Source organism: Chlorocebus sabaeus, chromosome 12 (assembly GCF_047675955.1).
Source record: "Chlorocebus sabaeus isolate Y175 chromosome 12, mChlSab1.0.hap1, whole genome shotgun sequence".
Lineage (NCBI taxonomy): Eukaryota > Metazoa > Chordata > Mammalia > Primates > Cercopithecidae > Chlorocebus > Chlorocebus sabaeus.
The window spans coordinates 31,571,687-31,693,582 of NC_132915.1; the positions used below are offsets into that span (position 1 = coordinate 31,571,687).

General features: G+C 38.8%; 1 long non-coding RNA gene and 1 pseudogene across 3 annotated transcripts; one reads left to right on the forward strand and one right to left on the reverse strand.

The window, feature by feature from the left end:
* Positions 1-35,491: 35,491 nt before the first annotated feature.
* Positions 35,492-118,559, reverse strand: LOC103219523 (uncharacterized). 3 transcript variants are annotated; one of them, XR_012094767.1, is made up of 4 exons: positions 117,065-118,559; positions 115,853-115,999; positions 105,774-109,783; positions 82,607-84,001 (listed from the first exon to the last, which is right to left on the reverse strand). It is a non-coding gene; the product is annotated as an uncharacterized lncRNA (long non-coding RNA). The 3 variants fall into 3 exon arrangements; XR_012094766.1 differs by lacking the exon at positions 82,607-84,001 and adding an exon at positions 35,492-38,375 and having other exon boundaries at positions 115,853-118,559; XR_012094765.1 differs by having other exon boundaries at positions 115,853-118,559.
* A 65-nt stretch (positions 118,560-118,624) lies between these two features.
* Positions 118,625-119,837, forward strand: LOC103219891 (bcl-2-like protein 12; annotated as a pseudogene).
* The last annotated feature ends 2,059 nt before the right edge of the window (positions 119,838-121,896 follow it).

A 121,896-nucleotide genomic window follows, 5' to 3' on the forward strand; every position in this document is an offset into this window, starting at 1 on the left:
GGCTGAGGCAGGAGAATCTCTTGACCCCAGGAGGCAGAGGTTGCAGTGAGCCGAGACTGTAGTCCAGCCTGGGTGACAGAGCAAGATTCCGTCTCAAAAGAAAAGAAATCAGTTTTGCCACAATCTTCATAGATTTATTTCTTTGAATGAGGGAAAATCAGTTCTGGTAAAAATACAAATCTCTCTAGAAGGAGTAACATATGAAAAACCTTTCAGCCTTTAACAGGTTAGTGAGAAGACATTTTCCAGCCAACTGACTTCCAAATTTGAAATGGGAGAGAAAAAGGAGAGAACACCTGCTTTAGATCATGAAGGGGTGCTTGGGACAAATATGGGAGTAATTTGGGAAACCCAGGGATCAAAAGGTGGTGCCTAGGAGGGTCAAAATGAGGGACAAGAGAACTTATAGAATCAATTTTACAAATTTCACTATTCTATTATATTCAAAATTCTTACAAAAAGACAGAAACCAGAAAATATGAGGTATGTTTTCAAAGAGCTTCCAGCAGTAACTAAGGAAGTGACAAATCACATGCCTAGATCCATTTGGGATCTGGGAGACAAAGACAAAGTGAAGTTTCTTCCCCTTCAATCCCACTGCAAAGATCCTGCCCTGCAAACAGATATCCTCATATTGTAATATATTTTCAGATTTACAGAAAGTAACCTTGTGGGAAATTCTCTTTTAAGCAATATTTAACTGCTTGAAGTCTTGGTTTTATGACAGCCAGAATGTTGGCAAACTGAGAGATATGATCAGTGGGGTAGAAGCCACAGCTTGGAGGTAAGCTGAAATGTGATGGCCTTGTAAATAGTCCCTATAATTTCTCCTTCATTGAGATCTTATTTGTTAATCATTCATGTAAACGTTAATGGAAAACATGCAGAATCAATTCGCAAGTACTGGCATTCATTTAAAAATCTATAAAGGTACTTTTACTATAGTGACAAAAACACACAATTCACAATTACAGACCCTAAATATATATATATTTTTAAATTTGGAACTGAATTGATGTGAGAACTAAGAGTATTTTAAAAAACTAGACAGAACAAATTTCAGGCAGTATCTGGTAAATTTCCAGAGGATTTATTGACTTGCCAACTTAAAACTGGAGTTTCTTAGGTTTTACGTTCCTTTTGGAAGTTTCTGATGGTCTTTGTCTGGTTTGTAGCCTTTTGTTTCAAGTGGCCTTATCTCAGTGTCCAAAGCAAGAAAATAGATAATGAAAGAAAAGCAACATCTAGAATTTTCTAGAAGACATATATGCGTGTAAATTCATTCATGTAGGTATGACAGACAAGCAACACAAATAGTTTTGTATTGCATTTATTAAAATAACTTAGTATAGTTTAAGTAGGGTATCTATTTAGAGCATCAGACTAACTTTCTAAAATTCGAATTTAATTACTTCGCTTTCCTACTTTAAAAATAGGAATTCCCATTGAATTTGGATTGAAGTTTAAATAAATGGCATACTATATCCATCAAAATCTGTTATTCAGCCTTATTTCCTAGTCATCCACCATCCTCACGATGAGCCCTGGGTGCCTTTCTTTTCCTGGCACAAAGTGTACTTCCTTCAGAAAGTCTACTCTAAATTTTCATATTGGGCCTAGGGCCTCTTCTCTCTACTCCCCCATTACCCTCTGTATAGCTGTCTTATTCATTAATATTACTAATTATACTATAATAATAGTAATTAATATTATTCAATAGTGATCTAGTTCCATGTCAGTCTTTTTCTCCAAACTGTCTGTTCTCCAAGTATGTGGACACTGTGGCTCTAGGATGTAGCCTCACAGAGCATAAGTTCAAAATAATAACTTGTTAAACATAACTACATTTATTAAAACACTTATTGTATATAACTGGATGAACACTACCCAAGTGGAGTGGATGCTAAGACGATTTTCCCGACACTGGGCAAATTCTCATTTGGATAGGCCACCTGTCAACATGTACACCTGAGCTAGAATAAAGAAGGACTGGGGACAGGGCAGAACTGGAACTGACAGGTGCCATGTTTTTCTGTTTCTTTTCTTGCGTCTTGCCCTTTTATCTCTCCTTCTACTCCCTCAACATTTTTCATCTCAACACACATGCACTCTCAGGTACCCACCATGGTAAAATGGCCAACTGCCCATTAGACCAACTCTTGGCTTGAAAGTGGGAAGGATTTAAAGTCTGACTAGCTTGTATGCAGAGCTGGCTTAGATTAGGGGGCACAGATTTAAATACCTTCAAGACCTAAGGAGGAGAGGTAACAATGTGAAGAGTATTTGTATTAGTCCATTTTCAAGCCGCTGATAAAGACATACCTGAGACTGGGCAATTTACAATAGAAAGAGGTTTAATTGAGCTTACAGTTCCACGTGGCCACAAAGGCTTCACGATCATAGCAGAATGCAAGGAGGAGCAAGTCACATCTTACATGGATGGTGGCAGGCAAAGAGAGAACTTGTGCGTGGAAAGTCCCATTTTTAAATCCATCAGATCTTGTGAGACTCATTCACTATCACGAGAACAGCGCAGGAAAAACCCATCCCCATCATTCAATCACCTCCCACTGTGGGAGTTACAATTCAAGATGAGATTTGGGTGGGAACACAGCCAAACCATATCAGCATTGAACTCAGATTAAAAAAACAAAAACGTTTGCAAACCAAGCCAAATAGGACTGACTGTATTTCACCGGCTGGCTGCTAATTTGGGACCTCTGGCTTTAACTATTAGTGAAGCTCCAACAGTGGACTCAGGAGCCAATGGTTGGGAATTCACATCACAAATGTAAAGAATTTTAAGGCAGAATGCATTGAAAGAAAGAAAAATGATGCTCTGGCATAAATATGGTTGAAAAGATATGCCTCCTGCCTATCAAATGACCTTAGATTGAAGGTGGTGGTGAAACACACACACACAGATACATACCATCTCAAAGACTAAGGCTTCTGGGCCCACATGCTTGTAGATCCAATCATGCTGGTTCTCTATTTTGTTAATTCTTGATTGTCTATGTTTTTTTTATAGGGCATCATCTGTAAGCTGAATGGGCTAGATATTGGGATGGAGAAAAGAATAGAAATGATTACTGTCCTCAAGGACTTAATGGAATTATAAAGGAAGACAGACATTTATATTTTAAAATGTACTAAAATGTTTGAGGGAATAGTAAGGTCTACAGAAGAGTGTCATTTCCACCTTAAGAAGCCTCCCTGAGGTGATAAGACTTCTGCTGAATTTTTACAGATGAATGAAGTTTACTAAGGAGATGGGGAAGGGGGTTGGCAGGAAGGCACACAGAGAGAGAAGTTTGAACACAGTTGCTTAAGCATGAAAATGCCTTAGAAGAATGTGGGGGAACTATTAGCAGTTCTGCAGAGCATTAGAAATATAGAGAATGATAAAAACTAGAAAAGCAAACAGAAACCAGATAATGCAGGCCTTAGAGGTCAGGCTATGGATTTTGAACTCTATTCTATTTTTTAAAATGAGAGTATTTGAAAGTGTGACAGTATAATTTTATGACTATCAATTTGCGTTTTCCATTTATACCTACCCAATCCACTGCAGTCTCCTTTCAAGAAGACAGCCTGAGCTTTTCTCTTTCCTTGCCCTGGAGCTTTGGCAGGGCCAAAGGAGAAGCTGTTGAAAGAACAACATTCTTTGTGCATGTGTTGAAAGACTCTGTCTTTGGGGGAGATTGTGTTCAGTATTCTGGCTGGGGAGAGGAGAGAGAAGAATGCCTGGGAGTGAGAGACAGGAGAGAGAGAGGTTTCTTCAGGTAGAGAAGGGACTAAGGTTGGCAGTTCACCAAAGAGTCAGGGATGCAAACCTGGTGACCTAGATAGTGAGAACTCAGAGAGGTGATTCAAAGAAGCCTGCCCCAGGCACTGCTGCTTCTTGCTAGGCAAATGCCTCAGTTGGCACAGTAGCTGTAGAGATGTCAACACGTCAGATGCCATGTAGGTTTGGAAAGTGAGGCTATCAGTGGCATCTATGACAGCACATTAGAAGCTACGTTCATTTTTTATGGGCACCATGTAAGGTTTCTGGACTACTCTAGGCAGAGGGAAGAACTCCCATTAAGTACTGTGATTGAATTTTCTGTCAGCTATAAAAATTGGGTCTTAGAGTTAGATTTAATTGGATTTTTAAAAATGTGATATCTTTAAAATCTGTAGGATAAAATTTATGTATTCACCACAAAGTCTTTTGTAAGGGAAAATGACATGATTGGGCTTGAGTTGTGAAAGGATAATGTTTGAGAAAATTCACCTGGCATCCATGAACTTTATTGCAATTCGGGAATCAGATTTTTCCAGAAACTGAAAAAGGTGGACAAGGGACCAAAGATAAAATCCATAAAAGAAACAGAACATTAGTCTTTAAGAAAAGTCAGCCCTTCCCAGATGGAAGAAGTATATTCTAAAGTTTGTGCTTAAGGAAGGAGAGCTCAGAAATGGAGACCAGCATTGGTTCCACTCTCAACAGCTAAGGAAATGATGACACTAGCGCAGCCTTCTCCACATCAGTTCAATCTTGCAGATATCTGTGTCTAGTAAAACATATTTTTAAAAGTCTTACATGTGATAATGGATCTATAAAAAGCACCACAGTGTCTTAACCTATTTTTTGCTGCTATCACAGAATATCATAGACTGGGTAATTTATAAGAAAAAAAAGTTTACTTAACTCACATCTAAAGGCTACGAAGTTTAAGACCATGGTGCCTGCATCTGGTAAGGGCCTTCCTGCTGCATCATAAGATGGCAGAAAGCATGAGCAAGACAGCTAGTAGGAGCTTACTTTTATAACAAAGTCTCTCCTGTGATAACAAAGCCATTCCTGTAATAATGACATTAATCCACTTGTGAGGGCAGAGCCCTCATTAATCCACTAATCCATTCATGAGGGCAAAGAGATTAAGATTCCAATACATGAACTTTTAGGGGACACATTTAAACAATAACACTTAGTATTATTGGATCCAATCCATGCTTTCAGGGATAAAGTACTGTCATTCCTATTTTAGAGCTAAAAATATGAAATCCCAAAGAGATTACAATTTTTAATTAAATTATTTTTCAATAAATATGGACTGAGCTCCACCATATTCCAGACACTCTGATAAGAACTTTGAGGAATTCTAATGATGGGAAACAAATATATAAGTATTTATTATATATATTGATAAGTGGTATAGCATGTTTTGCACTTTTCCTTTGCAGTGTCTGTTTCCCACGTAACCCCATATCTCTGAGAACCTTTCACTCTGCTCAGTACTGACCCCTGGCAGACATATTTTTGTGATTTAATGCAACATTCTTCTTTTAATTGATTGTGTCTGGCATCATCACTGAACTGAAGAGTGGCCAGTTAAATTCTTTCTTCGGGGAATTTAGAATTGGGCTTGAGAAATAGTCTGAGCTGGTCTCTCAAGTCAAAGACAGTTCTAGTTAATGATATATTTCTATGAATTTCATCAAAACTTTTAAATTAATCACATAAAGTTGTGCAGAATAACTTATCTTTTTAATATCTGTAGCATCTATGGTGGTGACCTCTCTCATTCCTAATATTGGTTATTTGTGCCTTATCTCTTTTTTTCCAGATTGCCCTTGCCAGAGATTTGTTAATTATATTAGCTTTAAAATAAAACAACATTTGGTTTTTTCATCTTCTTTATTTGTTTTTGTTTCTATTTAATTAAATTCTGCTCTTATCTTTATGATTTCATTTCTTCTATTTCTTTGGGTTTATTTTACAGTTCTTCTTTCTGAAGTTTTGAGATGGATACTTTGCTCATTAATTTTTAACCTATCTTTTTCTCTAATACAAGAATACAAGGCTATAAATTTCTAGGTACTGTTAAAATTGCCTATTGTATAGTGTGAAACTGTTTTGTTAGAATTAAGTTGAAAAGGTTTCTAATTTCCCTTATAGTTCTGCTTTGAACCTTGGGCTGTTGAGAAGAATATTTCCTAATTTACAAATATATAGAAAAATTTCCAGATATCTTTTTGTTACTGACTTCTAGTTTTATTTCACTCTGGTCAGAGAATACAGTTTTAAATACTCAGAAATTTGTGAAGACGTGCCCAGACTATGGCCAATTTTTGTGAATGTTACATGGTTGTTTATAAAAAATAAAGGTATTCTGCAATTCTTGAGTATGATATTCTATAAACATGCATTAAGTCAAATTTCTTAACCATGTTGATCTTCTATGTAGTTAGGGCTTTGCTTTTTGCTTTTTATTTTTGTCCTTTTTGTTCTGCGAATTCCCAAATGAGGTGTAATGTTAAAAACCTCCCAATATGATCCCAGATTTGCTTATTTCTCTTTAGATTTTGTTGTTGTTTTTTTTCTGTTGGGAACAGGCCCCCCAAAATCTGGTCGTAAGCTGACCCCCAAACTGGCCATAAGCAAAATTTCTACAGCACTGTGACATGTTCGTGATGGCCAAGATCCCACACTGGAAGGTTGTGGGTTTACTGGAATGAGGGCAAGGAAGATCTGGCCCACCTAGGGCGGAAAACCGCTTAAAGGCATTCTTAAACCGCAAACAACAGCATAAGTGATCTGTACCTTAAGGACATACTCCTGTTGCAGATAACTAGTCAAACCTTTCGGCCCATCCCTTTATTTCCCATAAGGAATACTTTTAGTTAATATATAATCTATAGAGACTATGCTTATCACTGGCTTGCTGTCAGTAAGTACATGGGTAAATCTCTGTTCAAGGCTCTCAGCTCTGAAGGCTGTGAGACCCCTAATTTCCCACTCCACACCTCTGCATTCCTCTAGCACCACTGGGTTAGGTTCTCCCTGACTGAGCTTGTCTCAGCATTTTTCCTTTATTTATTTTGAGATTATATTCTTACATGTACACACATTTTAAAATGTTACATCTTTCTGGTAAATTGAGCTTTTTTTTTTAATAAAGTGATCTTTAATTAACATAATGCTTTTTGATTTAAAGATAATTTTGTCTAATATGAATATACTTACACACTTTTTTCTGATTGTTGTTTATATGACATATATTTTCTATTACTTAACTTTTTAATCTTTCTATATCCTTTTATTTTGGATGCATCTCATAAACAATACATACTTGGATTTTATTTTTTAGTAATCCAGTATGACAATCTTTCTCTTTTAACTAGAGTAATTGGTTCATTTACAATTAATATAATTAGTCACATACTCAGATTTGTGTACCATCTTATTGTGTGTAATTTATCTTTATCTGTTTTGTTTCTTTTTGTGTACATTTCTGCCTTCTTTTGTATTAATTACGCATGTTTGTTCTTATTTCCTTTTGTTCCTGCACTTGCTTCAAAGTTAGACACTCTACTCATTTAATGTGTAGGCTACAATGTACAACATACATATCTATTTACCTTATCAAAATTAAATTTAATCAATACCTTTACCATTTCCCTTACAATATCTTAGAACTTATTAATTCAAGTACTACCATCTCCCAAGTAAAATGTTATTTTATATAGTCAATATTTTTTGAATATTTTACATATTGCTACTTTCTTTTCTATTCTTTCCTTCTTGCACATAATACTTTCCATTTTAGATCACTCTTTTCAGACTAATGAGCATCCTTTAAAACGTCCTTTAGTGAATATCTATTAGTGACAAACTTTCACAATTTTTATTAGAATTAAGTTGAAAAGGTTTCTAAATCTTTTCAACCCATACAGGATGCAACTTTAACAGTACCCAGAAATTTATAGCCTTGTATGCTTGTATTAGAGAAGAAGATAGGTTAAAAATTAATGAGCAAAGTATCCATCTCAAAACTTCAGAAAGAAGAACTGTAAAATAAACCCAAAGAAATAGAAGAAATGAAATCATAAAGATAAGAGCAGAATTTAATTAAATAGAAACAAAAACAAATAAAGAAGATGAAAAAACCAAATGTTTTATTTTAAAGCTAATATAATTAACAAATCTCTGGCAAGGGCAATCTGGGAAAAAAGAGATAAGGCACAAATAACCAATATTAGGAATGAGAGAGGTCACTACCATAGATGCTACAGATATTAAAAAGATAAGTTATTCTGCACAACTTTATGTGATTAATTTAAAAGTTTTGATGAAATTCATAGAAATATATCATTAACTAGAACTGTCTTTGACTTGAGAGACCAGCTCAGACTGACTATTTCTCAAGCCCAATTCTAAATTACCTGAAGAGAGAATTTAACTGGCCACTCTTCAGTTCAGTGATGATGCCAGACACAATCAATTAAAAGAAGAATGCTGTATTAAATCACAAAAATGTATCTGCCAGGGATCAGTACTGATCGGAGAGTGAAAAATTTTGTTTCCCTTACTATTGAAAGACATTTTGGATTGGTATAGAATTCTAAGATTGGACATTATTATTTTTCTGCACCTTAGGGACATTACTCCACTGTATTCTAACCTTGAGTTTTATTGTTCAGAGTCAGCTGTCAGTCTGTTACTCCTAGAGGGTAATGTATAGTTTTCCTCTGGATGTTTTCAGATTTTATCTTTGTCTTTAGTATCTTACAGTATTTCTTTCCATGCTGTGCCTTAGTGTAGATTTATTTTTATGCATTCTGTTTGGAACTCACTGGGCTTCTCAAAAACAAAAACAAACTATAGATTAGGCATTCCATCAATTGTGGAAAGTATCCCATCATTATACTTTCAAATATTGTTACTACCAGATTCTCTTTCCTTTCTTCCATGAAATAGAATTAAAAATATTTTTCATATATTTTAAGCTTTCTTAAGTTTTTCTTCAAGTCTTTTAATCTCATCTTCCTTTTCCTATTTTATATTCTCTCTATGCTTCATCGTGGATTTTTTTTTCAGATTTATCTTCTAGTCAATTAACTCTCTCTTCAGCTGTAACTAATTTACTGTTTAACCTGCTGACTATGTTTTAAAATTTCACGTATTATATTTTTCATTTCTAAAATTCAGTTTGGTTCTTTTGAATATCTTCTTCGTTATTCTTTATAGGTTTTTTTTTTTGGTCCCCTGTAGGTAGTTTTAACTTTATCTCTTATAATTTAATCAGAGTAGGCCTATTTATTTACATTGTGTCTGTTAATGCCAACATCTGAAATATTTAAACATCTTTTGCTATTATTGCTGTTCTTCTTTCTCATGAAGCATTATTTCCTTATGTGCTTAAATTTTTGTGTGTTTGTTGCATACTTTCCTTGAAAAACTCATTTACAGGAATTCTTCTAAAGTTGTGATAAAGGCATATTTTTCTCAGAGAATTTGCTTTTCTTTTGCTATGAATCCATAAATCCTACCAATTTGAGATCCTTTTTTTAAGAGGAAGATAATGGTTGTGATTTCTTTGGACAACCTGGGGATTTTCATTTGGGCTGCAAATGTGCATAAAGTAGTTTACTTCTTACCTGTTCTTATTTGAAAGTATAGTCATTGGGGGTGTTCTGGCATTATAGGAGATTACACATTAGACTTCTTAACTTGAGAAGGTCTGGCTATTATCTTCTATCCCTATTGTATGTTATCTCAAAATGCTTAGACTCAAGTTTATCATATGTGGAAAGTGACATAAGCAAAATGGCAGAATATTTTCTCTGGCTCCAGTTCAGAGAAATTGAACTAGCAACTAACCAGACAAGAGTACCTTCATGAATATCCCTGAATGTGAGAGGGAGGCTGAGACACCCACTTGGACCACAGAACTGAGAAAGTACATCCAAAAAGTAAGAGTTTTCACTTTGACCACATTGTCTTTCCCTCAAGCCGGCACAGCATCACGCAGCACATCAGTCTTGGGCCCATGGTTTCTACAGTGGGGAAAAAAAGGAGTTGGAAGTAGAAATTCAGTTTCCTCATGATTCTGCCCCCATGAGAAATGTTGAAAATTTTGTTACGGGTAGACCAGGTGGGCTCAGTTAAAAAACAAAGAATAAGGGTAAAGCTCACAGCAACCAATGTGCAAATCTTGGCAGTGGCTCCGCATTATGGCACAAGAAGGCATTCCACTAGAAAAACTAGTCAATAGCATCACTCTACAAGAAGCACAGTTGACAAGTCTGCCAGACTCCAGTCCCTACTTAGCTTTTCCACCCAGCCCTGGTGCTCTGCGTAAACCTTCTCTAGATTGGGGGCAAGTACATATTCATGAGTATCTGTGGAAGGGAACATCTGGCCATGCCCAACTCCAGTGGCTGAGCAGCAATCCTACATACCTCTGGTGCTTTTCTTAAGCCTTCCTCAGGCAAGGAGGCAAGTACAGATCCTGGAATATCTGTAGAGGGGTGCATCTGGCCCTGAACAACCCCAGTAGCTGAGTAGCAACCTCACTCAGCCCCAGTGCTCTCATTAAATCATCCCTAGGCTAGGAGGCAAGGGCAGATTAGTGACTATCTGTGGAGGGAAGCTTCTTGCTTTACCCAGCCTCTGGCCCAGCACATCCCAGGTGGCCAAGGGGCAACACCATCAAGCTTCATTGCCCTCTTTAAGCCTTCCCCAGACAGGGAACCATGTGCAGGACCTGGAATATCTGCAGAGGAAATCATCTGACCCCACATAGTTTCAGCAGCTACATAGTGCCCCAGCAAGTATTGGCACCCTGCTTTAGACTTCCCCAGGCCAGAAGGCAAGTACAGGTCAGCAATTATCTGCAAAGAAAAGTATCTGATCTTGTCCACCTCCAGCTGCAAGCAGTGACCACACAAAGCCACAGTGTTCTGCTTAAAGCTTCTCCAGGCCAGGAGACAAGTACACATATATATGCACATCTGTGGAGCAAAGCCTCTGGCCCAGTACCTCCCAAGTGGCTGAGCAGTAATTTTTTTTTTCTTTTTGCTTAGTTGTCTATGTACTCATCACTAATCTCTACTCTTAAGCAGTAGTCTAAATCTACTCTTGATACATTCAGACACATAAGATACTAATTTCATCTTCTTGAGTAAACATTCCCTAGAGACTTCCAACTCTTTCAATCTGGACAGATTGTCCTTACTGCTCAATTGTCCTTTTAGGAGCTCTCTTTACCATTACCCAGTAAATTCTATTTTCCCTCAATCCTGTATGAATCTTCTGTTTCCTAATCTTGTGTTCCTCATTTTGGTGGAGTACATCTTCCATTAATTTTCTGAGAAAAAGGGCAATTAGGTACGTATTTTGAGACCTTGAATGTCTAAAAATATTTTGAACCTAACCTCATATTTGATTCATAGTTTGAGAGGGCAAATAATTTATAGGTTATTAAAATTTATTTTTCAAATATTTGTGGCATTTTTCCTTTGTGTTCAATTCCTATAAAGGCTCATATATTTTTGTTTCATTCTTACTCCTAAGGAGTAACACTTTGGGTTCCAACAGAAAATCTGGAGTGATTACTGCAATCTCTCATCTTTGGTGAACTATAACTTTTGTCTCTTGTGACCACACGAAACTGCTAAAAACTCTGCTTCTCAGCCTCTCAGCTACTTATATGTACTTACGTTTTCAACCTTTTAGCTACTATTTTCTTTTTTTTCCTTTTTTTAAAAATTACACTTTAAGTTCTGGGATACATGTGCAGAATGTGCAGGTTTGTTACATAGGTATACATGTGCCATGGTGGTTTGCTGCACCCATCAACCTGTCATCTACATTAGGTATTTATCCTAATGTTATCCACCCTTAGCCTCTCACCCTCTAACAGGCCCCAGTGTGTGATTTTCCCCTCCCTATGTATGTGTGTTCTCATTGTTCCACTCCCACTTATAAGCGAGAACATGTAGTGTTTGGTTTTCTGTTCCTGTGTTAGTTTGCTGAGAATGATGGTTTCTAGCTTCATCCATGTCCCTGCAAAGAATATCAACTCATCCTTTTCTTATGGCTGCATAGTATTCCATGGTGTATATGTGCCACATTTTCTTTACCTATCTAACATTGATGGGCATTTGGGTTGGTTCCAAGTCTTTGCTATTGTGGATAGTACTGCAATAAACACGCATGTGCATGTGTCTTTATAGTAGAATGATTCATAATCCTTTGGGTATACACCCAGTAATGGGATGCTGGGTCAAATGGTATTTCTGGTTCTAGATCTTAGAGGAATTGCCACACTGTCTTCCACAATGGTTGAACTAATTTACACTCCCAACAGCATAAAAGCATTCCTATTTCTCCACATCCTCTCCAGCATCTGTTTCCTGACTTTTTAATTATCGCCATTCTAACTGGCATGAGATGGTATCTCATTGTGGTTGTGATTTGCATTTCTTTAATGACCAGTGATGATGAGCTTTTTGTCATGTGTTTGTTGGCTGCATAAATGTCTTCTTTTGAAGAGTGTCAGTTCATATCCTTCGCCCACCCTGTGATGGGGTTGTTTTTGTTTTTGTTTTGTTTTTTGTAAATTTAAGTTCTCTGTAGATTCTTGATATTAGCTCTTTGTCAGATGGATAGATTGCAAAATTTTTCTCCCATTCTACAGGCTGACTTGGATGATAGTCTTTTTTGCTGTGCAGAAATTATTTAGTTTAATTAGATCCCATCTGTCAATTTTGACTTTTGTTGCCATTGCTTTTGCTGTTTTAGTTATGAAGTCTTTGCCCATGCCTATGTCCTGAATAGAATTACCTAGGTTTTCTTCTAAGGTTTTTATGGTTTTAGGTATTATGTTTAAATATTTAATCCATTTTGAATTAATATTTGTATAAGGTATAAGTAAGGGGTCCAGTTTCAGTTTTCTGCATATGGCTAACCAGTTTTCCCAATACCATTTATTAAATAGGGAATCTTTTCCCCATGGCTTGCTTTTGTCAGGTTTGTCAAAGATCAAATGGTTGTAGATGTGTGGTGTTATTTCTGAGGCCGCTTTTCTGTTCCATTGGTCTATATATCTGTTTTGGTACCACTACCATGCTATTTTGGTTACTGTAGCCTTGTAGTATAGTTTGAAGTCAGGTAGCATGATGCCTCCAGTTTTGTTCTTTCTGCTTATGATTGTCTTGGCTATATGGACTCTTTTTTGGTTCCATATGAAATTTAAAGTAGATTTTCCTAATTCTGCGAAGAAAGTCAATGGTAGCTTGACAGGAATAGCATTCAATCTATAAATTACTTTGGTCAGTACGTACATTTTCACAGTATTGATTCTTCCTATCCATCAGCATGGAATATTTTTCCATTTGTTTTTGTCCTCTCTTAATTCCTTGAGCAGGGGTTTGTAGTTCTCCTTCACATCTGTCACATCCCTTGCAAGTTGCATTCCTAAGTATTTTATTCTCTTTGTAGCAATTGTGAATGGGAGTTTACTCATGATTTGGCTCTTTGTTTGTCTATTATTGGTGTGTAGGAACGCTTGTGATTTTTGCACATTGATTTTGTATCCTGAGATTTGCTGAAGTTGCTTATCAGCTTAAGGAGATTTTGGGCTGAGATGGTGGGATTTTCTAAAAATACAATCATGTCATCTGCAAACAGAGACAATTTGGCTTTCTCTCTTCCTATTTGAATACCTTTCTTTCTTTCTCTTGCCTGATTGCCCTGGCCAGAACTTCCAATACCATGTTGAGTAGGAGTGGTACTCAACCTCATCTCATGCCAGTTTTCAAAGGGAATGTTTCCAGCTTTTGCCCATTCAATATGATATTGGCTGTGGGTTTGTCATAAATAGTTCTTATTATTTTGAGATATATTCCATCAACACCTAGTTTATTGAGTGTTTATAGCATGAAGGAGTGTTAAATTTTATCGAAAAGCTTTACTGCATCTATTGAGATAATCACGTGGTTTTTGCCAGTGGCTCTGTTTACGTGATGGATTACATTTATTGATTTGCATATGTTGAGCCAGCCTTGCATCCCACGCACGAACCCGACTTGATCATGGTAGATAAGTTTGTTAATGTGCTGCCGGATTCGGTTTGCCAGTATTTTACTGAGGATTTTTGCATTGATGTTCGTCAGGGATATTGGCCTGAAATTTGGTTGCTGTTGTTGTTGTGTCTCTGCCAAGTTTTGGTATCAGGATGATGCTGGCCTCATAAAATGAGTTAGAGAGAATTCCCTCTTTTTCTATTGTTTGGAATAGAAGAAATGGTACCAGCTCCTCTTTATACCTCTGGTAGAATTCAGCTGTGAATCCATCTGGTCCTGGGCTTTTCTTGGTTGGTAGGATATTAATTACTGTCTCAATTTTAGAACTTGTTATTGGTCTTTTCAGGGATTCAACTTCTTCCTGGCTTCTTCCTGGCTTAGTCTTGGGAGGGTGTATGTGTCCAGGAATTTACCCAATTCTTCTAGATTTTCTAGTTTATTTGCATAGAGGTATTTATAGTATTCTCTGATGGTAGTTTGTATTTCTGTGGGATCAGTGGTGATATCCCCTTTATCAATTTTTTATTGTGTCTATTTGATTCTTCTTTCTTTTCTTCTTTATTATTCTAGCTAGTGGTCTATATACTTTGTTAATGTTTTCAAAAAACCAGCTCCTGGATTCATTGATATTTTAAGGGATTTTCACGTCTCTATCTCCTTCAATTCTGCTCTGATCTTAGTTATTTCTTGTCTTCTGCTAGCTTTTGAATTTGTTTGCTCTTGCTTCTTTAGTTTTTTTTTTTTTGAGATGGAGTCTCGCTCTGTCAACCAGGCTGGAGTGCAGTAGTGTGAATTTGGCTCACTGCAAGCTCTGCCTCCCGGGTTCACATCATTCTCCTACCTCAGCCTCCTGAGTAGGTGGGACAACAGGCACCTGTCATCATGTCTGACTAAATTTTTTTTTTTTTTGTATCTTTTAGTAGAGACAGGGTTTCACCGTGTTAGCCAGGATGGTCTCTATCTCCTGACCTCATGATCTGCCTGCCTCAGCCTCCCAAAGTGCTGGGATTACAGGCATGAGCCACCGTACCCGGCCTTCTCTAGTTCTTTTAATTGTGAGGTTATGGTGTCAAAAAAATAGATCTTTTCTGCTTTCTCTTTTGGGCATTTAGTGCTATAAATTTCCCTCTAAACACTGCTTTAGCTGTGTTCCAGAGATGTTGGTACATTTTGTCTTTGTTCTCATTGGTTTCAAAGAACTTATTTATTTCTGCCTTAAATTCGTTATGTACCCAGTAGTCATTCAGGAGCAGGTTGTTCCAGTTTTATGTAGTTGTGTCATTTTGAGTGAGTTTCTTAATCCTGAGTTCTAATTTGATTGCACTGTGGTCTGAGAGACTCTTTGTTATGATTTTCATTCTTTTGCATTTGCTGAGGAGTGTTTTACTTCCAATTACGTGGTTAGTTTTAGAATAAGTGTGATGTGGTGCTGAGAAGAATGTATATTCTGTTGATTTGGGTTGGAGAGTTCTATAGATGTCTATTAGGTCTGCTTGGTACAGAGCTGAGTTTAAGTCATGAATATCCTTGTTAATTTTCAGTGTCATTGATCTGTCCAATATTGACAGTGGGGTGTTAATGTTTCCCACTATGATTGTGTGGGAGTCTAAGTCTCTTTGCAGGTCTCTAAGAACTTGCTTTATGAATCTGGATGCTCCTGTATTGGGTGCATATATATTTAGGATAGTTAGCTCTTCTTGTTACATTGATCCCTTTACCATTATATAATGCCCTTCTTTGTCTTTTTTGATCTTTGTTGATTTAAAGTCTGTTTTATCAGAGACTAGGATTGCAACCCATGCTTTTTTTTCTTTCCATTTGCTTGCTAAATCTTCCTCTATCCCTTTATTTTGAGCCTATGTGTGTTTTTGCATGTGAGATGGGTCTCCTGAATATAGCAAACCAAAGGGTCTTAACTCTTTATCCAATTTGCCAGTCTGTGCCTTTTAATGAGGGCATTTAGTGCATTTACATTTAAGATTAATATTGTTGTGTGTGAATTTGATCCTGCCATTATGATGCTAGCTGGTTATTTTGGCCATTAACTGATGTAGTTTCTTCATAGTGTCAATGGTCTTTACATTTTGGTTTGTTTTTGCAGTGGCTGGGGGGGTACCGGTTTTTCCTTTCTATATTTAGTACTTCCTTCAGAAGCTCTTGTAAGGCAGGCCTAGTGGTGACAAAATCTCTCAGCATTTGCTTGTCTATAAAGGATTTTATTTCCCTTCACTTATGAAGCTTACTTTGGCTGGATATGAAATTCTGGGTTGAAAATTGTTTTCTTTAAGAATGTTGAATATTGGCCCCCACTCTCTTCTGGCCTGAGGGTTTCTGCAGAGAGATCCACTGTTAGTCTGATGGGCTTCCCTTTGTGGGTAACCCAACCTTTCTCCCTGGCTACCGATAACATTTTTTCCTTCATTTCAACCTTTGTGAATCTGATGATTATGTCTTAGGGTTGCTTTTCACGAGGAGTATCTTTGTGGCATTCTCTGTATTTCCTGAATTTGAATATTGGCCTGTCTTGCTAGGTTGGGGAAGTTCTCCTGGATAACATCCTGAAGAGTGTTTTCCAACTTGCTTCCATTCTCCCCATCACTTTCAGATACACCAGTCGATTGTAGGTTTGTTCTTTTCACATAGTCCCATATTTCTTGGAAGCTTTGTTCATTTCATTCTTTTTTCTCTAATCTGGTCTTCATATTTTAAATTGATCTTCAGTCTCTGGTATCATTTCTTCTGTTTGATTGATTTGGCTATTGATACTTGCGTATGCTTCATGAAGTTTTTGTGCTGTGTTTTTCAGCTCCATCAGGTCATTTATGTCCTTTTCTAAACTGGTTATTCTAGTTAGCAATTCCTCTAACCTTTTATCAAGATTGTTAGTTTACTTGCATTAGGTTACAACATGCTCCTTTAGCTTGGAGGAGTTTGTTATTATCCACCTTCTCAAGCCTATTTCTATCAATTCATCAAACTCATTCTCTGTCTAATTTTGTTTCCTTGCTGGCAAGGAGTTATGATACTTTGGAGAAGAGGAGGTATTCTGTTTTTTGGCATTTTCAGGATTTTTGCACTGGTTTTTCCTCATTTTTGTGGATTTATCTACCTTTGGTCTTTTCTCTTGGTGATCTTTGGATGGAGTTTTTGCGCGGTCATCCTATTTGTTGATGTTGATGCTATTACTTTCTATTTGTTAGTTTTTCTTCTAGCAGTCAGGCCCCTCTTTTGCAGGTCTGCTGGAGTTTTCTGGGGGTACACTCCAGACCCTGTTTGCCTGGGTATCACCAGAAGAGGCTGCAGAACAGCAAAGATTACTGCCTGTTCCTTCCTCTGGAAGGTTCGTCCCAGAGGTCACCCATCAGATGCCAGCTGGAGCTCTCCTGTATGAGGTGTCTGTTGACTCCTGCTGGGAGGTGTCTCCCCATCAGGAGGCATGGGTGTCAGAGACCCACTTGAGGAGGCAGTCTGTCCCTTAGCAGAGTTCGAGCACTGTGCTGGGAGATCCGCTGCTGTCTTCAGAGCTGGCAGGCAGGAATGTTTAAGTCTGCTGAAGCTGCACCCACAGCACCCTTTCCCCCAGGTGCTCTGTCCCAGGGAGATGGGAGTTTTATCTGTAAGCCCCTGACTGGGGCTACTGCCTTTCTTTCAGAGATGCCCTGCCCAGAGAGGAGGAATCCAGAGAGCATTTTTTTTTTTTTTTTTTTTTTTTTTGATGGAGTCTCACTCTGTTGCCCACACTGGAGTGCAGTGGCGCAATCTCAGCTCACTGCAACCTCTACCTCTCAGGTCCAAGCGATTCTCCCAACTCAGTCTCCCAAGTTGCTGGGATTACAGACACCTGCCATCATACCTGGTTAATTTTTGTATTTTTGTAGAAACGGGGTTTCACCATGTTGGCCAGGCTGGTCTTAAACCCCTGACCTCAGGTGATCTGCCTGCCTCAGCCTCCCAAACTGCTGGAATTATAGGCATGAACCACTGTCCCCAGCTGAGCAGTGATCTTGAGATCTTGCCTAGTCTCAGAGCTTAGCACAGGGCTTTGTCCATCTATAGATTCCAAACAGCAGAATTATCCAGTGAGAGAAGACAATCCGTAACTCTGCTCAGAGGCAATCACAAAACTTAGCTAATAGCTCTCCCTAAATACAGAGTCCAGCCAGTGATCTCATCAGACTCTAGAGCACAGCCAGCGTTTCCATTTGACCTCATAGCAGTCAGTAGTCCAGCCCAACTAGAGAATCTGACAGCAAGGTGCCTGTCAGGACTTGCCACCAGCTGGGCCATCCAGAATCCCAGCCTAGGCTAAATAGTGAAGGTCTATTGTTACCAAAGAAAATTAGCAAAGGCTGGAAGAGGCAGCCATTTCTTCAAATGTGTAGACACTAGTGTAAGGTTTACAAAGATTCAGAGAAATATGACACCAAAAAAAGAAACTAATAAATCTCTAACAATGGACCCTGAATGAATGGAGATCTATAAAATGACTGACAAGGAATTTAGAATGATTATCTTAAAGAAGTTTGGTGAACTAAAAGAAAATATTGATAGAAAATTAAATCTAATTTGAAAAACAATTTATGAAGAAAAGTGAGAAGTTTGAAAAAGAAATAAAAATCATTTTTAAAAATCAAATAGAATGCTAGAGATAAAAAATACAATAACTGAACTAAAAAAAATTGAAAGAAGCTTCAACAGCAGACATGATCCAGCAGAAGACATTATTGTGAGTTTGAAGACAGGCCATTTGAAATTATATAATCAGAAAAGCAGAAAGAATGAAAAAAAGAAAGCCTTCATGAATTATGGGTCACCATGAAAAGAATGAACATTTGCTTAAGATTTTCAGAAGGAGAAAAGAGAAAACAGGGCCCAGAAAGCATATTTAAGTAAACAGTGGCTGAAACTTTCCCAAATCTGGGGAAAGATGACAACATTCAGGTATAGGAAGCTCAGAGGTCTCTAATCAAATTCAACCCAAAGGGAAGTTCACCAAGACACATCATAATTAAATGATCAAAAATCAAAAACAAAAAAATTCTGAAAGCAATATGAGATAAGAAAAATATCAGATTCAAGGGAGTCCCAATACACCTATCAGCAGATTTCTCAGCAGAAATCTTGCAAGTCAGGAGAGAGTGGGATGACATATACAAAGGGCAGAAGGAAAAACATGCCAACTAAGATTACTTTGCCTGGAAAAGCTGTCCTTCAAAAATGAGGAAGAAACAAAAACTTTCCCATATAAACAGAAACGATGTCAGTTCATCACCACCAGACCTGTCTTATGGGAATAGTTAGAGGGATTCCTTTAGTCCAAAGTGATTTTCAGAACACTAGTACTGTAAGGGTGATATATGAATAATTTTATCCCTATTACCAGTGTTGAAAAACAAAACTATCAAAAACAACAGTAGCTACAATAAATGGTTAAAATATACAAATTATAAAACTATATACATATTGACACATCATAAAAGCGGGGGAGGGAGTAAAAGTGTAGCATTTTTGTATGATTAAAGTTAAGTTGTTATCAGCCTTACATAGCCTGTTATAATAAGTATAATATATTTTCTGGATGCCTAATTGTAAACACAAAGCAAAAACCTGTAGTAGTTGCACTAAATATAAAAGGAAAGTGTTCAAAGCGTAGCACCACAGAAAATAATCAAACGACAAGGGAAGACAGCAAGAGGGAAAAGAGAAACAAAAGATCCACCAAACAACCAGAAAACAAATTACAAAATGACAGTAACAAGGTCTTACCTATCAATAACTACCTTGAATGTAAATAGATTAAATTTTCCAATAAATTAAAATTTCCAAATTTTCCACAGAGTGGCAGAATGAATAAAAAGAAAGAAACAACTACATATATATTGCATACAAGAGACTCACTTTACTAGTAAGAACACACATAATCTGGAAGTGAAGGGATGAAAAAAGATATTCCAATACAAATGGAAACCAAAACAGGGCAAGGGTAGCTATACTTATATAAGACTGATGCTTATATCAGACCAAATAGATTCTAAGTAAAAAACAGTAAAAAGGGACAAAGAATGCCATTATGTAATGGTAAAGGGAAAATTTCATCAAGAAGACATAAAAACTGTAAATATATATGTACCCAACATTGGAATACCTAAATATATAGAGAAATTATTAAATTATCTGAAGGTAGAGATAGGCCACAATGCAATAATAGTAGGGTATCTCAGTACCCCACCCTCAACAATTGACAGGTTATCTAGACAGAAAATAAGGAAACATTAGACTTGAAGTTCATCAGATTTGATAAATGCCCTCAAGGCAGAAGCAACTTCCTCATTTCTCTTGCATCTCTCTCAGTTCTGGGCTCCGAGCTTCCCTTAGATTTGGTCCTGATAATTATTTTTCCTTTCCTCCTTCAAATATTTTCGAAAGATGTTTTCTGTATTTGATCATTCATTTTTAGTTCTCAGCATTAGAAAGGTTAGTACAGATACCAGAAAAAGTCAAATGTATTACCAGAAAAAGGAGTCTCACTTTAACTCTTGAATGGTAATGATGGCAATGGGGGGCCATCTGCAGCAGCTGTTGCCATCACGCCTGCAGCAGCAAGGGGGCGTGGCCAGGGCTGCATACCTCATGGAGCTGATGCGAGCTGGGCACGAGTGGGAGCCCCGCCCCTTCCAAGTTGGGGTGGGATGTCCCCTGGGGCCGCTGCAGTCACCCAAACCATGGCTGCAGAGCCGGACCTCCCACTCCAAGGAGCAGGCAAGAGCCCTGCCCTCTGAGAGGGGCTGCAGTCGTCCAAGTCATGGCTGCAGGTCCAAGTCTCGCTGTGCTGTTGGGGGACGGGACCAGGAGCAGGAAGGAGCCCTGCCTCTCCAGGTGCAGATGCAGTTCCCCAAACTATGGCTGCAGACCTGGACCTCCTTGCACTTTTGGGGGCCCAGAAGGCCCCCGTACCCTTGCAGGCTCAGAGGTGCCTGCTCCCACTGCCTGGCTTCTCCCTGCTGTCAGTACCTGCTCCATCGGAGCAAAGTCTGGCTCAGCCCAGGTGCCATGAACAGCAGCGAGAGGCAGACAGATTCCTGGATAGAAGGGGGCAGGTCCCCATGAGGCCCCCACATTCAGGCCAGGGAGGGCCTGAAGGCTGGGGGCTAGGCTGCGTGTCCTACCAACGGAGTGGGAGCTTGTGGTGCCCTTTCTGGACACCGATGGCTGCCCATGGACCAATCAGTGCACACTTCCTCCCCTCTGAGGCCCATTTAAGCCCTGGGTTCAGCCAGAACTGAGCAGATGTCAAGATGACCAACAGCAGAGAGGAGCTACCCACTCTAAAGCCTTCTGTCTGCTGAGAGCTTCAGAAGCTTGCAGAGGGGTCGGGACTACCAGCTGCAGAAAGGCGCAACCCACCCCAGGGCCGCCTCTGTGCTAAGAGCTAAACATTCGTCAGGACACCCCGGCCGTGGAAAGGAACTACTCATTGCGGTCTCCTCTGAACTATTCTATAACTTAATAAAGCTCCTCCTCGTCTTGCTCACCCTCCACTTGTCCGAGTGCCTCATTCTTCCTGGTCATAGTACAAGAACTTGGGACCCGTCAAATAGCAGGACTAAAAGAGCTGTAACACGAACAGGGCTGAAACATGCCCCTTCCTCACCATGTTGGGGGCAAAGAGAAGGAGAGAAGAGCTGCGACCCTTTGAGGAGCCCAGACCTAGGAGCTCCCTGAGCCAGGGATGTGACACTCTTTTTGTAGCCCTGCAGTTCCCAGCATCTCCAAGCTTCCAAGCACCACTGCATTCCCCAGTGCCAACTGGCAAAAATTCTTGCAATGTACCTGGTTCTGCTGCAGCCTTACAGAGAGCCAGTGTCCGTGCCTGCATGTGGAGCTGCCCACATGGCAGCAGCCAGTGTGTCTGACCGTGCACAGTGGCTGGACCTCATGCTTGCTCACATACCCCTTGCCACTCTGCCACCTGGTTCACCCTTGGTAGAATGGGATCCAGGCCAGTGGCGTAAGCTGAGTGAGCAGAACGATCCCAGCAGGCCCGAGCAAAGGACGGGCAAAGGCATTGCTGGCCACAGAGGTTTCCAGCCAGAAAAGTAACACCCAAAGATTCTGTAACAGTAATTTAGCTGTTATTCCTTAAAGGTGATTTTTTGTGGTCTTTGAAAACATAGGATAATCATTATTTCCTTAAAAAATGTCAGATATTACTTTAATGTTTGTTTATTATTTATTTATTGAATTATATTGTTGCTATGTCTAGTATATTGAAGTTTTAAGGTTCATTACTGCATTCTATGCTTAGTTGTTCTTAAGATTATCTTTAAAAGTACATTAAAACACAGCTTTAGCTGTATCTCCTTAGTTTTGATGTGTCCACTTTTCATTATAATCCAGTTAAAACATTTTCTAAAATTCACTGATTTTTTTTAACCTATGTAATATTTAGAAGCATATTGCTTAATAACAAAAGATTTAGGTACAATAAAGTTATCTTTCATGATTGATTTCTAGCCCACTTTCACTGTGATAAGAAAACATTATTTAAATTGTTAAAATGTGTCAATGCTCACTTCATGGAGAAGCATAAAGTTAAATCTGGTAAACAGTTCATACGTGTTTGAAAATAATATATTCTATGGTTGTTGGATACAGTATTTTATACATGCTCAAGTTTGTTAGACTTGTTGTTCGTATATTCATTAATCTAAACTAATTTATCTCTGCTTGTTCTATCAGCTATTGAGAAATGTCATGGACAGTTTCTATTGATGGCTGTAACAATCCTCATCTCTTGGTATCCAAGTCCTTCTGTGATCGTCTCCCACTAACTGTGGATTGGATCAGTGACTTGCTTCTAAGGAATAGAATATGGTAAGTGATAGGATGTTAAAAGATTAGGCTATTAAAAGACTCATGCCTTTTGCTGGGCTTTTGCTTGCTCATTTTGATGGACGTCGGCTGCCATACGGTAAGCTTCTTTTTGTGGGGGTTCTTATGGCAAAGAACTGAAAAAGGCTTTTGATCATGAACCAGAGAAAAAATAAGATCCTAACTCCAGTATTATTCAAGGAGCTGAATACTGCAATAACCACATTGGAAGCAGATATTTCCTAAGCTGAGCCTTGAGATAAGATTGCCCTGTGAGAGACCTTAAGTCAGAGGATCCAACTAAGCTACCTCAAGATTCATGATCTACTGAAACTGAGATAATCAGTGTTTATTGTTTTAAGAAGCTATGTCTTGGGACAATTTGTTCTGCAGCAATAGATAATTAATACCAAAGAGATTCAATTATAGAGTTTTTGGTTTCTTCTTTTATTTCTGTTTTTTTTTTAAATAATTTAATTGTGGTAAATATTCACAGCATAAAATTTCCCATCTTAACCATTTTTAGTGTACAGTTCAGTGGTGTTAGGTACGTTCACATTGTTGTATAACCAATCTTGAGAACTCTTGTTATCTTGCAGAACTGAACTCTATACCCATTAAGTAATAATTCTCCAGTACCTTTCCCACCAGGACCTGGTAACTTTTATCATAGAGATACAAAGAGTTGTATTCACAGATATACAAAGTAGCGATTCTACTTTGTATCTCTAAGAATTTGACTACACTAGGTACCTTTTACAAGTTGAACCATACAACATTTGTCTTTTTGTGACTGGTTTACTTTACTTAGCATAATGTCCTCAGGGTTCATCCATGCTGTAACATATATCAGAGTTCTTTTCCTTTTTAAGACTGAATAATATTCCATTGTATATAAATACCACATTTTTATGGATATATACTTGTATACACCACATTCATCTGTTGATAGACTCTTGGGTTTTTTCCACATTCTCATTTTTGTGAATAATACTGAGATGAACATGGATGTAGAAATGTCTTTTCAAGATCCTGCTTTCAATTCTTTTGGGTATATACTCAGAAGTAGAATGGTAGCATCATATGTTAATCCTATATTTAATTCTTGAGGAACCACTATACTGATTTCCACAGTGGCTGCACCATTTTACATTTTTACCAACAGTACACAAGGGGTCCAGTTTCCCCACATCCTCACCAATGCTTGCTATTTTGCGGGTGTTTTGTTTTATAGTAACGATGCTAATGAGTGTGAGCTAAATTCTGTTACTTTTTTGCTTTATATATTTTGAAAAAAATTTTTTTTGAGACAGACTTTTGCTCTTATTGCCCAGGCTGGAGTACAATGGCATGATCTTGGCTCACTGTATCCTCTGTCTCCTGGGTTCAAGTGATTCTCCTGCCTCAGCCTCCCAGGTAGCTGGGGTTACAGGCATGTGCCACCACACCCAGCTAATTTTTATATTTTTAGTAGAGACAGGGTTTCTCCATGTTGGTCAGGCTGGTCTTGAACTCCTGACCTCAGGTGATCCACCTGTCTTGGCCTCCCAAAGTGCTGGGATTACAGGAGTGAGTCACTGTGCCTGGCCTTGAAATTCTTAATAAGAGCATGCACATTTAAATTGTCATGGATGACTGACTCTTTCATAAATATAAAATATCCCTCTTTCTTTTTAATAATATCTCTTGCTTTAGAGTACATTTGTCTGATAGCTCTCTGATAGTAATAATGCTACACTAGACTTCTTTTCATTGATATTTGCATGTATATATTTTGTATTCCTTTACTTTCAAATTCCCTGTCCTTATGTTTAATGTACAGCGGATAATTAAACATTATCTGCTGGTTGAAAAATTTAAAAAATACAATCTGATAATCTTAAACTTTTATAGTTGAATTTATTTTTATTTTTATTGGTATAGATGGGGTTTTGCTATGTTGCCCAGGCTGGTCCTGAACTCCTGACCTCAAGTGATCCTTCCACCTCAGCCTCCCAAAGTGCTGGCATTACAGGTCTGAGCCAGCATGCCCAGCCTCCATTAATATTTAAAGCAATTATTGATATGTTTTTATTTTAATCCACCATCTTCTCTTTGTTTCTATCTGTCCATTTTATTTTAAATTTAGGTTTAATTTTATTATTTTCACAATTTCTACTTGATTCTTTTCCAAATCTGCTTTTTTAAAAGTAGTATCCTCTTCTTTCACTATGGGTTTTTTCCTTTAATTTTGTTATCATTTGAAACGTATTTATTTATAATTTCTTGAAGCTTGCTATCTCAGTTTGGGGGAGTGGTTACTAATTCCCCTTCACTCTGTCATCAATTCTTTTTATGACAGATGAAGTTTTCATTATATTATTGACTTTAATGCATTTACATTCATTTCAAATTCTTGTAGTTCCTTACCTGCTATTATTTTAATACTAGAAAAATGTATTATAAAAATTTCCTGAGAGCATTGCATTTTATGATTGCATATTCATAAAGCACTAAGCTCAAGCAGAGTTCTATACAAGCTTCTCTGTTCAGGTACGAGAGTGTGACCAAGCTCTTTGTCTATCTTCCTTTCCAAAATATAATCTTTGTATTGATTATCACAGTCATTAAGTTTATGCAGAATTATTTCATCTTCCTCTTCTTTGAAGCATATGGTAGGATTGTTATTCTCCTTTTTAATTTAGGTGTGGCCATGTGACTTGCTTTGGCCAATAAAATGTGAGTAGATGATATGCCTTTGTGGTGGAAGCTTTAAGAGCTAATGTGTGCTTCACCACATTCTTTCCATTCTCCCACAGAGATTCACAGCATTCCTGGTGGTGTTGCTTCTTTAGCTTAGATCCCAGAAAGAGATTATGCAGAGTAGAGTTTTTAGTTGATTTATGGTTGAAATGGAGTCTGAGAAATAAACCTTTGTCATTTAAGACTTTTTTTTTTTGAGCTACTTGTTATTGTAACATAATGTAGCCTTTTCTGATTGATATGAGGATCAGTGGCATAGCTTATTTCTTATTGTATTCCCATATCTTAGCACAAGGCCTGGTACAGTAAGTATTTGTGATTTGTTGAATCAAACTTGAGAATCAGAGTTCTCTAATGCCTGTGGTGACAATTCAAAGATGGGGGCTGATTTTCTGTGCTATTTGGTCTTGAGTTCTCAATACATTCCATTCATTTTACCAGCTGGAGGGAGGAAGAATGACATTTGACTTAGTCACAAATGGAAATCATTTGGTTTGGTACAAAGCCCATTGGAAAAAGGAAAACAAAGGGCATTTCTTCCAGTGGTAACCTGCTACTGCATTTCCTGTAAACACCAAATATTGTATTCTGTTAGCCTGTGAGAAATGGTGCTAGGTGGGAGAGGAGGCAAGGGTTTTCTTGTTTGTCTCTTAGCTCAAAAGAATCAGGGGAGAAATCTCTTCTAATTACAGAGTTGTGTGCTTTGGAAGGACTTTTGTATTCATTGAGTCTACCCACTACCTACAAGTAATCTGTCTTGGAAAAGGTGTTTTATTCTTAGAAGTATGAAACCATTTTTGGTCTCTGAAGCAAGATGATTGGATCTACCAATAGACAGTCATATTTTCTTGGTTAGACAAATATTTTATACATTTTATTTTTCAAATAAGTAGAAGTCAATATTATTTACTGTCTAAGCATGGAGACATCTGATCATGAAAGAGGGCACTGTTACCATTTATACTCGGACAACTAGCATAAAATGGTATTTTCCTGGGCAAACTACATGAACACCTTACAAACAGGGCCACTTATGAATGTAACTTTCATAATGTGTAATCAAGTCATTAAGTCCCTTATTCTGAGAAGAGCCAGCTAACCAGGAGACCAAAAAGCCAAGAGAAGAAATGTCATCCTCAATTAAGTATTTCAATGAGTAAATCATTATTCCATTAGCTGATTGTTACTAAACTTTCTTAAGATATGCCTTTAGTGGAACCTTTGACACCAGTGTACAAATGCCTGGACTATTTGCCTGAACTAGATGGTCCTTTTGCCTCAGCAACCCCTGACCATAAGACCCAGACTAAATGTTATTTCCTATGGAATTGCTTCTTCAGCATTCCTGGATGTGGCTAGTCTGTGATAACTGGGTTTCCCCAGCACAGTGTAAAGACTTCTATAGTGGTACTTTTCACATTATATTATAATTCTTCATTTATGTCTGTCTTCCCTCATGGGCTGTTCAAGGGCAAAAACTTTGTCTTATTTATTTTTGTGTCTTTCTAAGAAAAGCTTTTTTTTACTCAAAGTAATTGCTCAATAAATTATTGAAAGAATGAATCCAGAGAACTACTTATTTAGAAAAAGAAGTTTATGCTAACAAGGGCTTCCCAGCTTGAGATAAAAGGAATAAAAAGAATGAACTGATTTACCAGCTGTTTCCTGATTCATAAGGAAAGAAATACGGAATAATTTTGAGGTGGGAGGCAGGGGAGAAACAAAGCATAGTTCCTTCATTTTAATTACATTTGGCTGTGGTGCCATTTCAGGATAGAACTCACAAAGCTGTAACTGCTAGGAGCTGTGTATGTATTGCTTAAGGGAAAACAAGATAATGTACGAATCTTTCAGATATTTTAAAAAGAATCTTTTGTGGTACATTGTCTAGAAGTGAATGTAGGTTATATCCCCCCCAGTGGTAACTACAGAAATTAGAGATGCTGAGAAATCATGTGGTCAACCCTCCCAGCGTAGTATGCACAATGTCACCTGAGCCATGTTTATGTAGCTCCTGTCACTTCCCAGGAGTGTGCAGAGCTCCTAGCACAGCAGAGAAGACTGCTTTGGAAATCTAAAGCAGACACTTGGCTCCTACTGCTAGATGGCCTTGGTGAGGCATTGGGAATTGACAGATGTTAAATTGACAGCAGAATTCTCCAAGCTGGGAGTTAAGGCTAAAGCGTGAAGTGTTGAGAAGCCATATATATTTATGTAGAGAGGAGGGACCTCTCTTGAGCCAAAAGGAAGTGGGTGGGTAGGGATTCTGTTTACTTTATTAAGCTGTTTTGCAGGATTTGGGGAACCAATTTCATTGAAGCATATGTCAGGACAGGGCAATCATTCTCAGAGTCAAGTAGTACTGTCAATAAAGAATCGCATGGGGCCAGAGACTGGTGGGATTACTTTAGGTTCTAATTCTGGACTGACACCTGAGTAGTTCAAAGCATGAAATATCCATGTTTCTCCCCAGGACTAGATTTTTCATAGCTCTAGAGTATAGGGAGGAGTCCTGATGACTACAGAAGGCGGTGACAGAAAGAGATACATAGAAACAGCAACATACATCTCTCCCTACACTGAGTCTGTCTCAGCCTCTATTATCCTTTCACTCTATTCCTTCAAAAATATGTTCCAAGCCCATAGTACTGCGCTAAGCAGTGCAAAATTAATGGTAAAGGAAGCATTGGCTCTTAAGAGCTCCTAGCCTAGTGGGGAAGGCAGCCACATAAACAGATCACCATCATTCACCATGATATGTATGCTATTGGAAATGTGTATAGGAGGTTATGAAAATATAATGGAAGGAGTTGCTGATTCTGTATGGTTATAATTAGGAAGAACTAGAGTTTCGGAAATGCATCACATATGGCTTCCCATTATAAAACCCAACCCTCTTGGCATGGTATTCTGGCCCTCCAACGTGTGTCCCTGCCAGTTGAAATCTCACCACCCACCATGCCTGACACCAACTCTGCTCCATCCAGAGTCTGCCTGATTCTCAGCTTTTCCTCTTTTTTCCCTGGCTGGAATGTTGCATTTTTCTCTACTGACCTAATCTTAGCTGTTAAAAGTTCAAGTCCTACCTCCTCCATAAGTCCTCTTCTGAGTATTCTAGCCCGTAGTGAATAGCCCATTCTTGACTCATTGGAATTCTACCTTGACACTAGATTTTATCCTGCATTGTGACATCTCGTATATTGTTATATAGTGCTTCTCGTATTGATTTAACACACATGTTTCTCTTCTCCCAAACTAGAATTAAAGACATTCAATGGTAGAATGCATTATCTAATATTCCGTATAGATCAGTGATCCCCAACCTTTTTGGCATCACAGACTGGTTTCGTGGAAGACAATTTTTCCATGGACCAGGGAGGTGGGATGGGATGGCTTCGGATGAAACTGTTCCACCTCAGATCATTGGGTATTAGATTCTCATAAGAAGCACGCAGCCTAGATTCCCTGCCTGGGCAGTTTACAATAGGGTTCCCGCTCCTATGAGAATCTAATGCAGTGGCTGATCTTACAGGAGGCAGAACTCAGGTGGTAATGCTTGCTGTCTCCCTGCTCACCTCCTGATCTGTGGTCTGGCTCCTAACAGGCTACCAACAGGTACCCGTCTGTTATCTGTCTCTGGTCCAGGCGTTGGGGACCCCTGATATAGGCCTTAGTAGAGTGTAGGGCACAGTACTCAGTAGATACCTGTTGAGTAAATGAACATAAGCATTTTGTTCCTTGGGAGAGATTCAGGGTAAAATTGTCTTTCTCTCTTTTTTTTTTTTCCACCCAGATTCAATAAGGAGTGTGAAGCTCTTCCTGTGGCTATGAATTTGGGTAACATTAATTTTTCTTTAAGACTGTCCATGCAGTCCTCCATCTACCAAATATTTACCTAAGAGTTTACTATTAACCATCACTTGGTGCCAAGAAACAGGTGAATTTGCCAAGAGATGGAGTTCTCGACTGGAAGTAATTTTTCCCCAAACTTCTTTTTCATTTTGCTTTGAGGCAGAGTCTCACCCTTTCACCCAGGCTGGAATGCAGTGGTGTGATCTCCGCTTACTGCAACCTCTGCTTACTTCTCCTGCCTCAGCCTCCTGATAGCTGGGGATTACAGGAATGCACCACCATGCCCTGTTAATTTTTGTATTTTTGGTAGAGATGGGTTTCACCATGTTGGCCAGGCTGGTCTTGAACTCTCAGCCTCAAGTAGTCAACCTCAAGTAGTCTCCCAAAGTGCCGGAATTACAGACGTGAGCCACCGCGCCTGGCCTTCCCTCAAAATTCTGAAGGCATTGCCCAATTATTTCTATTAGTTTGGTGCAAAAGTCACTGCGGTTTTTACCACTAAAAGTAATGGTAAAAGCCACAATGACTTTTGTACCAACCTAATAACTTTCACTGCGACTGAAGTCAAATGCTATTTCTGGTTCTTGATATTTTATGTGAGTCTTCCTAATTGATCCCCAAAGTTTTGGGGATCCTCTGTGTGTCGCTGGTGTCAATGACCTTGGTGTTTTTTTGTTGTTGTTGTTTTCATTATGGTAAAATACAGATAACATAATTTACCATCTTAATCAGTTGTAAGTGTACAGTTCAATGGCATTAAGTACATTCACACAGGTATGCTGTTAATTTTAAATTCACAGTTTTAAGCACTTAGTGGGACCTTTCAAACTGGAGATACATACTCTTATTTAATAATTTTATCCTCTATTTTCTCTTTTCTCTTTCTGGAATATTATTAAATAGATGTTTGATCTTCTGCACTACACATCTAATTTTACATTCTTCCTGCTATTATCTCTTTAATCATTTGTTCTACTTTCTGAGGTTTAACTTTTTCTTTTAATTATTTACTCAGTGTTTTATTTCTCTATTTTAATTCTCTATTTGTTTTTCTTGCTTTGAATGTATTTTAAAAATAGCATCCCATTATTGTTTCATTGATGTAAAATGTTATGTTATTCTCCAAGAATAGTAATCATATTTTTTGAAATTTTCTTATAGGCCTTTTCTTTCTTCCAAGTACCTTTTGCCTTTTTCTGCTTGTTTAGTTTGGGGGTCTCTCATTTTAGAAAAGTTTTCCTTAAATATTAGCCATCCCTGGCTATCTCTTCTTGGCTAAGAATCTGTCCCTAGGAAGCTGAATGGATGATCTATGTACATTGGACAGGGATAGTTTGATTAGTTAGAAACCTAATAATTTTCCTGGCGAATTGCTTGTAAATATCAGTAGGTTTTCTGTTAAGTCAGGATGTCAGCAAACTGAAAACCCAGCAGGATAGGAACAGAAGTGGGGATCTCACCACTCACAATGTAGGCTTTTATTTAATTACTATGTTTTTTAGCACAGTATTCCGTTATCTCCTTTGCCTCATGTGCTTAACTCTGGGAGCTCTCAGGCTCATATTCCAAGTAAACTTCTCACCTCCTCTAAGCATGATGTAGGGAAGGCATCAGGCACCACCCTCTTCTTAATAGATTTTCGACTAATCACTCCCCACCTCAATGACTTCTAAGGACCCCAGTGCCCCTTGTCTCTGAGACTTTCTGTGTTTTTGCAGCTTAATCAGCTTGTCTCCTCTTCAGTCTTTCTCCCTTATGCTAAGTAGGTTGCCACATATGTATTACATTGTATCTCCAATTTTTTTTGGAATCTTTCATCTACTGTCATGTTCTGTTCCCTTTCCTTCATAATGTATGCTTTTTATTACCTATTATTTTGGAGATTTTCTGGATGGAGTTGACATTCACCTGCATCTATCTGCTGTATTTAGCTGGCAATCCTTTTCCTTATATTGGACTTTAGATTTCCCTTACAGATTTTCTTGAAAGTTCCCCTCACAATTGTCTTCCACCCTACACCCAATGCTATGGTATAAGGTTACCATATTTAGCAAATAAAAAAACAGATACCCAGTTATTTCGAACTTCAGATAAACAAAGATTACATGGAACATATTTAATCTACAAAAACATTATTCATTGTTTATCTGAATTATTATTCATTGTTTTTCTGAAATTCAAGTTTAACTGGTCATCCTATATCTTATTTCAACTTGTCTTAGTTCAAGCTGTTTTAACACAGCATAGACTGGGTGGCTTATAAACAATAAAATTAAGTTCTCCCAGTTCTTAAGGCTGCAAGTTCAGGATTGGGGTGCCAGCATAGTCAAGTTCAGGGGACGTCCCTCTTCTGGGTTGCAAATAGTCGGCTTCTCATTGTAACTTCATGTGGTAGAAAGACAGTGAGAGAGCTCTCTAAGGTCCCTTCTATAAAGGCACTGATCCCATTCATGAGAACTACACCCTCATGACATAATTACGTCCCAAAGATCTCACCTCCTAATATCACCTTGGGCATAAAGATTTCAATATATAAATGTTGGCAGAACATAAACATTCAGTTTATAATATAACTCTTCTGGAGAGGAACTTCTCACCCAAGCTTTGGCTTCATAGTACCATAATTCATATGTCTATCACATGTAATTCTTATGTTTAACCACATAGCCAGCACCTGAGTAGCCCTTCTCTGTTCTCTGACCTCCACAAGAAAATAGTACTAGACATTACCTGTGGTTCAAGAGCTTCTACACTCTACCAAAATAAGATGGGTAAAATGTCTACTCTTCACATTTTGCTTATGCTAAGCTGAAGACTGAACTGCATCATTAAAGCTTTGGAGAATTCTCAAATATTTTCAACAGTAAACTGACTGTTTACTGATCAGATTTGGGTTAAAAAAATCATGCTGTGGCATAAAGGTTGACAAGCCTAGGAGCTGAGAGACCTTTGGATGACTATTGTGGAGACTAATTCAAGCAAGAAAAGATAACATCCTGAACCAGGGAAGAACAAGTGAGAAGGGAGAAGAGAAAATGCAAGGAATATTAAAGAGGTATGAACTACCAGATTTGGAAATTGAATTACTGTGGTGAAGGGAAAGGAGATATTGAGTGAGTGCTGAGTTTCTGGCTTAGGCAAATGCTGGTAAGTAGAGCCTTTCACAAAAAAAAAAAAAAAAAAAGAAAGAAAGAAATTCAGGATGAGAACAGATTTAGGGGAGGAGATTACCATTGTTTCTCTCCTAAATGGTTCTCATTTACACAGCAGGAGGGGGATGTTCTTCCAGGAATTATGAATGTCTTTGGCCTTGTTCCAAACTCCCAGCAAGAAGAAACCACAAAGAGACATCCAGCTTACTGAAGTCTTTTTCTAATGGTTGCTTCTATTCTGACCATGAGCTCAGCTGCTGGAGGAAGACCTTGCATTTCCCACATGCAAGCAAGGGAGGGGCCTTCTCACATCGTGGTCCTGTCTTTTCAACCAGGGGGTGACAGCTATTGGCAACTGTCAGCTCAGCAACACTGGAAATAGGCTGTCCTCATTTTGCTCTGGTGCATGGTGACCAACAGGAATGGCAGGGGCTCTTTTGTGCTCAACCTGAGTTGAAGTAACCCATCCTGAACTGAGATCTGAAAGCACCAAATGGGATTGACTCCCTGGAGGGACCATTTTCTTACCAACTCAGGATCTTGCCCCTTTGCTTTCTCTCTTAACTTTCAGATGACATCATTTGCATCAACTTCTCTTACTACACTAAATCATCCATTTAGAATAATTGTCAGGAATAGTTCATCAGCTGTAAGCAGCACATCTCACTTCCTGGGGAGCTGGAAATAATGTAAACTCCTTTGTTGTTAAATTTCTTTGACCACGCCAAATCTCATTGTTGAATCAATTGAGTTGGTTGAGAGTTTAACATTAACTTTAATGCTAATTCTTTGCCCTGTTAATAGTCAAGTCAATACAGACACCTGCTATCTCTGTTAAACTAATGAGGCAGGAAAAAGGATGGGAAAGATGGCAGGTGAGGCCAGTTCTTCATCCCCTGAGTCTCTGTGTTGCCCAGGCAACTTTCCTGCAACTGTAAATGGCAGTGTTTTGCTTTCCAGTGTTTCTTTCCTCTGTGCTGTGTTAGCAGACTGCCACTCCTTTGGGAATGGCCCCTCTACTTTGTCTTTCAAAGAGTGTGCAGGATGAACTCGAGCAAACAGTCTTATGGCAATTCCAGACATACCTACTCCATCCATTTCTATTGTTGTTGATTCAATCTCTTTTTGAAAAAGTTTTGTGGAGTGGGAAACACAACTCTGTGTGTTGCACAAAGCAACAAATGGTTTTAGTGCCTGGGAGGAGGGAAGGCACAGGTTACAAGACACATTTAAAGAACTTGGGGGGCGGTGGAAGGAGTAGGCAGTTCTGAAACTCATACCTCTAGCTGAAAAATTCTAACGAGTCCATAAAAAAAAAAGAGTTTGTAAAAATTGTCACACTATGAATTCAAACAAACATTATTATGCCTAAGTTTGCCTTATCAGGTGAATTGTTAAACTCAAGTCAAAGGACAGGGAAAAAATATATAGTCAAGCAAATAGATTTTTTAAAGTGGATAGCTTAGAATACAGGACATCAGTGGAAGCAGAGACATTGCACCTTACTTACAGGAATACAGGAGAAAAATAACATTCATCTGCCAATGTGGGCTTGTTGCTAGTGTTTTTTAAACAGCCCAACTTTCATGAGGTATTTAGGGAACATAATGAATTAAGTTTAGCGGTCAAATTCTTTCTCTCCTAGTGTGTGTGTGTGTGTGTGTGTGTGTGCAGGGGGGTGGGAGGTAGCGGAATTATTCATTCTCTGAGCCTCAGTGTACTCCTCTGAAAAGTGGGTGTGATTCAAAGAGAAAAGGCCGTGAAGCACTGAGCATAGTGTCTGGCACTTCCTAGCCACTGCATTGGTATTATTTTAGGAAACTTGCCTACAAAGACCATGTCCTTTCTACTTCTTTGGTTCACCAGCTGAAGCACATCACACACCACTCCTGCTTCCTTTGTTTCCTTCTAGGTGGTGCTTCCTAGATCTTTGCCTCCCTTGTTTTTTTTTTGTTGCGGGCCGGGCACAAAGCCTCCTGGCTCTGGATGGTGGAGACTTGGTTATTTTCCAGGCTGCTTTGAGGATTCCCCAGGAGGACTATGTCAGAGGTGCTAATGAGTCTCTGTTTAACCATGACTGTGCACTCCCCTGGCAATTGGGACAGAGAGAAACACCTTGCACAACAATTAGCTTTTCACAGCCATTAGCAATTTGCAGTCATTAGCACCGTAGAAACACTGCAAATAACACTCAGGAAGCAAATACCACTGTAAGGTGCCACAGGGCTCCTAAGCTGCATCAGCCTTCAGCAAGGCAGAGGTCTGAGATCCTCAGGTCCCCTGTGCCCACTTACTCCAGCAAATGGGTTTTGTGATCCAAAGTGCCTCTGTTCCTTCCCGTCATATCTTTGAAAATGGCTCTATCAAGCCCATTATTTGTTTCAGTGGAACATAAATCTTTCAGAAGAAAAGTCCAGAAGATGTAGTGCCTAATAAAGCGATTCTGAATTCCCTCAAGACCAAGAAGCCTAAAGGAGTCTGGAAAGAGGGGTGTGAATAACTGAAATTTGAGTGGAGTGAAACTCCAATGCAATGCAATGATTTCGCTCCAAAGCTGTTCATGGCAGCATTGCTAAATACAGAACCATCTATATCTCTAACGGTAGGGATTGGTTAAATAATTGTGCTACACCCATTGAATTGAACATAATGCAGCCTTTAAAAATAATATTCTGGAATTTATAGGCAGATTATATCAAAAGGTTATAAAACCTTATTAACATTATTTCTTCTTTGTTGTTAGATATGATATGCATCTTCTAAAATATTAGTGATGATTGTCTCTGTGTGCTGGGAATGGGAATGGATGATTTTTAATTATTAAATTTTGCTGCTCATAGTTATTTTTCTAAAATAAGTACAGATGTATGTGTAATCCTTTAATTTACAGGGATAAAGACAACAGAGTGAGAAAGTAAGCCCTGTCTGGTGTAGTGAGTTTGACATACCTAAAACAATTTTAAGTAAATATTTTATTGAAGCATAACATATATACAGAAAAAAGACACCAATAATAAGGACAGTTTGATGATTTTTCATGAAGTGCATAAATCCAGATACAGAATGAATCTTAAATACCATGATGGTTATGCTTGTAGCTCCACAAACAAATGTCTGCATGGTGAATAATTACAGTAGGAAGTCAGCTGCGGGTTGAGGAGTTAGTGATGCAAGTTCATCAACTGAAAGCCCATCATGGTAATTACATTAGTCTGTTTTCACACTGCTACAAAGAAACACCCAAGAATAGGTAATTTATAAAGGAAAGAGGTTTAATTGACTCACAGTTCTTCATGGCTGAGGAGGCCTCAGGAGACTTACAATCTTGAGGGAAGGAGAAGCAGGCACGTCTTACGTGGTGGCAGGAGACAGAAGAGAGAGCGCGTGAAGGAGAAACTGTCAAACACTTATAAAACCATCAGCTCTCATGAGAACTTACCCACTATCACGAGAACAGCATGGGGAAAGCCGCCCCCAAGATCTAATCACCTCCCACCAGGACCTGCAACACGTGGGGTCTATAGGGATTAATTTTCGAGATGGGATTTGGGTGGGGACACAGAGCCAAACAATATTGGTAATGCTGGAAGGAAAGGTAGTAAATCTCCATTTTACAGGTGCAGAAACTGAGGCACTGGGAGTAAGAGTAACTTGAATCCCATAACTGCTAAATGGAGGCACTGAGATTTATTCCCAGTCAGGCTCTGGAATCAATGCATTCCCAAGAAGAAAAAATACAGCTGGGGCAACTAGCAGAAGGCCAGGGCATCTCTAAAAGCTTGATGACGAGAGAGTAGGAGACAGGGAAGAGCTGTGTCAGGGAGGGCAGGAAGGCCTGTCTGTTAGGAAGAAAGGGCAGAAAATCAGTTCCTGACAATTTCTACAAAAATCAGACCAGTGGAGAAACTAATAATGCTAAGTCTGGTGCCTTTGTGCACTTATATTTCATGTGGACCTGAAAGGTGGCCTTGAGACTGATGGACCAGAGATGCAGAGCACAAGAGCTCTGACCTCCTTCAGAAGTCATGGTTAACTAAGAAGAATAGAGTCTAACTTATTTTTTTATTTTATTTTATTTTATTTTATTTTATTTTATTTTATTTTTTTCGAGACAGTCTTGCTGTGTCACCCAGACTGGAGTGCAATGGCACAATCTCAGCTCACTGCAACCCCTGCCTCCCAGGCTCAAGCAATTCTTGTGCCTCAGCCCCCTGAGTAGCTGGGACTAAAGATGTGTGCCACCACACCTGGCTAATTTTTATGTTTTAGTAGAGACAGGGTTTTGCCATGTTGGCCAGGCTGGTCTCAAACTCCTGACCTCAAGTGATCCACCCACGTCGGCTTCCCAAAGTGCTGGGATTACAGGCATGAGCCACCGTGTCCAGCCAGAAACGGGGTTAATTTATATTTTCTTTATATTTACTAATTCACAGGGGAGCAAGGCACTACTCGTAATCCTCCCACGTAGAAAAGTGGCCCCCAAATCTTTACTGAATGATCAAACTTCTTTTCCTTTGAAATAGGTGTTCTGGGGGAACCATACAGAGGGAACACTCTGGGCAAGGGGTGCCTCTGGAGAACACAGGGTACATGCTAAGGACCTTAGGTGATGAGAGCAGAAAGTCACCTTCCAAAATGAACTCAGCTGGCGAAGACCAAGCTTGGAAAGTTTTTATGGAAACCATTTCATCAAAGATACATATCTAGGAATTTTGTTATCTTAATTAACTCAGTGGTAGTACCATACTATGCTAAGAGGCGTAAGACTTGTAATTACGTCTCTTTATGCTATTAACCCTGTTTGATTACTGTAAGCTTTTCAAGGAATGAGGCCGTGCGGTTGGTCATCTCTATATGCCCAATGCATAATAATGTGCCTGGTAGATAAGAGACATTAAACAAATGCTTACTGAATGCATAAAACATGTGTCCTAGATATTCTAGGCCAATACCACTTTAAATAGTCCACTGATTATGTATACTGGTTTGAGTTCAGAAACACTGATCATCAGAGAGTTAGGTCTGAATGTGGCTGATGGAATTTCTGCGAATCTCCAAGAGATACTTCTCAGCTGTAGCCACTATACCAGCCATTTTTCATAGTCCTCAATCATTCATTCATTTTAGTAAAGGTAGAATCAGACAGAAATGAAGAATACTCCAGAAGCAAAGGAAGCTAGAAATTTATAGAACCTGAAATTGGTTCCTGGTCTTCATATTTCAGCAACTTCAGAATTTTTTTTTAATCATCTAAGACCTTTTTAAACAGTCATTTATTGAAGTCTTACTAAGTAGCAGGCTTATAGTCAGTGCTAAGAATACAAAAATCAATAAGATAGAACACACAGATCTGAAAATAGATACATTACAACCCATGTTGGATAGTGTTTGTATTATGTAGGATGTCTTCAGTTTTGAGTAACAGAAAAGAAATAATGGCTAAAACGAAAGAAAATTTTAATCATCTCACAAATCATGAAAGACTAAAAGTAGATGGCTCCACATTGGTCCAGCAGTTCAATGATATCATAAAAAAATTCAATACTCTGTCTTTTCGCTATTCTGTCCTTTGTTCTTGGCTTATTGCCTCATGGTCACAGAATCGTTGTTGTAGCTCCAAGTAACATGTTTGCACACAACTGCATTTAAGTCAGGCAGGAAGAAACTTACTGTTTATAGCAGGAAACAAAAATCTTCTGAGATAAGCTGACCAATAGACTGTTTCTTTGGTCTCATTGGTCAGGACTGGGTCACTTGCCCATTCCCAAATCAATCATGAGAAAAGGGGAATGGGATTGCCATGGTTGGCATAAGCCAAAGATGCTTTATTCTCTCAGGCTGGAGGAAGGGGTTGCATCTTCCTTGAACATGTTGCTACCACCTAAAAACCTGGATAACCTAAAGAAGGTGAAAAGAAGAGCAGAGAAGTTAGCCAATGTGTTTGCCACAGGGTTAAGCACAGAGTTGAGTGAATCAATGTATCTTATTTTTTCTGATTTGATGCCAAATCTTCGGCTTCACCTCCCTTCCCTAGCATAAGGCCAACAGCCCAAGGCTACAAGAAAACCTGGCCTTTCCCTGACACTGCCTTGGCCTTGATTGCCTCAGTGCGGAGAGTAAAACAAGCTGTCAGACTCAGCTCCTGCCCTATCCTTGAGCTCTAATAACCTCAAGCTTTTACAGTTCCAACCAAGTTTAAAATTCTAGCTTGTTGATGTGAGTGGGAGTTTGGAATGCTGGAGGGGAAGGGTGAAAGTCAGGTCAACAAATGAGATTTGAAGTGGTTTTCCTTCCTCAAACGCAAGCCTCACATCAGGACTCTGAACTCAAATGGCCTCTCCTGAATGAGAGGGAGGGGGACACATGTAGGGAAAGCCAGCCACGGGTATAGCTGAATGTTGTTTCAGAGAATAAACAAGATTTCTCTCCCTGAAGACCACTGGGTACTACTTTCAGAATTTACATAAGCGAGAAATAAGGGGTGGTCTCAATCTGGGGAAGAAAGTTAAGGAGGTGATTGGAGGAGGACTCTATAGAGGATGTGGCTTTGTTCAACACATCCATAGACACTGGTTTTACAACACCACAATCAATATGCTACTGATATATACTAGATGATATGATTGATATAATACAATATGATTTAATGTAATACAGTAGTATAGCAATACAATATAATGATACCAGTGACTAAAATTCATTGATCATTCACGGTGTGATTAACACAATGCAATGTATTATCCTTCCAGGACTACTCATAATCATACTTACAGGCAAGTTCCATTATAATCTACAGGCTAAGCAAAGTCACTCTGTTAAACAGTGGACTCAGGACTCAGGACTGCAGGGTTGTCTGCCTCTAGAACCCTCCTCTTCACCACTTTGCTATTTTGCTTCCATTTATCTCTTTCCTACCAGGGTGTTAACACATATAGTGGTGAAAAGGCCAAGTGGTGACTACAGACAAAGACACCGAGTGAGGCTAAGTGAAAAACAGTTCATTGGAATACATACTTCACTAGCTAGAAAAAATGAAAGAAATAACACCAAAAAGTTATTTTAAATGTTCAGAGAACAAAATTAGTTAAAAGTTTCTTGTTTTAAAGAGTTCAAGAAACATAAGAGGAAATACAGTATTGATAGGAATTATTTAAACAGATGAACTTCTTTCTCCATCATAGAATTCATGAACATTTATGTGTGTATTATCGAGATTTTGCAATTCCCTTGTGGGTTCTTTTTGGCAGTTCATTCTCTAGCCTATATAGTTCACTCTTTCTCTAACTAACTCAAATACTCACTTTATTCTTTCATTCATTCATTTACCTAGTCATCGTCAGATGTTTATTCAGTCTCTTCCATGCACTGGGTACCAAGGAGGATAATGGAAGCTTAAGAATAAAGAAACACTGTCTCCTGCCTTAAATGGGATGGAATTTAGTATGCTCAAAAGGCAATTTTCCCCTTCAGATCCCCTTCAGATTCACTCCATTGCCTGTGAATGGTCCTGTGCAATAGAGAGACCTCCTTTAGCCCTCTGGCATGTGGCATCACCATACTGCAGGGGGTTGCCTATCTCTGATTTAGGACTGGAAGTAGAGGTTCAGAAGATGAGAAACTGTGGAGAACACAGGACACTAGATGTGTTCCCTATCTGTCTGACTGAAGCAAATTCTGGTTCAGGAACCCCCTGGGAGGTTCTAAGACTTCAATATCCTATGTGATTTTGAAAACATCAAAGCTTCCTGGAATTGATCAACCCATCTTGGTCCCTTAAGATTTCCCTTCCACCTACTGGGAGGCACTAAGCTAAGGGTAGGGTAGGTACCTGGGGTACTATTTATTTCCAACCCCACTCTAGAGCTAACCTCTGCTACTGGATGCCTGAAACCACAAGCCTGATTCTAGCCTTTGGCTTGACTCAAGAATCCTAATGAACCTCTCCAGCACATTTCTCTGTGTACTGGAGCACCAGTGATGAACACTATTCTTGAACCATCTCTAGAATTGTCCATACTTCTTTTCTATATGACATCTCTTTTCATTTGGTTGTTTGCTTTTTAATTTTATTTTGCTAAAATTAATAGTGAGGTAGGTTTACAGTCTCACAAAATATCATACAGACAATCAAGGGATAGTCTAGAAGCCTCTCTTAAGGCTCCTATTACACACAGTCCCCAAGTACTGGGACCCCTTCAGACCATCTCATTTTTAGGAGGTGTTCCCAGTCACTAACAAAGGCCTGTGTCAAAACAGGTCCCCATAGTGATAGCCAGCGTCCTGAGCAGGTGTCTATGTCTCAGGCAGCTGGTCTCTGTAAGGGGTATCCAATTATGATGAGTCTCCAGGAAGATGTATATGGATGTGATAAGAAGGATGATGGAATGGGACCCAGGAGACACCCCACAACCACTATCACCAAACCCTGGACATTTGTTCCTACCCATTTCTATGCCCATATTTCCTCCTCTGCAAAATAAATAGTTCAGACTAGAAGAGGCCTCAGGTCCTATCGAGCTTGGACAATTTATGACCTTCTGAGTACTGTGTTATCTGCTTTGGCAGTTTGCACTAAGAATTGGACTTTAGAGATTTGGCACATTCTGATGTTTGTTCAGTTGGTAAGTGTGCTCAGTTTTTGTGGCATGTGTCTACAAAGCATAAAAGTCTTAGGTTCTCTGGACTTCTAAAGTGCAAGAGGTAGATAGCAATCCCAGCCCAGTCCCAGGGAGAGACGCAGAAGCAACTCTGTGAAAGGGTACTTCGGTCTCTATGGGAACCAGTCTGTGCCCTTGACAGAGAAGACAGCTTGGGGAAGGGAAGCACATTCGAGAGCTCTGCAGCCTGGGCAGAATGCCCCATGGGCCCACAGTGCCACATACCTGTGAATGGAGAGAAGGGAACAGGCAGTCTTAGTGTGCATATCTGGAATCCAAAGTCCTGTTTGACCTTAGATATTTGGAAGTAGGTGGGACCTGGAAATGCTAACACCCAGAGGCCATGCAGTGTAGTGGAAAGAGAGCTGGCTTTGGAATCAGAAGTTCTGGTTTGACTCAGCTCTGCCCTTACTAGCTACGTGACTTGGAGCAGGTCTCCTAACCCTGCTGAGTGTGGGTTTTCTTGTCTGTCCAGTGAGAAGCATTAGGTCTTTCCTGATGATCTCATAGGGTTGATCTTTCTGGTTACTTTTCCTGCACACAGTGTACAACCCCCCACCCCCGGGATGCGTTAGTCACAGTTTAACAACAATATTAAGGACGGATAATGATAAAAGTTAATTTTTGTGGAGAATATAACATTGATGATTATTGCTAACCACTGTTGCATTCTTAATATGTACTAGGCACTCTGATAAGGACTTCAGAGATATTAATTCATCACCTGAGGTCACATGGCTGGTAAATCATATGGCAGGACTAAACTCAGACAGCTCTGATTCCAGAGCTAAAGTCTTAACCCGGTGCGTGGTTCCTTCCTCCTGAGCCAGCAACCAGGTTTCTTCCAGTCCTGGCTTGTAGGGAGTGAGAAAGATGTGCTGGCTTGTCTACTCACATATTAACAAACAAAGAAATAAATAATTAAGCAAATCAGTCAAATTCTTTAAAAGAGTCAAACACAGCAACTTTGGAAAATCATATGTTAAAATATATTTATGGATCAGATTATATAAATAAATGTATGAAAAAATGTGCTTCTATTTTCACTAATGGTTAACCAACATTGCTTATTGCCAATGCACGACCTTTTCTTTGGCTTGTATCAAATAGGTATTTGTCCCACCCATCCACCCAGCTAAAAAACAAGCAAAAAAAGTACTGAACGCCTTCTCTGTACCAAACATCCATGAAGTGCTCAGATTTAATGGTGACTGAGGTGTTTCTGCCCTCAAGCATCAGTCTACCAGAAGATACTGACAGAAAATTAAGTAGAGTATGAAAGTGCTTCGATAGGGGCATGAACAGGGTACTAAGGACAGATAGAAAATAAGAAGTTAATTCAGTCTGAGTATGTCGGAGAAATCTTCCCAGAAAAGGTGACAGCTAGGTTGAGTGGGAGTCAAACTGTTGGTAGGAAGGGACATGGAGAGGAGAGAAGGGGAAGGACGTTTGGGAAGTGGGAGTGTCTTATGCAATGGGTAAGAGGCAAGAGAAATGTGACCCACTCAGGGAGCCAAAAGAAGTTCACAGTGGCTGAAACATAGAGTCTAAGGACTGGAGAGGTGACAGCTGAAACAGAGGCCATATCATGCAGGGCCACATAGGGTTTTGAACGTCATGGTAATCACACTGAGAATTAATTGAAGGGTTCAAGCCAGGGCCTAAGGGGTGGGTCATAATCCCAGTTGTATATTATGAAGATGATTCTAGCCACAGCATGGAGAATGGATCTGTGAGGGCGAAAAGGGGTGGCTAACAGAACATAGGACTAGTTACAGAGTATTGGAATAATCCAGCCAACAGATGAAGATGACCACCCAGGTTCTGCCAGTGAGAATGGAGAGAAGTAGATACTACCTGAACACTTAGCAGAACGAGGCAGGTTTAGCAATTGAATGAAGGTAGGGTGAAGGAGGGCATGGTGTGAAGGATGCTGTGTCTGCTGGTCCCCTCAGTCCTCGAGCAAAAGGACTGATTTGGTTTGTTCCGGGTTCTTTTCTGGTTCAGATGACATGGCTGTGTCCCCGAATTTTTGACCCATCAATCCATACTTTTTGACATCTCTCATCTCTTCTTTTGCCCCATATTTCCTTCCACCTCCCAGTACATTAACTAGGGCAATGTGAACTGTTGTATCAAAGCCAAAACTCAGTGGTTGACACAATAGAAGCATATTTCTTGCTCATGTAAGAGTCTTCTCTGGTCAGTCAGAGGCTTTCTTCCACATTTGGGTTTAGATAAGAGGCTTCCTTCTGTGGCATGCTTTGCCATTCCCTAGGGCCTGAGTTCTCAGCATTTAGATGATAGAGGGGCAAGAAAGTGGAGAAAGTATCTTTACTACTTAAAACCCCACCTACACCTCCATTAATGAGAACTTGCCACATGGCCATATTTAGATGCACAGTTACATCCCTACCTACCCACATGAGGGAGGGAGCAGGAAGTTTTGCTAAACAGCAAACCACCTTTGTCACACCCAGCATGTCTAGGTTTTAACTCCTTTTTATCTCTTGTCTTTATTTATCTCCTTCTACTATCTGACAGTTGATCACTGGAATGGTTGTAAACATTTTCATTCATCTGGTTTTGATATAGAAGGAGGATGACACTCCTCAAATGCATCAACAATGGAGAAAGAATAATTCACAAGCTACTTATCACAAGGTAAACCCATGACCATTTTTCTTCTACTGAGCAAAGAACACCTAAGAGACAGGAGACCTGGCTTCAAATTCTGGCTCCATCAATAACTTACAGCATGACTTAAGCAAGACACTTCACTTCTATGGACCCCAATTTTTCCATCAGTAAAATGGATGGAGTGTGATACACCGCTATTTCTCCAAGTGTGTTCCATAGAACATTAGGTTCACAAGGTGCTCTTTGAGAAACTCTTCTATGGTCAAATAGATTTGGAAAATACTGTGAACTTTAACCACTGCTTTGAGGACAGCTGAGGCTCATAACAATAAGAGAGGCTCTGAGAAGTCCTATACTAAGGAAATCTGCTAGACTTTAACCTGACATTTCCTAATCTTGAGAGGTGAAATTTATATATTCAAGTATTAATCTACGTTATTAAACTGTTTTACCACTCACGAATTGGTCAATGATACAGAGAAGCTCAGATTCCAGTGAGAAAAATGAGTTATCTCAGTAACTAAGACTCAGAGTAAGGGAAAAAGAGGGAGAGCTGAGGACTGACATGAGGAAAAAGAAACCTTTCATGTGTTGAGAAGCTGTAGGAAATCTTTCATGAACTGAGAAGCTGTAAGAAAGCTCTGCACCAAACTAATGTGTCCCTCTTCTATGTGGGTGACCTGAAAACTGCCAGCAACTAATCCATGGAACTTTGAGAGTCTGGATGGAAGTGATGTTTATCACTGCCCATGAGATTCTGCCAAAACCTCTCACCTGTTCTAGATGGACCATCCCCTGTAGACAAGCTGCTGATGTAAAGGTCCTAGACACTCACAAGTCACTCAGAACAAAAAGAGATTTGGCTGCCTTTTGAGGGGAGGATGATAACAAGAGGAAACGTGCCTTCAGATCAAGGTGGGGCAGGTACGGCCAGTTGGAAATTCCCTTCTGAACCAGGAAAATGGTGGTGATTTCATTTCTATTTATGTTATTTAACCATAGACATTGTAATAGATAATGTCTCCTCATACCACATTCTCATACTCACCTAGATCATTTGCAGCTATGGTGTCAGTACCAGAAGCTAGCAGCTTCTCCCTCAACCATCTCTCTTTTTCTAAGCCTGAGGATTTTTTTTTCAGCAGAAGCATGTTCTACAGCAAGCAGACACAGCCCAGAAGTGTAGAATTAATACCTTCAGGAGTAGTCTCCAGCCAGTGGGAGACGAAAACTGGTGGATACAAGCCTCAGTCTCCCTGTACTCATGTGGGGTAATTTTGAAGTATACTTTACACGCTTTTTTGGAGCATCTTCAGCAGAACTGAGCTCCAATAGCCTGTATTTAGTAGTTCAATTTTTATTGCACCTTTTATTGGCTTTTCTCCTTTCTGCGTCTTACTTTCTCCATTTCTCCACTTGTGTTTCCTGAGACAAACACCCAAGTAAACTACCTGAATCCAAAACTGTGTATCAAGGCCTGCTTTAGGGGAAACCCTCACAAAAATAAAACTTTTTCATGTGGCATTCCTTAGGTAATTGTAAAGTTCCCTCTTGCCCTAAAATTCAGTGCTCATTCATTTGGTCACTCTCAGTGGCCAAGTCTGAGCCAGTCCCCATTTCACCAGGAGTGAGAGAATGAAGACAAGTTTGACCACATTTTGATTTTTTTTTTATTTTAATTATACTTTAAGTTCTGGGATACATGCGCTGAACATGCAGGTTTGTTACATAACTATACACGTGCCATGTGGTTTGCTACACCCATCAACCCGTCACCTGCATTATTTCTCCTAATGCTATCCTTCCTCTAGCCCCCCACCCCAACAGACCCTGGTGTGTGGTGTTCCCCTCCCTGTGTCCATGTGTTCTCATTGTTCAACTCCCACTTACGAGTGAGAACATGCAGTGTTTGGTTTCCTGTTCCTGTGTTAGTTTGCTGAGAATGATGGTTTCCAAATTCATCCATGTCCCTGCAAAGAACATCAACTCATCCTTTTTTTGGCTGTATAGTATTCCATGGTGTATATGGAATACATTACAGCCACATTTTCTTTATCCAGTCTATCATTGATCGGCATTTGGGTTGGTTCCAAGTCTTTGCTATTGTGAAGAGTGCTGCAATAAACATGTGTGTGCATGTGTCTTTATAGTAGAATGATTTATAATCCTTTGGGTATATACCCAGCAATGGGATTGCTGGGTCAATTGGTATTTCGGGTTCTAGATCCTTGAGGAATCGTCACACTGTCTTCCACAATGGTTGAACTAATTTACACTCCCACCAACAGTGTAAAAGCATTCCTATTTCTCCATATCCTCTTCAGCATCTATTGTTTCCTGACTTTTAAATGATCGCCATTCTAACTGGCATGAGATGTATCTCACTGGGCCACATTCTGATTTTAGCTCTCCTTCTAATTACTTAAGGTTAAAAATAGTCTTCACTGCACCGAACCATTTTTCCAGAGAAGCCCAGAGCTTGTGAGAAGCCCGGGGAGTTGTGAGCTAGTTTCTAGGACATTTTAATAACTTAAAACAGAAGTGCACATATTTTATTAAACATCTTCCAATTATCTTTAATTTTTATATATAACAGCTTTGCTGAGCTTTAATGGCTTTATTTATACAGTTCACCTATTTAAAGTAGAGAAGTCAAATATTTTTAACATATAGAATGATGTACAACCATCATCATAATAAATTTTAGATCATTTTCATTACCTCCAGAAACCAATTAACCAAACAAACAAAAAACCCATACAATTCACAGTCTCTCTCCATTTTTCCACAAGTCTCCTAGCCATAGGCAACCATCAAATGACTTTTTGTCTCTATAGATTTACCTAATTTGGATATTTTATATAAATAAAATCATACAACATGTGGTCTTTTGTGATTGGCTTGTTTTTCTTTTTTTTTTTTTTTTTTTTTTTTTTGAGGCAGAGTCTTCACTCTGTCGCCCAGGCTGGAGTGCAGTGGCACCATCTCGGCTCACTGCAAGCTCCGCTCCCGGGTTCGTGCCATTCTCCTGCCTCAGCCTCCCGAGTAGCTGGGACTACAGGTGCCCGCCACCGTGCCCGGCTAATTTTTTGTATTTTAGTAGAGACGGGGTTTCACCGTGTTAGCCAGGATGGTCTCGATCTCCTGACCTCGTGATCCACCCGCCTCGGCCTCCCAAAGTGCAGGGATTACAGGCGTGAGCCACCGGCGCCCGGCCTGTTTTTCTTAACATAATGTTTTCAAGGTTCATTCATGTTTTAGCACATATAGTACTTTATTTCTCTTTATGGCCAAATCGTATTCCATTGTACAGATATGCCACATTTTATTCATTCCTTCATCAGTTCATGGACACTTTGGTTGTTTGCGCTGTTTGGCTATTATCAATAAAGCCGCTATGAACATTCATGTACAAGTGATTGAGTAAACATATGTTTGTATTTTTCTTGGATATACACCTAGGTGTCCAATTGCTAGGTACCATGGTAACTCTATTTGTGACCTTTTTAGAAGCTGCCAGACTGTTTTCCAAAACGAATGTAAGATGTTCTATTCCCATTAGCAGAGTATTAGGGTTTTAATTTCACCCACACTATTTAAAAACGCCTTTTTAAGGCTGGGCACAGTGGCTCATGCCTGTAATCCCAGCACTTTGGGAAGCTGAGGCAGGTGGATCACTTGAGCTCAGGAGTTCGAGACCAGCCTGGCAAACATTGCAAAGCCCTGTTTCTACTAAAAATACAAAAAATTAGGTGTGGTGGTGGGTGCCTGTAACCCCTGCTATTCTGGAAGCTGAGGCAGGAGAAATGCTTGAACCTGGGAGGCAGAAGTTGCAGTGAGCTGAGATTGTAGCATTGCACTCCAGTTTGGGTGACAGAGCAAGACTCTGTCTCAAAAAAAAAAAAAAAAAAAGCTTTTTAATTATAGCCATCCTAGTGGGTATGAAGTGGTATCTCATTGTAGTTTTGATTTGCAATACCCTGATGACTAATAATGTCAAGTACTCTTTAATGTACTTACAGGCCATTTGTATATCTTCTTAGGAAAAATGTCTATTTCTATTTAATTTTTAAAAATTGTATTTATTTATTTATTCTATTTCAATACCTTTTGGGAAACAGGTAGGTTTTGGTTACGTGGATAAGCTTTTTAGTGGTAATTTCCGAGATTTTGTTGCACTCATCACCTGAGCAGTGTACGTTGTACTCAATAGGTAGTCTTCTATCTCTCACCCCTTCCCACCCTTCCCCATGAGTCCCCAAAGTCCATTATATCATTCTTACGCCTTTGTGTCCTCGTAATTTAGCTCCCACTTATAAGTGAGAACATACAATATTTGGTTTTCCATTCCTAAGTTACTTCACTTAGAATAAATGGGCTCCAACTCCAATACAAGTGCTGCAAATGGCATTATTTCATTCCTTTTTAAGTCTGAATAGTATTCCATGATATATATTTGTCACATTTATTTTTATCCACTTGTTGATTGATGGGCATTTGGGCTGGTTTCAAATTTTTGCAATTGTGAATTGTGCTGCTATAAACATGTATGTGCAGGTATCTTTTTTTGTACAATGACTTATTTTCCTTTGAGTAAATACCAAGTAGTGGGATTGCTGGATCAAATGTTAGTTCTACTTTTAGTTCTTTAAGGAATCTCCATACTGTTTTCCATAGTTGTTGTACTAGTTTACATTCCCACCAGCAATGTAAATGTGTTCTCTTTTCACCACATCCCTGCCAACATCTATTATTTTTTGATATTTTGATTATGGCCATTCTTGCAGGAGTAAGATGGTATCACATTGTGATTTTGATTTGCATTTCCCTGATCATTAGTGATGTTGAGCATTTTTTTCATATGTTTGTTGGCCATTTGTATATCTTCTTTTGAGAATTGTCTATTCATGTCCTCAGCCCACTTTTTGATGGGATTGTTTGTTTTTTTTCTTGCTAATTTGTTTGAGTTCCTTGTAGATTCTGGATATTAGTCCTTTGTTGGGTGCATAATTTGTGAATAATTTCTCCCACTCTGTGGGTTGTCTGTTTACTCGGCCGATTCTTTTGTTGCGCAGAAGCTCTTTAGTCTATTTAAGTCCCATCTATTTATCTTTGGTTTTGTGGCATTTGCTCTTAGGTTCTTGATTATGAAGCCTTTGCCTAAGCCAATGTCTAGAAGGAATTTTTTGATGTCGTATTCTAGAATTTTTATGGTTTCAGGTCTTAGATTTAAATATTTGATCCATCTAAGTTGATTTTTGTGTAAGGTGAGAGATGAGTATCCAGTTTCATTCTTCTACATGTGACTTGCCAATTATCTCAGCAACATTTGCTGACTAGAGTGTCCTTTCTCCACTTTATGTTTTTGTTTGCTTTGTCAAAGATCAGATGGCTTTAAGTACTTGGCTTTATTTCTGGGTTCTCTATTCTGTTTCATTGGCCTAGGTGCCTATTTTTATACCAGTACCATGCTATTTTGGTGACTGTGGCCTTATAGTGCAGTTTGGAGTTGTGTAATGTGATGCTTCCAGATTTGTTCTCTTTGCTTCGTGTTTCTTTGGCTATGCTGACTCTTTCTTTGTTTCATATGAATTTTAGGATTGTTTTTTCTAGTTCTGTGATGAGATGGTGGTATTTTTATGGGAAATGCATTGAAACTCCAGATTGCTTTTGCCAGTATCTCTAGATTGCTTTTGGCAGTATGATTGTTTTCACAATATTGATTCTACCTGTCCACAAACATGGGATGTGTTTCCATTTGTTTGTTTCATCTATGATTTTTTTCAGCAGTGTTTTGTGGTTTTCCTTGTAGAGATTTTTCACATCCTTAGTTAGGTATATTCCTTGGTTAGGTATATTTGCAGCTATTGTAAAAGGGATTGAGTTCTTGATTTGATTCTCAGCTTGGTCACTGTTGGTGTATACCCAGCAAAGCTACTGATTTGATTACCTTAATTTTGTATCCTGAAACTTTGCTGAATCCATTTCTCGGTTCTAGGAGCTTTCTGGAGGAGTCTTTAGGCTTTTCTAGGTACACTATCATATCATCAGCAAACAGCGACAATTTGACTTCCTCTTTACTGATTTGGATGTCCTTTATTTCTTTCTCTTGTCTGATTGCTCTGGCTGTGATTTCCAGTATTATGATGAATAGAAGTGGTGAGAGTGGGCATCCTTGTCTGGTTCCAGTTCTCAGGGGGAATGCTTTCAACTTTTCCCCCATTCAGGATTATGTTGGCTGTGTGTTTGTCATAGATGGCTTTTATTGCATTAAGGTATGTTCCTTCTATGCTGATTTTGCTGAGGATTTTAATTATAATGCAATGACGATTTTGACAAATGCTTTTTCTGCATCTATTGACGTGATCATGTAATTTTTGTTTTTAATGCTATTTATGTGGTGTATCACATTTATTGACTTGCACATGTTAAAGCATCCCTGGTATGAAACCCACTTGATCATGGTAGATTATTTTTTTGATATGCTGTTGGATTTGGTTAGCTAACATTTTGTTAAGGATTATTGTATCACATTTGTCAGGGATATTGGTCTGTAGTTTTCTTTTTTGCTATGTCCTTTCTTGGCTTTGGTATTAGGGTGATACTGGCTTCATAGAATGTTTTAGGGAGGATTCTCTTTTCTTCTCTCTTGTGGAATAGCATCAATAGGATAGGTATCAATTCTTCTTTGAATGTCTGATAGAATTCAGCTGTGAAATCATCTGGTCCTGGCCATTTGTTGTTGTTGTTGGCAATTGTCTTATTATCATTTCAATCTCTCTGCTTGTTATTAGTCTGTTCAGCATTTCTATTTTTTTCCTGGTTTAATCTAGGAAGTTTGTATATTTCCAGGAATTTATCCATCTTCTCTAGGTTTTCTAGTTTATAGGTATAAAGGTGTTCATAGTAGCCTTGAATTTTTTTTTTTTTTTTTTTTTGGTAATTCTGTGGTATCAGTTGTAATATCTCCCATTTGATTTCTAATTGAGCTTACTAATGTCTTCTCTCTTTTTTTTGGTTAATCTCGCTAATGGTCTATTAATTTTATTTATCTTTTCAAAGAATCAGCTTTTTGTTCCATTTATCTTTTGTTTTCTTTTTTGTTTCAATTTCATTTAGTTCTGCTCTGATTTTTGTTATTTCTTTTCTTCTGCTGGGTTTGGGTTTGGTTTGTTCTTGTTTCTCTAGTTCCATGAGGTGTGACCCTAGATTGTCTATATGTGCTCTTTCAGACTTTTTGATGATCATTAAGGACTAGGTTATTTAATTTCCATGTATTTGTGTAGTTTTGAGGGTTCCTTTAGAAATCAATTTACAGTTTTATTCCACTGTGATCTGAGAGAGTACTTGATATAATTTCAATTTTTAAAAATTTATTGAAACTTGTTTTGTGGTCTATCATATGGTCTATCTTAGAGAATGTTCCATGTGCTGATAAAAAGAATGTATATTCTGCATTTATTGGGTAGAATGTTCTGTAAATATCCATTAAGTTCATTTGTTCTAAGGTATAGTTTAAATCTATTGTTTCTTTGTTGACTTTTTCTCTTGATGACCTGTCTAGTGCTGTCAGTGGAGTACTGAAGTCCCCCATTATTCTTGTGTTGCTGTCTATCTCATTTTTTAGGTCTAGTAGTAATTTTATAAATTTGGGAGCTCCAGTATTAGGTGCATATATATTTAGGATTGTGATATTTTCCTGTTGGGATATTATATAATGTCCCTCTTCATCTTTTTCAACTGCTGTCACTTTAAAGTGTTTTTTTGTCTGATACAAGAATAGCTATTCCTGCTCCCTTTTCATGTCCATTTGCATGGAATGTCTTTTTCCACCCCTTTACTTTAAGTTTATGTGAGTCCTTATGTGTTAGGTGAATCTCTTGAAGAAAGCAGATACTTGGTTGGTGAATTCTTATCTATTCTGCCATTCCGTATCCTTTAAGTGGAGCATTTAGGCCACTTACATTCAGCATTAGTATTGAGATGTGAAGTACTATTTTATTAATCATGCTATTTGTTGCCTGAATGCTTTGGGTTTTTAAAATTTTATTGTGCTTTTGTTTTACAGATCCTGTTAGATTTACGCTTTAAGGAGGTTCTATTTTGATGTATTTTAAGGATTTGTTTCATGATTTAGAGCTCCTTTTAGCAATTCTTGTAGTGCTGGCTTGGTAGTGGCAAATTGTCTCAGCATTTGTTTGTCTGAAATCTTTCTTTCACTTACGAAGCTTAGTTTCACTGGATACAAAATTCTTGGCTGATAATTCTTTTGTTTAAGGAGGCTGAATATAGGGCCCCAATCCATTCTAGCTTGTAGGGTTTCTGCTGAGAAGTCTGCTATTAATGTAATAGGTTTTCCTTTATAGGTTACCTAGTGCTTTTGCCTCACATCTCTTAAGATTCTTTCCTCATTTTGACTTTAGGTAACCTGATGACTACGTGTCTAGGTGATGATCTTTTTGTGATAAATTTCTCGGGTGTCGTTTGAGCTTCTTGTATTTGGATGTCTAGATTTTTAGCAATGCTGTGGAAGTTTTCTTTGATTATTCCCTTAAATATGTTTTCCAAACTTTTAGATTTCTCTTCTTCCTCAGGAATACTAATTATTCTTAGGTTTGGTCATTTAACATAATCCCAAACTTCTTGGAGGCTTTGTTCATTTTTTATTCTTTTTTCTTTGTCTTTGTTGGATTGGGTTAATTCAAAAACCTTGTCATTTAAGCTCTGAAGTTCTTTCTTCTGCTTGCTTGATTCAATTGCTGAGACTTTTCAGTGCATTTTGCATTTCTATAAGCATGTCCTTTATTTCCAGAAGCTGCTATTGTTTTTTATTTAAGCTATCTATTTCACTGAAGATTTTTTCCTTTGTATCTTGTATCATTTTTAAAAATTTCATTAAATTGGACTTCACCTATCTCTGGTACCTCCTTGATTAGCTTAATAATTGATCTTCTGAATTCTCTTATTGGCAATTCAGAGATTTCATCTTGGCTTAGATCCACTGCTGGTGAGCAAGGGTTGTTCTTTTGGGGGTGTTAAAGAACCTTATTTTGTCATATTACCATAATTGTTTTTCTGGTTCCTTCTTATTAAGGTAGACTATGTCAAAGGGAAGACCTGGGGCTCAAAGGACACTGTTCAGATCCTTTTGTCCCATTGGATACTCCCTTGATGTAGTGCTCCCCCAATTTCCCTAGGGATGGGGTTTTCTGAGAGCCAAACTGTAGTGATTTTTATATCTCTTCTGGATCTAGCCACCCAGTAGAGCTACCTGGCTCCAGGCTGGTACTGGGGGGTGTCTACACAGAGTCCTGTGATGTGAACCATCTTCAGGTCTCTTAGTTGTGGATAGCAGCACTTGCTCTGGTGGAGGTGGGAGGGGAGTAAAATGAACTCTGTAAGGTCCTTAGTTGTAGTTTTGTTTATTGCACTAGTTTTGTGCTGTTTGGCCTCCTGCCAGGAGGTGGAGGATCAAGAGAGCATCAGCTGCGGTAGTATAGGGATGATCAGGCAGTGAGCAGTGCCCTAGAGTTCCCAAGGGAGCTCTTTGTTTTTGGCTACCAGGGCAGGTAGAGAAAGACCATCAGGTAGGGGGAGGGTTAGGTGTGTCTGAGCTCAGACTCTCCTTGGGTGGGGCTTGCTGTGGCTGCTGTAGGGGATTGGGGAGTGGGGGTATGGTTCTCAGGCCAATGAAGTTATATTCTCAGGGGGATTATGACTGCCTCTGCTATGTCATGCACGTCGCCAGTAAGGAAAAGCCGACAGTTATAGTCCTCATCCAGCTGCTGTGCAGCCCAAAATGCCAGTCTCTCTCCCACCATACCCCCTCCCCAACATCACCGGGTTTGTTTTCAAGCAGCAGGTGAGTAGGGCTGAGAACTTGCCCCTGGCTGCCAACCTTCTGGCTGTGAAAGCGAGCAGGGCTTTCAGGTTTCACATTTGTTGCCTGCTGTAGCTCCTGTGCTGTGTCTGCACTCCAGATTCATCCTCTCCTCCAAGTCATGTCCAGGAAATTTTGCATTCAGTTGAAATTGTTACACAGTTCAGCTGGAAGTTTCCCTCTCTCTGTGGTCTTTTCCCAGTTCCTCTGGCAGCCCTCCCCAAGGACCTCTGTGAGACAAAGTCAGAAATGGCTTCCCTGGGGACTGTGAGAGCCCACAGTCCCTAGAGACTTCTACTCCTGTATTCTACTTCTATTCTATTCTGCTTCTTCTACCCCTGTATTTCACTTGGCTCTCTAAAATTGTCTCGGCTCCAGGTAAGGTCAAATCCTTCTCCCATGATCTGGACCTTCGGGTTCCCCACCGAGGGTGTATGTTTGGGAGCAGATGATCCTCCTTTCACACTTTGGGCACTCACAGCTTTTGGGTTGTCTCCCAGGACTGTAGGAGCAACCTGCTCCCTTCAAGACTGTGTGGATTCTCTCGGCTTTCCTGGTATGTTCCTGCAGTAGTTCTTGGAGCAAAAGTTCATGATGTGATTCTCCACATAGCGCTCTGTCTCTCCAAGTGGGAGCTGCAGTTTGGTCCTGCCTCCTATTCACCATTATCCTAACCTCTGTGATATGCAGGTTACTTTTGCTGGGTACAGAATTCTTAGCTGACAGTTATTTTGTTTCAGGAGGCTAAAGATGGAATCCCAATCCCTTCTGGCTTGCAGGGTTTCTGCTGAGAAATCTGCTGTTAATATGATAGGTTTTCCTTTGTAGGTAATCTGATGCTTATATCCACAGCTCTTAAGATTCTTTCCCTTGTCTTGACTTTAAATAACCTGATGACGATGTGCCTAGGTGATGATCTTTTTGTGACGGATTTCCCAGTTGTTCTTTGAGCTTCTTGTGTGTGGATGTCCAGATCTCTAGTAAAGTCAGGGAAATTTTCCTCAATCATTCCCTCAAATAAGTTTTCCAAACGTTTAGATTTCTCTTCTTCCTCAGAAACACCAATTATTCTTAGGTTTGGCCATTTAACATAATCCCAATTTTTTGGAGGCTTTGTTTATTTTTTAAAAAATTCTTGACTGGGTTAATTTGAAAGCCTTGTCTTTGAGCTCTGAAATTCTTTCTTCTACTTGGTGTAGTCTTTGTTGAAAGCTTTGGGTGCATTTTGTATTTCTCTAAGTGTGATTTTTTATTTCCAGAAGTTGTGATTGTATTTTCTTTATGGTATCTATTTCTCTGGACAATTTTCCATCTACATCCTGATTTTTTTAAAAGTTTCTTTACATTGCTTTTCACCTTTCTCTGGTGCTTCCTTGAGTAGCTTAATAATCAACCTTCTGCATTCTTTATCTGGCAATTCAGAGAATTCTTCTTGGTTTGGATCCATTGCTGGGGAGCTAGTGTGATCTTTTGCGGGTGTTACAGACCCCTGTTTTGTCATATTACCAGAAGTACTTTTCTGTTTCCTTCTCATTTGGGTAGACTATTTCAGTGGAAAGGTCTACAACTAAAAGCCTGCTGCTCAGATTCTTTTGTTTCACAGGATGATCCCTTGATGTGGTACTCTCCTTCTCCTAGGGATGGGGCTTTCTGAGAACTGGACTGCAGTAATTGTTATTGCTCTTCAGGGTCTAGCTACCCAGCAGGGCTATCAGGTTCCAGGCTGGTACTAGGGAGTGTCTACAAAGAGTCCTGTGATTGATTTGTCTTCAGGTCTCCTAGCCATGGATACCTGCACCTCTACCTCCCCTGCAGAGGTAGCAGGGGAGTGAAGTAGACTCTGTGAGAGTCCTTGGTTGTATATATGTTTAGTGTGCTGGCTTTCTCAAATGCTGGTTATGCTAGCAGTGAAGTTGTCATGTGGACACACTCAGGACCTCTGGTTAGCCAAGATGTTTCAGACAGTGAAATTAGCTATTGTTTTCTCCTTCCTGGGATCAGGGTTATTCTGCCATGAGGTGCTTAATGGCCTGAGTTGGCTGGACTCTAGCCAGGAGGTGGCACTTTCAAGAGAGCACCAACTAAGGTAGTAGGGAGATCTAAGCTTGCCCTAGTTGGCCAGGGTAAGTCTTTTGGTTTCTCAGGCAATGGGCTGGGCCATAAAGCCCTCAAGAGTTTCTATCTTTTGTATTCAGCTACCAGAGCAGGTAGAGAATTATCACAAGGTGGGGACAAGGCCATGAGCACAGACTAGGCAGCTCTGTGCTCAGACTCTCCTTGGGCGGGGTTTGCCATGGCCACCGTTGGAGATGGGGAGTGGTTCTAAAACCAATGGGGTTATATTCCAGAGGGGATTTTGGCTGCTTCTGCTGTGTCATGTAGTTTGCCAGGGAAGTAGAGGATAGCCAGTAGTGAGAGGCCTCACCCAGCTCCCATGCAGTTGGTGAGGCCTGTCTCACTCCTGCAGTGCCCCACTCAGGCCTTGCTCCAGGCTGTCAGCTTCCCCATTGAGAAAGCAAGTACAGCTTTTGGACCTCCTCACTCCCCATCTGCCCACTCTGTTGGCAGTAGCTCCTGCACCCATATCTGCAGAAGTTCCTGTTTGTCCTCTGGATTCTGCTCAAGAAAATGTGTGCCCAGTCAGGAGTATTACTAATTTCAGCTAGAAGCTTCTTTTTCCTTGTGACCCATCCCTAATTCCACTGACTGCCTTCCTTGTGGGTCCCTGTGAGATATAGTCAGGAATGGCTTCCCTGAACTCGAGCTGGAGACTGGAAGTGCCTTCTAGGCACTGCTTCTACTTTTATTTTTATTTTATTATATTATTATTATTGAGACAGAGTCTCATTCTGTCACCCAGGCTGGAGTGCAGTGGTGCAATCTTGGCTCACTGCAATCTCCGTCTCCTGGGTTCAAGTGATTCCCTTGCCTCAGCCTCCTGAGTAGCTGGGAAGCTGGGATTATCAGCATCCACCACCACATCCAGCTAATTTTTATATTTTTACTAGAGTCAGGGTTTCACTGTGTTGGCCAGGCTGGTCTTGAACTCCTGACCTCAGGTGATCCACCCACCTCAACTTCTACTTTTATATTTCATGAGGTTCCCTAAATCTGTGTCAGCTCTAGGTAAGGTTAAATTCTTCTCCTGTGATCTAGATTTTCAGATCCCCCAGTGGGGACGAGGAAGGTTTTCCACCTCTCACACTTTGGGAACTCACAGATTTTTTGCCTGTCTCATACAATTTGCAGTGGTCTGCTACTTCTTTCAACTGATCTGTGAATTCTTGCAGTTTTCCTGGTACATTCCTGCTGTCATTCTTGGAGCAAAAGTAAGTTCATGATGTGAGTCTCTACACACTGTTCTGTCCATCCAAGTGGGAGCTGCACATTATCCCTGTCTCCTATCTGCCATCTTGTCTCCTCACCCTTTGTCTATGTTTAATTTTTTTATTATTGAGTTAAGAGCTCTTTATCCCTTATTAGATATATGATTTGTGAATTTTCTACTATTTAGAGGATTATTTTTTAACTTTCTGATATGGTTTGGCTTTGTCCCCACCCCAGTCTCATCTTGAATTATAGCTCTTATAATTTCCTTGTGTTGTGGGAGGGACCCAGTGGGAGATAACTGAATCATGGGAGCAGTTTCCCCCATATTGTTCTTGTAGTAGTGAATAAATCTTATGAGATCTGATGGTTTTATTAGGAAAAACTCCTTTTACTTGACTCTCACTCTTCTCTTGTCTGCCGCCATGTGAGATGTGCCTTTCACCTTCCACCATGATTGTGAGGCCTCACCAGCCATGTGGAACTGTAAGTCCATTAAACCTCTTTCTTTTGTAAATTGCCCAGTCTCAGGTATGTCTATCAGCAGCATAAAAATGGACTAATACACTTTCTTAATGGTGTCCTTAGTGGCTTAAAAACGTTTCTTTTTTAAGTTCTGGGGTACATGTGCAGGATATGCAAGCTCATCACATAGGTAAATGTGTGCCACTATGGTTTGCTGCCCATCACCTAAGTCTTAACCCATCACCTAAGTATTAAGGCCAGCAATGCTTTAGCTAGTTGTCCTGATGCTGTCCCTTCCCCTGCCACCTCCCCCAACAGGCCTCAGTGTGTGTTGTTACTCTCCCTGTGTCCATGTGGTGTCATTGTTCAGCTCCCACTTATGAGTGAGAACATGTGGTGTTTGGTTTTCTGTTCCTGCGTTAGTTTGCTTAGTATTCCATGGTGTATATGTACCACATTTTCTTTATCCAGTCTATTACTGATGAGCATTTAGGTTGATTCCATGTCTTTGTTATTGTGAATAGTGCAATGAATATACACATGCATATATTTTTATAATAGAATAATTTATATTTCTTTGGGTACATACCCAGTAATGGGATTGCTGGGTCAAATGATATTTCTGGTTCTAGGTCTTTCAGGTCTTTGCTACACTGTCTTCCACAATGATTGAACTAATTTACATTTCCACCAACAGTGTCAAAGTATTCCTATCCCTTCACAGCCTCGCAAGCTTCTGTTTCTTCTTGAGTTTTCAATAATTGCCATTCTGACTGACATGAGATGGTATCTCACTGCGGTTTTGATTTACATTTCTCTAACAATCAGTGATGTTGAGCTTTTTTCATATGTTTTTTGGCCGCATAAATGTCTTCTTTTGAGAAGTGTCTATTCATGTCCTTTGCCCAGTTTTTAATGAGGTTGTTAATTATTACTTAATAAATGATCATATGTCTTTTAAAGGAGCTAAGAGAGGAAAAGAACGCAAGCATACATTTTTAGGGGGGGCTGTTATATTAACCAGTTAATTTTCCATTTCTTGTTCTTTTCATCTTTTTCTATAGTTTTCAGTAAGCATATGGTATCCTTTCCTTACTACAATACAGCTTTGTCCACCTACCTCCTTTTTACTGTTATGATCAAGTATATTATATTCTACATGTTATAGGTCCACAATATAATTACACACATACTGCTTTATACCACTTTTTTTTAAGTTAAGAGAAAGGAGAAGAAATATGCATTTATGCCATCTTTTATAATTACATAATCACCTCTGTTAGTGCTTGGTTTCCTTATGTAGATTTAAATTACTGTCTGTGGTCACTTGCTTTCAGCCTGAAGAACTTTCTTTGCTATTTCTCGTAAGGCCATTTCTGTATTGTAGCAACTTTAGATAGTGATTTTCCTCCTTTTCCTGCGCTTGTTCATGTTACTTGCTTACTTGTTTAGTAACTTGGGTAGAGTATTTTATTAAGTCCATTTCCCATGCAGTGTGAAGCCTCTGATGTCATTCTTAGGAGGGTTCAGTCTTGGGCATGGGCATAGTCATCCTGGGATGACTGGTTTTGGAAGGCTCTCTTTGTCTCTATTTCTTATCTGTCTCCTAAACTGTATGTCTCTGTAGCATTACATCCAGCTGTTAAGCTTCATTCATTGCTGGCTGATGACTCAATTTTTTAAAAATAATGTGCTGGTGCATAAATTGCTTCACACGCTGATCCAATTAAATTTGGGCGTCTTGACAGGGCCAGTCTTTGAGGATTTCTCTGACCACAGGAGGACTCATCTTAGAGTTATCTCTTCACCTGGTTCTGTGTGGTAATCCAGCTGGCTTATAGTTTTGCTTGTTGCTCTCCTGGAGCTACCAGCCTCTTCTTAATTGCTTATTACCAAAATCTCCATGGTCCATGAGAGTTTCTTTAGGATTGAACTTACCCACACTTTGTTCCAAATAAATTCAATTTCTTTGGGGGAAGCGTCTGCATCTTATGTTATTTTGACTTGCCTCTTCATCTGGCAAAATCTCTGAACCACTGCTCTGGAGATGACAGCAGACAAAATCACCCACCTCTCTTGGAATACCATATTTTGTGAGCTGAGCACTGAGCAGGGGCAGTAGCCTCTGGTTTTCTCAGCTTGCCTCTTCCAGTATGGAATATTCTCCTTATGAAAAGATTGGGGTTAAGATAATTTGGCCCCAGTTTTATCACCCTTCTGTACCTGGAGTAGAACCAGTGAAGTTATAACTGGAGCTGGGTAGGGGAATGAAGTCTCTGACGTCTTGGCCACACTCGCCTGGAAACTAGCCTTTGTAACATGCAGCTAGGAGAGGATAAAAAATGTTGGCAATCTCTTTATCCCAGGAGGATACCTTACCACTTGATTGGTAGCTTAGAAGAAAGTGAGCCGCTCTGGAGTGGAGCTTCTATCAAGCTGAGCTTTAGGGGAAGGGTAAAGGAGGGAGTGGATAGTGGCATAAGTGACACAGGATCTCACTGTTATTACTAAGATTTAGTAGATTTTATTACTTTCTTCTTTTTTTAATTTCAAAGTATTTAATTGAGAACTAAAGATTATATGTATTCAAGGTGTGCAATGTGATTATTTGATATACATGTACATTGTGTAATAATTGTCACAATCAAATTAATCAACTCATCCATCACCACTTAAGGTGTACACTAGATCCCCAGACCTCATTCATCTTTTAACTGAGAGTTTGTACTCTTTCATCAAATTTCTCCATTTCCTCACCCCCAGCCTCTGGCAACACCATTCTACTGTCTGTTTCTCTGAGTTTAATTTTTTAGATTTCACATATAAATGAGATTATACAGTATTTGTATGTCTATGTTTAGCTTATTTTACTTAGCATAGTATCCTCCAGGTTCACCCATGTTGTCTCACAGATGGCAGGACTTCCTTATTTTCTATGGTTGCATAATGTTTCATTGTATGTATACATACACATACACCACATTTTAAAAAATTCATTTATCTGTCAATGGACAATTGGCTTATTAGGCCAAGGGCATGTGCAGAAAACATAACCCCCTCGTACACTGTTGTGTAACCTTCCGCAGGCCTAAATTTTTGTGGCTGTGGGATGGACAAGAACCCCATTGTGATGGTTAATACTGAGTGTCAATTTGAATGGATTAAAGGATGCAAAGTATTGATCTTGGGTGTGTCTGTGAGGGTATTGCCAAAGGAGATTAACATTTGAGTCAGTGGGCTGGGAAAGGCAGACCCACACTCACTCTGGGTGGGCACCATCTAATCAGCTGCCAGCACAGCTAGAATATAAAGCAGGCAGAAAAACATGAAGAGACTAGACTGACCTAGCTTTCCAGCCTACATATTTTTCCCGTGCTGGATGCTTCCTGCCCTGGAACATTGGACTCTAAGTCCTTCAGTTTTGGGACTCGGACTGGCTCTTCTTGCTCCTCAGCTTACAGATGGCCTATTGTGGGACCTTGTGATCATGTGAGTTAAAACTTATTAAACTCCCCTTGAGATATATATATATATATATATATCTCCTATTAGATATAGGAGATATATACACACACACACATAGGAGATATATATACACACACACACACATATATATGTGTGTGCATATATATATCTCTCCTATTAGTTCTGTCCCTCTAGAGAACCCTCACTGATACACCTATCTTTAGCTGAACTAAGGAAAAATCCTGCAACAATGTTTTGCAAATATTTTCTCCCATTTTGGAGACTGTCTTGTCATTTTGTTGCTTGTTTCCTTTGTTGTGCAGAACTTTTTAGTTTGATGTGGTCCCACTTGTTTATTTTTGCTTTGTTGTCTGTGCTTTTGGTGTGCTATCCAAAAAACTATTGCCATGGCAATGTCAAGGTGCTTCTCCCTGTTTTGTTTTGTTTTGTTTTTCTAGGAGTTTTATGGCTTAAGATACTACATTTAAGTATTTGATCTATTTTAATTTATATATATAGTATAAGATAAGGATTTGATTTTGTGTGTGTGTGTGTGTGTCTGGATATCCAGTCTACCCAAAACCATTTATTGAAGAAACTTTCCTTACATTGTGTATTTTTGGTGCACTAGAGAAATATTAGTTGACCATATAGATTTTCTTGAATAAATATGTCTTCATTTCCTGTATGCCCTTAGGAAATTTACAGAGACTTTAAATAGGTGCTAGTTTTTAAAAATAATTTTCACCAGTTAAAGCTATTTTGTATGGGAGCAGCTTTGAGCTCCTCACACTGTCATTCTAGAAGTCGTATCTCTCCAATTATCTTTAGAAGAAACTTAACTGATTAGGGTAAAATAAACAAATTAATGTAAATGCAAAGAGAGCAAACCTGAAGTCTAACTAATTTGGTTATTAGTAGTAATTATTATTTACAGATAGATTTTTTTGTAGTTCATTAACTGCAAACTTGCTTCATTTGTGTGCTGTAACTCATTAATCAGAAAGCTACATTGAGTGATGGAACTCTAATGTGGTTTGACTTTTTAAATAAATTTCACGATTTGAAAATCAAATTTCAGTGGAGCATTAAATAAGCACTTTACGGCATTGAAGAATTGGTGATTATATGCATTTTTCTATAAAGCAAATACTTCAGTATCTTAAGTGTCAGTGTGCTTATATACCCAGGTTTTAATATGTCTGCACTGTACCATATCTTATGTTTGCAGAACTATCATAGTAAGAAATTATGTTATTTTATAGAACACACAGCCTCTGGTTTAATTAACTAAGAAATATTTATAGAGTGCCCTCTGCCTAGAAATTCAGCAAATGTAGTACAAGATACCTATCTCCAAGAAGCTAATTATTGAATTGTTAATATATTCTCTAAACACATCAAACATAATTTCCAAGATATAATAGTTTAAAAATAGATGAGTGGTGCAGATGGATTAAGAAGAAAGTGAGGCCCTTAAAAGTTGAAGTATTTTCTGTTAAATCATTGGCTTAAGATTATAGCAATCTTTTTCCCCCTTTTTCTTGGAAGTCTTCAGTTTTGGTGGGGTACAGTGGGGAAGGTTTTTTCTGCTCCATGAAGTGTTTTCTGGGGAGTGGTAGGTAGTGGATGGTGATTAACTGAAGACTGGAGAATTTGCTTCCAATACAGCTCCCTTGTGTAACTATTTAGAATTACTAAGTAATTTCTTGGATTCTACTTGAATCTTGATTTGTTAAGATGCTCCTGTGCCCCACAAAGGGAGAGTCTGGGATTTTGCACCATCTCATCTTTATATAATCTGAATCCAAATACTTCCAGAAGAGAAAAAGTAGTTTTCTTTTTCTGTCTCCTTGGGAATAATCCACCTTGGAGATTAAGAGAAGGCTGAGTAGTTCCTGGCTTCAAGCAAATTAAAACAGGGCTGAGGGGGCAGCCAAAATGATGGCACTGAGTGGAAATTTGCATAGGAATTCCAGTAATTTCCTCCAAAGAACTATGTGGCTTTATTAATAGTCACCTATTGGTAGCCAAAGCTACTTGAGACTGTAGTCCATAATGAGACATAGTCCATAAAGGAGTATGCTGATGATTTGCCCCAGAAAAAGTGTTTGCCACCAAGGGGTTGCATTGATAGGAGAGAAGGCAAGGGGTGTCAGGAAGATAATTTAGGTGAAAGCCACCACTTCTGAGAGCAACCACTACTAAGGAGAGTTCTTCCTATAGAAAGCTCCAGGGTATAGCCTCCAATGGGAACCAACTTTAGCTCTTGACCATTAGTAGTAAGGGAAGAAGTCTCAGCAGGGCTAAAGATGTTACTATCTTGGCTGGAAATGTCAGCAGACACTGCTGTGAGCCCCTGAAGGGAAACAATCAGAGAAGCTAAATTTGGATTCAAAAACAGGGAGCATTGTTTGGAGGTCAATGGCCCAACCTTCCCTCCTAGAGAGCACTGACCTTAACATTTATTGGAAGAGTAGATTGACATTTAATAGACTTCAGTCAAAAAGCATATAGCATAGTGGAAAGAGCATGAGCCTTGGAGGCTGTGTGACAACGGTTTTCATCCATGCTCTGCCACTTACTAGTTTGTGCTCATTGGTGATTTGTCTCAGTTCTTGTCATCCACTAAAAAAAAAAATAGGGTGTTATAGAGAGGGCTGAATGAGATAATACATGCAATAGAAACTGGCACATTACAGGTACTCAAAATGTAATAGCCAATATTGTTCTTTCCTGTGTGAATTAGAAACTGATGAAACTTCAAGGCCTCTAACCAATTATTGAGCCCTTGAATTATGTCCTGCCTCTTGTATTCTTATAGAAATCATCTAGGGGAATGTAGTATGGGGAAATTATTAAGTAAGTACTAGAGGCATGCCCTGTGCCTGTGAAAGCCAGCACACTATTCCATGGAGAAGGACTTGCAATCAGTCCTAGCAATTTCATGAGCTCTAGAGACCAGCATTCCCATTCTATGTATTTCCAGTGATAACTGCAGGACACATCATTATTACACTGGTGAAAGAATTGTAGTCACAAAAGATTTGGTTTCTGGAAAAGATTTTCAGCATAAGTTTCCTTTACCTCATGTATAAAAGATGTAAGCCAAATTTCTCTTAAAAATTCGCTGCTTGGTTTATTTCACCTTGCCCAGCTCTATGTGTAATAGGTAGATACTTTGGGGATCACTTTGCAATTCAAAATCTGAGCCTTTCAAAGATGCTTCTTGATTTGATGTTCCAGGTGGCTGAAGAGGAAATTAACTTTAAGTGATTGTTTGTGGCTTTGAAAGGTCATGATCTACTTCCTGCAGTAGGTTTAATGTGCACCGGAACTTTAGCCCTCACATTTTTCTGACTATGGAACAAAATCATGTGACAGTGGCAAGTAGCTCATTCTCATGCATATCCAATGTTCAATCAAGGCAGGGCTCAAAGCTGATGGGCACTTCTGTGATTGGCATTTCAGAAGTGCATTTATTTCAGTCCTACACTGCATTTCTGCATTTCTTACTTAACTCCAGCATCAAAGGAATTTGAACAATTTGGCTGGTGGGCACAAGGGAAGGTTATGCCTCACTGTATGTATAAGCGTTTACGCACTTAATGCTCTCAAAAATGTGTCATTCTTTTACAACTCAAATTTTGCATGATTTATTTATAAAAGATAAAGAAATTGACATATTTCAAGAAAATATTGCAAGAATTATGGATCTGAGCAATTGAAGCATCATTACACATTAAAAATTCATAAAGTTTTCAGAGATACTGCTATTGTGGTGTAGCATCAAATTATTGTTCTAATAAGGAACACTTTTGAACATTATGAAATATTATTGGTATCTAGAGTTTGGTGCAGATAATACAATTAAAATGTTTTAATGTTATCATTTATACACTCAATCTCAATGATGAAAATTCATTTTATTATATATCCTGTTTTTTTAAATTTCAATAAGTTTTGGGGGAATAGGTGGTGTTTGGTTCCTTGAGTAACTTCTTTAATGGTGATTTCTGAAATTTTAGTGCACCCATCACTCAAGCAGTGTACATTGTACCCAGTGTGTGGTCTTTTATCCTTCACCCTCCTCCCACCCTTCCCCCCAAGTCCCCAAAGTCCATTGTATCATTCTTATGCCTTTGAGTCCTCATAGCTTAGCTCCCACTTATGACTAGGAACGTATGATGTTTGGTTTTCTATTCCTGAGTTACTTCACTTAGAATAATGGTCTCCAATTCCAAAATGAAGTAAATTCAGATGTTTAACAACAAATACTTATTAAGAGTCTGTTTTGTGTCAAGCCCTGAACTAGCACTGCATTTTAATAAGGTCTCATTCTAGTTGTATGTACAGACAACAAATTTTATACACAGACATGCAATAATTAAAGATTTTATACATGTTATAAGGGAAAGACTGTGCAGGGATGATAAAGTTTATGAGGTGATCTACTTTAGATAGAACACTGAAGGAAGGACTCCCTAGGACTTAAGCGAAGTTACATATAAGGTGAGATCTGAAGAATGAGAAACCAGCCAATTTTTTCACTTTGTTTTGTTGTGTTTTAATTTTTGTAGATATATAGTCGGTGTATATAATTGTGGGGTACCTGAGATATTTTGATAGAGGCAATGCAATACATAATAATCACATCAGGGTAAATAAGGTGTCCATCACCTCAAGCATTTATCCTTTGTGCTACAAACAATAAGATTATACTCTTTCAGTTATTTTAAAATGTACAATTGAATTATTATTGACTATAGTCATCTCGTTGTGCTATCAAATACTAGTTCTTATTCATTCTAATTTTTGTACCCATTAACCATCTCCACTTCTGCTAACCCCTTCACCCCTACTACCCTTCCCAGTCTCTGATAATCATCTTTCTACTCTATCTTCATGAGTGTAATTGTTTTAATTTTTAGCTCCCACAAATAAGTGAGAGCATGCAAAGTTTGTCTTTCTGTGCCTGACTTATTTCACTTAACATAATGACCTCCAGTTCCATTCATGTTGTTGTAAATGACTGCATCTCTTGAGTACCACATTTTCTTTATCCATTCATCTGTGGAGGGACACTTAAGTTGCTTCCAAATCTTGGTTATTGTGAAAAATGCTGCAATAAACATGATAGTGCAGATATTTCTTCGATATACTGATTTCCTTTCTTTTGGGTATATACCTAGCAATGGGATTGCTGGATCATATGGTAGCTCTAGTTTTTGTTTTCTGAAGAACCTCCATACTGTTCCCTATAGTGGTTGTATTAATTTACATTCCCACCAACAGTGTTTGAGAATTCCCTTTTCTCTACATCCTCACCAGCATTTATTATTGCCTGACTTTTGGATAAAAGTCATTTTAACTGCAGAGACATCTCATTGTAGTTTCGATTTGTTGTTGGTTGTCTCTTCACTCTGTTGATTGTTTCCTTTGCTGTGCAGAAGCTTTTCAACTTGATGTGATCCTATTTGTCCATTTTCTTGCTTTGGTTGACTGTGTTTCTGGGATATTACTCAAGAAGTCTTTGCCCATTCCAATGTCCTGGAGAGTTCCCCAAATGTTTTCTTTTAGTAGGTTCATAGTTTGAGGTCTTAGGGTTAAGTCTTTAATCCATTTTGATTTGAGTTTTGTATATGGCAAGAGATAGGGGTCTAATTTCATTCTGCTGCATATGGATATCCAGTTTCCCAGCACCATTTATTGAATAGACTGTCTTTTCCCCAATGTATGTTTTTGCACCTTTGTCAAAAATAGGTTCACTGTAGATTCATGGATTTGTTTCTGGATTCTCTATTCTGTTGCATTGGTACATGCATCTGTTTTAATGCCAGTATGATGTTGTTTTTGTTCCTATAGCTCTGTAGCATAATTTGAAGTTAGATAATATGATTCCTCCATTTTATTGTTTTTGCTCAAGATAACTGTTGTTATTCTGGATCTTTTGTGGTTCTACATAAATTTTAGAATTGTTTTTTCTGTGAAGAATGTCATTGGTATTTTGATAGGGATTACATTGAATCTGTAGCTTGCTTTGGGTAGTATGATATTTTAACAATCCATGTTAGATATCCTGTGTTCCAATCCATGAACATGGAATATTATTTTCCAAATTTGGGTGTCCTCTTTCTTTCATTGGTGTTTTATAGTTTTAATTGTAGAGCTCTTTCACTTCTTTGGTTAATTTCTAGGTATTTAATTTTATTTGTAGCTACTGTAGATAGAGTTATTTTATTGATTTCTGTTTCAGATTGTTCACTGTTGGCATATGTAAATACTACTGTTTTTTTGTATGTTGATTTTGTATCCTGCAACTTTACTGAATTCATTTATCAGTTATATTAGTTTTCTTGTGTAGTCTTTAGGTTTTTCCAGATATAAAATCATATTACCTACAAAGATAATTTGACTTCTTCCTTTCCAATTTACATGCCCTTTATTTCTTTCTCTTGTCTGTTTGCTCTAGCTAGGACTTCCAGTACTATGTTGAATAACAGTAGTAACAGTGGGCATTCTTGTCATGTTCCAGCTTTTAGAAGAAAGGCTTTCTGTTTTTCCCCATTCAGTATGACACTAGCTGTGGGTTTATCATACATGGCTTTTATTATGTTGAAGTACGTTCCTTCTATACCCAGTTTTTATGTTTTTGTTTTTTATCATAAGGGATGTTAAATTTTATCAAATACCTTTTCAGCATCAGTTGAAATGATCCTATGGTTTGTGTTCTCCATTCTGTTGATATCAAATATATTACATTGATTGATTTGTGTAGGTTAAACCATCCTTGGATCCCTGGGATAAATCCTGCTTGGTCATGATGAATGATCTTTTTAATGGGTTGTTGAATTCAGTTTGCTAGTATTGTGTTGAGGATTTTTCCGTCAATATTCATCAGGGATATTGGCTTGTAGTTTTCTTTTTTTTTATGTGTCTTTGTCTGGTTTTGGTATCCTCGTAATACTGGCCTCATAGAATGACTTTGAAATTATTCCTTCCTCTTCTATTTTTTGGGATAGTTTAAATAGGATTGGTATTAGTTCTTTAAATGTTCAGCAGAATTCAGCAGTGAAGCCATTGGGTCCTGGCCTGTTTTTACTGGCAGACTTTTTATTATGGCTTTGAACTTATTACATGTTATTGGTTTGTTCAGGTTTTGGATTTCTTCATGGTTCAATCTTCGTTGGTTGTATGTGTCTAGGAATTTATCCATTTCTTCTAGATTTTCTAATTTATTGACTTACAGTTCCTTGTAGAAGCCACTAACGATTCTTTGAATTTCTGTGGTATTGTTTGTAAAGCCTCCTTTTCATCTCTGATTTTATATATTTGAGTCTTCTCTCTTTTTTTCTTAGTCTAGCTAATGTTTGTCAATTTTACTTATCTTTTCAAAAAATGAAGTTTTTACTTCATTGATATTTTGGAGAAGCCAGTCATTTGAAAAGTAGCAAGAAAAGTGTTTCAGGCAGAGGAAAAACAACATAGAACCATGGCAAGGGAAGAGTTTGGTATACTGAGGAATTACATAATGTAACTAGAGAAGCTTGAGCAAGGATTTTATGATGGCTCCTATATAAGATGTGAGAAAAACAAGGCTCAAGAAGTAATTGTTGAAGCATGCAGAGGCAATAAGTGACAAACCTGGGCATAAAATTCTTGTTTTCTAATTGAAATATTAAGCCTGTTCTGCCATTATTAAAGACAGAGAGATGTGAAAAGAGATGAACAAAGTATGTAAAAGTCATTTTTCCTGGCCTCTTGATACTTGTGGTAATGCTACACATGTGTTTATTACACTCCTTTCTATCAGTTCATTTATCCAAAATAAGTATTGGCAAAGAAAGTTCTAGTACAATAAAAATGAAAACACAAATGATGGCAAAGAAAAATAGAGATGATTAAAAAAAATAGCAATCACTACAAGGAAGGCAAAGGCAGAACATAACATTATAGTAACACTACTGGTTTACTAACTTCTTCAACTTCATTGCATGCTAGAAACTGTTGGGAATTTATTTAGTCACTAAATTTACATAGTTTGTAAAACACAAGCAAATTGACATATACCCAGGGATTCTGGCTTCTATATTTCTTGGTATTTGGCTTGACTTTAAAATAAAATTATTTTAATTGTAAGATGTAGCAAATGCTTCTGAAATTGGAATATTGAACTAACTAGAAAATATACTAATATAGGAGGGAAGTAGAGGAGTGATATCCCCTGATATGCTGCAAAATCACAATTACTAAGTGTCTTACCTGTGGCCCACTGGAATGGGATACTGACATTTAAAAACTCACTGACACTTGAGAGATATGATGCCAGTGGTAATTGTAAGAGTTGTGGAGTTGGGCGGCTCAACTTAACTAACCACTAATTCAGGACATAATGTACCCAAAACCAAAAGACCTCTCTGACAGCACTTAAAGACACCCTTTATTATTGTAGGCAGAAGGCCTATTGGCTTAAAAATCAGTCCCAGGACCTAACTGAGAGAGAGTCAAATTGTAGAGAAGGCTCAATTTGAAGTTCTACTAAATCTCAAATTCTAAAGTCTGAGCCTTGATAAGAATGGGATCCTGGGACACAGGATAAGAACATCTAGGTGAAGGAATTTGAGAACCTTGAATCCTCAGAATCCTTGAACCCTCTGGGCCTGTAGAATTCGTTCATTATTCTTTGCCTAAAAATATTACAGAGGTATCTCTTGAGGCAGATGCTTTGCAAGATGATAATATTCCTTCCTCAAGATTTGTCCCCCTCCCATCATGGCATTAACCTTGTTGGACTGGTTAATATTAACCGTAAGCAAATTGATGTAAAGTAACTTTTCAAATACGTTTCCAATTTCTACATCCAAAATGTTTCCATTGCTCAACACATTTTTGAAATTCCATTCATGAAAATATCTCATATTTGTGCAGTGCTTATATGGCTCTGAATGTCTATATTACTTTTTGTGATGGATGGATGATTAAAAGGTTTTTGAAGTCCAGAAATAAGATTAGATTTGCACAATACTTACTATGACCTTTGCCCAAATAGGTCCCTTCAATGACAGTAAAATTTGGTAATTTAGTTCTTAAACGTCCTATTCATGTCAGACCATTAAGAAGAAGTCTTTTTTTTTCTTTCTGACCCACCTCTTAGCTCTGCTGTAATATTGTCAAGGTCTCCTGCGATAGTTGCTCTGTTTTACTTGTAAGGGCTATACATTTTATTGGTGGATGAAGTGATTCATCCACATGCCAAATACAAACAAAGTTCTTTGGCATGACAGATGTCACACAAAAAGAGGAAACACTTGGCATAAATGGCAACATACAGGTGCAGCTTCCTTTGGAGCTTTTCAAATCTGGAAAATACTGAGTTAGGGAAAAAAGAGTTTTGTACCCTCAGTTTGTAGTTCAACCCATTTACTAGATTATCCTTTTCTATACCAAATAATATTGAAGAATCAATCTGCATAGCACCAAATGGCTTCAGAGAATGATAGAAACATATGTGGGTCACCTGTGGAGTAACATTTTTTTTTAATGTAGCATCTCAGAATGAGAATTGTCCCACCTGCTTTGTCAGAGCAGGAAGCATTCAATAAATACTTGGTGAAGTGAATCCAGGTCAGACTGTGTCGCCAGTGCTGGGATACAAAGGTAAATAAGACACATTCTACCCTGCAGGAACTCAGAGTTTGGCAGAAAAATCAGAGATGCTAACAAAGGAGGATAATAAAACATGATATAAGCAAGATGCTGTAGGAATCTAGTAAAGGGGAAGATTGTTAGGTGGAATCAGGGTTTGCGGGAAAGGTGATGCCCTTCAAGATCCACTAGGTGGAGAAACAAGGGGAGAAAGGAAAGAGAAGAGGGATTTCTAGGAAGCAACTATGAGGTTTCAATGAGTAAAAGCACTGAGTATTTTCATGAGATTCTATATAGTTTGGTTTGAAGGAAACATGAAGGTGCTAAAAGGAGGACAAGAAATTCAGTCTAGAAAGCAGGTTGAGGTCAGGTTGTGAAAAACACCATATATTATTTATGGTGCTTTTGTGACCATACCCAAAGGAGTTTGGATTTCATTTTCCCCATGGAAAAGTCAGTTTTTAAAGTTCCATATTGCCTACAGGACTAGGTTTTTCCAAAGACTATTCCTGGCATGCTAGTTCTATAGGATGTTAATAAGAGTTATACCAAAACACCTATGCAGCTTTTAGTTGAAAGGGGAAGGATAATTGTCTGGCACAGATAATATGATACAGTGGTTATGAGAAATAATATTTATAAGGAATTTTTTCTTTGAAACATGTACAGTCCATCCAGCTCTTAGATAGTGTAAGTTAAGCCAAACTCAACTGCAGACTTAAACCCAATAGTCTACCTCCTCCTAGAATGGATTTTACCATTCTGCTCTTCCACAAGATGAGAATGGCCTATGTTGAGAATTGTAAGAAGGAATGGTTTGATTCAACATGTGTGAGTGCTACCTTCAAATACCTGGTTTGTCTTTATCTTAGTGTATAGGTGCTGTAATTGATTATGTATCTGTTTTTGCACTAAACACTAAGAAGCTTAGAGCCAAATTTGTGTCTCACTACCAACAGAGGATCCTTAGAACATTCTTTTTGGGGTAATAACTAAACTCAGGATTTTTCTGATTTAAACCAGTTATATTCCCTTTCCCACAATGCCTTCATATATTTATTTGATCCTATCGCAAGCATTTTGCAACCTCTCTCTGATCCTTTTGTGGGGGAAAAGCTGAGATTAAGAAATGTAATGAAAATATATCACTTGCCACGGCATCTGGCATACAGTGCGTATTAACTAAGGATTTGTTTTTAATAGGATGATTTTTTTATCAACCCCACCCATTTCATTTCACAGTCCTCCCCTGTTGACAGAAGATGAAAAGTAGTGTATCTGACTATCAGAAATGTTTTTCAAATTCTACTTTCATGGTTTCAAGTTCCATTAAACACATTAATAAATAGACAAATATTAGCCAAGAAATTATTGACTGCAAGGCCCTGAGCTTTGTGCCCTGAAAGAGAAAAATCAATAAGTCAAAGAGATGGTAATTGGAGCTTCTGATCTGATTAGGGAGGTATGATACCACTACGTGTCTCAGGATCCTCATCTGTAAAATGGGAATAATAATATAACCCACCCCATGGAGTCACTGTAAGAATTCTGACTTCATACATGTAAAGTGCAAAGATAGTGCCTGGCACATAAGTACTCAGTTAATGTCATTTATATCATTAGTTTTTATTACTGTAAATTATCTTTGTGTGCAGGCAACACCAGAATATGCAATCATTAGGGGCTCTGTGTTCAGACATAGGGGAAATTACTTCCAGTTCAAGCCATTCAGGAAGGCTTCCCAGAAGTGGTAGGATTTGAGTTAGTCTTGAAGGATGGAGAGAATTCAACTAGGCAGAGAGAAACGTGGTCATTGATCCTTGTGGGAGCCCAGTTTAAAAAGGTGGAGGAGGGGGGATATCCCCTTGGGAAGAGACCTCATGTGGGCAGGGGATTCACGAAGGGGGCTAGTAGGTGGCAAGCCAGGCAAAGGCTCCTGCCTCCTCTTTCCTAAAGGCTCACACCATTAGCAATGACATCCTGCCTCTTCACGGGCCATCCCCAGAAAGAAAATCGTGTGCTGTTCTCTGAAAAACCTCTGAGCACCCTTCTGCATCCTTTAAGTATCTTATAGTCATTAGGAAAATTACTTCATGGTGTGGTAATTATAGGGAGCTACAGACACCCTGTCCATTCTCCCACTAAATACCTACACGCAGACAGAAAAAATCTATGATTCTATTTCAGGCAGGCGAGTGCTTTGGAAAGAAAGTGCAGGAAATGTGAAATGAGAAGGTGGCAGCAGAATTCCCATCTGTGCAGACATTGAAAGTCCTTTATTACAGAATGTGAGAGAGAAATCCGGCGAGTTGTGGCAGTGATTGCTGGACTGGCTCCAGTGCGCAGGCTGCCGCCAAGATGGCTGAAGCTATCTCAGAGACAAGGGTTCCAGCCTCCTTATCCACATTTATCTGTTTGTTTAAAGAGAGAAAATGTATATTTTTTAAATATCCCATAGTCTGATATTTATAGACCTCTTAAAATTTGGAGGAGAAAAACTTCACCAGCTCAAAGACGTTAATTTGGATAATTAAGCACAATTCTTGTAGCAAGAAGAGGAAAACCAATTTTAAACTGCAACGGTGAAATCTGAATCAATAAGGTCTGTGACAGATTTGATTGATGTGTGCAAGCCAGTAAGCTTACGCCCATTGAAGACAGAAGCCTTAAGAGCTGACGGATGGAGATAACAAGGAAAGAGGAAAATTCCATTTCCAATTTGATTATTTATACGCTTACTTATTCCAAATTATTTGCACTTTCTGAATTCAAGTTGAGAAATCAAACTATCCAAAGAATACCTGCTGACACAATTGAGCATCATGTTTCTTAAAGCAAATGCTAAACTCTGTCTGGGAAGATGATTTTTCTTTTACTTTTCTTTTCTACCATGCAACACCATTCTGAGTGGGGAAAAGAGCATCAATCAAGCTGGCGATGGACTTGAGTCAAACTTACACTCTCCATTTCCATCACTATCCTAAATGCCGCAGAGAAATATGTTTCACAAAGGGAACTTCTCTCAATTAAAATTTTATGGAAGTACAAAATATAGACATATGCATAAATCATAAATGTACAACTTGATGAATTTTTACAGTGTAAAAATGTCCATGTATCCAGCACCCAGATCAAGAAATAGAATATTACTGGGGTCCCAGTTGCCCCCTATCAGTTACTCTATACCTTCAAGGTAACTGCTCTCATGATTTCTAATACCATGGATATGACTTTTGCCTGCTTTTGAGCTTATATGAATGGAAATAGACATCATTGACTCTTTTATGTCTGGCTTCTTTCACTCAACATTATGTTTGTGAGATTCATTCATGTTGTTGCATGTAGTTGTAATCCAGTCAATCTCATTGTTGTATAGGATTTATTTAAAGTGGCATTGTACAGGTAGTAGACATTTAGATTATATTCTCTTTGGAATTAGTTCAAGTAATACTTGTGTAAACATTATTGAACATTAGGATTATACCCATGAGCAGAATTGCTGCATACAGTTTTGAGTGCCTGCTGTTTACCAAAAGCCAGGCTAGGTGCTAGAATAAAACCACAAAAAGACCCAGTCTCTGCTTGCAAGGACCTTGGGATCCAGGGAAGGACAGAGATGACTGGCAAATACTATTCCATGTTTGTAGGAGTTATGCACAAGAATGTCTTGGGCTGGATGGGGGTACAGTGGAAGGTGGTGGAGTCAGGATAGGCTTTCCAGTGGAAATGACACTCAAATGGACTTTTGAAGGATAAGGAGGCATTTGACCAGGGAACAAAGTGAAAAGGCAGAAGGAACAGCATGTAGAAAAGTGGAGATGGGTGAGAAAGCAGGTCAAGTCCAGAAACCTTGTGATATGCCATAGAAAAAGGTGGCCGGGCACAGTGGCTCACGCCTGTAATCCCAGCACTTTGGGAGGCTAAGGCGGGTGGATCACGAGGTCAGGAGATTGAGATCATCCTGGCTAAGACGGTGAAACCCCGTCTCTACTAAAAATACAAAAAATTAGCCGGGCGTGGTGGTGGGCACCTGTAGTCCCAGCTACTCGGGAGGCTGAGGCAGGAGAATGGCGTGAACCTGGGAGGTGGTGCTTGCAGTGAGCCAAGATCGCGCCACTGCCCTCCAGCCTGGAAGACAGAGCGAGACTGTCTCAAAAAAAAGAAAAAGATGGGAAATGTGTGGTAAAGATGAGGGCTGAGTAGATAAATTGGGGTCCTATCATGAAGAACCTTGTTCACCATCTAGTAAATACATACACAATCCTGAATGTGATGGGAGCTACAGAAGATTCTAGAGACATGGAGTGACCAGATCCACTCTTGCCGGTGGTTATATGGAGTCTGGACTGGAAAAGGAGAGCCTACAAGCTGGAAAGTGACGAGAACGCATGCTTTGTCTGGAAATGGGAATGAGGTATGGTATCTTAGCAAATAGAAACTAGATGATTCTTTGAGGAAAGTCTTGCTTTGGCCCAATATCCAAGCCAAGAATCTGGATGGCTTCTAATGGAATACAGAGTGTTGTGGGGAGAGGGGAAAGGAGCAAGGGAGGTGTGTGTATGTGTGGGTGCCAAGTTTCAATGTGCAGAAACCACACACAGTAATTCATGCAGAAAGCTTTTGGGGCCAGCAGGCCACCTGCTGACATCCAGACTGGTGCAGGCAAGGAGCCCTCTGCTTGAAAGCGGAAAGGGAAAGCATATGTGTGGGGAGTTCAAGCCAAAAAGCAAATTCAGTACAACATGAGTCTGCAAAGTGGTGCCAAGATCTCATAGCAGCTTTCCGTCCCCTCTGGAGACTGAGATGGAATGCTGAGTGAAGATGAGCAAGGTCTCATCCTGCCCAGCTCCCTGCTGGAATCACAAGAGGATTCTAGAAAGTCTCGTTGTCACTGATTGAAATAATAAATTCAGTAGGAATATTTTATGTAAATTTTCCTAAAGTGATGGCTTGGTTGGAGCCCAGAAAGTTGATGTTAGGACTAAGAATGGAAACTTGTTATAGCAGAGAAGTGGGTAAAATAAAATATGACAGAAATATGCTAATTACTTTATTAAGTTCAATTTTATATTTAAAAAATAAAATTGTTTCTAGTTTTTATAAGTATAAAATTGGTAATATATTAGAAAGTATCAAAGTTCATGAGAGTTGAAAACATTTGCTCCAAATTCTACTGGCCAAAGAAAACTGGTTAGAAGAGATGTCTTCTTGTCTTTCATCCTTCTTTCCTTTTATTTCTTCCTTCCTTTTTCTTTCTTTCCTTATTTTAATGTATACATTCCTACATAGTTGTAATTGTAAAGCAACCTTTATCTTTTGCCATAATTGGCATTGTCTCATCTTATTAAAAAAAATTTATGATCTAAGTTTATACTTTATTTTTATTAAAATATTAAAACTTCATTGCAAAATGTAAAAGAAAATGCTATGCAAAAAGCAAAGAAAATAAATACCACCATTGTCTCTACCGTTCAGAGATAATCATTACTAATTCTTACTACATTTCTTTCTTGACATTTTATGTGTTCTTGTCAGCAATTTAACAAAATTACTGTTTTTTTATATGTAATTTTGTAATTTTTATTATTACCTATGTATTATGGATATCTTTTCTAACTGTATCCCATTGTATAACATCACATTTTATTTAAATAATTCCTATTTTTGGATACTTAATATATCCCAATTTTTCATAATATAAGAAATGTTATACTTGTCCTAATTTTAAAATATGTAAACATAAATACATACACACACACACACACACACACTTCCCATGGAATTGCTAAGCAAAAAAATAATTTACATGAATTTTTATGACTTTGGCTACATACTACCAAGTTTTTATCTGGAAAGTACATACCAACTTATACTACCAGCAGCAAAGTAATATCCATTTCTCTACGACTTCACCAACACTGGCTATTACTAATCATTAAAGAAAGCTATGTGGTATTCTGGTGGGTGACAATGAAATTATGTCCTTTATTACTAATGAGGTTAGATATTTCTTTGTATGTATATGGCACATTTTTATTTCTTCTTTTTTTGAACTGACTGTTCACAGTATAACTTTTATACTGGCATAGTTCTGTCATGTGGCTAGACCATTGTTTATCCAAGCATTCTCTGTTGAAAGGGGAAAAGCAAAGTATACGTGTAAAGAGTTCAAGTCAAGAAACAAATACAGTACTATATGTGTCTGGAACAATATAACAAGATTTTACTGCCTTTCAACTCTTCTAGAGACTTCCAGAGTTTTGCTCATCATATATAATGCTGGAATGAACATCTCTGAATACAAAGCGTTTTTGTATGTGTATGTTTGGGGTATTTAAGATAGATTCCTGGAAGTAGTGCTACTAATTCAAAAAGCATGGCTATTATAAGTATTCTAATTGTACCCAGTATTACTTTAATGTGGAATTATCCTTTATTATAGCAATTATATAAACAACCATTAGTCTGAGAACAGATGTCTATAAAGGCAAAGTAGACTAAATTCTGGTACTGGCAAGTCAAGGTGTCCTTCTGCATTTGATATGAAATATCAAGTAAGATAGGAAGCATATCTTGCCAAAGGTTCTACAAACACGGGGTCATTCATTCATCTCATCATACAAACACACAGGATTCTGGAGTTATTAGCCAAAACAACATGTCCTTCAATCCTAATCATGCATATGTTAGTGAAGATGGAAGAAGAAATGGAACTGTGAGGTCAAAGATGTTTGTACTAACTCCTTTTCCTTGTTCTTTTGTGATCAACTTCTGGCACTATGTAGCATGGTTACTCTAGAAATTATTGGGGAAAAAATGCTTTAGAAATTATCCTTGGTTATGATTTCAATCCCTTCATTTTTTTAATGGGGGAGGCTGGGAAGTAAATTTAATTATAGACTCGAGATCAGTATGTATGAGTATACGTACATATATGTGTGCTTATGTATATGGTGGTAAGGAATAAAATAGTTTTTACATTGTATTTTAATGTGCTTCTCAGGTGTTTCTGATGATTGGTCAGACTTGTCTTCTGGTCGCTATTGGGCTGATGTCCCCTGTTATTCTAATAATTGTCCCTTCATATATTGTCTGTCTTTTCTTTCCACTTGCTCTTCAACTAGAATTATCTTATCTTCACTGTTCTGCTCTTCATATGATGCATCTAGCTGTAGATTTATATAATATGCACAGGACTCAGTGCGCTGCTTCAATCTGAGAATCTGCTTCTGCTTTTTATAATTTCTGGAAAATTCAATCTGCTTCTGCCTTTTATAAGTTCCGGAAAATTCAGAGCCATTTTCACTTAAACTATTGCCCCTTCTCCATTTTCTGCTTTTGAAATTTCCATTAGACCTAAGTTGTAACTTTTAATGTAATCTTCAATATCTCTTGATTTCTCTTTTGGATTGTAGCCCTCTTTATCTTTCTCTGCAGCAGTTTGGGTAATTTCCTCAGATACAGCTTTCATATCACTAACTCTCTCTTCAACCATGCCTGATCTGCTTTTAAAGTTGGCCACTATGTTTAATTTTATCCATAATTTTTCATTTTGTTCTATTTGGTTGTTTTCCAGATGTTCCTGTTCCTTTTTCATGTCCTGTTTTTTCCATGAGAGTTTTTATTCCTCTCCTTATCTCTTTAATGAGTGTAAATATATTTAATTTCTAGACAGTTTTAGACTGTTACATTATCTCAGGTTCTTGGGGGTGCTAGTTCTCTCACATGTGTCTGCTGACTCCCCCATATTTGGACCATTTTTTTTTTTTTTTGGTTTCTTCTTTTTCATTGTGAACATATTTTCAGCTAGAATATTTTTTCCCTGTGGCATTCCTGTGTACTTTAAGATGTGGTAGTAACATTTTAGACAGTTTTATATTTGATTCTTCTGGAAACTCCAAGAGTTTCACTAGCTTGAAGTAATTATGATGTCTACATTAATATATCCATTTGAGATTCCTGTACTATGCAAATAGCGTAAAATTTGGATTCTATACCTATGCACAGCACAGATTTGTTTCCAGAGACAGAGTCTGGCTCTATCATGCAGGCTGGAGTGCAGTGGCTCAATCACAGAAGACTACAGCCTTGAACTCCTGGGTTCAACCGATCCTCCTGTCTCAGCCTCCCAAGTAGCTAAGACTATAGGTGTACCACCAAGACCAGTTAATTTTTTTATTTTTATATTTTGTAAGGATGGGGTCTTGTTGTGTTGCCCATGCTGGTCTCAAATTCCTTGCCTCAAGCTATCCTCACACTTTGGCCTCTCAGAGCTCTGAGATTTTATAAAGATTGGGTCTTGCTATGCTGCCCAGGCTGGTCTCAAATTCCTGGCCTCAAGTGATTCTCTCATCCTGGCCTCTCAAAGCTCTGGGATTACAGGCATGAACCACCATGCCCAGCCAGCACAGGTTTTAAAATTTCCCTTTATTGTGGGGAACTTTTTCTCATCCAGACATCTAATCAGTGAGAATTTTATCAGTTGCTTTCTAGAACATGAACAATGTGTTTTGTAGTCCCCTTGTATGAGGGAAGCAAGTCTTCAGTTCTAAGTCCTCACCTTTCACAGGCCCAAGTTTAAGTCCTTTATTCTATATGTGTGTTAAAGCCTAACCCATAGCTGTTAGGTCCTGTAGCCATGTCTAATATCCTCCGCACTGTTCTGGCATCAGCTCATGCACTTACCACATTGACTATAAGATTCTTCCTTCTCTGTGGCACATGGACATTTCCTCTGTTGTTTTTTTTTTTTTTTTTTTTTTTCTCTTTCTGTTTACCGTCTCTGTTTCAGCTATGTATGCAAAATAGCTTTGTTTTATCAGTATGCTAAGTAGGTGGAGCTAGAAAGCTGTGTCAGTCAGGTTTGTAGACTACTGACTGTGCAATAGAAATACATGACCTTTGGAACTGAAACCTGAGACTGAGCTGTGACTTCACCACTTACAGTCTGAGTAAGCTGTGCCTAGTCATTTAACCTCTCTAAGTTATATTTTTTTCATGAATAAAATATAGATAATGTTAGTACTGATCTTCATTACATGGTTTTTCTTATTGCTCTAAATTCACTTTTATTTAGATTCAAACCATTTTCTCCATCCCAATTCCTAGAACAGCTAGAGAAGATCGCAATTTTCTTACATATCTTATTCAATATTTTCCCTTATTAAACAAATGTTATGAAGGAATAAAGCAGTTATTGATTGTATGATCTTATTACCTTTCCTCAATGTACTTTTCATATACCAATGGATTGAGGAAAGTTCTGATAGAAAAGAGACCTAAAATAGGAAAGAAATGATAAATTCCATTTCTTGGTAGATATGCAAGGATGAGGTTGGGGCGGAGTTACATCTCTGTGGAGTTTCACCCCTCACAGTTTTCATCTCTCTTTCTCTCCCTGCAGAGTGCAAATGAGTGAAACCTTATATTGGTTTAGACATTCTGCTTGGATACATGTTTAAGAGCCAATAAATCTGTCAGAGTAGATTTCAGGCTGAGCCAAGGTGAATGGCCTCACAGTAATTCTGCCAGAGCCTCAGGGTACCAGGCAACATAAGCAGAGAGGTCACCAAATGCCTGCTCACCCCATGCCCAGGAACAGAGATATTCCACATAGGAATATGAGGACCTTTCCCAAAACCTTGTGTTTGGCATGTGGTAAAATTCTTTGTCAAACAGCAGAACAGTCCAATAAAAAAAAAAAAAAAAAAAAAAAAAGAGCAAATAATGAAGGCACATAGAAATCACAGGTCCTCTTAGTGATTCTGGTGGTTTGTAAACTCCACATGAAAGTGATTATTCATCGCAGAAGACAGTGTGGAGGTGTACACACCAAAAAGCTATCCACTTTTACCCCATAGACAGACTTACACAAAAACACTAGGTCGTCCATGGAGTTTAATTTTTTTGGTTTCACTTTCTGCAGCTTGTTTCTAATAATGAAGACCTATAGGTACTGATCTATAGGGATCCCAAAAATTAAAAAGCCAGTTCGACCAATTATTCCACGGTGCACCTTATAGGCAACAAGCCAAGTTCTAGTGCATAGAACTTCCTATTGGCATTTTTTAAATATCTAACTTTTAAAATATGAACAGATAGCCAAGAATTATCTGACATTTCCAGAAAGCCTCCAGCATAAAAGATAAAGATATCAAAGCAGAAGAAAGGAAACTCAAAAGAAACAGAGACAAGATACTAAAGAGGAAAACTTTAATCAAACTATGTTTAATGACCTCAGAGGTATAAGATAAGCTATTTATCCTTAAAGTCAGGATGCTAGTAAGAAAAAAAGAGAAATAAGTGAAGGTTATTGTTTAAAAAATAAAATGTTTTTTAGAAATTTAAATATGATAACTAAAATTATGTGTGCATGTGAGTGTAAGATTTGGAAAATAAAGGTAAGGAAATATCTCAAAATATTAAGAAAAAAATAGAAGACAAATCAGAAGAAACTAAAAGCCCAGTGCAGCAGGCCCAACATCCTACCAATAGGATCTAGAAAAAAATATATCAAGAAAAAGATTATGGGAAAATTTTTTGGACCTGAAGAACATGAGTCCCCAGATTGAAAAGGCCTATTCAGCATCTAGCACAATAAATGCAAAAAGACCCAGCTGTGTCATAAAACTTCAGTACACCAGGAAGACAGTAAAACTTTCAAGAAAGGAAACAATAGGTCACAAACACAAGACCAAGAATAAAATGGCAGTAAATACTCAGTACTAGCAAGGAAAAATACAAATGTTTTCCGACATTTAAGATTTAAGAAATCTTCACCCACGCACCTTTTCTCAAGAAGTCTTCTAAAAGATGAGCTTCACCTAATGCAAGAAAGACAAAACAATATCCAGAAAATAAGGAATCAACACAGGAGGAAGACGAAAGAAATTCCCTGGACAATAATGAAAATAAGTCTTAATATGATAACCATACATAGGTTTAGAAAACAAGCAATACAGATGCAACAAGGGTCCAGAGACATATGGAGGAAGAGCTCCATTAAAAAAAAAAAAAAAATTCAACTAATTAGATTAGGTGGTACAGCTGCTAATGTAGGTAGTTATACATCGAGATACTGTATGTCTTGTGCTTTGGAACGTGAGTGCAGGAATCAGACTGCCTGGGTTCAAGTCCTGGCTCTGCCACTTCCCATCTTATGTGAGCCAATTAATTTCTCTGTGCTTCATGCTTCCCATCTGTAAAACACAGATTATAGTTACCTGCCTTATAGAGTTATAAAAAAATTAAATGCGGCACTGATACTGTGATGAAAACAATGTCTTGAATATTGCCAAATGTTAGGGGAAGCAAAGACAGTAACACAGACAGAGAAAACTAAGTCATTTTTTAAATGAGTGAATTATCAGCTCTAGAAAAAATGATAATAGAACAAGAAAGGAGTTATAATGATAGTATGCTCCTTAGCTCAGCAGAAAATATTTCCATTGTCAGAATAATGCAAATCTTGAAAACTGCGATGTAATAAACTGGAAGGATAAAGGAAGGGAAAAGGGACTTAAGGGAGAAATTGTTATCTACCATAATAGAAGTGTGTAGAGGTAGTATTCTATTTAGAATATGGAATTAGATATTAAAATAAATAACTACACGCATCTGAAGTAATCCTCAAGGAACAGGACTTGGTTAACTATGGCATTTGGTTAGCATAAATAAATAAAGAAGGAGGCAAGGAAGGAAGGATACAGGAGAACCGGCGAGGCTGCAGTGATTCTGGAGCACCAAGTTCTAAGAGAAGCCTCAAGATTGCAGGTCATGGTGGAAGTGCCCAGCATGGAGTCCACACTGCTAGGAAGTATTCCCAGGAAGGGAAGAACCTGCTGTTCCATGAACCCATAACATGGGTCTCCATTACCCTGAAAGGGTTTTTCCTGTCTGGAAAAGGAACCTGCAGAGATAACCTAATTATGAAGGAGGGAAAACGTTTTGTTTTTACCTCTTCTACCTAGAACATGAGTTAAGTTTGACTTGACACTACAATCACCCTTTAAAAAAAAAAAAAAAGAAAGAATACATTTTGGTTTGAAATAGTATTTCCTAAAACAGCAAGTCACAATACTAAAAATTGACATTTGAACGCAGGTAACTGACATATAAATAAAGGGATAAATATCACTGTTGTGCTCTGAAATTAAATGAATAAAAAAAGGATTCTGCCAAATAATCATAAAAAGATGAAAGAGAAGGCATGTAGGTTGCCTGCATGAGGAAAACACTTCATTGAGGCCTGAATTTGTCTGAGCTCCACACGATGTTTCAAAGCCATGGCAAGCTGTGAACAGCCTGAGGGTTGTGAACATCCAGGTGTCATGACACTTTTCTCCACGAGTGACCCATCACCGGGTGCACCTCTGTCCTTGCAAAGGACCTGTTGAGGTCCTCAGCACTCACACTGTCTTTAAGGGCTGCACAAAAACCACAAGACGAACCAGCATGGAGGAAAATAACTTACTAGGCATTTTCCTGTCTGGGGTACAGATGTGTTTGGATTTCAATGAAGGAGTTGAAACTTCAGCAGCTGAGCTAGAGACAGCTGTTCCAGAAACCCAGAGGGAGACCTAAAGGTCTTGTTTTGTGTTGTATCTTGGCAACACTCCTTGCTATTGCCGACCCGTAGCAAAGGGCCAGTCCTTTGTGATAGGCCTTGAGAGGCGATCGTATTTCCAGCCGTGTGAAGAAGAAACAGTGCGACACAGTCACAGGAACTCCTTGCTTGGGTCACAGAAACACCAAGACACCACCTAAGCATGAAATCTCACACAAAAGATAAGCAAGTTGATAGTATATGACAGCTATGGGAAGTGATGATTTTGTAAGCAGCAAAATAAATGCAGATGATTTTTTTTTTAAACATGTAAAATTCTGAGCCAAATGGCTTTGGATTTATAATTCCCAGGGATTTTGGTGCTTTCAATAATGAGCAGGAACATGAAGTTTGAGGGGGCGGGGTTAAATCCTTTAAGTATTTCTCTATAAAACCAATTCATGCTAGCTTTTCTGTCCTAAAAAAGTATTTCAGTTTACTTTCTTACTTTTTCCCCTAGGTTAGAGCAATGTTTTTTTGTTTCTTTGTTTCTTTGTTTGTTTTTTTAACAAAAGCAGGGGCAGGGGAAGGGGAGAGATTGACGAAGGGAACAAATACTTATGAAGTTCCCATCCTGTGTGGGCATCCTGGGAGAAACTTCGCCCACATAATCATAAAAATTCTCATAATTCTAAGCCAGGAATTATTATTATGATACCCATTTTAAACATCAAGAAACTGAAACTCACTGTAAAACATGTTTAAAATCACAAGGCTAATGTGCAGCAGAGCTGAGATTAAAATGAGATTAAATCTATACCTTTTCCCCATATCTGCATCCCAGTGTTCATTGCAGCGTTATTCACAGTAGCCAAGAGATGAAACCAACCTAAATGTCCATCTGTGGATGAATCAATAAAGAAAACATGTTCTATATACACAACATAACACTATTCAGCCTTAAAATAAAAGGAAATTTTGTCATTTGGAACAACATGCACAAAACTCGAGGACATTATATTAAGTGAAATAAACCAGGCACAGAAAGACAAGGCACAATCTCACCTATGTGTGGAATCTAAAAAATTGAAACCCCTAAAAGCAAAGAGTAGGATGGTGGGCACTGGGGACTGAGGGAAGGGTGAGTGGGGAGATATTGATCAAAGGTTATACAATTTTAGTTAGACAGGAGGAATAAGTTCAAGAAATCTATTGAATAACATGGTGACTACTGTTAATAACAATTTATTGTATACTTGAAAAGGGCTGAGAGTAGATGCTAAATGTTCTCACCACATACACAAAAGTATGTGAGACAATGCATATGTTAATTAGCTGAATTCACCCATTCCACAGCTTACACATATTTCAAAACATCATGTTATACATCGTAAATGTATGTGATTTTAACATAAATATACACACATACTAAAAATTAATAATTATTACTAAAAGAGGTATAAATAAGTGAAGAAAGAAAGAAAAAGAACTATGCTCTTTCCTTTTGACCATGTTTCTTCTCATAAATGTCACAGACCTTTGCTTTCTCTTACGCAGTAAGGCAGCGCTGTCACTAACAGAGGTAATACATTCCTTTTATTCATGTAAGCCATATAGGACAGTCCATAAATTAAAACTGTGAGAGTAAATGTGCTTATCTCTAGTTTATCAATTAAGTTTCCTGCTGTGACACATTTCTCTCTTTTGCCAAGTATTCTAAAATCTTCCTTATTCATTGCCCAAGTAAAATTGGCAAGCACTGTTATCCTCACTTAATAACACAAGTTACCCAGGGAAGAGCCTGGATTAGAAGCTATGATGCCCAGAGCTTATGGATAAGCACTCTGGATCTTCTATCTGGACTCAGTGAAGAATTCAGAGGTCTATTTGGTAGAAATTCAGTTAAGAGTCTGGCAGATTTGATTATGTCAGAGCTGTGGTTTCCAGGACACACTGCCTCTGCCTGTTTTCCTCCTCTGATTGCTTCTTTTTAGACGGAATCTTCTTATTCCCCTAATCTTTTAGATTTGGTATAACATACAGTTCTGGTCCTGGACTTCTCCCTGATTATTCTCTTTATTCATTTAGCCAAAACGTATTTGAGCTTCTATTACATGTACATGTCAACTGCCTTTTGACTTACAGCCTACTTCAGCCCCTACTGTGGTTCTACCTCCTGCTAAACAATAAGCTCTTCCTTCACTGTCCCTCAACCCTAAGCGTGATAGCAGCTTCTAGCTGGTACTAATTGCTGGGCTACTCCCTGCTCCTTGCAGGACTTTCCAGCTTCTCTACCACCCTTTTAACCAAGTATCTGCATTAAATCCAATCTGTTTGAAAGACCTAGGAGGCCATTTTCCCGGCTGGATCCTAATGGGCACAAACAGAGAGCATTCTTAGTTACAAGCTACAGAAACAAACTTTGGCATTTTGGCAGGAAAGAAATATAAAGATATTGAAGAGCTCAAAGAATCTCTAAGAGGATCAAAGAACCAGGCTGGGAGACCACAAGGGAAAGAGCAGTGCTCAAACATCTCAAAGTAGAACTGTTCTGGCAAAGCCACCATTACTGCTATGCTCCATGTCTTCAGTTGCACCACGTCACCAACACTGGATTCGGGAAGTCTCCTGGTTCAGACATGTGAAAAGGCAAGTACAATACAATGGGCAAGAGCAACAGAGACAATACAGGGAGCTAGAGCTACACTTCTGGCCTTCAAGACCCAGGAGGATGGGGTCAGCCTCCTACTCATTTTTCAATCCCATTGCCTAGAGTAGTACATATTCAATACATGTTTTCTGACCCTATGCTGAATTGTCAGGCACATTCCTGATGCATTATATTCATTGTCTCTGTTTCTTACTATTACCCAATAAGGAAGGTGTGCCCCTATTTTACAGTGGAGGAAGTTAAGGCACTCCTAATTCCTCCTAACTGCCTTACTACTAATATGCTTCACATCTCAGTTTTGATGTAATCTCTCCAAAAGGCCTGCCTGTACCATGTGCCCCCATCACCAAGCTGAGATTATCTTTATCACAGAACTTATCCTCTGTTTTGTAATTGGCAACTCATTCTCATGAATTTTCATGAGCAGAGCTCTTTAAGAACAGGAACTGTGTCTGTGTTGTTTAGCAATGTATACTCAGCATCTAGGCTTGTGCTGGCACATTTCCTTTGCACCAATCATTTTTTGAATGACTTGAATAAGTGACTAAGGCCCAGAGACATTAAGTAACATGACCAGTCACAAAGCTAAGAGGTGACACAACTGAGGTTTGAACTATAGTCTGTCTGACCCCTAAATCTCTCCTACATTTTGCTGAGGGGTAAGCAACTTAATCCATTTATAGCAACCAGAAAATTTAAGTTGGATTAAATGCTTGTATTTTAAGGTCAAAAGTTATGGGTAGGGAGTCTAAGAACTTCTCATAGTCATCGGGTTGATGAGGAATTAGCAAACAGAACCCTGGACCCAAAGCTAGAAGAAGGTTCCTAGAGGACAATACTCCCTATCAAGACTTTGCCTGGGCTGGACAACATTTAAAACTCTCCCTTAATTTAATATTTTAAGATTCTAAGGTTTTTAACCGAATCTCTAGGTAAAAGGAAACTTGTTCCCTCTAGCATCAATAACTAATTGACCTCATCAGCTTACTAAAATAACTTTAAAATATTAGAGATAATTGTAAGGCACCTGATATGGTTTTTTATGCTCCTTTAGACATTGCAGAAAAGTCTTCTCAAACTCACACTTGTCAGACATACACAGAGTCACATTCAAAATAACGAGGATGGGGGAGATAATGGTTTGGAAATCAAAGGAATTCTTTTCCTGCCTTATTTATCCAGACAATGTTCCCACTCCCTCATTTTTGCCAAGTTAATGAGAGCCATCCATCCTCTAAGCATGCACTTTCCACAGACCCTAAATTCTAAAATGGCCACGAAGCAACATGGATTCAATAACAGCCTTTTGGTACTAGGGGTGGGGATGGGAGGCTGAGGTAGGGAAGTGAGAGATGAAACAGACAGGAAACACTCAATGACATGTTCACTAAAATTACAATGCACACATCCTGATTTTGGAATGCTAACATGCAGCACTAAGAGAGCCTTAGAATTGAAAAAAACGTGCTAATTAAACAGAAAATTATTAAATGATATTTATAAAATGCCTACATATTTTGTCCAGATGATATTTCCAGACATAACTAAAAAATAGTGGGAACAACAAAAGGAAGTTTCACATAAATTACATGTCTTGTAATTACTTAAAAGTAATTACATTACTTTTAAAATGCATTTTAAAAGTTCCTTGTTTCAGCTTTCTACTTATGGCTAGCCAATTTTCCCAGCACCATTTATTAAATAGGGAATCCTTTCCCCATTTTTTGTTTCTGTCAGGTTTGTCAGGATCCTTTCCTTACTCCTTATATGCAAATTAATTCAAGATGGATTAGAGACTTAAATGTTAGACCTAATACCATAAAAACCCTAGAAGAAAACATAGGTAATACCATTCAGGACATAGGCATGGGCAAGGACTTCATGTCTAAAACACCAAAAGCAACGGCAACAAAAGCCAAAATTGACAAATGGAATCTAATTAAACTAAAGAGCTTCTGCAGAGCAAAAGAAACTACCATCAGAGTGAACAGGCAACATACAGAATGGGAGAAAATTTTTGCAATCTACTCATCTGACGAAGGGCTAATACCCAGAACCTATAAAGAACTCAAACAAATTTACAAGAAAAAAACAAACAACCCCATCAAAAAGTGGGCAAAGGATATGAACAGACACTTCTCAAAAGAAGACATTCATACAGCCAACGGACACATGAAAAAATGCTCATCATCACTCGCCATCAGAGAAATGCGAATCAAAACCACAATGGATACCACAAAACCACGATGGTATCCACAATGAGATACCATCTCACACCAGTTAGAATGGCAGTCATTACAAAATCAGGAAACAACAGGTGCTGGAGAGGATGTGGAGAAATAGGAACACTTTTTCACTGTTGGTGGGACTGTAAACTAGTTCAACCATTGTGGAAAACAGTGTGGTGATTCCTCAAGGATCTAGAACTAGAAATATCACTCGACCCAGCCATCCCATTACTGGAGATATACACAAAGGATTAGAAATCATGCTGCTATAAAGACACATGCACACGTATGTTTATTGCATCACTATTCACAATAGCAAAGACTTGGAATCAACCCAAATGTCCATCAGTGACAGACTGGATTAAGAAAATGTGACACATATACACCATGGAATACTATGCAGCCATAAAAAAGGATGAGTTCGTGTCCTTTGTAGGGACATGGATGCAGCTGGAAACCATCATTCTCAGCAAACTATTGTAAGAACAGAAAACCAAATACTGCATGTTCTCACTCACAGGTGGGAAATGAACAATGATATCACTTGGACACAGGAAGTAGAGTATCACACACTGGGTCCTATTGTGGGGAGGGGGGCAGGGGGAGGGATAGCATTAGGAGATATACCTAATGTGAATGATGAGTTAATGGGTGCAGCACACCAACATGGCTCATGTATACATATGTAACAAACCTGCACGTTGTGCACATGTACCCTAGGACTTAAAGTATAATAAATAAATAAATAAATAAATAAATAAATAAATAAATAAATAAAAGTTCCTTGAAGTGTTTAAGGTATTCAGATTTGTTTCTGAAACTAGCAAATTGAAAAATTACCAGACCAATCAATACATATATACATATATAATAATGTGGGTGCTCAGATAATCAGTGTGAGCTTTCTTGGTAAAAGTTGAAGTAGGGTTTAATTTCTACTCTAGCTCTTTTTCTTCTGGAGAAAAAATATGTCTGTGCCCCATCAGCTTTCAAATGAAAATCCATACATGCAGCAAATCAAATGAACAGTTCATCAGTCATCCCTTTGACTTGATCACTGATTCAGAAACTCAGAAGTGAACACTATGTTGTATTTCATCTGGTTTTTGCCACTTCACTAGTTTCCAGCCGAGTCCTGCCACAGCACTCACCAACAAGATTGAAATAACAGCCAATAGCAAAACACCCTTGTGAAAGGATCAGCATTTCATGAATCCCTCAAGGATCTCAATATACAATCCAAGATATCACAATGAGAATCAAGAGCAGGAGAAAAACATTTTGATTACCAAGTTAAAAGAAGGTGTGAAAGAAAACACTAAGATCAAGAATACATATGTGAAATGTACACAGTGTAGCAGAGGGATATAAAATGTATGGCACTAATACTCTGTTGCCCACTCTTATGCCCACAGCTAAGCCCCAATCAACCCCAGAGCCAGATGCAGCCTCAGAATCTATCTTAACACATTTCTTCAAAAAGCCACTCCAGATCATTGGCCCTAGAATCAAGATAGAATTCTTTCCTCCTGCCACTGAAAACTGAGTATTTCAAGCCATGATGGCTCTCATATATATTGGAGCCTGGCTACATGGAGCTACTTAGTCATCTTTGAATGTACTGTGAAACTTCAAGCCCTGTGCCTTTGTTTTTTCTGTGTCCTACCTGGAAATATATTTTCCCTACTCCTCTACTGGTGGAAATCTTATTTAGTTTTTGTGGCTCCATGCAACAATTTCCTCTTTCATAAAGTGTGCCTCATTCATTGCCTCTAACCATAATGAATTGTTTGTAGTTGTTCATTTATTCCACAGGTTTCAGTGAGAGGTACTTAGGCAATCTAAAAGAAATATTATGACCAAATAATGATAATAATAATCACTATTATTATTATATATAACATATTTATATAAAAATTCATTTCAGTCAAAACACAAAACTAAAGGGGGAAATGATAAAATTTATGAATTACAATTCCTTTCCCTATTTTTAAAATAAAGCTGTGCTGTTACTATAAAGTGAGTCAATATATAAAACTTTAGTGTTATCCTGCATCTCTACTGTAAAATGTAACAAGGAGAGAAATTCAAATATAATATCACTTTGTCCTGGGGTATTAAACATTTCTATCAGGGCAGAGTATCTTACACTACGAAAATTACGTCAAGGGTTACCAAATGCTCTAGTTCAGCTGTTCCCACACTGGACTGATAACTCAGAAGCATAAGATTCTATATTTGAAGAATATAGATTTCCTAAGTCTTATACTTAGCATATGAACAACATCTTTAGGGTGAGGGGCTCAAGAATCCATACTTCACGAAAGCTCCCCTAGGTGAACTGGCGAACTGCTAGGCTGGCTATCTTAACTGATGATTTTTATAATAAATGTCTGAGCTGAGGACATTAGTAAACATTCCTTACAAGTATAACATAAACGAATATACTCATTCAGGCACACAATATTTGGATTCCACCTATGTTGTTAATTCCAGGGAAGACACAGACTGTCAGTTCATTCATTTTGCTATTTTGGCATTGCAATTATGGGAAAAGGGCTGCTAAAGGTTTCGAGTCTGATAAATTTCTAAAGAACCAAAAATTGACTTATCTTAAGATAAATGTGTCATGTTTGTCTTCAATCTAAACAAGAAAACATTTGGGGGCAAAACTTTGTTAAAATTCAATTTAACTGATTTATCTAACCATGTATAAAAGCTGTTTTTCACATGTTAAAAGACAGTGTGAAAGCATGGGTTTTTCATTTTGTTTTGTTTTACATGTCAATACTAAAAGAGTTTAATTTTTAAAATTTCTGTGACATAATGACCTTAACTTCTTAAGGAAAACAGGAAAAAACATGTATATGTCCAAAGAAATAAAAATTTACAATAATAGTGTTCCTAAAAAGTAGAATCCCTGAAGATGCAATTTACAGCTCATTTTGGCCTAACAATTCACACCATAAAATAAAAGGAAATTCTAATCTAGTGGACTCCATTAACTGGATGTTTTCTGACAATCCTCTAAGCACTACTCTATGGTTAATCAATAAATACAGGGTGATTAGTCTCCTGTTAATGGTCTAGCACACATGCCCTAGTTGGAACCAAAGGCATCAGGGATACAGATGAATGGACTCCAGTTCTAATAAATAAATAATATGAGAAACGAATCCAACTTTCAGACAACACAGTAAGTCCCACACAGCCTGTACAAAGCATAGCTGGCACACAGGAAGGATACTAATGTGCACTGAAGAGAACAATTTGAAATTCCATTACAAACATTCATTTTCATGAATTTCCTTTCTGTGCTTTATCTTTGTTTGCATTTGAGGAGTAAGCTTAGAAACAAAAACAAATAATAGAAACCTACTGGCTTCCTGGGTCAGACCAAGCAAAGGTAGACTTTCACTATGCCTGGAATGTGTCAATTTGCCTTTTAGGTTAAAATAAATTTGACAGTGCACTGGGAAATTAATTTTAAAATCATAGCTGTGCTAAGCATGGGAAAGATAATACTCCATTACTAAAATTATTTGGCTTCCTATGTAAAAATACAGCTCTCACAATGTATGAATGTGGTTTTGGAGTCGGGTTGCAATTCTCACATTCAGCTGTGGCAACTGAGAGAATATGGATAATTTTTTACATTTGCACTGCAAAATTGTGGCACAGATAACACTGGAAAGGAGGACTTATTTTGGCTATTTACATTTTCCAAAAATGGTCACATTAATATTTGTGATTCCACATGCTCTTCCAGAACTTGTTACTTGTTCATCAAGAAGGAGAATCTATTTTTTTCTCTCCTTGAATCTGGGTGATGCATTGTGACTACATTTACTGAGAGAATGTGGAGGAAAGGATACTGTGTGACTTCTAAGAATAGATCATAAAAGTTGATACTAACCCAAGCATGGTGGCATGCACTTGTTGTCCCAGCTACTGGGAGGCTAAGGCAGAAGGATCCCTTGAGCTCAGGAATTCAAGGCTGGCCTGAGCAACATAGGAATAAATTGTCTCTAAATAAATAAGTAAGCAGGGTATGTTGGTTCATGCTGTAATCCTAGCACTTTGGTAGGCTAAGGAGGGTGGATTGACTAAGTTCAGGAGTTTGAGACCAGCCTGGGCAACACGGTGAAACCCCATCTCTACTAAAATACAAAAAACTAGCTGGGCGTGGCGGCATGCACCTGTAGTCCCAGCTACTCTGGTGGCTAAGGCAGGAGAATTTGCTTGCACCCGGGTGGCGGAGGTTGCCATAAACCGAGATCGTGCCACTGCACTCCAGCCGTGGTGACAGAGCGAGACTCCATCTCAAAAAACAAACAAAGAAGAAGAAGAAATAAAAATTTAAAAAAATATAAAATTGATACAGCTTCCACTGGGCTCTCTTGGGACACCTGCCTTTGGAACTTAGCCACCATATTATGATACAAACAACCACGTGGAAGGGCCACATGTAGATGTTCTATAGTCACAACCACATGGTGGTCCCAGCCAACAGCCTGCACCAACCACCAGACACATGAATGAGTGCTCCTGAAGATGATTTCACCCTTTAGCCTTCTAGTCACTTCATCTGATGTCATATGGAGCAGAGAAAAAATGTGCCCCTAGGCAAATAGCAAACCTGTGAGCAAAATAAGTATTGTTGTTTTAAATTACTGTATTGGGTGGTTTGTTACATAGCAACTGAAATACAGTTCGAGTGTCTTGATTTTGTTTTATCTTCTCTACCATTTAAGTAACTTTTTACCAGGAAAACAATTCAACAATCATTTCACAGTCATTCTATCTGCAATAATTCATACATGGCAGTACCTGACTCTCAGAGCTGCCTTGCATCCACTATGTGTTTGGTCACTGCTGGACCAGCATCCTGTGAAAGCTATGTTTGTTCAACTTATGCAATGTAAATTCATTTTCCAAAAAATTATAAAAAGAATGCATACTCATGAAAATTCAAATTTTACAGATTTTTAGTTAAAAAAAGCCCTGTTTGTTGCCTAACCCCCACTTCAATTCTACATCTTCAGAGACAATTTCATCAAATCTAGTATGTATCCTTTCCAAGACTTTTCTACTTATCTACACCTTTGCACACACACAAACACAAAACACACACATACACATACACCTTAAGTATATATTTTAGACATTTTCCCCTAAATACTATGAGTTTCTTTTTGATAAACTGATAAAACAAGCCTATTGATAATAAAAAGTAAGAGATTGTTATCCAGATACCAAGAGAAGAAGAAGCAGGAGGAGGAGGAGGAGGAGACCATTTTCTGAGTTCTTACTATGGGCCAGGCACTATGCTAACCAGTTGGTATGCACTACTCCAGTTAATATACTGCCTATTAAGTGAATACAAATCTTTAAAGAAAAAGAGTTCAGAAAATAAATTCAGTAGTCACCAAATCTTATTGAGTTGCCAAGATGCATTACTATCCCCTTATAGAAATGAAAAAGAATCCCAGAAAAAAAAATTTAGGCCGTCTGATATGTGCTTGGAAGATGACTGCTGCCCAAAGAGTAGGGTTGATGGCACAGGATTCTTCAATTTTCTTTTACATAAAAATTACTCCAAAATGTAGACTCTAGGCCAGAGCTCTACTCTGAATTCTAGGCCTATATATCTAACCTATTTGACACATCCACTTAGATGTCTCAAAGATTATCCACACTCATTATGCCCAAAACTTCTGATTTCCCCCTGCTGCATGTGCACACATGCATACACACATGCAGTGGTGTTCTCATACTTGCTCTATGGCATCACTACCCAGCCAGTTGTGCAAGCTGAGGACTTGGCAACATATTATTGGACACTAACCCATATTAACTCATCTTAATTTAGAGTCATAAATATCTCTGAAATCTTTCCCCTTCTCTCCATTTTTATTGCCAACACCCTAGGGCAATTTACGAGCATCTCTTACATAGGCTACCGTAACGAACTACTCATTGCCTCCCAGCTTTCCATCCAGGTCAACTCCAATCTTTTCTCTGTGCTATAGCTAGAGTGATATTTTCAAAACAAAATTTCATCATTTTAATCCCAGGCTTAAAACTCTTCAATAGATAACCTCTGCTTTTGGGATAAAGGTCCATATTTTTCTCATAGCTTATAAGCCAAGAATGGTTCATGCCTACTGCTTCAAACTCAGCACATGCTCCTTTTCCTCTCACTGTTCAGCCACAAAGCCTTCTTTTATTTTCTTCAAATATACCAAGTTTTTCCCACCACAGAGCCTTTGCATGAGCTGTAACTTCTGAAATGCTCCTCCTTTCCGTAAGTAATCTTTTGCACCTTCAGCTCTCAGCTTAAATATCAGTTTCCCAGTGAATACTTCCAATAATTTCACAAACTAGTTTATATTCATTTATTACAGTCTACTATAATGCCACATTTCCTTTCTTCACAGCCCTGTCATAGTTTGAAGTTGCACTTTTACTAAAGTAATATTTTAAATGTATGTCTTCCCAATTTGACTGTAAGCTCTTGGACAGCAAGGACCAGAAGTGTGCTGAAGCCGGCTCATGCTGGCTCACATTTGCTTAATGCATCCATATCTTCTTACACTGTAGAACATCAATAGCTTGAAACTGGCTGTAGTGGGAGTATTTACACCACAGGAATGGACAAATACTAGAAATCAGAGTTTTTGTTTTTGTAAAGCCAGGTGTTAAACATTTACCAGCAAGAACCATGCTTGCCTTTGCTTATTAACATATCTCTAGCACCTAGAACAGTCTCCAGTACATGAAAGCCTCTCAATAAATATCTGTTAAATAAATGAATGAATGCTCTAATCATAAGTTCAGCCAGCATTCCAGTGGATGCCCTCTTGCAGTGAATGTGACCTCTTGGTTTTATGAATGAGAATACTTCCAAAATGCAACTCCTATTTGTTGTTTGTTTTCAGACATTTCTTTATTTGAATAACTACCCTCTGTCTGAGTCTCCAGAGCCAATGACATAGTCGAAACATGCAATTCACTGAGAGCACAGTTCCCCAATGGTCAACTGATCATGCTATAATACATTTAGACTTTATAACCAAAAAGGATCATCCTTTTTCCCTCACCCCTCCCTTTTTCCAGGATTCCTGGAATAACTGAGTCAATAAATGGAATAATTGAGTCAAGAAAATAACAGAATATATCCGGAAGTGTAAATGTACTTACTGTAAGTATATGTGTGTATGCATGTGCACATGAGCACACATGGGCATATGTCAATCTTTTTGGAAGAATCTACATATATAATGAATAATATCTTATTTAAACAGAAATGGTGGGAGGGTTGGTGGGAGATAGAGGACAATGTATGTAAAATGAAACATAAAAAGGACAGCAATCCAGGGTTTGTCACCTATAAAGGAAGAAAATCATACCTGCAAGATGGGTGCCTCCAAAATTAACCAACTACCCAAATACAAGCAACTCATGCCCTTAGGCCTAAAAGAGCCAATGCAGTGTGACAATGATCAGATAGGGGACAAAAACTGTGGACATTATTTAACCCTTAAAACCTGTTCCAGGTTTCAGGTCACTGACAATAATCATGGTGTATAGAATGACAGATGTCTACATAGCACTTCCCCAAATTCCATCTCTGTGTAAAATACAGATGTTTTCCAAAGTAGACGTATCTTTTCAATTAACATTTTGTGGGCTCCAAGAAATTCTACTGGGTAAGGCAGAATATGAAGGAGATGAAGGATAGCAGTATTGGTACTGGTTGATTCTCCAATCGTTCTCTAAGGATGGTTATTTCCAATGCTGGGCTAACAAATGGGTATTTGGTTGAATTCTTTTTTCTTTCTTTTCCTTTTTTGTGAAGTCCCAGGAAATGTTAGAAATCTCTATTCTGTTTATGTGAAAAAACTCATTAGTGTATTATAAATAATGATGTGGCTTTTGCAAGAAATATACATCACTGCTGGAAAGTAGATACTCCATGATTCCTTGCTTCTGAGACATATCAATAATTTCTACCACAGAAAATGCAGCTTTCATTCTGGTGGCATTTCCAAAAGCAAAGGCACTAGAAAAATGCAAGGAAGTCAAGAGAAGCCTTGTATTCTTCCTGTAGAAGTCAAAGAGAATGAATTAAGAAAATGTCTAAGAAAATTTCTAGCATTCCAAATAATTTTCAGGTCAGCAAAATAAATTATCTAGACATCTTAAATAAAAGAGTAGAAAAAAAATCAAAGCACAGCACATTACAAAGTCCAAGGGTGAGTCAATATTAGAGAAACCTATTAGTATAAATTCACTAAATTATAAGGCAAAAGAGAAAAACACCTTTCTCCTCCCACCCCTCTTCCCTTTCTGGACAACTCAGCCCAAAAGCCATTAGGTAGCTCCAAGAAGGAGTTGGTGGGGAAAGGGGGCATGTTGGAACATAAGTGGTGTGAGAAGGGCATGCGCAGGGTATAGGACATTGGTGGTGGATAGAAAATTCATTTTGTATAAGGCTTTGATCATATAAGTACCTATCTAAAGGAAAATGGAAGTTGAGTTTCTTACTCTCAGAGAAGAGTTACAAATAACGGAAGGGAGAAAACTAATATAGACACATAGAGTTGTATTAGAGTAAAAGTATCAATATTTAGGCATTTTTAAATATATTGAAGGATGGATAGACAAATAATGAATAGGTGGTTAGATATGTAATACTGAAAATCACCTACACATGAATGTGTGTGTGTACACATAAACATATATCTATTCTTTAGCTCAGTCCAGTAGGAAGGGCCTGGAAGTAATGACACCCAAAGAACAGTGAGCATACCTTAGACATTAAATTGTCATTTCTAAATACCATCTCCAGTAAAAAGACCAGGGCTCTTTGGAAAAAATAGACGATTCTAGGGCCAGGGTAGGCAGAGTACAAGATAAAGCTGGAGGAGCATCTTCTTTTACCAGAAAATAAGGAAGTGCTCAAAGAATGAAGGGGACATACCACATGGACACAAAAACCAGTTTGAAGGTGCTCCCACTGGCCAAATCTAGGATAATTTGAACACTGAAATAGATAATTTCAATAATGGATCATAACATGACAAATTAAACATGAAAGTATGAATTCATATGAATATAAATGAACAAATGTTTGAAGAAAAGTGGGACATTTATACAATCTCAAAATACCTTTCCACAAAACAAAATAATTTCAAAGGGGAAAAAATAACTTTATGGGACAGAAACCTGACTGGTAACATCTTAAGCAAGCAAATTGAACATCACCAGTAATGGGATAAATTCAAATCATATACCACTTGATAAGATACAATGAGAAGAACACTGTATCCATCTTGTGATATTTGGGTCAAAATGCAGAACCTGAATCTAATAATAAGGAAACATTAGACAAACAGAAATTGAAGATCCATTTATACAACAATGGGTATGCAATTTTCAAAAGTGTCAGGGTCGATAAAGTTAAGAAAAGGGTGAACGATTGCTTCATATTGAAGGAGACAGACATGACAACTAAATGCAATATACAATTCTTATTTTTGAATTACAGATTTATTGAAATAAAATTTACATCGCAGAAAAGTCACCCCTTCAAAGCATACAATTTAAAATTTATTAATGTATTCATAGAGATGTGGAGGAAGCCACACCATCTAATTTTAAAATATTCTCATCCCTCCAAAAAGAATCCCCATACCCAATGGCAGTCACTCTCTATTTCCTTTCCCGACACCCCTAATCCCTAGGCAACACTAATCTACTTCTAGTCTCTATGAAATCTTAAAACATACTGTCAAATTGTTCAGAATAAAACAGGTTTTTTTTGTATTGTACTCACAACTTTCCTCTAAGTTTAAAATTGTTGAGAGACAGAAAGAGACAGAGAAACATCACATTCACATAAACAGATGCTGAAAGATTTTAAAATAAAATTCAGCATCTACTGTTGATTTTTTAAATTGTGAAAATGTCAGAATAAATGGATATTTCTTTAACAAATATGCATTTACTTTGATAAGTAAACCAAAAAGCCAGTATCATGCTTAATAATAAAACACTAAACTATTCCTATTAAATTCAGGAACAAATCAAGATTCCCAGTATAACCACCATTATTTAGCATTGTTCTGGAATTGCTAACTAATGCAACAAGACAAGAAAAAAAGATGGGATTCAAATATTAGATTTAAAAACTATTTACATGAATATGAATGTTTAGCAAGCTCACCGTTAGGTAACACATATTAGGTTGGTGCAAAAGTAATTGTGTTTTTGCCATTATGGCAGAAAGCGCAAGTACTTTTGCACCAATTTATTACACAAAAATATATAACTTTCCTAAAATCAAGAATAATCTAATAGTGGAATCTCAAAATCAAAGCAATTGAACTCATGGACATGGAGAATAGAAGGATGGTTAACCAGAGACTGGGAAGGGTAGTGAGGGAGCTGGGGGAAGGTGGGCATAGTTAATAGGTACAAAAAAAAGTAGTTAGAAAGAATGAATAAAACCCAGTATTTGACAGCACAACAGGGGGACTGCAGTCAATAATAATTTAACTGTACATTTTAAAATAACGTAAAGATTATAATTGCATCATTTGTAACACAAAGGATCAATGCTTGAGGGGATGGATATTCAATCCTCCATGATGTGATTTTGACACATTGCATGCCTGTACCAAAATATCTCATGTACTTCATAAATATATATATCTACAGTGTACTCACAAAAATTAAAAATAAAACAATGTTTGAAAAAGAATAGTCTGATAGGAGACACAATCCAGAACACATTCTAGTCATAATGAAATAAAAAACTAAAAAGCAAATCATGCATTGGGAAAATTATTTGGGATTAATAGCCCCTTTGCACTTAAACAACTATTATAAATCATTATGAAAAATAAAAATGTTCTAACAGAAAAGTTTATTCCCTCAAAGAAAAAATTTAAATGGCAATAGACGAAGTTTAAAATGTTCAATCTTACTAGTTATTAAAATGCAAAATAAAACAATGGAACTCCATTTGTTTTTGTTCATCAAAGTGTCAAAGGCATTTTTTAATGAATGTGGGTGCAGATTGGTACTGTGAAATTACTGTTAGTGATAATGCATTCTATTATTAAAACTTTCCTAAAGGACAGTATGACTGATTATACTAATAAGCTCAAAAACCTTAATTATCCTGTCTTTTAACACAGTAATTTCACTTACAGGAATCTACCATTTTCAAAAAATGTATATAAAATTTAGGTACCTGGGTGTTTACAAACGCATTGATTAATGACAAAAAACAATTACAGACAACATGAATGTCCAATAATAGGAAACTAGTTGACTAAATTGCAAAAATTTCAATGTGATTAACTATCATCTAGCTAATAAAAATGATGTTGTTTGAAACATGTTCACAAAAGATTGTTCAAAGCCCTTATAAAATGTAATCAATAATCAATACAATCAATTATCCCTCTGCTCAGAAAAAAATTGATTTTTATATTTCAACATATTAAGAATGGTAATTTTGCTTCCTCATAATTTCTAAATTTCTAAATATTTATTTCATAATAAAAAAAATCACAGCTTCTTTGAAAAACAATGATCTCCACAAGTGCTAGATGAGTCTATGGCAACCAGTGAGAAAAACTGGGGTTTTTCTTATCAACCAGTTTCATTCGGAATCTAAGGTTTAATGTGGCTGCCAAACAACCGAGATGCTTGAGGATTCTCTGGCAGAAGTAGGGAATCAACAGCTAGCTGATAAGTAACAAGCCCATTTTCTTCTTTCATGTTTGGTGAAAGCTTGGAACATTGTGCTCAGTTAGATGAGGGGCACCTAATGGACATGATTCCTGGGAAATTCCAGGGAGTTCTGTGATTAACCGCTAAGTTGATGAGTAGATTTAATCCACTGAAAAGAAGGGTTAAGGGGAATATAAAAAATTTCTTCAAATTTGCAAATGACCGTCAAGAGAAAGAGGTATTAGACTTATTCTTAGCGGTTCTAAAAATAGAACAAGAACCAACGTACAGAAATTGCCCAGATAGCATCTAGGGACAAGACAAACTGCTCCAACAATAAGACTCACTCCACAAAGGCAGACAAGGTGAAGCACAACAGAGGTCTTCCAGCAGGGGCTTCTAATGACTCATTAGGACTGTTGCAATATAAATTCCAGCCTTGGTAAGAGATTGTAGTAGACACGTGGTCTCTAAGACCTGGCAACTCAAAGTGCAGTCCATGACTGGTAGCACTGACATCACCTGAGAACTTGATAGAAATTCAGATTGTTGCCCCCATCCCTACATTTAATTCATCAGAATCTACATTTCTAAAGAACATGACTTATATGCACATTAAAGAGTGAAAAGCAGATGTGGAAGAGGTCTTCTAACTGTACCCTCTCCATCCACTTGGGTTCTTGGGTTCTCCTGTTGCTACCCCTCTTTCACCTAATCTTACATGACCTACCAAATCCTCACTGAATACATATTCATTAAAGGCAGAAGACTTGTGGGTGGTTTAGAATAGAATAATGAGCTTCCAAACTAATATAATCTGATGAATGACTACATTGCTTATTAGTGAGAATTTGGGAGCAGAGGGATTCCACTGAAATCCATTGACAGGTAAATGGATGTGAATGCAGCCATATATAGTCTCCTTGGGCCCAATGATTCAGACCACGTGAAGGGCTCTCACCTTCCTATGATCCTCATTCATCATTCTTATTCATCTCCTGGCAGCAATTGTAGGCTGCCCAGCCACTCTTTAGGGTTATCTACAGAGGATAAATGACATTTTGCTTGCCAACCAGCATCAGTCCTATACTCTAAGAAAGTCTATCGTCGTGGACGTAAATCTCCAACTTTTGGCAGCTGATAGTCCAAAACGTCAAAGAAATAAATAGTGGAAAAATAACCAGACCTCATGTATAAGTCAAGGACCAGAGCATTTAATGGCAGCTGGATGTTAAAGAATTGCAAGACCAAGCTTCACTTCTCTTGCAGCTTCATCTTCTGCCAGTCCCTAACTCATAATGCTTTATGAAGAACCAAATGCTCCCAGTGCCTAGAAATACCATGCCTTATGCCTTTCCTGTTACCTTCATCTGGAGGGCCCTTTAGACCTGGTTTTGCCTGGACAACTTTTGCTTATCCTTTAACACTCAACACAGGCTTCACCTGCTCCCCTGGGCAGAAGGACAGGCTGCATGACCTGCTGCTCCTCTGAGTTCCCCCGTACCCTGTTTTAACCTCCATTGTGTCACATGAGACCAGTTCTGTTCAATAGAAATAGAACAGGAGCCACTGGGCACAGTAATTCCAGCACTTTGGGAGGCCGAGGTGGGCAGATCATTTGAGGTCAGGAGTTTGAGACCAGCCTGAACAACATGGTGAAACCCCATCTCTACCAAAAATACAAAAAAAAAAAAATATGCAGGCATGGTGATGTGTGCCTGTAGTCCAAGCTACTCGGGACGCTCAGGTAGGAGAATCACTTGAACCTGGGAGGCAGAGGTTGCAGTGAGCCAAGATTGCGCCATAGCACTCTAGCCTGAGTGACAGAGTGAAACTCTGTCTCAAAATAAAAAAGGAAGGATATATAATAGGAGCCACATAAATGTTTTTAAAAGTCAAAAGAAACAGGTGCAATTAATTTTAACTGTATACTTTAACTCGGTATCTATCTGATCTAATTATTTTGACAGGTAATCAACACCATGTTAAAACGATTAATTAGATATTTTACAGTATTTTATCATAATAACTTGTTAAAATCCAATGTGTGTTTTACGCAAAGAGCACATCTCTATTCAGACTAATCACATTCTCAGTGCTCAGTAGCCACATACGGCTGCTGGTGACTATGTTGGACACTACAGCCTAATACTGAAATAATCAATTTCTGGGTTTGCCTTCCCTTCTAGAAAGTATGCTGCTTAAGGGCTAGTCAATGTTATATGTGTGATATCATCAGTGTATCTTCAGTGCCTTATATATATGGAGCGCTCATGAAATACTTGCTGAACTGAACTGACCTGAAGGTACTTTGAGAGAAAGTAGAATTTTAGCAGCTGCTCAAATGAAGAGCAGCTTATGCATACTTACAATAATTATGATGACAGAAATGACAGATAATATTTTTCTTGAATGATGTTCTATGCTTTTTAAATATATTATCTCATTTAGCCCTCACAATGACTCTATATACCATATGCCATTATTATATCCATTTTATGAAAGACGAAACATTCCCCAAATTATACAGCTACTAAGTGGAAGAGCCAGAACTTATCAAAATAGAGAAAAGCAAAGTAAATAAGATCAATTATGCGTACACTCACCCACCACAATAAACAGAAAGTTGAAAATAAGCTATCTCCACATAAATTAAAAGCCCTCTCCAATATGGAAGACTTCTCTTAAATTTCATTCACCAACTCCTGCAGTATCTTTTCCAGAGCTTGATGATCTGCTGAGTTTTCCCTTATGCAGGACCTGCTTCTTTACAGATTTCTGAGCCAGACATTTCTGGCTTGATATTTAATATCTTTCATACTCTCCTTCTATATTCGCATTCTGCCTGTCTGGTCAAGACGGTAGAGCTTTTTACAAACCACTCCAGTGACTAAAGTCACCTTTCTCAGGTCCCTGTCTTCTCCCAAAATAGTGAGAAACAGCAGTGCATAAACTGCTTTCCTCTTCCTGCTGCCTGAAGGACCCCACAACCTCCCTCACATGGCCTGTGGGGGAGGTGAGCAATAATTGTTGACATGTGCTTTTGTTTAAGAGAACTGGGCTGAACTGTGCCTAAGAAAAATGATGCAGATCTTAATTTTTTTTTTTTTTTTTTTTTTTTGGTGTACAAAAATCCCATTATCTCTAAACCACAGGAACCAGAGTCACATCTGGCAAGGGAAATAAAGCTGGAGATGTAAGGAAAGAACAGATTAGGAGAAGCCTTGAAAACAGGCAGCTGAGTTTAGATTTGATGTGGTGGGAAATAAAGATCCCTTAAGGGTTTCTGAGCTTGGGAGGGATGTGATGAAAACAGTGATTAAAGAAGATGAAATACAAGCAGGACAAATTGAAGGGAGGGACTAGAGTCTAAGAGGAAGCAGTGATCTAGGCTCAGGGGAGGTGGAGAAGGCAAGGGTATTTATTAGAAAAGAGGTCCACGATCCTATACAAATTAATTAACATATGCCTACTCCTAATTCACTTTACTACCAAGTTACTACCCCATCTTTTGGTGGGGTTTTTAAAAAAATGCTTTTCCTATATTGGGAAGGCAAAAATAAACCCAGGAGGAAGCAAATATTTTCATTAAAATGATAATAAAATGTCATCCCTATGAATATAAAGGTTTAACCGTGTACCCTGCTGAGCAAATGAGCTTTATTGCAAGCATGTGGAACAGTGTGCTGGGCTGAAATGGATTTCAGAAAAATTTACTTTAGAGCCTTATTCACAGAATTAAACAAACACAATGAAAACAAAGTAGTTTTTTAAAGCAGCCTCCTGCAGATGAAGGCCATATGACAGAACAGAAATGGCTGCCCTCAAAGGGGCAACTCCAGCCTGAGGGTGCACCTAACTCCTTGCCTTCGAGGATGCCAAAAGCATCCCATCTAACCCAGGTTCTATGTCGCAGAAAGAGCACGTCGACACTCAGATAAACAAACACCGTTTGCCTAGCCGCTACTCACGAAACTTTATACCATAAGCCACCAAACTCTTTAATTCTGGCTGCAATTTTAAATGGTCTAGAGACTTAAAAATTACTTCCATTTGTTTAGATCTGGAAAGAACTTTGGAGGACATCTAAACCAATCATTTAATAATATTTTTAAGCTACACAACCCTTTTGCCAATTCAATCTAATGGAAATAGAATGGATCAATATTAAAGTGGAGCTCCTTGGGTAGGGACTGTGGTAAAAGACCCAGAACTCCATCTACTCATTCTCTCTCATTTCCTGTGTCCACCTCTACACCGCAACTTACCCACACTGGGGCAGATCCCCAGAACTCTCCCCAGGGCTGCAGAGAAAGGAGCCTGCAAAATACGGAAGGGTCTACTACCTTTTGTGTGTGTGGCTTCTTGTGACAGATAAAAAATTGAAACCCAGAAAGCTTAACACAGGACTTCCATTTCCAGCAAACTAAATAACCTGGAAAGCCTCCTTCTAGAAATACATGGAATGCTAGCTAAATACAAATATCCATTTAAATGCATAAAATGAACTCAGGTAGACAAACTTATGAGTTTGAAAATGGGCACAACCTATGACCCAGCAGGTCCATGTCTATGTATGTATCCCAGAACTGTTTTTCAACTTGTCAGTGGAGATGTATCACTGGGTCATAAAACACTTTCCTAAATTACAGTGGTGTATGAAATAGTACAGGTTAAGCTGAATTAGAGGTTAAGTGTGGTGGCTCACACCTATAATCCCAGCATTTTGGAAGGCTGAGGGGTGTGGATTGCTTGAGCCCAGGAGTTTGAGACCAGCATGGACAATGTGGTGAAACCCCATAAGTTTCAAAAAAAAAAATTAGCTGTGCGTGGTGGCACACACTGGTAGTCCCAGCTACGCAGGAGGCTGTGGTGGGAGGATCACTTGAACCTTGGAGATTGAGGCTTCAGTGAGCCGTGATTGCGCCACTGCATACCAGCCTGGGTGACAGAGCAAGACACTGTCTCAAAAATAAATAAATAAATAGGCCAGGAGCTGTGGCTCACGCCTGTAATCCCAACACTTTGGGAAGCCAAAGTTGGCGGATCACTTATGGTCACGAGTTCAAGACCAGCCTGGCCAACATGGTGAAACCCTGTCTCTACAAAAAATACAAAAATTAGCCAGGCATGGTGGCATGTGCCTGTAATCCCAGCTACTCAGGAGGCTGAGGTAGGAGAATTAATTGAACCTGAGAGGCAGAGGTTGCAGTGAGCTGAGATCGCGCCACTGCATTCTAGCCTGGGTGACAAAGCAAGACTCTGTCTCAAAATAAAATAAAATAAAATAAAATAAAATAAATAGACAGAATTAGACTTAAGTAGAAAATAAAGATAAATATTATTCTGAGAAACTTTTGTTCCATATATGCATACATATGCATACATGTAGAACATGTATGTGCTGGGTTTCCATGTAACTGCGTGGACAAAACATTTTGAAAAATGCTATTGTAGAGAAGTTTTTGTATGTTAGGACAAGGAAATGTACAAGAACACTCACTGAAGCATTGTTTATAACTGTGTAAAATTAAAAGCAATCTAAGTGTTCATCAACAGAAGAACAGACAAACATAGTGGTCTGTTCATGAAACAAAGCAGTTCAAATGAATGAACTAGAGCTAAATTGTTGAAATCTTATGCTAAATTAGATAGCAAACAAATGGTAGAATATGTATGGTGTGCTTCCATTTATTTAAAAATGTAAAACATGCAAAATGACAGTACTTATTGTGGAAAGATGCATGTGCATGCAGAAAAGGTGTGAAAGCACATACATGCAAGACAGTGTTTATCTCCGGATGGAAGAAAGGGAAATGGGATTAAGAAGTCTGCAAAGAACTTCAACTATGTCTGAAGCAAACCCATCAAAATGTTGGGATTGCCTCAGACTGGGTGGTGGGACACAGAGTTTTGTTATTTCATTCTATTTTTCTGTTGATTAACTTCCTATGTCACCTGTGTCCATGAACTATGTGAGTTCATTTTATGCATCTGCACATTTAATGATTTTTAAAATCACTCACCTGAGGCCAAAAAGCTGATTGGCAGAGTATTCTGGACTAAACCGAGGGCAGGATCCTAAGTGATTCTCAGTCTAGTCTTCCTTCCACATGGCTGCCAGTTCATGATCTGTTTGCAAATGAAAGGATTTGCATCATTTGGCCCTAATCTTGGTAATTTATTTTTACCTGAGAGATGATGCTCCCCACAGTCCACCAAGGCCACATCTGCTCTGGCAAGAAAGTGCATAAAGCACATTTGCTTTGTGAAGGCTGAGCTGTTACTTCACAGTTTGTCACTTGGCTCTGTTTCCCAACTTCAGTTGTGCATTGCAACAAAATGCTAAGCCACTGAAAGGTCAGTAGAGAGATGATCTAAACATGCAAAAAATATCAGCAGAGACAGGGAGAAACACAAAAGGGAGGGAAGGGAGGAAAAAACAGCTTTGAATGGGAAAAGAGACAAACATAAAAAGCAATCAAATTAAAATCAGGATACTACTGAGAAACCACAAAATAAGTATCAGGTATATTTTAGATGATGGGAGTAACTTGAAAGAGTAGCATTTTTATAGCCTTTGATCACAGATACACAAACTAACAGAAGGAAGTTCGTTAATGTTTGTTTTAGTCTATTGGAAGACAAAAACAACAAGACAAACGATACCTTGGCAACAACTGGGGAATCATAACAGAGAGATTTATGGTGCTTTGGAAAAGTTCAGGGCAATGGTTTTTATTATTGGCTCCTTTACACTCTTCAAGTTATATAAAAGGCTCTTACTTCCGTTTCTTCTTTTGGACTAAATAAATACATAATCATAACTTCCAGGTCAGCTTTAGCTTTTCATGTGGGTGAGTTAAAGCCTTTTGCTTTGCTGAGGGGTGTGGGGGCAGAGGGGTGATACTGGCAGAAAATGAAGATAACCCTTGTCATATAAGGTCCAGAGCAATCATTACCCCGAGTTAAGTAAACTGGGCCAGGTGCAGTGGCTCACACCTGTAATCGCAGAACCCTGGGAGGTCGAGTCAGGCGGATCATCTGAAGTCGGGAATTTGAGACCAGCCTGACCAACATGGAGAAACCCTGTCTCTACTAAAAAAATACAAAATTAGCCAGGTATGGTGATGCATACCTGTAATCCCAGCTACTTGGGAGGCTGAGGCAGGAGAATTGCTTGAACCTGGGAGGCAGAGGTAGCCGTGAGCCAAAATTGTGCCACTGCACTCCAGCCTGGGCAAAAAGAGGGAAACTGTCTCCAAAAAAAAAAAAAAAAAAAGTAAACTATATGTGATTCTGTCTTTTGGATACCTATCACCCTGGCATGCCTACCGACTCCATGAACTATGAACATATTCCTTTTGTACTCGTGAAAACTCAGCTCTGTGACAAAATTCTTTTGGTTGTCTCAAGAGCAAATGCAGCAGCAACTAATATTTATTGAGTACTTTACTCTCCTAAGGTTTTTTTTTTTTTTTTTTTTTTTTTTTTTTACCTCATTTAGTTTTTAACCTTCTCAGGAAGGTACTATAACTAGCCCCCTTTTTATAGATGGAAAAACTGAGATATAGGAAATTTACACAAGATCACTCAGGTCATCTAAAACGACAGAACCAGGAATTGGAGTAGCCAGCAGATTCTAACAGCTTGAGCTTTTCAGTACCACACTATACTGGGAGGTGGTATTTAAGATAAGGAGAGGCAGCTGCTGAGATGACAGCACCAAATTATGTTAGCAGCCATGAGGCCCCACTCCAGCTACAGTGGTTCTAAGCGGGAAGTATTTACATGCCAATGAAGGTGAGTCACTAAAAATCAGAATCCTTTCTTTAGAATTTCTAGCAACCCACAATATCTGCTTCCAGAATAGGGTAGAGACTTTTCAGAGCTCCTATATATCTTGCCCTACCCAAGTTATGGCTAATTTCTGTTATACCATCAATCCCCAGAGAATCAAAGTGGAGATGGACTTGGAAATGATATTGAATAAAAGGCAAAAGATTGAAGTCTGAGTTCAGGAATGGACTTAGCCCTTCTAGGCCTTGTTTTCCTTGTGTGTAAAATGAAAAAAATAATGCCCACTACATAGGATGGTGAGAATCAAACCAGACAGAGGCATGGAGAACTTTGATGGCACATATTTTTGACATGCAAGGATTTTTTTTTTCTTTGTCCTATCAGTCAAAGGGCACATTACAACCAAATTCTATAAACACCTATGACAAGGCCATGTGAATCCCAAAGAGCCTTCCTTTGTAGTATTATTATTAGTCTTGGTCAGGTCATGTTCCTTTTTTTTTTTTTTCTTTTTTCCATCTGTAAGAGGAGGGATATTAATCACCAAGTTTGCCTCCAATTTTGGTATTTTGTGGTTTTGTGTTCCAGGTGTAAGAAAACCAAACCCAGGGTTTCTAAATGGCAGGTTGGGCACTTCTAGGCATCCTTACTCTTCTAAGGTGAACAGTCACATTCCTCACATCCCATCACTCACACAGGAAATCTAACATCTATTATAATTATAGTGGTTCCAATGGCCGGCAAGTTCAAGTGTTAGAGAAAAAGATAACTGGATTGTCTACCAGAGATAGGTGGATATCCCGTTTCACAGGCAACCTGTTAGAAGTGGGGTGATAGCATTCTTACACTTTTGTTCCGGGTAGAGCCAGACACACGAGGAATGCAGGACAATGTGACCTTTGAGGGAGCTTCTAGCCTTGTGATCTCATGTGACTGCTTCACTGATAAGTATCACTTGAAGCTGATGTCAAGTATGACCAGCCCAGGGCTCTCACAGGTTTCCTGCCTCTCTGCAGGGTCTCTACACAGGGGACTCTCAAGCGCTAGACAATGTTAACTGGAGCGTGGTCCTGTAGCAGCTGTGTGCTAGCTGAATGCTCTCCCATTCCCTCCAGAGCAGGGCTGACCCCATTCCAAGGGAAGCTAGTCCCCTGGGGAGCATAGGAGCTGTGGCTGGGAATGATGGATCCATTCTCAAAGGGAAAGAACATGAGGGGATCAGTCAGTCTGGTCAGAGTCCACTGCATAGACCACCCCCAGTGGTCTCACCCCCTGGGCTCTGCCAGCCTCAAGCAGGTGATGGGACAGTTCACCTATGCAACATGAAACCTGGTTAGCAGCCTCGAGATTCATCATGATGCCAGTGGGCTGAGCTGCTGGCACATTACCATGAGATGAGCATGGGTAGCCTCCCCAGGCCCCATGCAGTGGGAACCCACTATCAGTTCATTCTGGGTCTCCAGCAGGCCATGCTCATTTCTGCCTTGGCTGTTCCCTCCTGAAATGCTTGGTCCTCAGCCTTGCACAGCTGGCTCCCTTCTGTAACTCAAGTTTCATTTCAAATATCACTTTCTTAGGCCTTCCATGGACACAGCCTCCCCAACCCTCTATCACACACCCTGTTTTGTATTTCTTATAGACCTTTTCAATTTCTGAAGTGATCCCATTCATTTTTCATGTTTATTTTCTATTTTCTCTTTTAGAATGTGAGCTCAGTTAGAACCAAGACCCTCTCTGTCTTCACCAATCAATGCTCAGCACCTAGAAAAATGTCAAGCAGATAATGCAGAATCAATGAATATCAGTAGAATTAGTTAATTCTATCTAGGACAGGTGTGCAGTGGCATGAACAGCATTTCTCTCTATGCTCTAAAGCAGTGGTGAGATTTCAAGACTCCAGGGTGGCTTTGGCAGATCTTTTGAATATATAACCATTGTAGGTGCCATCCCCTCTTCTTCTATATAATTCTCTCACTTAGGAATGTTTTTGGTTGCAGGCAAAGGCAACAATAACAACAACCTATTAAAGTACACTGTGATATCAACAAATAGGTTTTCATTTTTCTCAAATAAGAACAAATCAGGAGGGATGCTGTCCAGAGTCAGTGCGGCAGTTCAACCATACAGGGACCTTGGCTCTTTCTCCTTTGTGTCTTCTATTCTTAGCACACGCCTTTCCTCTCATACTTGTCACATCGTGGTTACAAGATGGCTGCTGAATCACCAGGCATCATGCCTGCATTCCAGAGAAGGAGAAAAGCAAAAGGAGTCAGAGCCATGCCTGGGAAATCTGTTGTTCCTTTTTATAAGAAAGACAAAATCTTTCCCAGAATCATATCCAACTAACTTCTATTTATATCTTCTACATTAGAATTGGGTCACAATGCCACTCTCATCCAATTACTGACAAAGAGAAATGGGATTACTATGACTGGTTTAGACTATCACAATTCATCCTCGGAGACTGGGGTAGGAATGTATCTTCCCTGAGATCAAGCTATTGTCATACTGTCCTGAACAAATTGGGATTCTAATAGGAAAAATGAGAGAGACATGGCTGTTAGCTATACTATAGCTAAATGAACTAGAGGGGGATTTGACCGATAATTAGGCCTATACACTTCTCTTTGCCAAGAATTACAGCTGAGACACAGACACAGAGAAAAAGGGAGATCCCCTGCACCATTGTGTTTCTGAACTTTCTTGAGATGTGGTTGTTTAAATTCTTTAAATTTTATCAGATGCTTAAGTATTTTACTACCCTAAAAGTGTCTTCTTTTCCTGAAGCAAGTTCAAGGTGATTTCTGTCGTTTAAAACCAAAGTGTCTTTGTTACAGGAGTGTCTAACTACAAACATTCTGCGTGGCCCAATCAGGCTGTGCTGCATGGTTTAATATAGGGTGTCAGACAGTCATTCACACCTCCCTCAGGAACAGCAGGGCCCTTTGCACCAAACCCTCTGCTCCTCCTGAGGTGACCGGAACATTGTAGACATTACGTCATCAGCCCGACAACATCCTCCTTTTCTCTTTCACGTTCAGACAGCATTTGCTGAGGTCCCAAGTGAACAGAGAGGCCTTTGGACACTAAAGGCCTGTGTTGTACAGAGGGATGGAGGTTGTACAACATCATCCACACTAACTAGTGGAGCACTGGGACTGCTGAGATATCACATCACAAATCCATGACAAAGGCAAAAAACACACTGTACCTTCTGATCATTAGCCCAGTGCTCTTTTTCTTTTCTAAACCACCTGATTATCTAGGTCAAACACAAATACATTCACACAGTCATCCACACCCCCTCACACAGTCACCCCCCACAATGAGGAAAGACTATAATGTGTAAAGCCTGCCCAGTCCAGCTTAGGATTCCCTTCCTGCTAATAGCCACAAGGAATATTTTGGGGCAGATTACAAGGATTATCACTCACCTGTTCTACAAGGATATCTCCACAGATTTCTTGCTCTGTCATCTCTAAACCTGATCTAAATTCTTTGTTAATGTGTATCTTTCCCCAACTTATGCAAATTTTAGACAGGGTTTCTCAAAATGTGTTGCTTGTAACTTACAGGTTTTACATGAACAAATGGTTCTGTCAGATAACTTTTGGGAACACCTGGTTAAAGAAAGTTAAATGGCTTTTTCATTGCCAGACACTGCAAAGCTGTCAATATTCTAACATGCATGACGAATATCTAAGAAAGGGATGCAGCATGTGGCATTTTCCAAATTTATTTAACCACTTAATGAAAGTTTTTTTCTTGACATATATGAAAGACTGATAATCTAAGAGATGAGCTTTGGGAGACACTGCTGGTGGGAAGGAGTGCAGGGGTACATCCTAAAACCTCCTACCCGTAAGTACCAAGAGACATATTCTGTGACTGGGTTTAGTAGGTAAGGCCTGAACTTAGGTGTTCCCTAGTAAATATTGCTAGATAGTTAGAACTGCCACTTAGCACACAGCACCCGAGTCCTGCGTTACAGCTGCTATGCTGGGCAGAAGCACCTTGCTGTATGGGGGGAGTATACTGTGTTCTTGGACTAATCACGTTATTTCTCTCAGCATTAGGTTCCCCTCCCTGAAAATAAGCATTTTAGGCCATGTGAGAATGGGAAGAATGAAGTCATTACTGGAGAGTTGAATACACTATTAGTTTTCTTCTGTTCCAACCTTTAATCCAAGCAATTTTGGTTGATGTGAGGGTAATAAGCCACACTGACTTCAGTGACCTGACATGAATTAAACAGTTATTTGTCTTGTCTAGATCCACTTTCCCAAAAAGACCACTTGGCACAACATAAAAATATCCTGCCTACCTATATGCAAACATATCCCTAAATATCTGGCACTGATTCCGTTGCCACCTAAACTTTATATGCTTCAAGCATCCCTGAACTGACAACATGATTTCAGGAGAATTAAATGCCTGGATTGACAATGGTTCTACCAAAGCTTCATCTGTAGGCCATCCAGAAAGAAAAGCTCCTTTTCCTGGCAGGCTATTTTTCAGGGGTAGAGAAAGTCAAGTCAAAGAAGAGAATAACTGAGCAAACTCATTTATCATCACAATTTAATAATATAAACTGCAATTCATAAAATAAGTCTGAGAGAATTTTGTGTCTAACTCTAAAGGTTCAACATTAATAGCCATGTGATAATACAAAAAAATCATTGTTTATCTTTATCCCCAAGAGGAGTATGTTCAGGTTATATTAATAAGGATCATAACTTCTCTGAATTTACTTTGGCCTTATACTCCTCTAAATGGAATCATTTGAAGTGTCTGAGAAAAGTTCAGGTTTTAACCACATCCCTGTCTCTTAGTTCTATGAAAGAAGGAATGGTCTCTGTAGCAACGGGAACAATAATATTAAAAGGCATAGTAGTGTAATCGGAAAAAAATGAACAAGAGCATCAGAGGACCAAGATTCTAGTCAGTTTTCAGATAGTTGATGTGCTTAGGGGTTGGAGCGTGTCCACCAAAAAATTCATATGTTGAAGTCCTAACCCTCAGTACCTCAGAATGTGATCTTCTTTGGAAGAGAGGTCTTTACAGGGGCAATCAAGTTCAAATAAGGTCATTAGAGTAAGCCCTAATCCAGTATGACTGGTGTCCTTATAAGAAGAGGAAATTTGAATACAAACATGCAAAGAGGGAAGATAATGTGAAGAGACACAGGGAGAAGATGGCCATGTACAAGCCAAAGAGAGAGCCCTGGAACATATCCTTTCCTTACAGCCTCAGAAGGAGCCAATCCTGCCAACCCTTTGACTTGTGGATGCTCCATCTCCAGAACTGTGTGAGACAGTAAAGTCCTGTTGTTTAAGTCACCCAGTTTGTGATACTTTGTTATGGCAATCCTGACAAATTAATGCAGCTGTTTTCCTGGGTAAGTCTTTTAATATCTCAGGGTCTCAGTCTCCTCGTCTATAGCATTAGGGGGTAGATGGCCTTTGGAATTGCTTTTATCTATAAAGGTTAGTAATCAATGATACAGGTAGCCTCTCTCCAACTCTCTTGAGATATACACAAGTACCATCTTCTGAGAAAAGCTTTCCGTCTTATCTACAGATCAATGGATTATAGATGGGTTGAAACCAGCTTTGATTATCCCATCTGGCCACCCTAATTTATAATTCAGTAATGACTTTAGTAAGCAAAATAAGGAGGAAAGGAGGCTCATAGTCTCCTGTGAAAGGCTACAAACTCAGTTCATCTCTTTTTACAAGGAATTCATCATCTGGAAAAACTGACTTCTAACAGATTCTAATGGAGGTGCTAGGGTGGGGCTCAGGCAAAAAGATCAATAACAAATGTAAATTTTATGATGTGGTTCTCCATGGCGGAACCTCTGTCAAACAAATAACAAAAGCACACATTTTGTGCTCTCTTCACAACCCATTTCTGGACTCTCTGTCACTCAAATGTTTATCCTGAAAGAAAACGTTTCAGGCACAACTATTAAACTTCTGAATGTTACTATCCTGTTCCTTCTCACCAATAAAACAGTTAATGACAAGGACTTTTTGCAACATTTATCAACCTCTCATCAGCAAGTATTATCTTGGTAAAATCCCAAACTATTAATGCTTCTTCAAAGCCTGGAATATAGTATTAATGTCAGAATCATAATGGGTAAGAGGAACATTTTGGCAACAGAAATTGTAATTCTAAATGCTATAAAACAGAACTAATGTTCTAGCTCCCCTTCTGTGTACCTCATTGAATATATACTTTCCTGCCAAAAGAAATAGGAAGATAAGCATCCTACTCTATAATACAATTTTATCATTGCAAACCAGGGTCACCTTCTTAAGTAGCTGAACAGCTGGCTTAGCATCAAGTATACTAAAATAAAACTCAACATACTTTGCAAACATATATCCACCATTTAAATGGACAGTGCTTGCATCAGTCAGGATCCCAGTGAGAAAAAAACACTCATATTAGGATAATTCAAAGAAGGTTTATTTAATAAGGAACTTTTTACAAGGGTGTATACAAGATGTAATAGAACCACAAGGGTTTGCAGGTAAAAACCAAAGATTAGAAGCTGAAGTGCTTACACCACCCTTATGCACAAGGAGATAAGGAGGAGTTGCCAGAATCAGGAAGAAGAAAGTCATGTTGAGAGGAGAGCCCGATACCCTGATTTTACTTACCTCCCTCACTTCAGTTTCCTCCCAGGACACCCCATTGTTCAAACCCAATTACAGACAGAAAAAAAGAGTGCCCATTAATGTGTTCCATGAGGGTCAGCCTCTAAAGACCAGGGTGAATAGATTTGGAGGGGGTGATTGGACAATATGTAGCATAGTGCTAAATAACCCCAACAAACTCATTGGGATACTATTTGTAAATTTTGAGAGTAGAAAGATGTCTACTCCTGTTCACCACTTTATTCCCAGCTATATCATTCCAATACCAGTGAATTCTCTGCTTCTCTTGTTACCAGTAGAGGCTGTCTAGGTTCTGGGCATCTTGAACAAAGAATTGGACAAAACACACAAAACAAGGAAGGAATGAAGGGATTTACTGAAAATGAAAGTACATTCCATAGTGCGGGAGTGGGCCTGAGCATAGGGGCTCAAAGGCCCTGTTACAGAATTTTTAGGAGCTTAAATACCCTCTAGACAATTCCATTGGTTACTTGGTGTATGCCCTACGTAAATGGAGAGGAGCAAGTAAAATTACAAAGTCATTTACTCAGTGTACACCCTATGGAGAGGATATTTCCTGTCATAGCTGAAGTGTGAATGGGTCTTATGTCCCCTGCCTCCAGACCCTATTTTCCTGCCTCATTCTGAAGCCAACTGGGTGGCAACAATTCAACTTGATTCAGACACTAGCTACCCAGAGTTAGCCTAGACCCTACACAGTAAGGCTTCGGTTCTATAAGAAGCCCTCAATTTAGATGCTAGCTGTACATGATGTCTCCAGGCTACCTGCACTTCTGCCCAGTCTACCACAAATTTGGGGGTTTCCACAACAACTCCCCAGGTTCAATAGTTTGCTAGAACAACTGGCAGACTCAGAAAAGCTATCTACTTTCAATTATACTTTTATTATAAAGGATACAATTCAGGAACATCCAAATGGAAGTGATGCACAGGACAAGGTATGGGGCAGGGAGGGGACACAGCTCTTCCATGCTGTCTCTGAGTAATACACCCTCCCAATATGTCAATGTAGTCACCAACCAGGAGGCTCCCTTAGCCTTATTGATTCAGAGTTTTTATGAAAGCATCGTTACCACATAGACAGGATTTACTAAAGCATTTCCTACTGCTGATTAAACTCAGTCTCCAGCCCCTCTCCCCTCTCTGGAGGTGGGGAGGAAGGCAGGGCAGAGCTGACAATTCTAACCCTATAATCAGGTGGTTGGCTCCTCTGGTGACCAACCCTTATCCTAAAGCTATCTAAGCACTGCCCTCTTTAGTCACCTCATTAGCATGCAAAAGACACTCTATCACTCAGGAATTTCCAAAGGTTTTAGGAGCTCTGTACCAGAAACTGGGACAAAGACCAGATATATATTTTTTCTCATGTTACACCAACACATTGTACCACACAGGACCTGGCCCATAACAGACACTCAATATTTACTCATGGATGATGCAGTCTTCAGCAGGCCACTCTAGGGTTCTTTCTTAATTCTTTCCTGCCTTGTTTTCAAGGTATTAGTGCATCTGTTAGGCCTAAATTCTACATGGCTTTAAGATCCACATCCCCCTCTAGCTGGATACCTTGAGAAGACAAACCTTAATGGCCCCCTGAACCTTAGAGAAATTCATACCTCTTGACATCCCAGGCATAGGTAGACTCAAAGAAGAAATATTCACTAAGATCTTTTAGAAATGGATTCTTAACTATTGATGAACTAGCTTCTTCAGTCTCTTCACAGTTTCATCTCTTCCATCATCAACCACCAGGCTCTTAGGTCCTTAAAAAGAGAAGGAAGCTAAGGTTGGACATTTTCTGGGGGTGGTGGGATATTTTGTTCTAATGTCATATGCTGTACATCATGCTACCAAAAAGAATGTACATTCTGGATGGTTACGCAATGATGTGAGTTCCACCTTATTCTTTAAAAACTCCAAGTGATCAACATTTTACATATTACGGGGGGAAAAGATTTCTACCAGGAGAAAATATGAAACCAGGAATGAGGAAAACAAAAGGATGGAGCAAGGCTATTCCAAATCAACTTGAGAAAATGAAAGTGAAAAACATAAACCCATTCAGGGCTAGCGTATCTTGAAAACATGATGTGAAAGTTTGAGACTTAAATATGGGTAAGGCGGAAGAGTGTTGAAGTTTTGTACCTATGAGCAGAGCAAGGTGTCATTCTGATGGCCTGATAGGTTTCCCTATGGCTAGTAATGGCTTTCTAACATTAACAAAAATGGACAAAGCTCTATTACCAAACTCTAGGTTCTCTACATGAAGAGTTATCCAATGGCTTGAATAGGTCCTTTAGGGGAACATTTTTAGCCCTGCTCACACAGTCATAGCGAACCTTTCTGTGGAAGTGGGGTGCCTTTCAGCCTGAGCAAAAGTAGTAAATGGATTCCTGAATTTCTTCAGTTGAGTGTCCTCTCTGGGTAATGCATCCTCTGTGCATGAGACACTTGTTTTGATTAGTAAGCACACATATCATCACTTCAGGCACTGATCAAAAAAATGCAGCCAAGAACAGATTGTGATATGCAGTTTGCAAAAGTTTGCTAGAGACTCTTGATACTAGGAACAATTGCCTAAGGTCATTGTTCTAAAGCCAGTTGATCATCCTAAATAACCAGGTGGGGAGGGATAGACAGGTAGGTCATTGAAAGGAAAGACAGCAACAGAGAATGGAGTGAATATCTAAGCCCCACTCAAAGTTGTACTTAATCAAAATTTCTAAAGGGAGGGACTTTTAAAAGTCACAGCCTTGCCTCCTCCCCACAATCATACAGTAGTGAAAGGTAAATCAATTATCCTTTCCATATCTCTACACTATACTTACCTGGATTGGGTGCATTAAAATAACATGGAGAATCTTTTCCAAATATTCTGAACCTCCTCTCTTCCCTTCATCCCAGCTCTTCTTCAGTTGAGATGCACTGAGCACTACTTCTCTATTACACTCAGCTACTAAATAGAAATATATTTGGGTCACATATCTTAACTCCCTGCTGACATACTTTAATGGAATTAATATTTAACAATACACACTTGACTTAGATCAGAAATGCCTTACAGGAGTTACCTATTTGAATTTCATGTTGTTACATCTTCTGGAAAATCATAGTTTCAATCATCTGATACATTGTCCCATGTCTATTACATAAACCCTTCACAAAAATTTCATGTCAGAAGAGAGGTGGTCCCCCCAGCAGAACATGTCTGTGTCTTTCTAACAGACCATGATAATGAGATAATGCAAAGCATAGCCCCAGTGTCTCAGTTGCTAGGAAACAAGCCTTTTTTAAAGAAATAACTGTGCATATTGATAAGAATCCTTTGAAGTGGAGCCTTATAAGACAATGCTGTCCAATAGAACTTCCTGTGATGACAGAAATGTCCTATACCCATACTGTCCAATTCAGTAGCCAGTAGTCACATGGCTAGTGAACACTTAAAATGTGACTAGTGCAACTGACGAATAAATTTGACATTTTATTTAATGTCAACTAATTTAAACAGCAGCATGTGGCTAGTAGCTACATTGAACAGCATGACTGTAAGGTTACTTTTTCTTTCAGACTTTGTAGTTAGTACTTACACAGAAGTAAAACAATAGAATTTTTTATGGTAGTTTCAATTTAGGTGCAAATACTATGCTTAAATTATGAGTGTCATTGTCTTTTAGTAATATTGTTTGAAAGGATTTGTGCTTAACCGGCCTTGACTATAGAAGTTTGGCTGCTTCTAATAGAGAGGAAGAGTCTCACGTCCTCTCTCTCGGGCAGACTTATTTAACAGGACATGTCTCTGGTCTGGGCTGACGACAGAATCGCTGACCTTCTGCTGAACAGTGCCACCCCACCTAAGTGATGGTGAGGAGTGGGGATAACATGTATTCTCCCCTCAGCTAGGGAGGGACCCTTCAATATTCCAAACCCACCTAATAGAGGGAGGGCAGGAGGTGGCTTTAAAGCTGGCTTTGTTTAATTCACACATGGAGAAAGTGCTCTCTGTGTAAGGAATAGCCCAGTGGGTTTGCCAGATTTCTCAACCTCGACACTACCGACATTTGAGTCTGATAATTTCTTTGTTGTTGGGGGCTGAATTGTATTTTATTAGAAGTTGAGCAGCATTGCTGGCTTCTGCCCATTAGATTCCATAGCATCCCCCATTCCTCCTAGCAGTGGTAACTGAATATTTCCCCAGACGCTGTCAAATGTCCTCTGGGGGGCAAAATCAGAAGGGATTGAGAACTGTTGACTTAGACAGTAAGGTTTTAGACTGGAGACAACTTAAGAAAGGAGACCCAATCTAGCTTAGTTTTTTTTTTTTTTTTTTTTGCTGTTATTTTGTTTTATTATTTTTTAAAAATATCCAGTCCCTAGCAGATGCCTGGTACATGATATGCATTCAAGTAAATATTGCTTGGATGAATGAATAAAAAGCCACTATTATATATTTTTAACCTTTAAATTATCTGCTTCAGTGCCTAACATAGTGTAAGAGCCAATGAACACATGTTTTCTGGTCTGTTAATATTCTTACAGGTGTAAACGAAAAGCAAGAATTCCTACCAATGACTACTTGAGGAAGAAAAATCATAGGAAAAATAAATCTTTTGCACGTCTTAACGTGCATGAAGCCATCTTCCTGGCCTTAAATTCCTAGGAATTTAAGCTAGAAATGTAAGTCTAAAAATATAGACTTACCATGTCCACAGGAAGTGCCATAATTGCAAGAGAAAAAGCAAGGCTCCCTTTCTTCGTTGGGCCGGTTACCGACCCGGCCCAGTCCGCAGGCACGGGAAAGTTGAACTAATAAAGTTTGTACGAGTGGAGGCGGCGGCAGGTTGAGTGGAGGAGGCGGCGGTGAGACCCCGGACCAGGCTTTGAAGACCTGGGGCTCCTGGGCTCCGGGAAGACACGCTGAGGGTCCTAGCTGCCTTCCTTAGGCGTGGTGAGGCTGCCGGGTCTCCTGTTCCAAGTCCACTCAGCCCTGCCCAAGAAGAGCCAACAGACTTCCTGAGCCGTCTTCGAAGATGTCTTCCCTGCTCCCTGGGGCGAGGAGCAGCACCCCCTGAGTCCCCTCGGCCTTGCTCTCTGCCCATCCGCCCCTGCTATGGTTCAGAGCCTGGCCCAGCTAGTCCAGACTTCTACGCCTTGGTGGCTCAGCGGCTGGAACAGCTGGTCCAAGAGCAACTGAAATCTCCGCCTAGTCCAGAATTACAGGGTCCCCCACCCACAGAGAAGGAAGCCATACCGCGGAGGCCGGTGGCCCTGCTGGAGGAGGAGGCAGAAGTTATTAACCAGAAGCTGGCCTCGGACCCCGCCCTGCGCGGCAAGCTGGTCCGCCTGTCCTCCGGCTCTTTCGCCCGCCTGGTGGAGCTGTTCTGTAGCCGAGAGGACAACTCTCGCCCAAGCCGAGCATGCCCCGGGCCCCCGCCTCCTTCCCCGGAACCCCTGGCCCTCCTGGCCCTGGCCATGGAGCTAAGCCGGCGCATGGCCGGGCTGGGGGGCACCCTGGCTGGACTCAGCGTGGAGCACGTGCACAGCTTCACGCCCTGGATCCAGGCCCAAGGGGGTTGGGTGAGCCATTGAAGCCTCTCTCTCCGGGCCTCACTTTACCCAACTGTCATGTGATAGAGGTTTTTGGGTTCCTCTCAGACCTCAGGTATTCTCCCAGCTCCACTGCGTTCGTTCTGTGTTGAGCCCTTGCTGTATGCCAGGACTGCAGTGATGAGTGCGGACGCTATACCTGGCGTCAACGACTGGGTACACTAATACTGTGAGCGTGAAACCAGTGACTGCGGTTACTCAGAGAGAGGCCGGGCGAGGTGGCTCATGCCTGTAATCCCAGAATTTTTGGAGGCCGAGGCAGGAGAATCATTTGAGGCCAGGAGTTCAAGACCAGCCTGGACAACATAGTAAGATCCCCATCTCTACAAAAATTGAAAGTAATTAGCCAGGGTCAGGTGTGGTGGCTCACGCCTGTAATCCCAGCACTTTGGGAGCCTGAAGCAGGTGGATCACCTGAGGTCAGGAGTTTGAGACCAGCCTGGCCAGCATGATGAAACCCCGTCTCTACTAAAAAAAATACATAAATTAGCCGGGCTTTGTGACAGGTGCCTGTAATCCCAGCTACTCGGGAGACTGAGGCATGAGAATTGCTTGAACCTGGGAGGCAGAGATTGCAGTGAGCTGAGATCGCGCCATTGCACTCCAGCCTGGGTGACAGAGTAAGGCTGTGTCTCAACAAAATAATATAATAATAAAAACCGGGTGCAGTGGAAAAAAAAATTAAAAAATTTAAAAAAAAAAAAGAAAGAAAGAAAAAGCAAGGCTCCTTGACCTCCTCACCTCCTCTCCTCACCAAAGTTCATCTGGGTGCTGGGTCAGTAAAATTCCTTCCTCACTGACTGTGGGAGCGGGTCCTCTTCAGTACCAGACACAATCTCCAAGAGCCCAGGCTGCCAGCTTCCCTGCAGGAGAAAAATAGACAGCTCGGTTCAGTTTGTGGTTCCTGAACCTTTAAGCTTCATTTGCCAGCAGGTAATGCTTTTATCTCATTTGTCATAATCAAACCCTGAAGAATAAATCTACTACCTAATTAAAGCTAAACCCTCTGCACCTAAAATTTAGGAGACATCTCATCTCCAAGTACATATGGAATAGCATGGCAGGGAGAAAATAAAGGCATTCCCACCACGTACAGATTTAAACCGACAATACATTTAGCATAATCTGCCCTTCACCGTCTCTTTACCTAAACTCTTCATGGCATTTTAAGCTTCCTGGACAAGATTTTCTATTTAATGGGAAATATCGCTAAGTTCCATATCACTGACTGTACATTTAAAGAACTGCTGCATTCAAACAACCAAAATCATTAAGGGACACTGCTATTTTTATCAGGGATAAGGTCAGAGCATTTATTATAATTAAACAAAAGAGCAGAAGGAAGGAATAGTGGTTTGCCGGAGACAAATTAGAAACACCTGGGAGGTGTTTAAAAGTCCCAAGGGTCAGGCCACACCTCAGATCAACTAAATCAGTATCTCAGGGGTGATACCTAGGCATTGTAATTTTTTAAAAAATAAATGCTTTATTTTAGAACAGTTTTAAGTTTACAGAAAAATTGAAAAGGTAATAAGGAAGTTTCCATATATGCCACATCCAATTTCCCCTACTAATAACACCTTACATGAGCATGGTACATTTCCTGCAATTAATGAGCCAATACTGATACATTATCATTAACTAAAGTCTGTAATTTATTCATGTGTCCTTGGATTTTCCCTAATATCCTTTTTCCTTTTCCAAGATTTCATTTGGAAAACCCCAGTACATTTGGTTATCATGATGTTTTAGGTTCTTCTTAACTGTAACAGTTCTCAGATTTTCCTTGTGTCTGATGACCTTGACTTTTTTTGAGGAATACTGGTCAGATATTTTATTGAATATCCCTCAGTTGGGGTTTGGCTGATGTTTTTCTCATTATTAGACTGTGATTATGTGCTTTTGGGAAGAATACCATAGAAGTAAAGTGTCATTCTCATCACATCTGATCAAGGGCACATACTGTCAACATGACATTGATGTTAACCTTGATCACCTGGCTAAAGTAATGTATGTCAGGTTTCTTTAGTATAAAGTTCCTCTTTTTCCACCTTTC